This window comes from Ambystoma mexicanum, chromosome 4q (genome assembly GCF_040938575.1).
Source record: "Ambystoma mexicanum isolate Mex_15411 chromosome 4q, UKY_AmexF1_1, whole genome shotgun sequence".
NCBI lineage: Eukaryota > Metazoa > Chordata > Amphibia > Caudata > Ambystomatidae > Ambystoma > Ambystoma mexicanum.
In genome coordinates, this window is record NC_090928.1 from 874,649,350 (window position 1) to 874,793,528 (window position 144,179).

Consider the following 144,179-nt stretch of genomic DNA (forward strand, 5'->3'; position numbering starts at 1 on the left):
ATTTGAGTGGTATTAATTTATCTAATTAGTTGTTGTAGCATCTTTGGGCAGTTAGATAGCTTTTGGAATATTGTGACAGTTTATATTTTTTACTACAAGTGTACTTAAGGTTTAAGTACAGTTTAGTTATCAAATTTTGGTTTTAAGAACATTAAATAAGCGTTTGTAAGATTTGCTGGTAATCTCTGCTTTAGAGTAATGGTACTATCATTACATTCAAACCAGCCACATTTCTTTTTTATATATGCAGTGTAGTGTAGTACCCTGAATTGGTTGGGGCTCCTGTGTGGTAGATTATACCTATTGTTATGAAGGTTTTCCTACCAAGTGATATTTGACCATGTGTGAATCCAGTCAGCTTGCAGTTGTTTTTGGTACCATCTGCATTGTAACATAGATGCATTAGTATTATGTATTTACTGTCTGTTTGTATTACTAACGTGGAGCGATTATCTGAATTGCAGGTCGAACATAATCTACCATGGTTTGCATTTTGTACAAGTTGCTGAAATGGAACGGATTCACAATTAGGTATTGATATATACACAAAGCGTTCATTGGGGATTTGTTCTTGTGTCACATTGTTGCAGAGAGTGCATGTATGTTTCCACTTGTATGAAATCTGGAAGATTTCATTTATAGGTATGTGTTTGTTTTCCAGTACTAACAGTAAGTACATTAGAAATTCTTGTGGATCTTCCTGTGAGTTTATAGTGAATTTCACCATTCCAGCACAGTTGTCCAATTGTTGTCTTATTCCATAAACACTATACGTGTTGTCAGGATTGTTTGCTGCGTTTCTGTGACGTACTAACATTTGCAAACACAATGGGTCTGTACTGTGTAAGTAAATGTTCTCAACAATTGGTGGTAATTGAAATAGAATATTCATTGCTACATTTGCATAGCAACTTACACCAACTATATTTGAGAGTTTAAATGGATGAGGTAGTTCTGTATCTGACTTCTTTTTTTGGAGTTTGTCTTCCTTCTTTGAAGAAGTACCTGGTTTACTTGCCCTAATTGATTCTTTTTTGCTTGTGGCACTTGATGAAGTATTACTTTCTTTCACTCTCTTTGGAGGATTTGCAGTGACATCCTGTTGCTTTTCTGTTTGATTTATTTTTCTTTTATTATGTTTTACTTTTTGTGTAACAGAATATGTGTTTATATGGGGAGTGTATAGTGAACGAACTCTATTGTATTCTAAAATGCAAGGAATATCAGCATTTATTTTACTTGCATCAAAGTTGATTAGAAATAGACCGTCAAGTATATGTAAGCGTGATAGTGCTACGTAGCTCATGCCTTCTTTAAAGACTGTGTTACTAATGTCTATCATTGCTTTGTCTAGGGTAAGACCCTGTGATTTATGAATGGTGACTGCGTATGCAAGAGTTAGAGAAAATTGTTCTCTGCGTACACACATGTCTTTGAAGAGAAGGAATCGAGCTGTTGAGCGTCCTATTCTTTTTACTTCTGAAAGTTTGTCAAAGGGAATATTGACAAACTGAATTTTGTTGTTACGTGGGTATGTTTGAAAGCCAACAACTGTACCCAGTGCAACTAGACCTTGGTCCACGTTAAGGTTACGTTTCAGCATTACTCTGCAATTTAAGGATAATTTTAATAGCTTTTCCAAGCCTGTTGTGTTTGAGATTGATTTTTCTAAACTATTCACAGGGTAATTCATAGAATTTCGCACAAAAGTGTCGCACGCGGCTGGCGCACAGTGTGAGCGTGCAAATGTCTGCGCAAGCCACGTGCGCTAAAATCGATTTCCACGCACAGCGTATTCATGGATTTTAGCCTCCAAAACCAGCCGTGGCGCAGAGTGGCGCAGCGACCCTGCAGCAGCGCCAGTTACGCCCCCAAGAACGCCCTTGCGCAAGGAAAAGTCATCAAAATTCTCAATTCAGCGCAAAGGGCTGCGCTAACCCTGGACCAGTTTACAGGGCTGCCAAACAGCAAACGCCAAGCGGGGAACGTGTATTACTGGGGTACGCGTGAAGTTTCACACGCGAAAGGGCCTGTGCGAGTGGAGTACGTGTATTACGGGGGTGCGCAGGAAGTTTCACACGCGATTGGCCTGGGTATGTGTATTTCAGGGGTGCACGGGAAGTTTCACACGCGATTGGCCTGGGTACGTGTATTTCAGGGGTGCGTGGGAAGTTTCACACGCGATTGGCCTGGGTACGTGTATTTCAGGGGTGCGCAGGAGGTTTCACACGCGATTGGCCTGGGTACGTGTATTTCAGGGGTGCGCAGGAAGTTTCCTACGTGATTGGCCTGGGTACATGTATTTCAGGGGTGCACGGGAAGTTTCACATGCGATTGGCCTGGGTAAGTGTATTTCAGGGGTGCGCGGGAAGTTTCACACGCGATTGGCCTGGGTACGTGTATTTCGGGGGTGCGCGGGGAGTCCTACACATGAGTTGGCAGTGTGGGGCCTCCCAGGTGTCCCCTCTACCCCCTCCATGGCCCCTGCAGGCAGCCCACACCACAGGGGACTACCCTGCACCCCTGGTCATGTCCCGCAGGCAGCCCATCCACTATGGGCATGCCCCCAAGCCAAGCCACATGTCACGTTGCAATATGATCACCAACTCATGTCTCCCAGCACCCCCACCCCCCCAGCAGTCAGGGGCACCTGCCAGCCGGCCCCCACACATGTGCCCCCGCACCCTCACCCCCCAGCAGTCAGGGGCACCTGCCAGCAGGCCCCCACACATGTCCCCCAGCACCCCCACCCCCAGCAGTCAGGGGCACCTGCCAGCAGGCCCCCACTCATGTCCCACACATGTCCCTCAGCACCCCCACCCCCCAGCAGTCAGGGGCACCTGCCAGCAGGCCCCCACACATGTCCCACTCATGTTGCCCTGCACCCCCACCCCCCAGCAGTCAGGGGCACCTGTCAGCAGGCCCTGCATATGTCCCCCAGCACCCCCACCCCCCAGCAGTCAGGGGCACATGCCAGCAGGCCCCCACTCATGTCCCACTCATGTCCCCTTGCACCCCCACCCCCCAGCAGTGCACGGCACCTGCCAGCAGGCCCCCACACATGTCCCACTCATGTCCCCCTGCACCCCCACCCCACAGCAGTCAGAGGCACCTGCCAGCAGGCCCCCACATATGTCCCCCAGCACCCCCACCCCCCAGCAGTCAGGGGCACCTGCCAGCAGGCCCCCACTCATTTCCCACTCATGTCCCCTTGCACCCCCACCCCCCAGCAGTGCGGGGCACCTGCCAGCAGGCCCCCACTCATGTCCCAATCATGTCCCCTTGCACCCTCACCCCCCAGCAGTGCGGGGCACCTGCCAGCAGGCCCCCACTCATGTCCCACTCATGTCCCCTTGCACCCCCACCCCCCAGCAGTGCGGGGCACCTGCCAGCAGGCCCCCACTCATGTCCCACTCAGGTCCCCTTGCACCCCCACCCCCCAGCAGTGCGGGGCACCTGCCAGCAGGCCCCCACTCATGTCCCCTTGCACCCCCACCCCCCAGCAGTGCGGGGCACCTGCCAGCAGGACCCCAGCCATGTCCCCTTCATGTCCCCTTGCACCCCCACCCCCCAGCAGTGTGGGGCACCTCCCAGCAGGCCCCCACTCATGTCCCCTTGCACCCCCACCCCCCAGCAGTGTGGGGCACCTGCCAGCAGGCCCCCACTCATGTCCCCTTGCACCCCCACCCCCCAGCAGTGTGGGGCACCTGCCAGCAGGCCCCCACTCATGTCCCACTCATGTCCCCTTGCACCCACACCCCCCAGCAGTGCGTGGCACCTGCCAGCAGGCCCCCACTCATGTTCCACTCATGTCCCCCTGCCCCCAGGTCATGACAATCCTCAATCATGACCCTTATGGCCAGCCTCCCCAGCCCAAAGACCCAACCAAGTATTGCATCCACCCACAAAGAAAAGGCAATTACATGATACAACCCCAATGGCAAGTATGTAAATGAACACATGTCCGTCACACACACACAATGGTTGCAAGTGAATGTGAAAACCCATATCATGACATGCATGAAACCAATGAGATAATACCACACATCGAAGTATGAAGAAAAAATGTATTAAACACAACATGAATGTAATGAAAATCAAACAAACAACAATGGTACTAAAAAAAGAAAAGCTGCATGTCCCTTAAAAACTGAAAAACAAGAAATCATAATCCAAAGAAATCCAAAGGAAATGGTGTCCAAAGTCACAGTCCAACAAAGCAAATCCAAGTGAAAAAAGAAAAGTGAAACCCATTGCTCCATGGTGAAATAAAAACAAAAGAGAAGAATCCAATGGTGAGCTATATACAGATGAACATTCCAGGGTCCATGAGCCCAACTGAAGAAATGAAACCTATCAAAAATACTACCTAATAAAAACTATATACAGAAACGTGGTGCATTGTCCAAGCGCAACCAAAATAAAGAAAAAACGAAAGGAAACCTAACACTATCTAACTATATACAATGGCGGCGGACAAGTCCAGCGCCTCACTCTGTGGTGTCCCGGGCCAGGGCATCATCGAACTCCATGTCGATGTCCCGGAGGCGGGCCTCTGCCCTGGACCCGAGGTTTCACAGGGAGAAACTCATGGCCTGTTCCAACTCCCTGCGAGTTGCCTCGAGGCCCTCTGCCCGCCTCAATGCCCGACGCATGGAGTTCTCCGCCCTGACCATCGTGAGCCGCGCCTCTTCCGCCTGCCGCCAAACCGCACCTATCTGCTGGCCCAACCGCAGCCACACGGAAGACACTCCCATTCCTGGGTCCTCCTGCCCTATGGCCGATGCCTGCCCCTCCAATGTTGATGGCCCCGAGCCATCATTGCTCCCACCTACAGCCTGCTCCTGCTGCTGCTGCTGCTGTCTATGTGCCCTGTCTGATGGTGCCTGCACATCCTCCATCTGCTGGTCTCCAGTTGTGGCGTCCACCCCTGCTGGACCGCCAATTCCCGACTGTGGCAAGATTGGGATCTCCACCAAGCTGGCTGTGTCGGTCAGGCCAGGTCCACAGGGGGCCCTGGTGAAATCTGGGCCGGAAGACGATGTGGAGAACGACCGGCGCATAGCCTCCACAGAGGAGGAGTGCACGTCACATGTAGGAACCCACCGACCGGGGCCCCTCCCAGCAGTGCCACGTCACAACGCTGCTCTTCGTGATGGCATGCGTTCTCCGCCCAGGAACAACCCACGTCATCACGAATGTCATGTGTGCGCAACGCGACACCCACCAGGACGGATCCCATACGGTCGCGGGACCCCTCACCTGCAGGTAGTGGAGAGGCAGGTGACATGGCACTCTCCCCTACCTGCGGATGGGCCTGGGACAGGGCCTCCCTGCTGGTGCATGGTGGTGCAGTCACAGGGTCAAGGACAGCGACATGCACAGGCCCCTCCACGGAGACCTGTGCTGCCTCCTGATCCTGGACTGCACCACTTGCACCAGTGGTACTACCCCCACCAGGCCCCATGTGAGGCTCAGTAGCGGGCTCCTCCTCCTCTGTGGAGACCACCAACCTGGATGTCTCTGCACCGTCTTCCGCCATTGGAAGCTCTCCCGGCTCTTCCGCCGCAGCCGTTGTGGCAGACGCGGCACCAGCCCCCTCGCTCCCGGATGCTGGTAATTCCTGGGAGGGTGGCTGGGCCTTGCGTCGCCGCCCGGTGGAGGCATCCCCGCCGCTTGGCTCCACAGCGCTGTCTCCGCCCTCTTCTTCACTTGACGCTGCGTAGAGGGAGACGTAGAACACAAGCATCAGGGTACAGCACAAAATACCCTAGACAGGAAGCAATAACACATGAGTGGCACTGTCAAATGTCACTTCCATCCTGTCGTTCCACAACACATGGGTCAATGCATGCAACACACATGCAGAAACACTCCCGGCGCCTGCAATCAACATCAACACCCATGTACAAGGGCCCCTGTAAACGAAGATGTTGCCTTCAAAGTCACATGCATCCATGGCGTTTCAAAGTCAAACAAACACTTCTCTGGCGCACACACACACACACACACACACACACACACACACACACACACACACACACGTACACCATACATGTACATGACATCAGCACCCATTCCTCACCCCCCTCCATGTCCAGGAACAGAGACTGCCATGCTTTCAGGTGTGCATTCTGCATAGAGGTCCCCATGTTGCATTAAAACACATGCACCTACCATGTGGTTCACACATAACTGGTCTCACATGCATGACCATGATGTCCCTGCACACACACATCCATACATGGCTTATGTCACACATACAGGCAAGTATCAGACTACCAGCACACTGCAACATGCCCTGTCTCACACAGCAATGCTTTGCCACTTACCGCTCAACTCCAGACGGGTCTGCCTCCGAAGGATCTGGGCGTGGAGCGCTGGGCCTACGCGTTCCAGGACCCTCATCTGGATGTTGCTCAGGCTGACCCGGCCCCCATCTGCGAGGCGCCAGGCCTTTATGAGGGTCCTGGACCTGAAGTCCTTCCAGCGTTTCTTGACATGTTGGTAGTTGCGGGTTGCCACCCCCTCCGCGTTGATGGGAACCACTGCGTCATCCCAGATCCTCTCCCGTCCTTCCTTGTTGGCACGTCTTGTTCCGAAGAGGGCATCATAATGCCCAGGACATGGTCCACCAGGACACCAACTTCGGTGGCAGTGAAGCTGGTGGCCCTCTGCCTATCTGGCTGGGGGTTGCCAGTGGTGCCTGATGGAGATGTGCCCGACATTGCAACCCCAGAGGCAGGAGTGGGTGGGCAACTGGGTCCTGGGGCTGGGCTGTGGAGCGATGGAACCCCAGTCGGGAGTCTTCTGTTCCAGCAGGGGTGGACACAGCAACTGGACCCCTGCAGATGGCTGACGTGCAGGCACCAAATAGCAGGGCACGTGGGCAGCAGGCAGGCAGGCAGGCAGCAGCAGATGGCTGGTAGGAGCGTGCTTAGGGCTCTTGGGGACAGGAAAATGGCCTTCAGGGCAGGAGCGTGGTCTTCTGTGTGTGTACGAGTGGCCAGCTTGATAAGGAGTGATTTGGCACGTGAAAATCTTGCACGTCAGCGTGTAATTCGAGGAAAGGCCTTAGCGCGTAAGCACGTCAGCACACATACGCGATATCATTGGACCAAAGGCCCTTAGCACATAAGCGCGTCTGTGACGTATTGTGCACGGGCGCTGCCCTTTCGCATGTAAAACTTGACGTGCACCCCTGAAATACACGTACTCTGCTCGAACAGGGCCCTTTCGCGTGTGAAACTTCACGCGAACCCCGTAATACACGTACCCTGCTGAAATCGCGGGTGAAACTTCACACGAACCCCGTAATACACGTACCCTGCTGAAATCGCGGGTGAAACTTCACGCGAACCCCAGGAATACACGTACCCTGCTGAAATCGCGGGTGAAACTTCACGCAAACCCCAGGAATACACGTACCCTGCTGAAATCGCGGGTGAAACTTCCCGCGAACCCCAGGAATATACGTACCCTGCTGAAATCGCAGGTAAAACATCCCGCAAGCCCCTGAAATACACGTACCCCGCTCGCCCAGGCCCAATCGCGTGTGAAACTTCCCGCGCACCCCCGAAATACACGCTATTTTTGACACAGCAGGTGTCTGTGTTTGTCGCGTACCCCTTTGCACGTCATTTGTCCTAGAGGGCCACAGTATGGGACATTCATCAGAGCTGTATATACGTGCTTTTTGTTAGCGCACATTTTTTTAATGCGCAGGGATGCTACCGCCTGCCTTCGTGTGGCGGACATGTGTTGATGTACATAGTTGACTTTTGATTTGTGTCATGAGATCACCATTTCACTGCTGGGGGGTGGGGGTGCAAGGGGACATGAGTGGGACATGAGTGGTGGCCTGCTGGCAGGTGCCCTGCACTGCTGGGGTTGGGGTGCTGGGGGACATGAGTGGGGGCCTGCTGGCAGGTGCCCTGCACTGCTGGGGGGTGGAGGTGCAAGGGGACATGAGTGGGACATGAGTGGGGGCCTGCTGGCAGGTGCCCTGCATTGCTGGGGGTGGGGGTTCAAGGGGACATGAGTGGGACATGAGTGGGGGCCTGCTGGCAGGTGCCCTGCACTGCTGGGGGGTGAGGGTGCAAGGGGACATGAGTGGGACATGAGTGGGGGCCTGCTGGTAGGTGCCCCTGACTCCTGGGGGGGTAGGGGTGCTGGGGGACATGAGTGGGGGCCTGCTGGAAGGTGCCCCTGACTGCTGGGGGGTGGAGGTGCTGGGGGACATGAGTGGGGGCCTGCTGGCAGGTGCCCTGCACTTCTGGGGGGTGGGGGTGCTGGGGGACATGTGTGGGACATGAGTGGGGGCCTACTGGCAGGTGTCCTGCACTGCTGGGGGGTGGGGGCGCAAGGGGACATGAGTGGGACATGAGTGGGGGGCCTGCTGGCAGGTGCCCTGCACTGCTGGGGAGTAGGGGTGCTGGGTGATATGAGTGCGGGCCTGCTGGCAGGTGCCCCTGACTGCTGGGGGGTGGGGGTGCTGGGGGACATGGTTGGGGGCTGCTGGCAGGTGCCCCTGACTGCTGGGGGGTGGGGGTGCTGGGGGACATGAGGGGGGCCTGCTGGCAGGTGCCCCTGACTGCTGGGGCGTGGGGGTGCTGGGGGACATGAGTGGGGGCCTGCTGGCAGGTGCCCTGCACTGCTGGGGGGTGGGGGTGCTGGGGTACATGTGTGGGTGCCTGCTGGCAGGTGCCCTGCACTGTTGGGGGGTGGGGGTGCAAGGGGACATGAGTGGGACATGAGTGGGGGCCTGCTGGCAGGTGCCCTGCACTGCCGGGGAGTGGGGGTGCTGGGGGACATGAGTGGGGGCCTGCTGGCAGGTGCCCCTGACTGCTGGGGGGTGCGGGTGCTGGGGGACATGAGTGGGGGCCTGCTGGCAGGTGCCCTGCACTGCTGGGGGGTGGGGTGCTGGGGGACATGAGTGGGGGACTGCTGACAGGTGCCCCTCAGTGCGGGGGGGTGGGGGTGCTGGGGGACATGAGTCGGGGCCTGCTAGCAGGTGTCCCTCAGTGCTGGGGCGTGGGGGTGGAGGGGGGCCATGCGTTGGTGATCAGTAGTGCAACCTGACATGTGGCTTGCCTGGGGGGCATGCCCATGGTGGATGGGCTGCCTGCGGGACATGACCAGGGGTGCAGGGTAGTCCCCTGTGGTATGGGCTGCCCGCAGGGGCCATGGAGGGTGTAGAGCGAACACCTGGGAGGAGCGACACTGCCAATTGGTGCGTAGGACTCCACGGCACCCCCAAAATACACGTACCCTGCTGAAATCGCGTGTGAGACTTCCCGTGAACCCCAGATTTACACGTACCCCGCTCGCTCAAGGGCAATCGCGTGTGAAACTTCCCGCGCACCTCAGAAATACACGCACACGCTATTTTTGACACATCGGGTGTCCGTGTTTGTCGCGTACCCCTTTGCACGTCATTTGTCCAAGAGGGCCACAGTATGGGACATTCATCAGAGCTGTATATACATGCTTTTTGTTAGCGCACATTTTGGTGCACATTTTTTTCATGCACAGGGACGCTACCGCCTGCCTTCGTGTGGCAGACGTGTTTAGGCCTGTGCGCGTCTTCGCCCGTGCCCTGGTTTGCCCTATTCGATTCCATGAATGCGTGTTGTAGGCAAGCGTGTGGGCGTTCCGCGCACGTACCTCCTGTACTTCCCCCGTGATGCCCACATTTTCACGCGTTGTTCCCCATTCCACGTGTCATGCCCCGTGTTACACCTACTTTTGTTATGTGCGCCGCGCTATGTGTGCTTTCGCTGTGGCCGTAGCGCACACCGTTAGATGACCTGTGCACCGGCGTGCGCCACGCAGATTTTCAGCACACATCCCAGATTTTACTTGTGCACGGACTTCCATGAATCGATGTGCGTGGGTTTTGCTGCGATTTTCGCACTTGCACAGCAATTTTCGCACTTGTACTGCAATTTGCACGGTTACGCAGGCTTGCGCGGGAATTTTCAGCGCACATTAATTCCATGAATCGGGCTGTTAGTCTTGTTGTGGCTTGGTCACACATGGGTAGTGTCAATCGATGTACATCTAGTTTGTCTGTGGCACTAATTTCCATTATTGGTTGCATTTCTTTACTTAACATTATTTCATTGAATTTGAAACAGCTTGCAAGAGTTGGCATTAAGGCCATACAATTGACATTTTTGTGGGCCGGGTTTTCAATATTGCTTCTGCTTCTTTAGAAAGTATACCAACTCTGATACTTTTTAAGATGTTGGCATAAGTGAGATCTGCAGATTGGCGCATGTTTTCCGTTAATTCTCTGTATTGGAAATGTTGCCAAAGGTTGACATTTCCTATGCTGCCAACAGTTTTACGGCAGAGTTTGTGTCCTAATGTTTTAAAAATAGGCTCACCTTTTACTGGTGTCAATTGAAGAAGATCTCCGAAAACAATAATGTGTTTTCCTGCAAAGAGCTCTTCATAGTTTGTTTTGAGTACTTCTTGTAATCTGAGGTGATCAAATCCAACATTAGGTTGGACACCATGCACACTTCATCTATTAGTAGCATTTTCATTTGTTTCAATACTCTGCGTAGTTCCATTGCAGCTTCTACAGAAAGTTTGTAATAATCAAATTAGTTTTGGTCTTCTACTGGCAGGAGTAGTAATCGGTGTAAAGTGACACCACCTATGTTGTAGGCAGCTAAATCTGTGGGGGCAGTGACAACAGCTGACAGTTTGTTGTTTGTCAATTGTTGAAGGAACTTACTGATGATTTTGATTAGGAATGTTTTGCCAGAACCAGCTTCACCACTGACATACAATAGTATATGTTTGTAATTTTGACAGGTGAATTCTTTGTTTTCATGCTGTACACCATGTGCAATTTCTTTTGTTACTTCTCGAAAAATGCTATTGCTCATTGTTTAGCTTTGATTGTAGTATAGTTAAGTCTTCTTTATCTTCATACTGACACATGGTGTTTTCTACTTCTATCATAGCTAATTCTGCCTCATTTGTTATTAGTGGGTCTCCCAGTGGTTCTTGGCTTCCTGTGACAGAAGGTTGACTACTGTTAGGAGTGTCCTTATCTAGTTGGGCCTGGAGTTCTTCTTCGTGTTGCTGTTCATTGTGCAACATTGTTTTGTACTGTGCAAAGTTTACATCAGTTATACTGCTTTCATTTGCTTTGAATGCGTCTTCATATGAGTCATAGTTATCTAGTATTTCTTCTTCTTTTCTCCATGGTTTAAAGAGTTGTAGCAGGGACATGTAATATACTTCTTTATGTTGAGGAGTCTTTAATGACAATTTGATATGATTAATTAAATTTGGTTTGGTGAGTTTTACTAAGCTGCCTTCACAGTTTGTCACTTTGTATTTACGGTTTTGTTCATCAGGTTTTATATTATTTTTGTATGTGTAGTTTTGGGCTATGTGGTATAGACACATGGTTTACAAAGTGGTACTCCTGCTTGGGTAGTATGTGTCCAATAAATTGTTTTTTAAAATGTCTTGGCTGTTGGGATCATGTTTGGCTATTGTTTCTAGATCTTCGTATGATTTTAGAACTCTTTTTCTAGATTTAGCTGGACCAAGACTTAGCCATACTATATTTGCAGATTTACCATACAATGCAGTACCCGTTAATCGATCAGCTGCTTCATAGGATCCACATTCTCTATGGGACAGCATTTTTATGCCCAAGCTGTATAAGTTCTGAGACACTGTTTTATCTGATGACAGGTCATTCCAGAGGTCTTGGAGCTCTGTCTTTTCTGATTTGGTTAAGTATGCTGTGACATATCGTGCAACTGCAGTAGAATTGTCTGCAATGTACTGCACATCTATGTTTGCATTCCATAAGTGGGCAATGATTGCATTGTAATCATTGATATATTTTTCTTCTTCGTTTCTTTTTATGCAATATGTATTTTTAGGTGACTTACCTTTAACACTATGTTTAACTGAAGACATGAGGTTGTTCACTTGACCTGTATTTGTAACTGGTCTAGGGAAACCAAATCGGCATTTGGTGTAGTATTTCCCTTTGTTTTTGTATTTGCGACGACAATATTTGCCACATTTGTGTCTTTGGAATTGTAAACACTTTGCATAAAGATCACTATTTGTGGATTCTGATGGAATTTCACAATTGACATATTTTTCAATAAACTTTAAAACAGTGGCATCACTGTCTTGACCAAATTTAGGAGCATCTTTAATCCATAAAAGCATGTGGACATGTGGTGCTCCTCTGGCTTGGTATTCTTTTCTCCAAAAGAAGTGTTGCACTTCTCCAAAGGGAGGAACAGTTTTATTACAAATAAGATGTAGCATAGCAATGAAGCGATGGTGAACATATCTTGAAACATTATCAGGATCCTGAGAACAAAGTTCTCCAGGTGTTAATATATCTATGTTTGTTTTGTTTTTGTTTGATATGAGTAGGAAAGCATGTAAATCTTCCCATGCATATTCTGCACAACTTAATGTAACAAACCAAGTGGGTGGGCCAAGGTTTTTGATCATACAACGTACATCTCCATGACGTCGAAACCAGTACTCTTTAGTACCACGCATATTTGCTAATAGATTTGTAAGATTTGCTTGTAAAACCTCATCTTTTTGTTGAACTTTTTGTAATAATTGTGTAGCTGTCATATTTTGAAAGTGTGATCCTGATTTTAATATGTGTGGAACTCCGTAACATAAAGTTGCTAGTTCACTTTCAAAGAGTAGGTGGAATATGTATTCCACATTTTGTCGAAATCTGGGATCTTCAGAATACATTCGTAATGAGCGATATTCTGATGCTGATATTTGAATAGGTCTATCATCGTATCTTCCTCCTTTGCCAGTCGGAAAGAGTAGAGGAAAAGCATGTGCTTCTATACTTTTTTCCCATATGCTGATTGTTGATCCTTTTGTTTGACGCTTTGGTACGTTTCCGGTGCATCTTCTATGGTGTCATTAGAGTGCAATGGATGAATAGTATAATGGTCTAAAGTGTTTGATATTGTAGCAGGATTCAGGACCTCAAATTGACCAGCTTCTTTTGTCTCTTGAATTATTTCAGTTGTATCTTTCAAGTTTTCTTCAATATTAATTTCTTTGTAATATTCATTATTCTCTTCAAGATATTGCAGGGCTTTATGTAAGTCTACCAGTTGTTGCCAAATTTTTTTGTCTTTTGTAGGTACTCCATTTACCAAGATAATTAAAGATTGTTGCATTGGACGTTGCACTCCTAGAGTGTGCACATTATCTTTTAGATCTAATGGTAAATGCACTACTTTTCCTCGAATACCTTTCATTAATTCAGAGGGAGGTAATTTTGCAGTTTTTGGTTGAAGGCGTATTATTGCTTGAAATGGGTGCACTGTTTGAATTATGATGCTCTCGTATAAATTAAGTTGTTGAAGGGGTTTTGGTAGTGGATATAATTCCAAGTTATTTGTGATAGCACGTGAAGGAGTTTGGTTGTTGTCAAGTTTTGTAGTGCAGTAACTGCAAAGTATTATGGGGTCAGTTATTTCGTATTTGTTTTCTGCTATACGGTAGAGAGCTAATTCAAACCATTTAGATTCTTCTTTGTCTTCTATTTTGTATGATAGGTCTACAGTTTTTGTGTTACTTTTATAAAAAGTTCTGCGGCAACATACACACACGTGGTTTGGTACCTCAGCTGAAGTACTTTCAAATTTTAGTATTTCTTTTTTGGATGTGTGTAGTGAAAGGTTGCCATGTGCAGAATTGTTACAAAGTTGGTTTACAGCTAATTCATCTTGTAAGTGGCTTTCACTTCCAAAATATTTTGTCTCGATATAGTCGATTTCGTTTAGTAGGTCTTTTGCTGTACCATGTCGAAGAATGTTATTTAAATTGGCTAGTGCTAAAGCAGGACTTCTAGCATAGTACAGTTTATAAACTAGATTTCTTATACTTGTATGATGTGTTGATATCCTTTTGATATCATGGAAGGTTGTTTTGCATTTAGGTCCTGTAATGCAGGCCAATGAATGTCCTTGTAGTCCTGTGTACTTGCGTACTGGACAAGCATCCATATTTTGCAGTAGTTTAATTGTGATTTTGTCTTTGCTTTTCACATATTGATTGAGGAATTGGCGTAAAGACTTGAACATTTTTTTGGGAATGTTACACATTGTCGTGCATGACCATTTGTACACTAGATGTTCTGATTCAGTTGAATGGAGGGGTAAATCTACGTTTTCAGGGCATATTTTTGTAAGGAGTACTTCTTGTTCCATTATGGTATTATTAACATTTTCATAACCTCGACCACTGCTATGTATGGCAATTGTATTTGTTTGCTTTTGTTTGTACGCTTCTTCATTAAAGTATGGTTCTGTGCTTGTAGTGTGACTCCATTCACCTCCACAGATATTTACGAAGTTATTTCTGTTGACATTTCGTTTATTGAGAAGTCTTTTTTGTAATTTAGTTATTAGTTTTGTTAGTGGTTTTATTCTGTTTAACACTAAAATAAATAACTTTCTTTTGAGAAGAATTGCACTGTCTATCAATGCTTCTAAGATTACTTCTCTACGATAGGTTTGAAGTGTTGAACCTGGTTTCTCTCCTGTTTTCATAAGAGTTTGAAGGACTTTGTGACAGAACATTTTGGCTAAAATACTTTACTTGGTATTCTTACTTTGTACTGCATCAAGATTTATAGAAGAAGTTTTATTTGTTGTGATAGTTGATTTTCTGTTAATAGTTTTTTGGTTTGTTTTACTTTTTGATAGAGGAGGCAAAGTTTTTGTATTAGAAACTTCTTCTGTTTCACTACATGACTGTATTAGCTGTTGTATTTCAACTTTTATTTTACAAATTCTGCTATAGATGGATGTTTATGTTGGAGAGTTTTCTTTTCATTTGCTCTACTTCTGCGTTCCTTTCTACAGAGTTGCTTTTTGGTAGGCATTCTTTAGGGTCTGTTGAAAAAAATACAGAAGGTATGGTTGGGGTGTTCTGGAATGCATGTGTGTTGTGTGCATGAGTGTTTGAGTAAGATGATAAAGATGTATGTAATGGTGTGTGATTGTGCTTTGGGAAGTACAACTACTAGGGATGGTTATTCTTGAATTAATGTGTTACTAAACTGGGGTTCAGATGACAGAAAAAAGTAAGCCAGTTGAAGTGGGAGAATGGAAGACCAGGCTCCCGTCCTTCACCTCTCGCGCTTGGCCTAGAGGGTCACGGCCCAGACACCCGCCGCGAGAAGAGTTTGTCCATTTACCAGACGACCAGGTACCCTGGTACAGGAACATACGGATGTGTCCACCTGCCTGCCCAGCAGCCCGCACTGGCCATGCCGACACCTGCGGCTCGGATCAGCTAGACTAAAAACCACACGTCGTTAGAGATGCCATGACGACCTAGACAACGGGAAGCACATCTGTACAAGTATACACACTTAACATTTCCACACCAATCTACACGAAGAACATACTCAGTGCTCTGACGTAGGCGACAGGCATATTCACGGACGTGCATCTTTATTATTTTTACATAGGCTTTCAGAATGCAGAAACGCAAGATGCATCATGAACTCATCTATAACGCTTGCTCACGCTTCTCTTGAAACCCGTTACCACCATGAGAGGTATAATGGAAACACGATACTGGTCATAGAAATATATGCTACTATAATCTAAAGCACCTATGCACCAAACAGACTACTTAAGCACCAGGCCCGAGTAGGCCTCAAACAAGAGCTCCCGTGGACATTAACAAAGCAAGAGTCAGGTTGCTGATCCTGCAGAAAGAACCCGATGGAGCAACCAGCCAAGGTCGCAATGTTGCAAGCCCACATCCAAGAACAAATCATCAAAGGCACGATGTTGCAACCTCGCACTCCGCGTACCAACGTTAAAGTCATATCTACAAATTAAACCAGACACACAGTGGAAAAGCAATATTAATTGTGCAGAATTCTGCCTCAAACATGGTCCCGCCTCACGTGACCAAGCCGAACCTGACGAGATGCCAAAACCCAGGAGAGAAAAGGCGTCTGGGTCCCTCACTACGAGACACAGGCCGAGACACTTGAAAGGCTCAATGGACACCTGCTACAGTGGGAGCGGTCAGCCTTCCACCTATGAATAAATCCTCACATTGTCTGCACGTACCCATATTGAAACATTGTTGCAAACACAGGTACACCTAGAGCTGGGAACAACGGTGGTCCCAGGCTGGGGAGCTCACGGATGCACCAATCAGAACATGGGGCTCTTATCTCAGACGTCAGTAACATTAGCCAATCCTCAGGAGTCTTCATGTAACAATTCTTATGTATCCAATTATAGGGACAACCCAGATATACCACCTGACTACACCTTGTCCACTAATATCATTCTCTATATGTGTACTATACTAACCCTACCACTCGAGCAACCAATTAAGAGTGGCGATAGGTTTTTGTTAACTTTCTGAAGTGACGCAAGTAGCGCGTCATAATGCAGTAAAAAGGGCCTGCGAGCCCCACGATTATGTGTGTGTCAGGACGGACGCGTACGCTCCTTGACCCATCCCTGCCGTTTTGTATAAATAAACAGCAGAGTCGCCTTGCTCCTTGTGTGTGTCTCATACTCTATCTCATCTGGGATATACGGGAGGAGTTGGGGCCTCCCTGCCCGGAGGTCTGCGGACGGCCCGGCCGACCCCGGCAGAATTTCCCCCCGACAAGTTGGAGGCACTGCTGAGATCTGTTTAAGATCAACTTTTATTTTTAGTTTTTCCAGGCACTCCCGTTGCGAGGAGGCCCGGCGGCGCGGCCCCCTCTGCCGTTGCCCCCTTCTGAGGACTACAGGACCATCGCGGAGCCGCGAGAAGACCGGACAGCGCAATCCGGATATTGGCCCTCGGGAGCCGGTTGAGAAGTATCCCGCCCGCGGTCGGCGAGTGTCCAGACGTGGTCCAGACGAGGGGAGGTGGCGAGCCGCTTGGAGGGTGCACGCAGTCGAGCGGCCCTGCATCGAGAGAACTTGGTGAGCATGACACGCACAACAAGCAATGCGAAATTGTGAGGGAGGGGGAGGAAGTAAATAAGGGAGGGGGGAGGTATTGTAGAGATGTGCGGCGAAGGTTTAACTGAGTGTTGCTAATGGAATGAATGGTAGCGAAACGAGTGCGAGAACAGTCGGCTAACGTTACGCGAAAGAGGGGGGCGGGGCACGAAAACATCACGTGCAGCCGCTCGTAACAGTCAGCTAACGTTACGCGAAAGAGGGGGGCGGGGCACGAAAACATCACGTGCAGCCGCTCGTAAGACACTGATGGTCTAAATTGCGACTAAGTGTGAGGGTGGGTGTGTGTGGTTTCCTACGACTTGACATTTATTGATCAATGAGTAGATGAGGTTCCCTATTGTTCGAGCAAGAAACTCGATAGGTAGATGACGTTTCCCTGTGGGCGGTAGCTAGTTACATAGTTGCCCAAAACGGAAGATAATTGGCTGGTTAAGCCCTCCTGTTGAGGGGCGTATCACACGCGAGGCGACGCAGCGTGCGCAGTCCGGTTATATTATTGATGAGATTACCTTGTTCCAGGAGAGACAGGAAGACAGCTGTAGGGTTAGCGGGGTAGATTGCAAGTGTATTTTGAACTTAAAAAAACATAACAAGAATATACCAGTAGCTCGAAGAAATCGGTGACGTCACCAGTAGGGATTTAATAGGATATCGCGAGCACAAGGAATTTTGGGTTTGAGAGTGGTGGGGAAGAGAAGCATGATAAAGGAGCTGGTACGGAGATAAACTATAAACCAGTGGATCGAAAAAAGGGGAAAGGGGCGTGGCTGCGCACGGAGAACGCCGGCCACGGCAAGTGTAAAAGGGGGAGGAGAACGGAGAAACAGGACGACTGTATAAGATCATCGTAAGGGGTACGCAGCCGCAGGGGGCTGCGTGCGCTTCGGCCGCAGGGGGCCGTAGGGGAAGGAATATAATATAACATCATATTTATTATTATTGCATAATTTGTCAAAAGGATTGTCGAAAGTCCCCACACTTGCGGGGCGAGGTAAGCAATACAAGGTTGTATATCGTAAACTGCTAGTAAGGGGAAGGGTAACAAGGGGAGTGAATTTATGTCATACGGGGGAGGGTCGGGAGGGTGGGGGAACACCCTCACTACCCCACTACAGCACATATGCACCACACTGCCACCACATAGGGAGAAGTTAATTAAGTACAGCATAGAGTGGACCCAGGGGACAGATAACAAAATGTTAACACCATGGCCGCCTAATGGTAGTTTCGATCCATATGCCCAACATTCACTACTGAACCATCTGCACAATACATACAAGGGGAAGAAGTTGGCAAACCATGTGGAGGTGTTTAACTTATGGAGGATGTTCCAGGGGTCTCGACCAGGACCAAATGGAATGTTCACTATGGGGGAAACACCGGAAGAAAAGGAGATTAAGAAAGAAGGAACGGGTGGGGAAAAGGAGTGCGAAAGCACAAAGAATACGGGGAACGAAAGACAGGGAGGAGAAAAGATTGATAAATCAGACGACATAAAAAAGGAACCGAGCAATGGGATACCCATAATACCGGGAGTGAAAACAGAGGGAGGAGGGTTGTACCCTTTAAGAGAATTAGGAGAAATAGCAGGACAGTTAAGGGCGGCTGAAGGATACTCAAACCCGGCATACAGCCCTCCACCATATGTGGCTCATGGGAAGATACCAATGGGGGACAGGAGGATTAGAGAAGAGCAGACTGTAGAGATAGGAAACGATGAGTGGATAGCTGCACAGATATTGTTGAAATTACGAGGCTCACTAACTGGAGAAGAAAGGGAGGCGGTAAGGAGAACAAACGAGGATAGTGCCAGAGAGAGTGAAATGAGGGGAGAGGAGCTACTACGGCAGAAGGAAGAGATTTTGGAGGAAAGATTAGCAGAACTAAGGGATGAGCAGAATGAACTGATCAAACAACTTGAGCGGGAGGAAAGAGAGAGAGTGAGGAAAAGGAAAGAAGGTAAGGACGAATTGGAAAAATTAAGGGAACGAAGTGAGGAACAAAAGAGAGAAGCTGAAAGGGTAAAAGGAGCAGCAGATAGGGTATCAAGAGTAGTGCTGAGAGAGAAGAAGAAGGAAGAAGAAGAAAAGGAAAAAGAAATGGAAATATGGAGGAGGAGGATAATATCAGAGGCAACTAAGAAATATGAAGAGGGGAAGGTAATAGAGAGTATAGTAGAAAGAGAAAGGGTGAAATGGGAAAGGAAGAAAGAGGATGAAAGGATATTGGAACAGATGAGCAACGAAGTAATGGAGGAATTGAAAAGGAAAAGGGAGGAAAATAGTAGGGAAATGGAGGAGAGGAGTGAAGGAGGAAGAGAAGAGAGGGGTTGGGAGAGTGAAAGATGGGGAGATGTATATAAAAGTAGAGAGGTAGCAACAACATCAGCACTAAGGGGAACAGTTGGTAACAACGGAAAGGGAGAAAGAGACCTAATAGACTTAAAAACAGTAACAATAAAAGGAAAAAAGGCAGAGTGGGGGGTGCCATTTATGAATGACTTTTGCAGTGAGGAGGAAGGAGGAGTGGAGAAGGATGGAAGGAAGAGTGAAAGGGAAAGCTTAGATAAACTATACCTTACTAGAACAAACATAGATTCGCCCTGGATGAGTAGAAGATGGGAGGAGCTGGAGAGAAGTAAGGAGGAAGTGAAAAGAATAGGGGAAACACAAACCAATGAAACCACGCCACCCACATCACCATCGCACCCTCCCACGTCACGCCCTACATGTTCAACTACCGCGCGCTCTCTGCACAGAATAAAGCTCGCGCCCTTCATGAATGAACTTACACCTTATGCATGTCGGCTTAGGGACCTCCCTAGTCGCAGGCAAGACAGACAAATAAACATACCCATATTGAACACAGGAAATGATGAAAAAAGGGGAAAGGAAGAAGAGGGAGGTAGGAGCAGAGGTAGTAAGGAAGAATTTGAAGTAGTAAAAGAAATGGGGGAAGAGGAGGGGTGTGAAGACTCAACATTATGGAGCGTAAAGGGTGACACAAGACAGAATTTAATGCCACTGCTGGAGAGAGGAGGGGTTAGACCACAGTATGTACCTTGGAAACATACGGATAAGGAACATATAAAATGTAGGCTCCCATCACTAAGTGGAGGTGCGGGTAAGTGGATATATGAAATGGAAAAACACACCGCAGGACAGAAACTAGCAGTAGGAGATGTGAAGGGCCTGTTAATATCAATATTAGGGGATAGAGCGGATGACATTTGGAAAAGAGCGGGATTCCATGGGGTAACAATAACGAACACATCGCATGATGGGGCACCATTTGCAAACTGCAGACATGCGCTATGGCAGGCACTGAGAGTGCAGTACCCAGACACATCAGACATAGGAGCCATTACTTCCCGTAAGATGGGTGAAAATGAGGATCCTGTTGATTATATCCAGGATGTTCAAGAGAAGTGGCGCATGGAAACTAGAGAACAATGGGACAAAACACCAGCCATATTTTATCATATACTAGTACAAGGGCTCCCAGAAGGAGTTCAAAAACAACTAAAGAAAGTAGTGGGGATGGAAGCAAAACCATGGCCAGAAATACAACTGACTATAGTACATCACTGCAGAACATGGCAAGGAAAAATGAAACAAAAGGAAGAGGATAGGAAAACAGAAGAGGCCAAATTAGTACAGAAAAAACTTACTAAATACACAATGGAAGGGGCACTAATAACTGCGCCCACACCAATGGCCCAAAGCCCAACGCAAGTAGTGGCTGCACAAGATCCCGCACAAATAGCGCCTCCACAAGGTGTAATACAGCAAGTGCCGCCTCTGCAATTACACGCACCAAACATGGGAGGAGGGTACCCAATGCAAGGAACTGGGTATTATAGTTATAACAGAGGGAGAGGAGGGTTTATGAGGGGGAGAGGATATGGATATAATACCCAACAACAGGCTGGGGGACTAAGAAATAACTACCCCACAGGGCAACCCGTATACCAGGACAACACAGGGAGCTTCCCATGGCAAAACAGGGAACCACCCGTGTGTTGGAGCTGCGGACTATTAGGACACATGTCACGTACATGTAGGGTCAGGCCAGGAACACCAGCATGGAATGAACAAGCACAACCTAGGACATTACAAGAACAGCAAGGCATACAACAACAGCAGACGTCACAAAAAGGGAGTGACCCACAACAACAAACAACACAACAGCCACAAACCTATTCACTGCCACAACAACAAATAACACAGTACCTGCCACCGCCACAACAACAAGTAGCGTTAATACAACCACCACCCCAAAATGAACGAACACAATTGGGTGGGGTGACGGTGTTGGGACACAACCCTTACACAGGGAATGGCCAATCATTATACCCCCAATAGGCCAGCCCACAGACGTCCTTGGTGTGTCCCATCCTGTCAGTAACACCTAATAGTGCGGAGGAACCACGCATAGAGGTAACGATAGGTGACAAAAAATTATCATTTCTTGTTGACACCGGGGCAACCCGGTCTTGCATAAGGGAAGGTAAATTTAAGATGTCAGGCGAAGCCATGAACACCCAAGGATTTTCTGGGGCTAAAGGGTTGGTTCCATTTACTGATAATGTTCCCTTATCTATTGGAGATTATGATCTGTCAGTTCCACTCTTGTATTATAGTGCCTCACCAGTAAATATACTGGGGAGGGACATAATGAACAGGTTGAACATGACGATCTCCTTTACAGAGGATGGCATAATTTGCTCTACTCCAGGGATTAACATGCTCGCAGCACGACAGATTTTGCAAGCATACTGTGGACAGACAGCGATTAGGGCGGAGCCAGTAGATGGCGAGATATTCCAATATGGCACTGACATGGCATTTGCATGGATGCCAGGGATAGAAGGGAAAATATGGAGGAGACCAGCAGCCTATCTATTCCGACCAGAAACACCAGTTAATGAACTAGAAGGGAAGGTGTTTGTAGTGGACATTGAGAGCATTATTGCAACAGCTGATTATGTTGCTGTGCACGCCCAAGATAAAGAAGGGAGAGCATGGAGGGCGGTGATAGCACTAGCAGAAGGATGTAGGCTGACCCAGGTGTCAGATGAAGAGCTGTTCTCAGAAGAAAAGGAAGAAAATGAAATGGTGTTCATGATGAGTGTAGAAATATGGCTAAGAGTGGCTCACAAACAAGTAGCACAGAAAATTGCAATGGCACTTGAGGCACCCGCAGGCACCCCAGTCCCATTTTTTAAGGAGGATATGTCAAAGGTGCCCAAATCATTATGGACTATTAGCCCTTATGACGTGGGATGCATAAAAAGCATAGGGGGTGTAAGGATAAAATTGAAAAAAGGTGCCATACTACCAAGAGTTAAACAGTACCCATTGTCAAAAGAGGCAGATGAGGGCATATATGAAACCATAACGGCCCTTATAAACAATGGCATATTGGTCCCCTCAGAATCACCATGTAACACAGCTGTGTACCCGGTGCGCAAGGCTAAAGGGGGGTCTTGGCGCTTCATACAGGACCTCAGACCCTTGAACAACATAGTAGAAGCAGAGTATCCAGTAACAGCAAACCCGGCCACAATATTGTGTGGCATTCCAGCAGAAGCATCACGATTTACAGTGATTGACCTTAAAAATGCTTTTTTCTCAATACCATTACACCCAGACTCACAAGATTTGACAAGCTTCACTTACCGAAATACAAAGTGGAAACATACCAGATTACCACCGGGGTATTGTGAATCACCCTCAATTTTCAATAGAGTAATACAGATGGATTTGGGTAACGTTGAGGTGGAAAGCACAGTGTTACAGTATGTGGATGACATAATAATTTGCAGTACAAACGAAAGTAAATGTAGAGAGGACTCCTTAAAAATGTTGACGATACTGGCAGAAAAGGGGTACAAGGTAGACATGGAAAAGATACAATACTGTCAGGAACAGGTACTTTACATTGGCCAACTGATATCCCAACATGGAAGAAGGATTGCACCACAAAGAGCACAGGCCATCTCAAGCACTCCCGTGCCACAGACTGTGAGAGAACTGCAGCAATTTCTGGGGCTGTGCAACTACTGTAGAGCATGGGTATTTGATTACAGCTCATACATAGGACCCCTGCTTGAGGGTTTGAAGGAAGCAAATAAAGGGGAGAAAAAGTTGGGATGGACTATGGAAATGAGGGAGGCATTTGACGAATTAAAAGACGCGATATCAACTGCTCCAGTACTTGCATCTCCAGACTATGAGCGGCGCTTCTTTATATTTTCACATTGCGACTCAGCAGTGATGAAAGCAGTATTGGCCCAAAAAACTAGCATGGGCTATAAACCAGTAGCATTTTACAGCGGTCACTTAGACCCTATAATGTTAGGCCACTTCTCTTGTGAACAAGGTCTTGCTGCAGCTGCTTTTGCAGTAGAAAAAGCATCAGCAATAACTATGGGGTGTCCAACTACACTATTTGTGGAACATGCACTATTTGCGATATTGAATAAACCTAAGTCCACATTAACGACACAGAGGGCATCAGGTTATGAGATTATTTTGTCTAAAGCTGAACTGGCAATTGTTAGATGTAGCACGGTTAACCCTGCAAGGTTCCTAGCAGAAGTAATTGAAGAGGGAGATTACGCCCACGACTGCACCCAAGTAACTGAAATATACTAATGTACTAGGAAAGTTGAAGAAAACGCACTAGAGGGAGGTGAGCTTTTGTTTATTGATGGGTCATCAACTATTGATCAAGGAGATGGGATACGAAGGACTGGGGCAGCAGTAGTAAAAATGATGGAGGCGCCGGTGTGTGTGGCTATGAAGTGTGTACAATTACCACAGCATTACTCTGCTCAAGCGGCGGAACTCGTTGCACTAATATTGGCATTAAAGGAAAGTTTTAATAAAAGAGTAACTATATATTCCGACAGTGCATATGTTACATCCACTGTCCACTCAGGGCTATCAAAATGGAGAAGAAGAGGGTTTAGGAGAGCTGATGGCACTCCAGTACAACATGCCCTCTTGTTGGCTGAACTAATTGAAGTAATAAACGACCCCCAAGAACTAGCCCTAGTAAAATTCACCGCACACACCAATGGAGAAGACTACGTTTCAAAAGGAAATGCAGCAGCAGACGCACATGCGAAATATGCTGCATATTTTGGTGAGATATGGAACCCCACAGACTCACAGAGAGGGAGAGGGAGGGGAATAGCGAGGGAGATGTTAATAAGAGAAGGGTACACCCATCTCCCAGCCACACAGATTATGGAGCTACAAGCGGCTGCACCAATGGCCGAAAAAGAAGTATGGGTGAAAAGAGGATGCACAATGTCACCAACCGACGCACTATGGCGCCAGGGTGGCACTGGGAAAGTTGTAATACCGTTGGCACTGTTAAATACCGCCTTGAGCCAATTACATCACCCTGCCCATACAGGCAAGGAAATAATTGCAGCACGAATTAGAGAAGATTGGTTTTGTCCCGAGTTAACCTCCCATGTGTCAAATTTTATCAGCAATTGCCTCACATGTCAACAGTTTACGGCCGGTCATACTCTAAAAGTGATAAGAGGTACAATACCCCGGCCAGAAGGACCTTTTCGGCACCTTCACATTGACTATGTTGATATGATCAACATCTGTCAAGGCAATAGGTATATGATTGTAGTAGTATGCCCATTTTCTAGGTGGATTGAAGCAGGGCCCTGTTCACACCCTGATGCGTTTAGAGCAGCCAAATTCATAGTAAGGGAGGTCTTCCCCAGGTGGGGAGTGTGCGAGGTGTTAAGATCAGACAACGGCCCCCATTTCGCAAATGAAATGTTCCAGCATATCACATCCCTGCTGAACATTAAACACAAATTTGCATGTGCATACCACCCACAGGCTAATGGTGTATGTGAACGCCTGAATGGCCTATTGAAGGAGGCAATTGCTAAAATACAACAAACAACAAAGAAAAGTTGGTTGTATTGCCTTCCGTTAGCATTGTTTGAACTTAGAAACAGGCCAGGGTCCGACCACCACCTCACCCCTCACGAAGTGGTTACTGGACGTCAAATGCGCCTTCCCCTAACACCAACGTCAAGGGCATTCACCGACAACGAAAGTTCAGCGAATGTGTTAGGAGATGAAATGTATCAATATGTGTCTTCTTTGATTACTAGTGTCGTGTTTGTGTCTCAACAGCTCGAGCGCACACGGGGCGGGTCTACCAGCAATCAAGAAAAAGACGAAAGTACGGAATTGGGAAAGGAGAACTCGTGCAAACTTGCCAAAGGTGACCACGTACTACTTCGCAATTTCAATAGAAAGTGGAACGAGAAGAGGTTCACTGGCCCCCATCTGGTAGAGGACGTATCAACAAGAGCAGTAAAACTAAAGGATAAGCGTGCCTGGAACCACCTACATGACGTAAAGATCTACAAACTGCAGACCCGCCCCAGCGCCAACGACAGGTCCATTGGAAGAACAGCAACAACATCGCCGACAGCGGAAGAAAGTTCCACCACAGACAACGACCCAATTGTTCCCTCGGAGACAATAACTGACGAAGAAGGGGGTGACCCCCATACTGCCCACCCCATGATCACTCGCTCAAAGAGTAAAAATACTTCCGCCATCTGAGCGCAAACCCCCCCCCATTGACTGCTAAGTACAGTTGTAACTAAAATTGAAGGACATTGCTTGCACCAATACACATGTAAACACGTGAATGTTCTCTTTTTCTCTCGCACATACAGGAACTGCGTAATATTGTATTGTTAAGAAAAGCTAATTAACAAGTTCAGTGTGCAGGTGTAGATGGTGCTGCCAGACGATAACTACCCAGAAGAATTGTCACACCAATTTGTATACGAAATAAAGAGGCCAACATACTTAAAAAGGAGAAGGGTACGTGTATACTACACAGCCTTCCTCCTGGCCATAGAATATTACATGCCCCACCTCCGCCCATACTTGCCGGTCCTAAGAGACCCATCACTTAGAGTAGCGTGGGAGCAGCTCTTCGCCTGGGCACTGAATGACTACTTGATAGGGAGAGCTTAAAGGAAACAAAACTAACATTTAATAACGAGCACTTTTGAGAATTTTTAGGCGGGCAACTGTAACGTCGCAAGAATAAGCTGCCAGGACCGCAGCAAGGTAAGAGCAAAATGCCGGTGAAATTAGCATATGTAATAAAAATAATAGGGATTTTTATGATCACCGGGTTCTTGGCTGCCTCTGTCTGGCAGTACAGCTATGCTATTGATTTTATTGCTGCACCCAAACTTAATATACCCCCGTCCCCTGCTGCAACAGGTGTTACGTCAGGTGGTAATAGTAATTTTGCACCCAAGCAAAATAGAGTTAAACGCAGCACGTACTCAGACAATAAAGGTATTGATAATTATGTACAAGATTCAGCACACGTCACAAACAACATATGGTACCAGCACATGACCCGCATTGGTAAGCAGACAACTGAGGATAGCTGTTACGTTTGCTCATTAATACCATACGCCATGAGCGCTTCACGAACATTTGTTGCCACAGAAATAGATGAAAAAATAGCACAGTGCATAATATATTTGGCCCTGTTCCAAACGAAAGGAAGATTTCAAGGAACAGTAGTGCACATGACATGGAAAACACGAGACTCATACCCATATGAAAACAACTTCCTCAAGACCTATCTGAGTTATCACAAGACCAGTTTACATGCTGAAGCATTCAGGTACATAACAAGTGGCCCTGCAAAAGGAGAAACAAAGAAGGTAACACTGCAGTATCTACCATGTGATTGGTACGCCACTGAAGTTCCGGGTAAACAAGGATGCTGGGAGAGGCCGCTACTGACGATAACAGGAAAGGTGTTCCTGGGCAACAGCTGGGAGATAGGAGTGATTGGCAGCAACATGGTAACAAAAGAAACTATCTCAACTATCGAGACACACAATCATCGATGTCGGACGACGTGGATCAAGTATGTACCAATGCTCACGTGGGTAGAAGAAGATGAAGACCCGATAACTATACTACCATTGACTGCGCCTAAAGTATGCTACCAGCATAAAGGAGAGGTGGACGTAGGATATAACACCAATTGTGCAAGCGTGATGGAGTTACCTGAGGGGGGAGCGGGAACAGCAGTAATAATGGACCATTATTGGGCCTGTGGAGAAAAGGCATATCATACACTACCTCCCCTGTGGAATGGTGTGTGCACAATGGTACACGTCAATGTACCATCACTAGTGGTACCTAAGAAGCATGTCGATGTGGCGAAATTTCCTAAAATGGATGAAGGGGATAAGAGAAGAAAGAGATCTGCACCACTTCAGAAGGAGCAAGGAAACAGGACCAACAGCAATGATACTGTCCTAAATAGGAGAAAAAGACAAGGAGAGCCATTGACAGGAAATTACCTGTGGGGAAGGTCGGAAACGGAACTAACATCAATACCGCCAGAACACAGACTATTCAGCAGAGCAGCAATGTTCTTCTCCTCAATAATACATCCGGGACTGCAGGCATACGCAAACGCAAAATGGCTCCAAATAACCAGGTGGGAACTAATGATGACCATCAATTCAACAGTAAATGGGTTCAACGCAATTAAAGAGGAGCTGCGAGCTGTAAGGATGGTAGCACTCCAGAACAGATATGTATTGGACCTTCTCACAGCAATGGAAGGAGGAGTTTGTGCAAAAATAGGACAATCTTGCTGCACGTTCATACCTGCCAACGATGCTGACAATGGTACACTGACAGAAGCAGTTTCACAATTGGCCCAGATGCACTCCAAAATGATGGACGAAAGTAACGGTGTAAACAAGGATAAGAGCTGGTTTTCACTATTATGGTCATGGATGCCATCTTGGCTGTCAGATGGACTGAAAATAATAGTGGGATGTGCTATTTTGGCTGGAGCTACCCTGATCATAATTAGATTTTGGAAGGCCCGGAAGGCACGCACGACTGACGAGTTGCTGGAAATGGTGGGAATGCACCCCTTAATGCCAGCAGATGACGGCCAGCATACAGGTGTGATAATACAAGAAAGGGAGAAGTTGCGCACCCAAATCATCACCAATCATCTAGACCCACCATCAGTGAAGATTGAGAACCCAAGGAACCCCAGGAGCTACATAGGAAGATGGGTATACTGTACTCCTGGAGCAACATGTGAATACATGTATTGGTCATTTGAAGATCATGTAAACCATTATGGACATCTCGGAGGGATAACTAAGATATGGAGGGTAAGAGGAGATAACGAGAAGGATATGTTTGTGGTCGACAGGTCGACCAGAGGGGGGACTGAAGTGGGAGAATGGAAGACCAGGCTCCCGTCCTTCACCTCTCGCGCTTGGCCTAGAGGGTCACGGCCCAGACACCCGCCGCGAGAAGAGTTTGTCCATTTACCAGACGACCAGGTACCCTGGTACAGGAACATACGGATGTGTCCACCTGCCTGCCCAGCAGCCCGCACTGGCCATGCCGACACCTGCGGCTCGGATCAGCTAGACTAAAAACCACACGTCGTTAGAGATGCCATGACGACCTAGACAACGGGAAGCACATCTGTACAAGTATACACACTTAACATTTCCACACCAATCTACACGAAGAACATACTCAGTGCTCTGACGTAGGCGACAGGCATATTCACGGACGTGCATCTTTATTATTTTTACATAGGCTTTCAGAATGCAGAAACGCAAGATGCATCATGAACTCATCTATAACGCTTGCTCACGCTTCTCTTGAAACCCGTTACCACCATGAGAGGTATAATGGAAACACGATACTGGTCATAGAAATATATGCTACTATAATCTAAAGCACCTATGCACCAAACAGACTACTTAAGCACCAGGCCCGAGTAGGCCTCAAACAAGAGCTCCCGTGGACATTAACAAAGCAAGAGTCAGGTTGCTGATCCTGCAGAAAGAACCCGATGGAGCAACCAGCCAAGGTCGCAATGTTGCAAGCCCACATCCAAGAACAAATCATCAAAGGCACGATGTTGCAACCTCGCACTCCGCGTACCAACGTTAAAGTCATATCTACAAATTAAACCAGACACACAGTGGAAAAGCAATATTAATTGTGCAGAATTCTGCCTCAAACATGGTCCCGCCTCACGTGACCAAGCCGAACCTGACGAGATGCCAAAACCCAGGAGAGAAAAGGCGTCTGGGTCCCTCACTACGAGACACAGGCCGAGACACTTGAAAGGCTCAATGGACACCTGCTACAGTGGGAGCGGTCAGCCTTCCACCTATGAATAAATCCTCCCATTGTCTGCACGTACCCATATTGAAACATTGTTGCAAACACAGGTACACCGAGAGCTGGGAACAACGGTGGTCCCAGGCTGGGGAGCTCACGGATGCACCAATCAGAACATGGGGCTCTTATCTCAGACGTCAGTAACATTAGCCAATCCTCAGGAGTCTTCATGTAACAATTCTTATGTATCCAATTATAGGGACAACCCAGATATACCACCTGACTACACCTTGTCCACTAATATCATTCTCTATATGTGTACTATACTAACCCTACCACTCGAGCAACCAATTAAGAGTGGCGATAGGTTTTTGTTAACTTTCTGAAGTGACGCAAGTAGCGCGTCATAATGCAGTAAAAAGGGCCTGCGAGCCCCACGATTATGTGTGTGTCAGGACGGACGCGTACGCTCCTTGACCCATCCCTGCCGTTTTGTATAAATAAACAGCAGAGTCGCCTTGCTCCTTGTGTGTGTTTCATACTCTATCTCATCTGGGATATACGGGAGGAGTTGGGGCCTCCCTGCCCGGAGGTCTGCGGACGGCCCGGCCGACCCCGGCAGAATTTCCCCCCGACACAGTGGTTTGGAGAAGTATAAATGGTCTATCTAAAGCTATACAATTAAAACAGTTGTTTGTTCTACAACATCTAAATTCTAGCGGCTGAGTTGAGTAATTTGTGTGTCGAAAAATAGGAAGTTGTGGGCCATTCTGCCAGAAAATCACTGTTTAAGACGGGGGGATTTTTGGTCAGGATGGTGCAGAATCTCTATTTTTAGGCACAAAAATAGCATGAATTAATCTTATAGTGTTTTTGAGTAATAATTCAAATATTATGGTAACATTTTGCTTACTTTTTTTCTAAAATGAGCAGTTTACTTCTTAGTTGTTCTTTGTACTTCAAATTCGGCTGCTTCTTTTCTGGAGAATGGTCTTCACTGCAATTGTAAAAGAAAGAAATTAGTAATTTGGTTTGTATATAGCACTGTTTTTAATTTAGACATAGATATTTTAAATTGAAATGCTCAGCGCCTTCCTCAAAACCATTAAAACTATCTTATGACTGTAGGAAAGAAAATATCTTTACTATGGTTTGTGAAATTCATAATGTACCACTGTATACCACTATTCCTGTAACTAAGCTTTTCCACGTAATAGTGAGTCAATGTCATAGCCTGCTTGTCCTATATAAATGTAAGTAATTATATAAATTGAAAAAATTAAAACCAATTATGTGTTTGTACAAATATTATTGTTTGAGATTTGATCATAGAGTGTGCATGTACTTTTGTTTGATTATATGTAGTCTATATATTTTATTTAAAAAATGTTGGTTTAACATTATTTGCATGTGTGTGTGTGTATATGAAGAAAGGTATAAAGGTTTATAAGTCACGGTTAATTTTGGGACAGTGAAAAAATGATCGTAGATTCATTTTAAAGATTATACAAGGTAAAAGTCGGTTAGAAAATGTGTTCATGTACTGTATAGAAAATATGCATACTGTAGTTTGTGTTCATGCATATGGATATGGACGAAGCTGCAAGTAGAAATCTTGGAGACTTGTATAGTATTTCTCGTAGATAGTGCTTGCCAATGGTATGAGACTTGTACTCCGAGAGATTCACCGTACATTAGCAGTGCTGATCTATGATGATGCAGTTACATGTAGAGGTCTTGGATTTGATTGGTGGATGCTCATGTGATTTCCTAGCTACATCCAATGAGGGAATGGTACAGAGAGTGAAGTGGAAATGGTAGAAGGGCTGTCCATGTTACGATATGTTTGCGGACATGGCGGTAGTTCTAGGACACTGCGTATTACATCTGGGGAATTTGAGGTGGGGAGGCATGCAAATGAGATTGAATGTAGCAAGGGATTGGTCAGTAAAGTTTAGTGAGTGTGTTGTGCTAGGAGAGGTTTTCTCAGATATTCTTTTTGCTGAGAGAAGAACAGATAGCTATGGCTGAGTGTTCTAAAAAACAGATTGTGTGGATTTTGGGAGACTCGTGGATACATTGGTTGAAGGTGCATGCAGAAAGCTGTGGCGTATCTATAGATCTTGGATTCCCACATGTGGAAGTGCACTGGCATGGAGTGTGTGGAATGAAGTGGTTGGACTTGCTACCTCTCTGTGCAACTTCGAAGATAGAGGAACATCCAGACATAATTGTAATTCATTGTGGAGGGAACAGTTTAGGACATGTGTCTGGAATTTCTTTGCAATTTGCAATGAAAGAAGAACTTCAGAAGATCATGGACATGTTTCCAAACTCCAAAGTAATTTTTTCACGGATTGCGCAGAGACAAATGTGGCTTCGTTCTTTCTCATGTGTGTCCACAAATGGAGAAAGCAAGGCGTAATGTCAATAAGGCTGTTTGTGCCTTCCTAAGAGATTTTGGCATGTCCTCTTTTCACAATGAAAATATTATGTTTTGTAGTATTTACATTTTTCGCAGAGATGGAGTCCATCTTACTTATACTGGCAATCAGATTTTTCTGAGAAATGTACACAATGCATTGCAACCTTTTTTAGAAATACAGCATCCATTTTGAAGTAGGTGTTAAGTATTTATAATTTTTGACATACACACACCTCCCAAAGGCTCTTTTCAGAGCCACCACTTGCTCCCAGAGAAAAATGCAATGGTTACAATAGGGTAGCACCCCCATTTTTTTTATGTTCGCAAACTGTCCTCAGACTTTAATGATATACAAAGAGCCCTGCTTTATTTATCTTCACTTCTATTTTTTAACTGTGAAAGGCGGCTCTGAAAAGAGCCTTATTTTTTTTTTTTTTTTTTTTTTTTTTTTTTTTTATATACATGACACACTAGGAGAGGAGGGGAAAGGAGAGGAAAGCGGGGGACACCTACCACAGGAATAAGAAAGGGCAAGCTGAGAGAGGAAGATGTAGAGTGGGTTTTATTTGGGTAGTGAGCTGGTCTTCTCGTGCTCTGAGACGATAGTCTCAAAAGCACTCCGAAGTCGCTCCCCCCTGCAGAGTACTGTGTCACAGTACATACATACAACTGTGACCCTCGAAAGGTAAGGGTCATCAGAATTCTGTATGACCTGTGAGGCAGCTTGAGGAAGACGCTGTCCCACAGAGGTGTTCCTTGTGATGACAGGATCAGAAACAGAGGATGAAGTAGAGGCAATCAACCTACTACGCTCTTCGCAAGGTACAACCTGGCGAATGGCCCCAGTGTGGAATTAGTTCAGGTGTCGCTTCATGGTCGTGGTCCCAAAGCTGTACGCACCATGCCTCCCGCGACTGAGTACCATTTTGCCCTCATTGCAGGTGACACGGTTCGCACGAGCCTTAGGAACATTCCCATGAACGGTAAACAACTGCCACACCCAAGAATCACTCCGAGGGCGGCTAGTAGGGATTTCCTCTACCTCATTCTCGTCATCCTCGGCTTCCTCCTCTGTATCCTCACTCCTGTTCCCCTCTTCAGTCCCTTGGGAGATGGTGGTGGTGGAGCGGGTGAGGGTGGTGCTGAGGCAAATGTAGCACCAGGTGGCAATAGTGGAGCCATGGATGTCATCGTCTTGGAGATGGAAATCTCAAAATCTGCAAAGTATGCAGAAAAATGCAGTGTGCTCTGTGGAATAGCCAGAAACACAATGAGAATGAGCTCTAGGGCGTGGTCTTTTATAGGGGTGCTTGTGCACGGTTCGCGGACATGTGCACCGTACGCAAGACAGATCGAACACCAAAAAAGGTTCAAAAAGTCACAAAAACGATGTGGAACCTTAGGATTAGTATGTGGGATTTGTGGTATGGTGAGTTTTTAATGAGAAATATTGTGGATTACTTGGAAATGTACTTTTAAACTGTTCGGGGATACGAACAGTGTCGGCATTCAGAACACGCGATCAGTGTGGACGGGGTCACATGATTGCTTCGTGAGCATGTTCGCTAAGGAAACGGCCGTCCGCAGGACACCCAATGTACGGACATTGTTTTGCGCATGCGTGTGGATGTTCTACGGACAGTGTTCGGGTCCTGAACTAATTAAAAGTGCGTCACATGTAAAACGAACAGTTACGGACAGCCATTTGTTCTTAGCACAGTTTAACTTACTTGCGAACAATACGGACAGACATAGCATCCCCAGCACACCTCCATTTTTGTTTATTTACGAACAATACAGGACACCAGGAGTGTTCTTAGAACAGTTTCAACTTGCTAGCGAACACTACGAACAGGCATAGTGTTCTTAAGGACACCTCCATTTTCGTTTATTTACGAACATTTCAGGACAGTACGAGTGTTCTTAGAACAGTTTCAACTTGCATGAGAACATTACGGACAGATATAGTGTCCCAGGACACTTACCTTTTCGTTTATTTACGAACATTTCCGAACAACCGCGCTGTCCGTGGCACCTAACTTGGTTTTAACACAAAGAACTGAAAGTAATTACAACACAATATAAAAAAGTAACTTTATTTGACATGTATAAACAATTTATGACTGAGAAGGTGGGGCAGAAACGGAAACAAAAACAGGAGAATTAGGGATTTCAACATAATTGGGAGCAGGTGAAGAAGGGATGGAAATGTCATCAAAATGTTTTGGTCCATGGAGAGGGTTTGGGGTTAAATGAGTGGGATATGGTGAGGGGGGACAATTACAGGTGGGACAATGGTATGTTGTTGGTATTTTTAGGTGATCTTCCACAAAGTTCTTTAAATCATTAAAATTTGCCATAAGTTGGTCCATTTTTTGGTTAATGTGTTCCAGAGTGTTATCCACCGCTTCTTTTTCTTTGGTAGTGGCAATTTTTGTATGGTCTGTAAAAAAAAATGTATATGTTAAATGTATACAAAATAATATTTATTAATTGGTTTATATAGTAAAGTGTGTACCATTAGGTGCACTATCTTCTGACATTTCATCTTGTGGGAAATGCTCCTCTAGCCACTCCAGAGTAGTACACATTTCTGTGAGAAAACAAAAAAGTAATATATTTTTTTATCTAATGCAGAAAGTTTATAAATATATGAGTAAAATGAAGTGCACTTACTATTTCAGGAACGTATGTGATGAGTAGTCTGTACGTCTGGTCTTGCTCTTAGTTCTGGAGTGTCTGTGAGGTAATTATGTTGGAAGCCACTTTATCTTCTTTTGGTATATTCCATTTTAGAACATATTGTATTTAAATAAATGGTTAGTGTGTTACATATATGGGTTACATTTCTTAAGTATTACTACATATACTTTGTTTGTGTGCTGCTTTGTGAATTTGTTAAATGTTCCTATGTTATGATATGACAATTACACATACCCCCCAGATTTTTGTAGGTGGTGGTACTGTTGTTCGAACATGTCCGCGGACAGTGAAATTCAGTAGAAAGGGTTCAGTATGTTCCATATCACATGTACATAAAGTCAAAGTTATTATTGTTAAGTTGTGCTACTAAAAAAATATGAAATTCAGTAAAAAAACTTTGTTAAAGGGACGTTATGGTTCAGTTGCGCTACGAAAAACCTATGAAATTCAGTAAAAAAACTTTGTTAAAGTGACGTTATGGTTAAGTTGCGCTACTAAAAACCTATGAAATTCAGTAAAAAAACTTTGTTAAAGGGACGTTTGTTTGTATGCTGAAATGATTGAATTGCAAAAAGGCCATAATTTGCATTCTGCAGAAGCTGGTGAAATTGAATGGATTCACAATTTGGTCTGGATACATATACAGATTGCCCATTAGGGATGCACTTTTGTGAAACATGTTTGCAGAGAGTGAACGTATGTTTCCACGTGTATGAAATGTGGAAGGGGATATTTTTGGTTTCCTGTACTTTTAGTAAGCACATTAGGAATTCTTGAGGATCTTCTTTCGTGTTTATGGTACATTTTACCATTCCTGCACAGTAGTCCAATTCTTGCCTTATACCTGAGGCACTGTTAGTGCTGTCAGGATTATTTGCGGCATTTCTATGAAGGACGAGCATTTTCAAACACAACTGGTCTGAGGCGTTTAAGTAAATGTTGTGAACAATTGGTGGCAATTGGAAGAGAAGATGGATTGTTACATTTGCATAACAGTTTACTCGAGTTGTGTTGCTAAATTTAAATAGACCGGAGAGTTGTGTCTCTGCATTGTTTAATGGGCCTGCAGATTTTTTGGGAGAAGAGATATTTGTCTCTTTGTCTTCTGATGGACGTAGTTTGTAGTAGACAGATATGTGGTTGTATTATTTGACGTAGAAGCAGTTGGTCATTGTTTCTTTAGGGGTATTTTTGTGAGATCTGTTACAGGTTCTGTTTGGCTTTTTTCTTTTTAAAGGTTTTCTTTTTGAGGTACAAAGTACATATCTACATGGGGGTATAAAGAGCACATACCCTGTTGTATTCTAGGATGCAAGGGATGTCAGCGTTGATTTTCTTTGCATCAAAGTTAACTATGAATAGACTATTCAGTGAATAGTGACAGCATATTCAAGGGACACAGAGAATTGTTCTCTGCTAACATACATGTCTTTGAAATGAGTGCAGGCAATTTCTTTAACTTCTGCAAGTTTTTCAACGTGGATGTTAACAAACTGAATGTTGTCATGTGGATATTTTTGGAATCCAACAACTCTACCAATTGCTCCATTGACTAAACCTTGTATGTTTTAGAATGACTCTGATGTTTAGACACAAAGTTAACATGTTTTCCCATTCAGCTGTGTGGGAGATACATTTAACTAAGCTATATACAGGGTAATTCATAGAATTTCGCAGAAAAGTGTCGCAAGCGGCTGGCGCAGAGTGTCCGCGTGCGATTGACTGCGCCAGGCACGTGCGCTAAAACCGATTTCCGCGCACAGCGTATTCATGGATTTCAGGCTTCCAAACCAGCCGTGGCGCAGAGAATCGCAGCGACCCTGCAGCAGCGCCAGTAACGCCCCCAAGAACGCCCTCGCGCAAGGAAAAGCCATCAAAATCGCTAAATCATCGCAAAGGGCTGCGCTAACCCTGGACCTGTTCACCGGGCTGGCAAACAGCAAACGCCAAGCGGGGAACGTGTATTGCAGGGGTGCGGGGTAGTTCCACACGCGACTGGCCCCGTGCAAGCAGGGTAGGTGAATTTCAGGGGTGCGCGGGAAGTTGCACACGCGATTTCAGCAGGGTACGTGTATTTCAGGGGTGCGCGGCAAGTTCCACACGCGATTACTGCAGGGTACGTGCATTTCAGGGGTGCGCGGGAAGTTCCACACGCGAATGGGCCAGTGCGAGCAGGGTACGTGTATTACATGGGTGCGCGGGAAGTTCCACACGCGATTCCATCAGGGTACGTGTATTTCAGGGGTGCGCGGGAAGTTACACACGCGAACGGGCCAGTGCGAGCAGGGTACGTGTATTCCATGGGTGCGCGCGAAGTTCCACACGCGATTTCATCAGGGTACGTGTATATCAGGGGTGCGCGGGAAGTTCCACACGCGATTGGCCCAGTGCGAGCAGGGTACGTGTATTTCAGGGGTGCGCGGGAAGTTCCACACGCGATAGTCCCAGTGCGAGCAGGGTACGTGTATTTCAGGGGTGCGCGGGAAGTTCCACACGCGATTGTCCCAGTGCGAGCAGGGTACGTGTATTTCAGGGGTGCGTGGGAAGTTCCACACGCGATAGTCCCAGTGCGAGCAGGGTACGTGTATTTCAGGGGTGCGCGGGAAGTTCCACACGCGATTGTCCCAGTGCGAGCAGGGTACGTGTATTTCAGGGGTGCGCGGGAAGTTGCACACGCGATACCAGCAGGGAATGTGTATTTCAGGGGTTCTGGGGAGTACTACACGTGAATTGGCCATGTGGGTCCTCCCAGGTGTACGCTCCACAACCTCCACGGCCCCTGCAGGCAGCCCACACCACGGGGGACTACCCTGCACCCCTGCTCATGTCCCGCAGGCAGCCCATCCACCATGGGCATGCCCCCCAGCCAACCCACATGTCACCTTGCACTACTGATCAACAATGCATGTCTCCCACCACCCCACCCACCCCCCAGCAGTGTAGGGGCAGCCTCCACCAGGCCCCCACTCATGCCTCCCACCACCCCCACCCCCCAGCAGTGCAGGGGCAGCCTCCACCAGGCCTCCACTCATGTCTCCCACCACCCCACCCCCCTGCCACCATGGGCAGCCTCCACCAGGCCCCCACTCATGTCTCCCACCACCCCCACCCCCCTGCTACCATGGGCAGCCTCCACCAGGCCCCCACTCATGTCTCCCACCACCACCACCCCCCAGCAGTGCAGGGGCAGCCTCCACCAGGCCCCCACTCATGTCTCCCACCACCACCACCCCCCAGCAGTGCAGGGGCAGCCTCCACCAGGCCCCCACTCATGTCTCCCACCACCCCCACCCCCCTGCCACCATGGGCAGCCCCCACCAGGCCCCCACTCATGTCTCCCACCACCCCCACCCCCCAGCCACCAGGGGCAGCCCCCACCAGGCCCCCACCCATGTCTCCCACCACCCCCACCCACCTGCCACCATGGGCAGCCCCCACCAGGCCCCCACTCATGTCTCCCACCGCCCCCACCCCCCAGCCACCATGGGCAGCCCCCACCAGGCCCCCACTCAAGTCTCCCACCACCCCCACCCCCCAGCAGTGCAGGGGCAGCCTCCAACAGGCCCCCACTCATGTCTCCCACCACCCCCACCCCCCAGCCACCAGGGGCAGCCCCCACCAGGCCCCCACTCATGTCTCCCACCACCCCCACCCCCCTGCCACCATGGGCAGCCCCCACCAGGCCCCCACTCATGTCTCCCACCACCCCCACCCCCCAGGGGCAGCCCCCACCAGGCCCCCACCCATGTCTCCCACCACCCCCACCCCCCTGCCACCAGGGGCAGCCTCCATCAGGCCCCCACTCATGTCTCCCACCACCCCCACTCCCCAGCAGTGCAGGGGCAGCCCCCACCAGGCCCCCACTCATGTCTCCCACCACCCCACCCCCCAGCCACCAGGGGCAGCCTCCACCAGGCCCCCACCCATGTCTCCCACCACCCCCACCCCCCAGCCACCAGGGGCAGCCCCCACCAGGCCCCCACTCATGTCTCCCACCACCCCCACCCCCCTGCCACCATGGGCAGCCCCCACCAGGCCCCCACTCATGTCTCCCACCACCCCCACCCCCCAGGGGCAGCCCCCACCAGGCCCCCACCCATGTCTCCCACCACCCCCACCCCCCTGCCACCAGGGGCAGCCTCCATCAGGCCCCCACTCATGTCTCCCACCACCCCCACTCCCCAGCAGTGCAGGGGCAGCCCCCACCAGGCCCCCACTCATGTCTCCCACCACCCCACCCCCCAGCCACCAGGGGCAGCCTCCACCAGGCCCCCACCCATGTCTCCCACGACCCCCACCCCCCAGCAGTGAAGGGGCAGCCTCCACCAGGCCCCCACTCATGTCTCCCACCACCCCCGCCCCCTGGCATCCAGGGTCACCCTCCACCAGGCACCCACTCATGTCTCCCACCACCCCCACCCCCCAGCCAACAGCGGCAGCCTCCACCAGGCCCCCACCCATGTCTCCCACCACCCCCACCCCCCAGCCAACAGGGGCAGCCTCCACCAGGCCCCCACTCATGTCCCCCTGCACCCCCACCCCCCAGCATCCAGGGTCACCCTCCACCAGGCACCCACTCATGTCTCCCACCACCCCCACCCCCCAGCCAACAGGGGCAGCCCCCACCAGGCCCCCACCCATGTCTCCCACCACCCCCACCCCCCGGCAGTGCAGGGGCAGCCTCCACCAGGCCCCCACTCATGTCTCCCACCACCCCCACCCCCCGGCATCCAGGGCCACCCTCCACCAGGCACCCACTCATGTCTCCCACCACCCCCACCCCCCAGCATCCAGGGTCACCCTCCACCAGGCCCCCACTCATGTCTCCCACCACCCCCACCCCCCAGCCAACAGGGGCAGCCTCCACCAGGCCCCCACCCATGTCTCCCACCACCCCCACCCCCCAGCCAACAGGGGCAGCCTCCACCAGGCCCCCACTCATGTCCCCCTGCACCCCCACCCCCCAGCATCCAGGGTCACCCTCCACCAGGCACCCACTCATGTCTCCCACCACCCCACCCCCAGCCAACAGGGGCAGCCCCCACCAGGCCCCCACCCATGTCTCCCACCACCCCCACCCCCCAGCCACCAGGGGCAGCCCCCACCAGGCCCCCACTCATGTCTCCCACCACCCCCACCCCCCAGCAGTGCAGACGCAGCCCCCACCAGGCCCCCACTCATGTCTCCCACCACCCCCACCCCCCAGCCACCAGGCGCAGCCTCCACCAGGCCCCCACCCATGTCTCCCACCACCCCCACCCCCTGGCAGTGCAGGGGCAGCCTCCACCAGGTCCCCACTCATTTCTCCCACCACCCCCACCCCCCGGCAATCAGGGTCACCCTCCACCAGGCACCCACTCATGTCTCCCACCACCCCCACCCCCCAGCATCCAGGGTCACTCTCCACCAGGGCCCCACTCATGTCTCCCACCACCCCCACCCCCCAGCCAACAGGGGCAGCCTCCACCAGGCTCCCACCCATGTCTCCCACCACCCCCACCCCCCAGCCAACAGGGGCAGCCTCCACCAGGCCCCCACTCATGTCCCCCTGCACCCCCACCCCCCAGCATCCAGGGTCACCCTCCACCAGGCCCCCACTCATGTCTACCACCACCCCCACCCCCCAGCCAACAGGGGCAGCCTCCAACAGGCCCCCACTCATGTCCCCCTGCACCCCCACCCCCCAGCATCCAGGGTCACCCTCCACCAGGCCCCCACTCATGTCTACCACCACCCCCACCCCCCTGCCACCATGGGCAGCCTCCACCAGGCCCCCACTCATGTCTCCCACCACCCCCACCCCCGGCATCCAGGGTCACCCTCCACCAGGCACCCACTCATGTCTCCCACCACCCCCACCCCCCAGCCACCATGGGCAGCCCCAACCAGGCCCCCACTCATGTCTCCCACCACCCCACCCCCCAGCAGTGCAGGGGCAGCCTCCACCAGGCCCCCACTCATGTCTCCCACCACCCCCACCCCCCAGCCAACAGGGGCAGCCTCCACCAGGCCCCCACCCATGTCTCCCACCACCCCCACCCCCCAGCCAACAGGGGCAGCCTCCACCAGGCCCCCACTCATGTCCCCCTGCACCCCCACCCCCCAGCATCCAGGGTCACCCTCCACCAGGCACCCACTCATGTCTCCCACCACCCCCACCCCCCAGCCAACAATGGCAGCCCCCACCAGGCCCCCACCCATGTCTCCCACCACCCCCACCCCCCGGCAGTGCAGGGGCAGCCTCCACCAGGCCCCCACTCATGTCTCCCACCACCCCCACCCCCCGGCATCCAGGGCCACCCTCCACCAGGCACCCACTCATGTCTCCCACCACCCCCACCCCCCAGCATCCAGGGTCACCCTCCACCAGGCCCCCACTCATGTCTCCCACCACCCCCACCCCCCAGCCAACAGGGGCAGCCTCCACCAGGCCCCCACCCATGTCTCCCACCACCCCCACCCCCCAGCCAACAGGGGCAGCCTCCACCAGGCCCCCACTCATGTCCCCCTGCACCCCCACCCCCCAGCATCCAGGGTCACCCTCCACCAGGCACCCACTCATGTCTCCCACCACCCCACCCCCAGCCAACAGGGGCAGCCCCCACCAGGCCCCCACCCATGTCTCCCACCACCCCCACCCCCCAGCCACCAGGGGCAGCCCCCACCAGGCCCCCACTCATGTCTCCCACCACCCCCACCCCCCAGCAGTGCAGACGCAGCCCCCACCAGGCCCCCACTCATGTCTCCCACCACCCCCACCCCCCAGCCACCAGGCGCAGCCTCCACCAGGCCCCCACCCATGTCTCCCACCACCCCCACCCCCTGGCAGTGCAGGGGCAGCCTCCACCAGGTCCCCACTCATTTCTCCCACCACCCCCACCCCCCGGCAATCAGGGTCACCCTCCACCAGGCACCCACTCATGTCTCCCACCACCCCCACCCCCCAGCATCCAGGGTCACTCTCCACCAGGGCCCCACTCATGTCTCCCACCACCCCCACCCCCCAGCCAACAGGGGCAGCCTCCACCAGGCTCCCACCCATGTCTCCCACCACCCCCACCCCCCAGCCAACAGGGGCAGCCTCCACCAGGCCCCCACTCATGTCCCCCTGCACCCCCACCCCCCAGCATCCAGGGTCACCCTCCACCAGGCCCCCACTCATGTCTACCACCACCCCCACCCCCCAGCCAACAGGGGCAGCCTCCAACAGGCCCCCACTCATGTCCCCCTGCACCCCCACCCCCCAGCATCCAGGGTCACCCTCCACCAGGCCCCCACTCATGTCTACCACCACCCCCACCCCCCTGCCACCATGGGCAGCCTCCACCAGGCCCCCACTCATGTCTCCCACCACCCCCACCCCCGGCATCCAGGGTCACCCTCCACCAGGCACCCACTCATGTCTCCCACCACCCCCACCCCCCAGCCACCATGGGCAGCCCCCACCAGGCCCCCACTCATGTCTCCCACCACCCCACCCCCCAGCAGTGCAGGGGCAGCCTCCACCAGGCCCCCACTCATGTCTCCCACCACCCCCACCCCCCAGCCAACAGGGGCAGCCTCCACCAGGCCCCCACCCATGTCTCCCACCACCCCCACCCCCCAGCCAACAGGGGCAGCCTCCACCAGGCCCCCACTCATGTCCCCCTGCACCCCCACCCCCCAGCATCCAGGGTCACCCTCCACCAGGCACCCACTCATGTCTCCCACCACCCCACCCCCAGCCAACAGGGGCAGCCCCCACCAGGCCCCCACCCATGTCTCCCACCACCCCCACCCCCCAGCCACCAGGGGCAGCCCCCACCAGGCCCCCACTCATGTCTCCCACCACCCCCACCCCCCAGCAGTGCAGACGCAGCCCCCACCAGGCCCCCACTCATGTCTCCCACCACCCCCACCCCCCAGCCACCAGGCGCAGCCTCCACCAGGCCCCCACCCATGTCTCCCACCACCCCCACCCCCTGGCAGTGCAGGGGCAGCCTCCACCAGGTCCCCACTCATTTCTCCCACCACCCCCACCCCCCGGCAATCAGGGTCACCCTCCACCAGGCACCCACTCATGTCTCCCACCACCCCCACCCCCCAGCATCCAGGGTCACTCTCCACCAGGACCCCACTCATGTCTCCCACCACCCCCACCCCCCAGCCAACAGGGGCAGCCTCCACCAGGCTCCCACCCATGTCTCCCACCACCCCCACCCCCCAGCCAACAGGGGCAGCCTCCACCAGGCCCCCACTCATGTCCCCCTGCACCCCCACCCCCCAGCATCCAGGGTCACCCTCCACCAGGCCCCCACTCATGTCTACCACCACCCCCACCCCCCAGCCAACAGGGGCAGCCTCCAACAGGCCCCCACTCATGTCCCCCTGCACCCCCACCCCCCAGCATCCAGGGTCACCCTCCACCAGGCCCCCACTCATGTCTACCACCACCCCCACCCCCCTGCCACCATGGGCAGCCTCCACCAGGCCCCCACTCATGTCTCCCACCACCCCCACCCCCGGCATCCAGGGTCACCCTCCACCAGGCACCCACTCATGTCTCCCACCACCCCCACCCCCCAGCCACCATGGGCAGCCCCCACCAGGCCCCCACTCATGTCTCCCACCACCCCACCCCCCAGCAGTGCAGGGGCAGCCTCCACCAGGCCCCCACTCATGTCTCCCACCACCCCCACCCCCCAGCAGTGCAGGGGCAGCCCCCACCAGGTCCTCACAATCCCCAATCATGTGCGTAATGGTCAGCCTCCACAGCCAAAAAGCCCTACCAAGTAACCCATTCACCCACATGGAAATGGAAATCACATGTTACACCCCCAATGTTTATGAAGCTAATGAACCCATGTCCGTCACACACAATGGTTGCAATTGAATGGGAAAACACACAACATGACATGCATGAAACCAATGAGATGATACCACACAGTGAAGTATGGAAACAAAATTGTATTGAAAAAAATAAAGAATGCTAAAGAAAGAAAACAAACTACAATGTGAATGAGAAAAAAAAAGCTGCATGTCCGTATAAAAACACAAAACTGGAAATCAGAATCCAAAAATTTTTTGTCCAAAGTCAAATGTAAAAAAATCTCCCTGCAATAAATAACTATGTACAAAACTACCAAGGGTCTATTAGCCCAACTGAACAAAGGAAACCTACTAAAAAACCTACCTAAAAATCAACTATATACAAAAAGTGGAGCAGTGTCCGTCGACTCCAAATCATAATAAGAAAGAAAGGAAACCTAAAACTAAAGAACTATATACAAAGGCGGCGGGCAAGTCCAGCGGCTCACTCCGTGGTGTCCCGGGCCAGGGCATCATCTAACTCCTGTTCGATGTCCCGGAGGCGGTCCAGTTCCATGGCCCCGATGGTCCGCAGGGACGACGCCGTGTCCTCCTCCAACCCCCTGCGGATTGCCTTGAGGCACTCGGCCCGCCTCAGGGCCCTCCGCATGGAGTTCTCCGCCCTGACCATTGTGAGCCGCGCCTCTTCTGCCCGCCGCCTCTCCGCACCTATGGCGTGGTACAACCGCTGCCACACGGAAGACACTCTCTGTCCTGGGTCCCCCTGCCCTCCGGCCGATGCCTGCCCCTCCGATGTCGAAAGCCCCGAGCCTTCATGTCTCCCACCATGTTGCTGCTGCTGCTGCTCTGCCTCTGCCCGTGCACTGCCTCCTGCTGCCTGCACATCCTCCGCCGGCTGGGGTGCACTTGTTGATGTGGCCACCCCTGCTGGACCTCCGACTCCCGACTGTGGCAGGGATGCCTCCTCCACCAGCCTGGCCGCACCGTCAGAGGCAGCTCCACAGGGCACCCAGGTGACTGATGGGTGGGAAGATGGCACAGAGGACGACTGGCGCGTAGGGGGTCCAGTTGAGGAGGGGGCGAAGCAAGCCCCATCAGACAGCGGAATCCGGCCTGGGTGACCTGTCCCAGCAAGCTGACGTGGTCAACGAGCCATTCGAGATGACGTGCGGTCTCTCCATGAAAAGACAGCAGGTCACCTCGCATGGCCCGTTGACGCAACGCCACACCAGCCAGGACAGGCTCAACCCGGACCTGGATGGCCACGTCCGCAGGCAGAGGAAGGCCAGTTGACGTCAGCTCATCCCCTGCCTGAAAACGGGTCTGGACGTAGGCATCCCTGCTGGTGCAAGATGATGCAGGGACAGGATTGGGGACAGGATTGCACACAGGCACCTCCGCGGCCGCCTGTGCTGCCTCCTGTCCCTGGTCCTGCACTGCACCACTAGCACCAGTGGGATCCCCACCTCCAGACCCCGTCTCTGGTGCTTGCACGGCCCCCTCCTCCACCAAACCCCCCACCAACCTGGATGACTCCGTGCCATCTTCCCCTGTTGGGCCCTGTGGGGTCCCAGCTGCCCCTTCTGCTGCCGAGGAGTCCAACTGCAACCTCCGCCTCTTGGACCTCCCCCCGGCAGCTGTCGCCTGGGACGCGGCACCGGGCTCCTCACTCTCCGACGAGATGACAACACGGGAGGGGAGCCGGGCCTTGCGTCTCAGGCTGGCGGTCGGATCCCCGCCGCTGTGCTCCACAGCATCTTCTCCGCCCTCTTCATCAGTTGACGCTGCAGACAGGGAGAAACAAAACACAGGCATCAGGGCACTGTACAATGGACACATACACGCATGACAGTTGCACATGAGTGGCATTGGCAAACCTCAGACATGTCATCACAATCACCAACACACATGTCATTGCAACTCGCACACATGAGCCATACCACAGCCATATCACAACTGCCACCACCATCCATACACATACAACAGCATGAGCAGCCAAAGGGGAGCCAGACATCACATGCAACACAGGAAGTGCACCAGACATGTACACACACCACCACACTTGCATGCATGTCTACACCTCTGCCAAGTGTTGCACTGTTCAGACGGGCATCCATGTCACATCTGCCAATCAGGCTTCCACATACCGCTGTCACATGCATCCATGTTGCATCACTGTTGCACCCTTAACAAATACACACACATGCACATGTACACAGTGCTCATACATGCAGCCGAAAACAACATACATGCCTGGCATCACGGACATGTCTACTTACATACACATTCATCCAAACATGTGTGCACGCACAACTGCATTTGCCATGCAAGCCCACGCACACAAGCACCATCCATGTCTCACACATTACAGCCCTCGCATGTGTCAGCCCCACGGCCCTGTACACCCCCACCCATACTCGACCCCATACAAACAGATGTGCAACCGGCACAATGCCGAATAATCACCACACGCACTGCTCACAATCAGGATGCATGTACACTTACCGCTCGACTCCAGACGGGTCTGCTTCTCTAGGACCTGGACGTGGAGCCCTGGGGATATGCGTTCCAGGACCCCCATCTGTTCTTCCGACAAGTGGCCCCGGCGCCCCTTGGCATCCGCTGCCTTCAAGAGGCGCCGGGCCTTGTTCAGGGTCCTGGACCTGAAGTCCTCCCAGCGCTTCCTGACATGTTGTAAGTCCCAGACTGCCACCCCCTCCGCGTTGATGGCAGTCACGATGTCAGTCCAGATCCGAGTCCGTCCTTCCTTGTCGGCGCGGGAACTTCCGAAGAGGGCATCATACTGCCCCAGGACTTGCTCCACCAGGACACCAAATTCGGTGGCACTGAAGCTGGTGCCCCTCTGCCTCTCTGGCCGGGGGTTGTCAGTGGTCACAGATGGTGTTTGCCCCGACATGACAACCCCAGAGGCAGGAGTGGGTGGGCAACTGGGTCCTGGGGCTGGGCTGTGGAGCGATGGAATTCCAGTCGGGAGTCTTCGGTTCCAGCAGGGGTGGTCACAGCAACAGCACCCCTGGCTGATGTGCAGGCAGCAAATGGCAGTGCACGTGGGCAGCAGGCAGTCAGGCAGCAGCAGATGGCAGGTGGGAGTGTGCTCGGGGCTCTGGGGGGCAGTCTTTCGGCCTTCTGGGCAGGAGCGTGGTCTTCCGTGTGCTTACGCATGGCCAGCTTGGTACGGAGTGATTTGGCACGTGAAAATCCTGCACGTCAGCGTGAAAACCGAGGAAAGGCCCTTAGCGCGTAAGCGCGTCAGCACGCATACGCGATTCTATTGGACCAAAGGCCCTCAGCATGTAAGCGCGTCTGTGACGTGACCCGCACGGGTGTTTCCCACACAGCACGTGATGACAGAGCACACGTGGAAAGACTGCACGTCAGAGTGTCATCGCGTGTGATTGGTGGAAATGGCCCTACACGCAGAAGTGACAAAGCGTGTAATTGGTGGAAATGGCCCTACACGCATAAGTGACAAAGCGTGTAATTGGTGGAAATGGCCCTACACGCATAAGTGACAAAGCGTGTAATTGGTGGAAATGGCCCTAGCGCGTACACGCCGCGTAAGTGACGCTGGACGTGTGGGCCTGTATAAAAGGTACGCGTAGAACACCATTTCCTTGTACGTGCTTTTCGTGGAGAGCGAGTGGGTGAATTCTGTACTTCTTGTCGGTTCACACGCGATTTACTTCACGGCGTTTCAAGTTCGTATTCCCTGTTACCTCTGACAGCTTTTTCTCTTTTTTCTCTTTTACTGGTTTACCTGGGCCTGTTCCCTCAAACAGTGTTCCCTTCTACTGTTGTCCTGTCTCCTCAGACAGCGTACAAATCTTCTTTTGGCGGGGGTGTTGCCAACCAAATGCGCTCCTTTTTCACGCTCTTTTACCTGGCAGACGGTGAGTCACGCACGTATCTAACATCTGTGCTTGCCCCGTGTGTAGCCTACCCCTTCAGAGGTCATTCTAGGCTGCGTGTGACACGCATACGTTCATTCTTGTGTTACTGGGTGCCACAGCGTAGTGCAGGTTTTTCTTTCTGCACACGTGGTCTAGGAGGGGTTGCGTGCACATCATCTCCCTTTTTTGGGGCTCCTGTGCGTAGCGTGACCCGTCATCTTTCCCCAGGGGTTACAATCAGCCTTGCAAGAGCACTAGGGTACAATTACCATCTGGTACCCAACCCCTTTGACCCCAATTGCCCAGGACAATATTTTACCGCCACTCCCATACGCACATTAACATCAGTGCCATGGCTGGGAGGCGAGGATTCCGTAAGGGTGGCAAAGGTGGAAGAGCCACAAGTGGTGGCCGTGGTGGATCCGGTAGGGGACGTGGTCGTTACTTGCAGGGTGAGCCTGTCCCCCCATGTGTGGAGGACTAGTCAAGGGCACCCATAATCCCCCCCCTCCCGTTGAGGCTGATGTGGCTGACACCATCCATGCTCAGCCCTTGTTGGACCAGCCCATTGTGGCACCAGACCTGGCTGACTCCATGGCTGACTTCCAGGTCAGCAGGCCTATGACACGTGCGCTGGTGCACGTTGATGTCACCATGCCACGTGCATCTGGGGCAGCAAGGTCATCCGCTGCACCAAGTAGGCAGGGCAGAGAGGCTACAGGGGCAGCTGCGGCTCCATCCACCCCAGCCCTCACACACCCAGCCCGGACAGTGTCGGTCCTAGTCCATGCTGCTGACATTCCCCCTGACACCATCACACTAGAGCCAATGCCTGCACCAACTCCCATGCTGAGTGTGCAATCCCACACTCCTGATACAGAGTCCACCAGGGCTCCTGCCCCAAGTGTCCAGAGCGGCGCAGGACACTCAGGATCACCACCACCTTCCAAGCGGAAGAGGAAGAGTGCTCGTCTGGCACAGGCTGATGACCCAGACACGGCTACACAGTCCGGCCCGTCCAGGAAGCCCAGCTTCACGGATGACGAACTGAATGCACTTGTCGAGTATGTGTCCGCACATGACAACGAGATGGTCATTGTTGCAGGATCCAAGACCACACCTGCACAACGCCAGGCACACTGGCAGACCGTTGCGGACATCGTAAGTGCCCTTGGAATCGTGAGGCGCACAGCCAATGATTGCTATAAGCGCTGGAATGACCTAAAGCGCAGGGCAAAGAGTAAGCTGGCCTTAAGTCATGCCGCAACTCTAGTGACTGGAGGTGGGTCTCCAGTAGTAGACATGGAACTCACTCCACATGAGTCAGTCGCTGGGACCTACGTCACGGAGGAACAGATCCAAGGCGTGGGAGATTTGGCTAATTACGAGGCATTGTCCGGTGAGTGCACATGCATGTGTGTGTCATCCATGTGCATGGTGTGTGTGAGGGCTTCTGTTTGTGTGACAGGTGAGAGTGTGTGCGCCTGAGTCGTATCGGTCAGCCATGTGCTTCATGCAATACATCCTGCGCAGCTGCATCTGGCCATAGCAGTATCCCTTCTGCCAACAGTAGACATCTAGCCCAACTGCACGCCAGTTGCCCTTGAAGTGTCACCTTGCCATAACATTGTTGCTTAATTTTCCAGTGTTCATTTAGTCAGATTGTTTGCATTCCACCACTTTTACTAGGCATGTCGCAGTCCTCTAGTCACATGTCTGACATGGCTATGGTAAAGTGGAGTGACTTTGTTACCTGGATATCATTTGTTCAAACATGTCCCTGTGCAATTGCACCATTTCGGACTGGCAGCTCCAGGTGAGGAATCTGACCTGTTTGAATTAGAAAAGCTATTACATGCGGGAACTGTACTGAATGAATAGGTGCTGCCCTCCTCTCCATCTTCACTCAATAGCAATGGTACATGCCATCTGTGTGATGGCATGTGTGTTTCACCTGCCAATCACAGGCCAATGTGTGATGCCACTGCCAGGCAGCATGCAGAAAATGTGTTCATCTTCCATCTTGGTGTCATCAGTGTGTGCCATTTGCCTGCCCTTCATACGCAGTGAGGGTGCATGCATGGGAGGGTTTTAGTCATGTGGGACATGTGTCAAACAAGTACTGGTTCTCTTGCTTCTCAGCCCTCATTGTGTGCCATGGTGCTAATGCCTGTTTCCATTTCTTTGTTTTTATGTCTTTGCAGGGGAAGACGCACCTGATACTGCTGGGGTTGTGGAGATGGTGCAGACCCAGGAGGGGTCCGAGGGCTGACCAACCACCAGTGAGGGACGTGGTGTGGTGGTGGGTGAGAACCCACAAGTGCTGCAGGTCCTGCTCTCAAGGGGTGTCTCTGGCTGCACCTCCCCCGAGCTGTACTCAGGTGTTGATTCGGATGAGACCTACGTGCCGTCGCAGGTGAGTGTTCCAGGGAGGGATTCTGTTCTGTCTCACCCACCTGCACCAGGGTCAGAACCCTCAATGGGGATGTCAGTGTTGGCAGCTACGCCTTTGGTGGTTACGGATGCAGGGTCACACTCCGCAACATCTGATCCTGTTCCTGGGCCAGCAGATCAGAGGGGGAATGCAATCCTGCAGCCTCAGGCAGTGCCGGCACAGCAAGGTGCAGTTCGCCTTGCCCCAGACAGGTGTGGTGCCCGCCGACGTGGTGGCCGTACGCCACCTGGCAATACCGCATGGGAGCAATCCATTTACGGTATGGCAACCCAACAGGCAGCATCATCCGAGATGATGGCTCAGGCCATGGATAGGGTGGCCACTTCCATTGTCCCCCCTGAAAGGCTGATGGAGCGACTAGAGCAGGCAACCGACTCCATCTGCCAGTCACACAGGGAGGACATGTTGTGGTCCAACAGGGACAGGCGGGCGGCACTGGCGACTCTGCAGGAGGCCATCTCCATTGAGTCCCAGGGCCACAGGGAAGCCCTGAGGCAGGAGCTCCTTCACCTCAGGACGACTCTTGTTGAGCTTGAGGCTTCAACACACCAAAGGACAGAACAGCAGCTGGAGCGTCTCACCCGTACGCTCTCAGCTGAGATGCAGGCAACGAGGGCGGAGGTCCGGGCATCCCGTGAGTTGTTGCATGGGGACCTCCGCACACTCATCCTCCAGAACCAGACCTACCACACCCGCATGCTTGCAGCCATGGAGGAGCAGACTAGGGCCTTGCGTGGGCTGCCTCCCATAGTGCAACCACCTCCGGATGCAGCTGCACAGGGTGATAATAGCGACAGCAGTGATACTCCCACAATAGGGTAGCCGTGTGGGCCATGAGCCCATGGAGGTGTTTTTTTTCCCCAGGATCCACGCAGGTGGGTTCTGGTGTGCATCCTGTCCTCGGACCTCCTGGGTGGCCTCCCCAACCCCACCGGGCCCTTCAATGGCCATTTTTTATTTTTTTTTATTTTTATTTTTATTTTTATTTTTATTTCTTTTATTCCCAATTTTTTTGGGACGATTTGTTGGCTTCCGTGGTTCCTGTGGGCATACGCTGCATTGTGGCTGGGCACATGCAGGCTTGTAATGTATTTGGTTCAGATGCTTGGGTTTGAGTCACACACACCCCTCCTGCTTCCCGTTTCCATGGGCTTGCAAAGGGTGTGCCCATGTGACAGTGAATTACACAGTGACGTTGGACTCCCATGAGCTGTGTGGGCAGTCTGTAGTCAATACTGTGTATACATTCCTAGTGCATATTGCTGTTGTGTTGTACACTGCATGTTGCATTGATGTGTAACTCATCTTCTGTGTCTACCTCCCAATTTGCAGGTCCCTTCCTCATGTCTACACAAGGACCTCTAGTCTGGAGATGTGGTCCATGTTGGCAGCAGTGCACCTACAACTCTACATGGCGCCAACACTGCACAGTTGGTAGTGGTGGGAGTGCAGGCATTTCCAGGTGGTGAGACTACTAATATTAAACATTAGTGATGTCATGTTAATGGTAGTACGTGCTCAAGTTTGTAGTTGGTCCGGCATTACTGTGAGCATTTCAGGTGTTGCAAGTTTCTAATAGGGACACTGTACATTGTGACACTAGTGTCATGTTGTGGGGATTACTTTGTTTACCTGCAAATAGCATGACATGGCACGGTGTGTCGTGTGGCGGTGCTGGGGTTGGGTTGGCTGACATGGCACTGTCCTCTTGTTGCATTTTGCAAGTGGGTATTCATTTTAGCTGCTTGAATGTGTAACTTCACAAAACTGCATTGGTGGTGTCTGTGTGGGTAGGGATGCACACATTTTGACACTTCCAGGTGAACAATCTCAGGCTGATATGGTTTTCACGGTTCTTTCTCCAGACATTCAGGATCAGTGTCAGGTTGAGTCATCATTGATTGTCAGATGGAATGTGCCAGGGCAGTGTGCATTCCACAGGGGTGTAATTTCTATGTGAAGTAATTAGCCACTAGCTGTGTACGGGCTGCCTCCCCCCGTGCCCTTTCCCCTCCCATGCGCAGCGGCTGTGCATGTGGTTGGGGATGGGGGGGCACCACCATGTCCACGGCCAGGCCCCGGCGTGTTGCAACGTTGTGCAGGACACATGCTGCCACTATGATCCTGCACACTACTGGGGGAGCGTACAACAGCTGCCCGCCAGAACGTTCAAGGGAGCGAAAGCGTGACTTCAGCACTCCGAATGTGCGCTCCACTATGCCCCGGGTTGTAATGTGGGCTGCGTTATATCTTACCTGGGGTGGCGTGGTGGGGTTCCGAATTGGCGTCATCATGTGGGGGCTGAGAGGGTAGGCACTGTCCCCTGTGGAGGTGGTGATTGGTATCATTGGTGGGGTTGTGACCTTGCTCAGTATCTGACATGCATGCATGTGCAGTGGCATTGATACTCACCAAGCAGCCATGTATCGCCATGCCGCCCAGCTTCTAGGTCCCGGCTTAGGGTGGACATTCGGTAAATGAAGCTGTCGTGGGTTGACCCGGGATAGTTGGCATATACTGAGGTGATGATTCCCTTGGCATTATATACTACCTGCATGTTGATGGTATGCCAGTGCTTGCGGTTCCTATAGATGTGCTCAGATGCCCTCGGGGGACGTAGAGCCACATGGGTGCAGTCGATGGCACCTAGCACTTTGGGGAATCGTGCCACAGCGTAAAAATCCAGGGTGGCAGCATGCCTTTCTGCAGGTGTTCTGGGCAGGTATATGTGCCTGCGGACTGATGGGCGTGCAGTGATGATGTTCAAGACCTGGTGTAGGCAGCGTGACTGGGTGGCCTGTGATACACCACCCACAATGGCACTTGTCCGCTGAAATGATCCAGTGGCTAAGAAGTGCAGTACATTGAGGACCTTCTCAAGGGGGCTGAGTGCTTGGGAGCACAGGTTGGGTGATGTGAGGTCATCCTCCCACTCACTCACCAGGTCCAGTATGATGTGTGGTGGAAACCTGTACCTCCCATGCACCTGGTCATCAGGCATCCCGAAAAGGCAGGTTCTGGGTGTGAATATTCTGGCCCTGACTATCCTCCTCCTCCTCCTTTGGTAGGCCACGCCCACTGCTGCTAGGAACGGTATGTTCATCCTGGGTCTGAGCTTGTTATTTTGTTAGGGCGCAAATTAATGCGTTGCGCGTGTTGTAGGCGAGCGTGTGACCCGCGCACCCCTGAAATCCAGTACCCAGTCCAATAGCGTGTGGAAATTGCCGCGCACACCGGGATACAGGTGCGCTGACGTACTTGCGTGTGTAAGTGTCCGCGCACACCTGATATACACGTACATAGGCCAATCGCGTGTACGCGCACTTTTGTCCAATTACACGCGATGAGACTCTGACGTGCTGTCCAATTACACGCGATGACACTCTGACGTGCAGTCTTTCCACGTGTGCTCTGTCATCACGTGCTGTGTGGGAAACACCCGTGCGGGTCACGTCACAGACGCACTTACGTGCTGAGGGCCTTTGGTCCAATAGAATCGCGTATGCGTGCTGACGCGCTTACGCGCTAAGGGCCTTTCCTCGGTTTTCACGCTGACGTGCAGGATTTTCACATGCCAAATCACTCCGTACCAAGCTGGCCACGCGTAAGCACACGGAAGACCACGCTCCTGCCCAGAAGGCCGAACTACTGCCCCCCAGAGCCCCGAGCACGCTCCCACCTGCCATCTGCTGCTGCCTGACTGCCTGCTGCCCACGTGCACTGCCATTTGCTGCCTGCACATCAGCCAGGGGTGCTGTTGCTGTGACCAGCCCTGCTGGAACCGAAGACTCCCGACTGGAATTCCATCGCTCCACAGCCCAGCCCCAGGACCCAGTTGCCCACCCACTCCTGCCTCTGGGGTTGTCATGTCGGGGCAAACACCATCTGTGACCACTGACAACCCCCGGCCAGAGAGGCAGAGGGGCACCAGCTTCAGTGCCACCGAAGTTGGTGTCCTGGTGGAGCAAGTCCTGGGGCAGTATGATGCCCTCTTCGGAAGTTCCCGTGCCGACAAGGAAGGACGGACTCGGATCTGGACTGACATCGTGACTGCCATCAACGCGGAGGGGGTGGCAGTCCGGGACTTACAACATGTCAGGAAGCGCTGGGAGGACTTCAGGTCCAGGACCCTGAACAAGGCCCGGCGCCTCTTGAAGGCAGCGGATGCCAAGGGGCGCCGGGGCCACTTGTCGGAAGAACAGATGGGGGTCCTGGAACGCATATCCCCAGCGCTCCACGTCCAGGTCCTAGAGAAGCAGACCCGTCTGGAGTCGAGCGGTGAGTGTACATGCATCCTGATTGTGAGCAGTGCGTGTGGTGATTATTCGGCATTGTGCCGGTTGCACATCTGTTTGTATGGGGTCGAGTATGGGTGGGGGTGTACAGGGCCGTGGGGCTGACACATGCGAGGGCTGTAATGTGTGAGACATGGATGGTGCTTGTGTGTGTGGGCTTGCATGGCAAATGCAGTTGTGCGTGCACACATGTTTGGATGAATGTGTATGTAAGTAGACATGTCCGTGATGTCAGGCATGTATGTTGTTTTCGGCTGCATGTATGAGCACTGTGTACATGTGCATGTGTGTGTATTTGTCAAGGGTGCAACAGTGATGCAACATGGATGCATGTGACAGCGGTATGTGGAAGCCTGATTGGCAGATGTGACATGGATGCCCGTCTGAACAGTGCAACACTTGGCAGAGGTGTAGACATGCATGCAAGTGTAGTGGTGTGTGTACATGTCTGGTGCACTTCCTGTGTTGCATGTGATGTCTGGCTCCCCTTTGGCTGCTCATGCTGTTGTATGTGTAGGGATGGTGGTGGCAGTTGCGATATGGCTGTGGTATGGCTCATGTGTGCGAGTTGCAATGACATGTGTGTTGGGGATTGTGATGACATGTCTGAGGTTTGCCAATGCCACTCATGTGCAACTGTCATGCGTGTATGTGTCCATTGTACAGTGCCCTGATGCCTGTGTTTTGCCTCTCCCTGTCTGCAGCGTCAACTGATGAAGAGGGCGGAGAAGGTGCTGTGGAGCACAGCGGCGGGGATCCGACCGCCAGCCGGAGACGCAAGGCCCGGCTCCCCTCCCGTGTTGTCATCTCGTCGGGGAGTGAGGAGTCCGGTGCCGCGTCCCAGGCCGCAGCTGCCGGGAGGAGGTCCAAGAGGCGGAGGTTGCAGTTGGACTCCTCGGCAGCAGAAGGGGCAGCTGGGACCCCACAGGGCCCAACAGGGGAAGATGGCACGGAGTCATCCAGGTTGGTGGGGGGTTTGGTGGAGGAGGGGGCCGGGCAAGCACCAGAGACGGGGTCTGGAGGTGGGGATCCCACTGGTGCTAGTGGTGCAGTGCAGGACCAGGGACAGGAGGCAGCACAGGCGGCCGCGGAGGTGCCTGTGTGCAATCCTGTCCCCGATCCTGTCCCTGCATCATCTTGCACCAGCAGGGATGCCTACGTCCAGACCCGTTTTCAGGCAGGGGATGAGCTGACGTCAACTGGCCTTCCTCTGCCTGCGGACGTGGCCATCCAGGTCCGGGTTGAGCCTGTCCTGGCTGGTGTGGCGTTGCGTCAACAGGCCATGCGAGGTGACCTGCAGTCTTTTAATGGAGAGACTGCACGTCATCTCGAATGGCTCGTTGACCACGTCAGCCTGCTGGGACAGGTCACCCAGGCCGGATTCCTCCGTCTGATGGGGCTTGCTCCGACCCCCTCCTCAACTGGACCCCCTACGCGCCAGTCGTCCTCTGTGCCATCTTCCCACCCATCAGTCACCTGGGTGCCCTGTGGAGCTGCCTCTGACGGTGCGGCAAGGCTGGTGGAGGAGGCATCCCTGCCACAGTCGGGAGTCGGAGGTCCAGCAGGGGTGGCCACATCAACAAGTGCACCCCAGCCGGCGGAGGATGTGCAGGCAGCAGGAGGCAGTGCACGGGCAGAGGCAGAGCAGCAGCAGCAGCAACATGGTGGGAGACATGAAGGCTCGGGGCTTTCGACATCGGAGGGGCAGGCATCGGCCGGAGGGCAGGGGGACCCAGGACAGAGAGTGTCTTCCGTGTGGCAGCGGTTGGGCCACGCCATAGGTGCGGAGCGGCGGCGGGCGGAAGAGGCGCGGCTCACAATGGTCAGGGCGGAGAACTCCATGCGGAGGGCCCTGAGGCGGGCCGAGTGCCTCGAGGCAATCCGCAGGGGGTTAGAGGAGGACACGGCGTCGTCCCTGCGGACCCTCAGGGCCATGGAACTGGACCGCCTCCGGGACATCGAACAGGAGTTCGATGATGCCCTGGCCCGGGACACCACGGAGTGAGCCGCTGGACTTGCCCGCCGCCTTTGTATATAGTTCTTTAGTTTTAGGTTTCCTTTCTTTCTTATTATGATTTGGAGTCGACGGACACTGCTCCACTTTTTGTATATAGTTGATTTTTAGGTAGGTTTTTTAGTAGGTTTCCTTTGTTCAGTTGGGCTCATGGACCCTTGGTAGTTTTTTACATAGTTCTTTATTGCATGGAGATTTTTTTAATTTTGACTTTGGCCAAATATTTTTTGGATTCTGATTTCCAGTTTTGTGTTTTTATACAGACATGCAGCTTTTTTTTCTCATTCACATTGTAGTTTGTTTTCTTTCTTTAGCATTCTTTATTTTTTTCAATACAATTTTGTTTCCATACTTCACTGTGTGGTATCATCTCATTGGTTTCATGCATGTCATGTTGTGTGTTTTCCCATTCAATTGCAACCATTGTGTGTGACGGACATGGGTTCATTAGCTTCATGAAAATTGGGGGTGTAACATGTGATTTCCATTTCCATCTGGGTGAATGGGTTACTTGGTAGGGCTTTTTGGCTGTGGAGCCTGTCCATTACGCACATGATTGGGGATTGTGAGGACCTGGTGGGGGCTGCCCATGGTGGCAGGGGGGTGGGGGTGGTGGGAGACATGAGTGGGGGCCTGGTGGAGGCTGCCCATGCACTGCCGGGGGGTGGGGGTGGTGGGAGACATTAGTGGGGGCCTGGTGGAGGCTGCCCCTGCACTGCCAGGGGGTGGGGGTGGTGGGAGACATTAGTGGGGGCCTGGTGGAGGCTGCCCCTGCACTGCTTTGGGGTGGGGGTGGTGGGAGACATTAGTGGGGGCCTGGTGGAGGCTGTCCCTGCACTGGTGGGAGACATGAGTGGGGGCCTGGTGGGGGATGCCCATGGTGGCAGGGGGGTGGGGGTGGTGGGAGACATGAGTGGGGGCCTGGTGGAGGATGCCCATGGTGGCAGGGGGGTGGGGGTGCAGGGGGACATGAGTGGGGGCCTGCTGGAGGCTGCCCCTGGTGGCTGGGGGGTGGGGGTGCAGGGGGACATGAGTGGGGGCCTGCTGGAGGCTGCCCCTGGTGGCTGGGGGGTGGGGGTGGTGGGAGACATGAGTGGGGGCCTGGTGGAGGCTGCCCATGGTGGCAGGGTGGTGGGGGTGGTGGGGGACATGAGTGGGGGCCTGGTGGGGGCTGCCCATGGTGGCAGGGGGGTGGGGGTGGTGGGAGACATTAGTGGGGGCCTGGTGGAGGCTGCCCCTGCACTGCTGGGGGGTGGGGGTGGTGGGAGACATGAGTGGGTGCCTGGTGGAGGCTGCCCCTGCACTGCCGGGGGGTGGGGATGGTGGGAGACATGAGTGGGGGCCTGGTGGAGGATGCCCATGGTGGCAGGGGGGTGGGGGTGCAGGGGGACATGAGTGGGGGCCTGCTGGAGGCTGCCCCTGGTGGCTGGGGGGTGGGGGTGGTGGGAGACATGAGTGGGGGCCTGGTGGAGGCTGCCCATGGTGGCAGGGTGATGGGGGTGGTGGGGGACATGAGTGGGGGCCTGGTGGGGGCTGCCCATGGTGGCAGGGGGGTGGGGGTGGTGGGAGACATTAGTGGGGGCCTGGTGGAGGCTGCCCCTGCACTGCTTTGGAGTGGGGGTGGTGGGAGACATTAGTGGGGGCCTGGTGGAGGCTGCCCCTGCACTGGTGGGAGACATGAGTGGGGGCCTGGTGGAGGATGCCCATGGTGGCAGGGGGGTGGGGGTGGTGGGAGACATGAGTGGGGGCCTGGTGGAGGATGCCCATGGTGGCAGGGGGGTGTGGGTGCAGGGGGACATGAGTGGGGGCCTGCTGGAGGCTGCCCCTGGTGGGTGGGGGTGGGGGTGCAGGGGGACATGAGTGGGGGCCTGCTGGAGGCTGCCCCTGGTGGCTGGGGGGTGGGGGTGGTGGGAGACATGAGTGGGGGCCTGGTGGAGGCTGCCCATGGTGGCAGGGTGGTGGGGGTGGTGGGGGACATGAGTGGGGGCCTGGTGGGGGCTGCCCATGGTGGCAGGGGGGTGGGGGTGGTGGAAGACATTAGTGGGGGCCTGGTGGAGGCTGCCCCTGCACTGCTGGGGGGTGGGGGTGGTGGGAGACATGAGTGGGTGCCTGGTGGAGGCTGCCCCTGCACTGCCGGGGGGGTGGGGGTGGTGGGAGACATGAGTGGGGGCCTGGTGGAGGATGCCCATGGTGGCAGGGGGGTGGGGGTGCAGGGGGACATGAGTGGGGGCCTGCTGGAGGCTGCCCCTGGTGGCTGGGGGGTGGGGGTGGTGGGAGACATGAGTGGGGGCCTGGTGGAGGCTGCCCATGGTGGCAGGGTGGTGGGGGTGGTGGGGTACATGAGTGGGGGCCTGGTGGGGGCTGCCCATGGTGGCAGGGGGGTGGGGGTGGTGGGAGACATGAGTGGGGGCCTGGTGGAGGCTGCCCCTGCACTGCTGGGGGGTGGGGGTGGTGGGATACATGAGTGGGGGCCTGGTGGAGGCTGCCCCTGGTGGCAGGGGGGGTGGGGGTGGTGGGGGACATGAGTGGGGGCCTGGTCGGGGCTGCCCATGGTGGCAGGGGGGTGGGGGTGGTGGGAGACATGAGTGGGGGCCTGGTGGAGGCTGCCCCTGCACTGCTGGGGGGTGGGGGTGGTGGTAGACATGAGTGGGGGCCTGGTGGAGGCTGCCCATGGTAGCAGGGGGGTGGGGGTGGTGGAAGACATGACTGGGGGCCTGGTGGAGGCTGCCCCTGGTGGCTGGGGGTGGGGGTGGTGGGAGACATGGGTGGGGGCCTGTTGGGGGCTGCCCCTGGTGGCTGGGGGGTGGGGGTGGTGGGGGACATGAGTGGGGGCCTGGTGGAGGCTGCCCCTGCACTGCTGGGGGGTGGGGGTGGTGGGAGACATGGGTGGGGGTCTGGTGGAGGCTGCCCCTGGTGGCTGGGGGGTGGGGGTGGTGGGTGACATGAGTGGGGGCCTGGTGGGGGCTGCCCCTGCACTGCTGGGGGGTGGGGGTGGTGGTAGACATGAGTGGGGGCCTGGTGGTGGCTGCCCATGGTGGCTGGGGGGTGGGGGTGGTGGGAGACATGGGTGCGGGCCTGGTGGGGGCTGCCCCTGGTGTCTGGGGGGTGGGGTGGTGGGGGACATGAGTGGGGGCCTGGTGGAGGCTGCCCATGGTGGCAGGGGGGTGGGGGTGGTGGGAGACATGAGTGGGGGCCTGGTGGAGGATGCCCATGGTGGCAGGGGGGTGGGGGGTAGACATGCATTGTTGATCAGTAGTGCAAGGTGACATGTGGGTTGGCTGGGGGGCATGCCCATGGTGGATGGGCTGCCTGCGGGACATGAGCATGGGTGCAGGGTAGTCCCCCGTGGTGTGGGCTGCCTGCAGGGTCCGTGGAGGTTGTGGAGCGTACACCTGGGAGGGCCCACACAGCCAATTCACGTGTGGTACTCCCCCGAACCACTGAAATACACATACCCTGCTTTATTCGTGTGTGGAACCTCCCGCGCACCCCTGAAATACACATACCTTGCTGAAATCGCGTGTGGAAATTCCCGCGCACCCCTGAAATACACGTACCCTGCTGAAATCGTGTGTGGAACTTCCCGCGCACCCCTGAAATACACATACCTTGCTGAAATCGCGTGTGGAACTTCACGCGCACCCCTGAAATACACGTACCCTGCTGAAATCGCGTGTGGAACTTCCCGCGCACCCCTGAAATACACATACCTTGCTGAAATCGCGTGTGGAACTTCACGCGCACCCCTGAAATACACGTACCCTGCTCGCACTGGGCCAATCGCGTGTGGAACTTCCCGCGCACCCCTGAAATACACATACCTTGCTGAAATCGTGTGTGGAAATTTCCGCGCACCCCTGAAATACACGTACCCTGCTCGCACTGGGCCAATCGCGTGTGGAACTTCCCGCGCACCCCTGAAATACACATACCTTGCTGAAATCGCATGTGGAAATTTCCGCGCACCCCTGTAATACACGTACCCTGCTCGCACTGGGCCAATCGTGTGTGGAACTTCCCGCGCACCCCTGAAATACACATTCCCTGCTGGTATCGCTTGTGCAACTTCCCGCGCACCCCTGAAATACACGTACCCTGCTCGCACTGGGACAATCGTGTGTGGAACTTCCCGCGCACCCCTGAAATACACGTACCCTGCTCGCACTGGGACTATCGCGTGTGGAACTTCCCGTGCACCCCTGAAATACACGTACCCTGCTCGCACTGGGCCAATCGCGTGTGGAACTTCCCGTGCACCCCTGAAATACACGTACCCTGCTGAAATCACGTGTGGAACTTCCCGCGCACCCCTGACATCCACGTACCCGGCCAAATCGCGTGTGAGACTTCCTGCGCACCCCGGTATACACGCACACATATTTTTTGTCTGCGGGTGTCCGTGTTTGTGGGTACCCCTTTGCACGTCATTTGTCCTGGAGGGCCACAGTATAGGACATTCATCATGGCAGTATATAGGTGCTATTTGTTGGCGCACCTTTTGGCGCACATTTCTTACAGCCGCAGAGACGCTACCGCCTGCTTTCTTGTGGCGGTCGTGTTTGTGCCTGTGCGCTGGTTTGAGCGTGCGCTTTTTTGCCCTATTCTATTCCATGAATACGTGTTGTAGGTGAGCGTGTGGGCGTTCCGCGCACTTGTGCCCTGTACTTCCCCCGTGATGCCCACGTTTTGGCAAGTTGTTCCCCATTCCGAGTGTTACGCCCGTGTTCCGCCTACTTTCGCGCTATGTGCGAATTTCGCTGTGGCCTGTGCGATTTTCGCTGTGAAATGGCGCACGCTGTTAGATGGCCTGTGCGCCAACATGCGCCGCGCACTTTTTTTATCGCACATCCGCTGGTTTTCTCACGCACGGACTTCCATGAATCGATGTGCGCTGCTTTTCGTGCGATTTTTGCACTTGCACTCTGCGATTTTCGCTATTCCACTGCGATTCGCATGTTTTTGCCCACTTGCGCCGCGCTAATTATTCCATGAATCGGCCTCTTAGTCATGCTGTTGCTTGTTGACACATGGGGAGTGTCATGCTCTGCACGTCTAGTCTGTCTGTGGAGCTGATATGCAGTATGGGTTGCATTTCATTGTCTTGTTGAATTAAATACAGCTTGCAATGGTTGGCATTAAGGACATGCATTTTATATTTTGTTGAGTTAATTGTTCCATGACATCACAAGCAGATGCATTTTTCCCATATAGCTCATGGATTAGTGTAATATTTAAGTTGGATTTTGCATCTTTAGTAAGGAAACCAGTTCTAATGCTTTTTAAAATGTTAGCAAAGGTGAGGTCTGCAGACTGACACATGCTTTAAGTTAGTTCTCTGTAGTGAAAATGTTGCCAGAGATTTACATTTCCAATGTTGCTGAGTGTGTTGTGGCATTGTTTGTGTCCTAATGTTTTGAAAATAGGTTGTTCTATTACTGGTGTTAACTGTAAGAGGTCTCTGAACACAATAATGTGTTTTCCTCCAAACAGTTCTTCATAGTCGATTTTTAGGACATCTTGCATTCTGGGGTGAATTAAAGCCAACATGAAGATGGAAACCATGCCTACTTCATCCATTAGGAACACTTTAATTTGTTTCAGAATTCTGTGTACTTCAGCATCAGCTTCTGCTGATAATCTGTAGTATTCTAATTTGTTTTGGTGTTCTACTGGAAGGAGCAATAGTCGGTGTAAAGCTACACCTCCTATGTTGTAGGCAGCTAAACCTGTGGGGGCTGTTCCAACAGATGAAAGAATGTTTAAGTAGAAATGTGCTAATTATTTTAATTAAGAATGTTTTTGCAGAACTAACTTCACCACTTACATAGAGTAGCATGGTTTTATAATTTGTACAGCTACACGTTTTAGTTTCATGTTTAAAATCATGTTCAATTTCTTCAGTGACTTCTAGATAAATGGTGAGTTGTTCTTCATTCAGCTGTGAGTTGAGCACTGACAAGTCTTCTTTATATTGTTTATATTAATACATGGTATTTTCTACCTCAGTCATGGCTATTCCTGCTTCATTTAGAACGTGTGGCTCTCCAAGTGGTTCTTGGCATCCCATAAGAGAAGGTTGACTGCCCTCGGGAGTGTCTTTATCTAGCTGAGCTTCAATTTCTTCTTCTTGTTGGCGTTCATTGTCCAACATTTCTTTGTATTGTTTGAAATTGACATTTGTTATACTGCTTTCATTTGCTTTAAATACAGCTTCAAGCGAGTCACAGTCACCTAATAATTCTTCTTCTTTTCACCAAGGTATAAAAGGTTGCAGTATGGCCATGTAACACAGTTCTCTGTGTTAAAGAGTTTTAAATGATAACTTTACATGATTAATTATGCTGGGTTTGGTAAGTTTTACTAGGCTTCCTTCACAAGTTGAGACTGAATATTTGCCAGTTGTCTCATCTGGTGTGACATTGTTTTTGTAGGAGTAGTTTTGGGCTATGTTGTACAGGCACATGTTTTCCAAAGCAGTACTTCGGTTAGGGTAGTGTGTGACAATTAAATTGTTTTTTAAAATGTCCTGGCTGTTGGGATCATTTGTGGCTATTGTTTCGATCTCTTGGTAGGATTTTAGTACTCTTTTTTGGGATGAAACTGGACCAAGGTTTAGCCAGACAAGTGTTCAGATTTGCCATATAAGGCTGTACCTGTTAAACTGTCTGCAACTTTGTAGCACTCGAATTCTCTATGGCAGAACATTTTTATACCAAAGCTGTACAATTTTTGTGAGTGTTGACATGTCATCCCCGAGGTCTTTTTAGCTCTGTTTTCTCAGCTTTGGCGAGATAGGCCGTGACATATCTTGCAAATGCAGTGGAATTGTTTGCATGAATTATATGTCTATGTCTGCATTCCGCAAGAGGGCAATGATTGCATTGTAATCATTGATATGCTTGTATGCTTCAACCCCTTTTAATGTTGTATGTGTTTTAGGGGATTTGCCTTTTACACTGTGTCTAACAGAAGACATCAACCTATTCACTTGTCCTTTTTTGCAAACTGGTCTAGAGAAGCCAATGCGATATTTGGTATAGTATTTGCCTTTGTTTTTATATCTACATTTTTTATATCTACATTGGCAGTATTTGCCACACTTACGTTTTTGGAAGCGTAAGATTTGTGTATGTAGGTCACTATCTGTGGTTTCTGAAGGGATGTTACAGGTTAAGTATTTTTCAATAAACTGTAACACAGTGGCATCACCAAATTTGGGAGCATCTTTTATCCACAAAAGCATGTGGATGTGTGGTGCTCCTCTGTATTGATATTGTTTTCTCCAAAAGAAGTGTTGCACTTCTCCGAGCGGAGGAGTAGTTTTATTGCAGATGAAGTGCAGCATGGCAATGAAGTGATGGTGAAAGTATTTTGATACATTGACAAGGTCCAGAAAACAGTTTTCCTGGTGTTTTGTATCAATTCAATCTTTATTTTAGTTTGCAGCGTGTAAGAAGTCACACAAGTCATCCCATACGTACTCTGCATAACTTAAAGTAACAAACCAGGTGGGTGGGCCTAGGTTCCTTAGCATGCAACGTACATCAGCGTGACGTCTGAACCAGTATTCTTTTGTGCCAGGCATGTTTGCCGAGAGATATGTGATACTTGACTGCAAAACTTCATCATTGTCTTTTATTTTTTGAAGCAGTTGCGTAGCGGATATGTTTAGAAAATAAGAGCCTGTTATGTGTGCGCAACTCCACAACATAGAGTTGCTACTTCACTTTTGAACAGGAGGTGGAAAATGTATTCTACATTTTTTATGAATCTGGGGTTTTGAGAATACATTTGTAAAGAGCGATATTCTGATGCACTCATTTGAGTGAACCCTACATTAAAATGTGCCTCCTTTTCCTGTAGGAAAGTGTAGAGGATAAGAAAATGCTTCTACACATTTTTGCCATATGCTCATTGGGGATCCTTTGTCTTGATGCATTTGATATGTTTGATATATTTCTCATGTATCTTCAGTGGTGTCTTTGGAGTGTAGTGGGTGAATTGTATACTGGTCTAAAATATTTGCTGCTGTAGTAGGATCTACACATTCAAATTGGCCAGTTGCTGATGAATGTTTAATTATTTGTGTGGTTTCTCTTAGTTTTTCCTCTATGTTTATATCTTTGTAGTATTCATTGTTTTTCTTTCAGATATTGTAGGGCATGTCTAACTTTGTTTATGTCGACTAGTTGTAAAATTGTTTTATCTTTTGTTGGTACACTATTAACTACTACAATCAAAGGATGATATATTGGTTGTTGTACTCCTAGAGTTTCTACATTTTCTTTAAGATCTAATGGCAAAATACTACCTTGCCACGGATGCCATTTGTGATGTCATCTATGATGTCCTGGGTGTTAGGGTTAGCAGTGTAGGGTGGTGGAGCGAGTCATCTCTGCTTAGCTTACCGTAACTGGCAAATTTCTGGTGGTTTTCGGTTTTATTTGTAACCATAACGTCCCTTTAACAATGTTTTTCACTGAATTTCATACATTTTCATTAGTGCAAATTAACCATATTGTCCCTTTAACAAAGGGTTTTCACTGAATATATTCATATATATATATATACATATATATATATATGCATATATACATACATACAAAAAACGTTAGTTGCAGGGACGTTAATGTGAGAACTTAATGCAACAAAACCCCTGATATCCAGCTAAAGTCACCTTAACTTTGCACCTCCTGTTGGGCAGCCTATGACCACAATGGTGACATCACTGATGACATCACTAATTTCTTTACAACAGTAAGTGGCATTAAGCATGGCCTTTAGCCATGGTCAGTGTGTATGTCCAAATGTACTTTAACACATGAACGGGCACTAGTCATGGCCCCCAGTTATGGACAGTGGTCACAACATTCACCCATGTGCACTGAATATTTTAAAACACTAACAGGCTACCAACCATAGATGCTGGCCTTAACCAGTGGATACAGCTTTCAACTGTATATTATATACACTGATCAGGCACTGGCAATGGACTTTAGCACAATACTGGCCAGTGGCCGCAATCTTTGGCTGTACCCACTACATATTCTAACATATAAATGGAGCACTTGCCATGGCCTTTGACCTTGAGCAGTTTATATATCTTTTGGACATGTCCACTGTACATTTAAAAATAATAAAATCCAATAAGCGATGGCCTTTGGCCATGCCCACTGTGTATTATACAAAACTAACCAGCCACTAGTTATGGCCTTCGGCTGTGCCCACTGTATATTAAATACAATAACCAACCACTAGCCATGTTCTTCAATACAATACTAGCCAGTGGCCATTGCCTTCGGCTGTGCCAACTGTGTAATCTAACATATTCATGGGCACTAGCTGTGGCCTTTAGCTTTTAGCCACTGACTACAGCTTTCAACGTTGCCCACGGTGTATTTTAAAACAGTGATGGGCTACTAGCCATGGCTTTTAACCATGCACATTGGTATTTTATTAACACTAACCGACCACTAGCAATGGCCTTTGGTGCTGGCCAGTGACCCCGGCCTTTGTCATGGCCAAGTCCATGGCCTAAATTGTTAATAAGGTAATCACACTTTTCATGAGCTAACATATGAATGATGTTATGTCTAACTCCATTATTGATGTTATCAGTTAGGTACAATGTAATTAGTGCTGTCACTAGTGATGGCATCAGTATTGTGATTTGTAATTTCATCAGTGTTCTCATACACCATGTAATAAGTGATGACATCAGTGATGTGGTCTGTGATGTCATCATTGTGGTCATAGGCTACGCAACAGGGGGCGCTAAGTTTCAGGGATTTTGTTGCATTAAGTTCTCACCTTAACGCCCCTGCAACTAAAAGGTTTTTTCTTGAATTTCAAAGTTTTTCTTTTTACAATGTATTGCTCATCTTAATATCCCTGCACCGAACATTTTCTCCTTGAATTTCAAGGGTTTTGTTATTCCATACATAATTTACATTAATAATACAGACAATTGGGCTAATTAAAATTATGTATCATGTTTACAAAGTCAAATAAAAAGATATTGTCCAACCATATTCCCCCAATAAACCTGTTCTTAAAAACCTTTGTTTGCATATATACATAACTTTAAAAAATGTTTACATTTATATGTACTGTTGATGAATAGATAGTTATTAAAGTGTTACAGTAACTGTGTACAAACACTACACTCAATGTATCCTAAAATAAATATTTTCAGGACTACTGCCCACATACATGTGTATATATGTTTTTTAAAACAAAAAGGTTGTCCAGCTGTGGCTACCAAAGATGCATGCGTGACTAAATGCGGCAACGACTTGGGAGTTTTACCCACGGCTTCCACAGGGGATAACCGCGGCTATAATGAAATACATAGGGATATATCTTTTTTTGAACACACACTCTGCCTCATCATGAATTTGGCAGTAACCTTTAAATGCAGTGGTAATGCTATTACTGCTGCATTTAAGGGTCCATCAAATCACGGGTTTGGCTGGATTTACTCCCAGCTCTGAGCTGGGGGTAAATCTGCCGCAAATTTGCAATTTTTCGGTGCTATTACTGTGCTCTAATACCGCCAATGGTAGTAGCACTGAACATTCCCCATTGGGCCCAATGGGGAATAACCATTCCGCCAAAACAGTGATCCGGCGCTAATAACGCTGGGTTTTTGGTGATAATGCTAATAGCTCCGGCCGTATCCCGGCAGTAATACCAACCGGATGTTCGCCCAACTCATGATGAGGTCCACTGTATTGAAAGGATCAATTAAGGTTCTTTGATTCATATATACAGTATGTGTTTTTATTGTCTATTTTTATGACTGAAAAGCTCGTACCGAAAAGGACTGTTTTGGGAACTAAGAAAAAAAAAGAGGTTCGAACTGGGAAGGTAAAAACACTAGGATTCATAAGTATAACAAAAGGTTAAAAAAAGAACACTTATTTTTTCACATTTAATATTTTGTAAATTTTTTTCTTTTTTCTTCTTCTGAAGAATGGGGTAAAAAATGACACTTAATAATATACCTACTTTTGGCAAATGGCCGCATGTTCTGAAAGAGTCTTGTCCCAAGCATCTACGGTGTCACCTCCCACCTCGGTGAAGCTGTGACAGGTTTTGCATATCACAATAAAATTAGAAATATCGGGTGCAGGCAGGATGGACAGAGGTTGGGTGTTAGTTGGTGGAAAATAGCTGGTAATTGTATTGGACGTTTGAGGCACAGATGATAAATACTGCTGTGCTGGTCTTGCTAAATTTGCTTTGACTTTATGTTTCACATGAGCCTTCATATATGATTCATCCACTTGATCCCAATGAAAATAAACAACATGTTGAATTAACGTGGATATCCCCAAGCTTTGCAACAGCATGTGTGAAGGTCCCCCCTGCAAAACCTTACCACAGAAATTGCACATGACCTCCTTGATCTCCTTTTTGCTCTGTTGGTCATACATGGAAATATTGCCAATGATCAGCAATGGTTTTTTTGTGCACATTGCTTCTTCCGTGGTGGTAAAGCTGAAGCCACATACACCACCTCATCATCACTGCTGTTCGTAGTCATTTTGAAATGCAGGTCCATGAAGGAAAAATAAAAGCTTTAAAAATACAGAACTCGACAAGGATCTTTATCTTATCATGTGTTTGTGCCTAATTGATTGACCAATTGCTTAAATCAATGAGAAGACGCACTTGCACCTGGCCGTAGCCGCATTGAGAGAAGGCTCAATCACTTAGAAAGCTGTGTTCACAAGGCTAGGTAGCATCGCGCCTGTTTTCCACAGCCAATCGGATAATGGGCTGCACTCCCCCATTTAGCCGCATCAAAAAACAGCTCAATCACACACCGTGGAATATTGATGCTGCCACGCCCATGTCGCACGATGAAACACCAGCCAATCATATACCACCCTGGCAATTTACACATGATTCCTGGCTGCATCAACAAACGGACCAAACACACGTTGCAATATATTGATGCAGCTACGCCCATGCTGTGTGTCAAAATGTGCACATGAGAAATAACCCAATGGGACGTCAAGCTTTTTCGACACGGCTTCACATCTTCAAGCCTGATGCACCAGCCAAAAATAGCACATGCTGAGACTGCGCATCTATACATGATTCCTATCCACGTCAACAAAAGGTCGGATCATACCTTGCAGTGTATGAAGAAATCAGTGCGTGCAAAAGTGACCAATCAGAATGCACAGCAGTGCGTAGCCACAAATAATCACCCCACCACAAAAATGTATCATGGCTAGTAGTGCTTGTTAGAGAAAGGTATACCAAGTAACTACAAGAACTTTTGGCACTTTAACCCTTTAATTGTTCCTCCTTTTTACCCACTTTTACACTGACTATCCTTAGATTACAGAATTTTGAAAACAATTTGATCTTTCACAGGAGGTAATTGTAACAAATCTCCAAAAACAAGTACATGTTTACCTCCAAACAAAAATAAGTAGTTAGTCTTCAAAACCTCTTGCATTTGCAAGTGAATGAAAGCTAGCATCAAGTTAGACAGTGAACTGTAACTCCCAGCATTTAAGATGAGGTAGCCATACACTTGAGAAGGATGGGGATGCAGAAATTATTCAAACATCAATAATCAAAACGACTCAGGTAGTTGGCAAAAGGATAACTGTTTTAACATCAATTATCTAAAACAGGGAGTACAACAGACTTCAACGGACGTTGCAGCGTAAGAACTTTTAATGCATCTAAAAAAGCTTTCGTTTATAGCAAACAATCGTCATAGGTAACGTTAACCAACGTATTACTAATGTCATCCTACTTGGCATACTAGTGACAAGTGTGATTGGGTCTAATAAAATATCTAAGTATACAATGCATACTTGTCTAAGGCAGTGAAAGAAAGTGATTTGTTTCTTAACATCCCTCCCCATAAACAGGTCACTATGAACATCACTAAATACACAACATCCTATTGGCTATACAAACTATGGAACCCTTGATCATGCGGTCCCCTACCATTGGTTGGCACTCTAACCTCTGTCAGTGCTTTTCCTCCTACGATAGCAGCACACAGGCTGAGCTTCCAGGTGCTGGTTAGCTAGTCTTAATCATATCTTCCCACCAATTAGTATATTCATCCATCATCACTTCAGTGGTCTGCTGACAATTAGGACTTTGAACTTGTCCTTGGGAGTGTTCTTAGCTCTGGGGAATTTAGGGGGGTGAAGGCTCGCTCTGCCCTCATGCATAGGTGTGACCATTATGTTCATCTAACTTCATCTATCCATGTGACTGAAGACCACAAAATTGAGTTTCAAGTGTATTAAAATATTATTTTCTAAAACACGTTAAACGTTAGTAGTTCTTCCCACAAGTGCAGGGTAAGTGCACAATATGAACAGAAAAACTGCAAGATCGATCCTTGAAATTTTGTCATTGGGCACCACAATAAGCACTTCCGAACAGGAACTCAGTGAGAAAGGAATCAGGGAACTGCTCCCTCTTCCAGTCATCAAAAAGGAACTCCAGATCTAGCATATCTTTTTTTTTCCTCTCAAGGCTTAAGTATGCCTCAGTCCAATGTCAACAAGCTCCTGTGGCTCAAGAACAAATAACTTTCCTTGACTCCTTTTTAATGACTAAAAAGAGTGTCCCAAAATAAGCCATAGTCCAATAAACTTTTTATATTTATTCAACAGCTTCTGTGTCCTTCTTCCTCATCATAGACATAGTCTGCATTTACTGTGGTTCTTCCCCGATGCTTATTTCTGATGGGGGTGGGGGTGAATGGGTTTCTCTAGCATAGATCTTCATGTCACCAGGGAATATCCAAGCGCGTCTGCCTTGCACCTTGACTGCAGATGGTGTAATGTCCTCCACTATGAAGGGGCCATTAAAACGCAGCTCGTGCCACCTTCTAGTGAAGTTTCAGATCAGGACCGCATCTCTGTGGAACATTTTGGAAATACATATCTCTTTAACTCTGTTTGCTGCATCATCTCCTTCTGTGTTCCGAGTTGCCCCACACCCCTTCCACTTGAGCTTATCTAGAGATACTTGAAGTCATGCATGTAAGATAATCACGTAGCTCCTCTCCTAACAATTCTTCTGTTGGCTGGGCTGACCCTAGCCTCCCTGTCACTATCTCGTGGGGGGGTAAGATGGTGGCCTGAACCCAGTTGATTTCTCAACGCATGCAATGCCAGTGGTAGACAATGTAACCATCCTTCATCAGGGTACATTTTAATTTGGCTATTCTCTCTTTAAGCAAGCCGTTGAGTCTCTCACAGACATCGTTTGCTTGCTGGTGATACGCCGATGAAAACTTGTTCTTTATACTAAGCAACAAGCTTATTTGTTCAAAGACTTTGTTAACAAAATAAAGGCCATTATCTGATCTTAGTACTTTACATATTCCCCATCTAGGAAACACTTCTCGTACTAGAAATTTGGCTGCACAGGTGGTATCTGGATGTGTACATAGGTCCTGCCTCAACCCACCTTGAAAAGGGATATACCACTACAATCATGTATCTGTATCCATTACAGATTTGCAGCATGTCGACATAGTCGATATGTAAATGCTGAAAGGGACCATTCTGTCTCAGAATAAATCCTATAATTGTGCGCAATGTGTGCCCAGCAGTAAACTTTTGACATATGATACAATTTACTACATAAAATACAACGTGTTCTACTATATTTGGAACAAGCCAATCCTCTGCAATTGTTTTGGCGAGGCTCTCTCTAGTAATGTGCGCAGGATAGTGTAGCTGTTCCAATACCACCCTTAATAAAGCTACAGGCATCACGGGTTTACCAGTGCTGACTTGTTGACACAATGCTTCAGAGGGGTTTAAAGAACACCCCCTCCTTGTCCACAAGTCTTTTTCATCTTGGGGCGCTTCCCCTTGCATCTCTACCAATTGAGTACTAGACAGGTTGTTATAACACTCTGACACATTCATCATCACCACCATGCTTTCATTCACATCAGGCGTATCAAAGGACATAATTACTTCTGTATATACAATGAGTTTTGCTTCCTCATTTGGTTTTTGATTTCCACGTGAGATAAAATCTGTTCTCTTAGTATGAGCTGCGCATGTAACTACTACAATGGTGACTGGGAGTTTTATTGCCCTAATAAGCCTGTCCAATAAGACTGCATACTTAATTGGAGTGCCTTCCGCTTTGAGGTAGCCCCTCCTTTTCCAACGTGTTATCCCTGTGTGCACTGCCGACATCACATAGGCGGAGTCACTGTACACCGTTACTTCCTGGTCTGCATGATTCTTGAGCGCGATTATTAGCACCACTAATTCTGCAGCCTGTGCTGAAAAGTGATACGGTAGCCATATGCTTACCAACACTTGAAACTCCCCATTGGCCATGTGCTTTACCACAGCGGCACCTGTATATCTTTGTCCATCGTTTTGATCGATTCTTGAAGAAACGTCAATAAAGAGAATCTTCCCAGCTGCCAACGCATTTTCCTTTATCCTCGGGAGCTCATCATAGAACTAGTGAGAGTTCGAGAAATCATGTGCATGCTCACCCTCTGCCAATGGTTCTGCTACGAACATGGCAGGATTAACTATTCTGCATCTGACTATTTTGATCGCTGTATTCGATATGACTACTTCATGGGCAGAAGCCGTTTGAGAAATTAACATGCCTTTAGGTTTTTCCAAAATTGCAAATAATGCATTTTCAACAAATAGCGTCATAGAACATCCCATCACTATGCTAGCAGCATTCTCTATGGTGAACGTGGTGGCTTCCAAAGATTGTTCACACCGAAAGTGACCCCTCATTACTGGGTCCAGAATCCCACTGTAATATGCATGGGGTTTGTACCCCAATGTGGTTCTCTGTGTAAGTACAGCTGTCATAACAGTGCCATTCGTGTGCGAAATATAAAGAATTCCTCATCATCATCGAAGCTCTTGGGTTAAACGCCACAACCCCCTTTCCCTTTTTTTATAGGATAAATCGCTGCATTACACAATGGCCCTCATTACGACCCTGGCGGAAAGTGACTGACCGGACCGCCACAGCGTAAATAGCGTTTCCGCCATTGCACGAAGGAGCAAAGTGCGGCCCATTCCGACCCATCGGGCACGAGCACCACGCCATGGCGATGGCGGAAATGACCCCAAAACGGCCCACACCGCCGCCGTACGGCGCCCTAGGTGCAATACCGCCACCCCTCTTAGCGGTCACCGCAGTGTGCGCCTACCGGAAAGTACGGTGACCGGAAATATACGGAAACGGAAGTAAAAACATGGGCCCGGAACGGGAAACATCCCGCCGTACACCTATAAAACCACTAAAACCACACAACCACTAAAATCACTACCCTGAAACACACCCCAACCCGTCATCCACCCTAGCAAAACCAAGACAAATGGGAAAAGTAGCGAAGAAAGCGTGTGACCGCAAGCGGCAGGTCCACTTCTCCCGTGAGGAACTCACCGTGCTAACAGAGACCCTCCAGGAGAATGCTGCCGTCGTCTTCTCCACGCAAATGACCAGAACGGCACTTGCAAACAAGAAGGCCATATGGGCTCTGGTGGCACAGCGGGTAAGTGCGGTGGGGACCGCACCCCGCACCCCACAGCAATGCCGCAAGCGATGGGACGACCTGCGGATACGCGTCCGCAGCATACTCTCTGCCAACCGCAACATTGCCACAGCCACCGGGGGAGGTCCTGAATCACCCATCAAGTTGACGCCCTGGGAAGAAATCTGTGCCTCCACCATCGGAATGGAGAGCATAGAGGGAGTCGGAGGGATGGAGAAAGGAGTGCAGACATCCGAAGATTCAGGTAGGTGGGCCAGATAAAACAATGCCAAATCCACACAGTCCATCCATGTGAAGTACCATGCGTCCACATAGTGCAACAGAAACACATGTCCAGGAGAACGTCCACACACATCGGCCTGATAGCGCACGTTAAAACCCACAATAAATACATAAATAATTAAAAACCCCTAATACACGCACTACACGTGCAGCAGGCACACCCTAACTGCAGGCTGCCAAACAACTGCACCCTCACTCCACACACAAATGAAAGCACCTCCAAGGCCCCGACCCAAATCACCCTCAGGTACCACCCCAAAGCATGTGATACAATGCCATTCCAATTCCCACAGACCCATCAATAACCCTCGCCCTCCTTTACTCCACCACAGGGTCCGATCCAAACGACGAGCTTCAGGACACCCCTACCAGCACACCTGCAAAGAGGGCCAAGACCAACGGCCAGAGACCCTCCACCTCAGCTGCACGGATCAAGACACAGCAGCAGCACAAATCAGGTGGCAGCACAGAGGAGGGAACATCAACAGGCACCCCAGCAGCCAGCATGCCCACAACACCACCACCACAGGTCCCCCCAATGGATGCCACAGAAGGCACTGCCTCTGGTGGCAGCAGCACCATAGGTGACACCCCATTGATGGCAGCATGCTCGGACACAGAAAACGGGGATGTCGAAGTCAGATCCATCCATGACCTGTCCCAATCCCCCTGTCTGTCCCATCCCGTACAACATGAGGATACCACGCAGGGGCACCCACAAGACGACGACTGGCCATCCCCCACAAGCCCTGTGGCAAGGCAACATGAGGACAACAGCCCCTCTGTGACACCCCCGCAAATGGCCATGGCCCAGCAGAGGCAACAGTCCCTCGACCAGTTAATCGTGCAACAGCAGCAACTGGCCACACTCCTCAAGGACCATGCCGATGAATGTGGGGGCACTAAGGCAGACATAGAAACATCAACTGAGACACTTAGGGCAGAAATGGAGAGAGGTACAGAGACGCTAAGGGCACAAATGGAGAGTAGCACCGAGAGCCTGAGAGTCCAAATGGAGAGTAGCACCGAGAGCCTGAGAGTCCAAATGGAGAGTAGCACCGAGAGCCTGAGAGTCCAAATGAAGAGAAGCACCGAGAGCCTGAGGGGGGAACTGCATGCGACGTCCAAAGACGTATGTGCCGAACTTGCCGCAGTGCGCCGTGTGCTCACTGAGCTCTCGCAAACCCTTAGGGACATGCATGGACGTGAGCAGGCAGACACATCATCCGTTGCAAGTTCCGTCCAGGGCAGCCCCCAACGTAGATCTGGGAGGAACCTGCGCTCCACAGGCAGGGGTGCCCCTGATACCCGCAGAGGGGGCTTGCAATAGCGACAGCCCACTGACAATGAGCATCTTTGGACACTGGTGTTCGGGGGGGAGGTAGGAGGGTGGAGGGGGTGTGTTGGGCTCACTTGGGTGGCGGGTCGATAGGGTGTTCAACATGACATCACATATGCCATAAAAAGTGCACGATCAACCAATGAGATGTGTGGACATTGATCTTTGTGTACTAAGCCATCATAGGCGTACAGTCCATATTGTGCATGTCCCAGACACACACAGTGCCACGAGTCCCGTGTCCATGTATCAGCCACCAGGCGTGAGTGCTAGAAGCATGCATCAATGAGATGCTGACGAATGTCACGGGCCTCCGGTGCCTCGCAGACTCCATGAGGTGCTGCCACATCCCCACCCTCATCATGACCATCATCAGGTGCTTGCAGTTCTGCGTCAGGGGGCATGGGCACATTTCTACGTACGCACATGTTGTGGAGCATGACACATGCCATGACCATCTTTGCAACCTTCTCATGGCGGTACAGGAGTGCCCCGCCAGACCTGCTGAGGCAGCGGAAACGAGTCTTCAGTAGGCCGAATGCCTGTTCAATGACTACACGGGTACGTGAGTGGGCATGGTTGTAGTCCTCCTCATGCTGGTCCCGTGGGTTCCGGACTGGTGTGAGGAGCCATCTCTTCAGTGGATATCCAGCATCACCTGTATGTGGACGAGAAACGTATGATGTGGAATGCCATTGCTACGTACGCACACCCCCCCCCCTTCCTGCCAGGTCATTGCCAAATCACATACCCCACATAATCATGCATGTAATGAGACTCACCGAGTAGCCAGGATCTGTTCCCTGCGTGTCGCTCCATGTAGCGTGGTATTGTAGAGTTCCTCAAGACCATAGAATCATGGGTTGATCCAGGGAATCGGGCACAACAATGTGTAATGATCCTGTTGGAGTCACACACCATTTGTACATTCAGGGAATGAAATTGTTTTCGGTTGCGGTACTGGGCCTCCATGGCATGTGGGACGACCAATTCCACATGGGTGCAGTCGATGGCACCAATGCAACCCGGTATGCCGGCAAGTGCATGGAATCCCACTTTTGTGTTGGTAATTTCCTGCTCCGAGCGTGGTAGAGAGATGTAGTCGTCTGCGTGCTGCAGGAGGGCATCGAGCACTTGAAATAGTGTCCGTGAGAACAGTGGCTGAGAAATGCCATGCAACTGTCCGACTGTGTGCTGGTAGGTGCCTGTGGCCAGGAAGTGGAGTACAGACACCACCTTCAGTAGGGGTGGGATGGCGGTTGGGCTATCTATCATGCTGACAAGGTCAGCCTGTGTCATGTCCACAATGGCGGCTATGGTGTCCCGGTCCAGACGGTAGAGGGTGTGGATCTGCTCATCAGTGAGGTTGAACGGATGTGCTCGGAGGCGTGGGATTGCGGGCTGCCTGCGTGGTGGTAGTGGCTGTGCTGGCGGCCCTTGCTGGCCCTGCCTTGGCCTCCTCCTCCTCCTGCGTCTCCTCCGTGCGGCCGGTTGTAGTTGGTGTTCGTCTTCTTCTTGGAGTTGGAGTACTTGCAGTGCTATCAGGTCCCCCAGGGCCAACATCGCGAGTCCTGCCGGTAGCATTTCGGTGTGGTTGTGGGAGGAGACTGGCTGTGCAATTTATGTGTTTTCAGGCTGTATGGCCTCCACCTGTGGTGATTAATTCCACCTGTGCAAACTGCTCTCCCCTTTGGCCGGGCACATCCCGCGCACAACGCTGCAAATCGGGGAATGGCATCTTGCTATTGCAATCATGTATTTGTACCCGATGGCCGTGTAAGATTGGTTGATATGTTCATTCTGCTGTGGTCCCATTGTTTCCCATACAATCTGTGCAGTCGCGAACAGACTTGTGAAGGGTCAGTGGAACGTAGTACTCGAGTTACGGTGGGCCCTCATGCATCACTGTACCGAGTTGCAACGACGGGCGGGGCGTCCCATTTGTGGGTGAAGGCAGTTGCCATTTTCACACACAGCCGCACTCGATGGAATAATTAGTGATTTCAAACGGCCACAGATGCCTTTTCGACGTGATGTTGCAAATGAGGAATTCGAAGGGCGGCGCTTTCGGTTTCCAGCTAGCGGTGAGGAGATGCCCACAGGTCTGACTGCAAATATAACGTTCTATTGTTCAATGTCCTTGAGACAGGGGCCATGGCGAGGAAGCAATGATTGATATGAATAGTTTGGGATGCGCAATAGCTACGTGGGCGATGAGGCCGGCCGTTCCCAAATACATGTTACTTCACGACACTGGAATTACGGGCTGGGGCACTGTGGATTTTGCAGGCTGCATAACGCACAGACTCAATGGATGTTTCTAATGTTATGTGAGTAATTATTCAGGCGTTTTGATCCCGGGATGAGGGAATGATGAATGGATGCATGGGCAGGTGATTTGATACAGAGTTTGCCATGTACAGGGCTTCTTGGGATCTATCCGCCTCCCCTACGCTATGTGATGCAGGGCTGCCATAGTGGGACCATCGTCTATCTGGCCTTGTTGAGCCCTCCCTGTCTCGACGCGCCCTCAGACACTTGTGTCCATGCACGTTAACATTCCCATCTGATGGATTCTGTTTTGACAGACGCATGCACAGGTACACTCGTTTGTGATGGTGTTTGCACCTCGATATAGATGGTTATGAGTCGCAAGTGGTTTTGGGGTGGTGATGATCCTTTGGAGTGGGCTAGCATGCATATGGCTGTGGATTTAGTGTGATCATTGAAGTGAGTTGTTCGAATGTAGTTCTGATGGCCATTCTGTTCTTTTTCTTTTCTTTTGGTTGACAGGTATCTCCTCCCCTTTTGCCACTGCCATCTGTATGCCACTCCTGCAGATGGGTTTTACTCCCGACACCTGCTGCTTCGTGTTAATCAGTGGAGCAGCATTACGATCTTATGGGACAATCGCCAATGGCCCACATGCCCTTACGCAGTACTGGTGGCTCGGAGCAACATTTCGGCCTTTCAGCTGGACTAGTGCCTCCCCATTGGGACGGCCCTGCGGTTCTGTGCGCTTCCATGTTGCCTTTTCGTACGTGAATGTGGCTCTTTGTACCATGAGGGAACAGGGCGTCACACAAGTAGTGGCTGGTCATTTCTTGCGGATGCAGCCCACAATGGTGAAAAGTGTTTTGGAGTTCATGGCCTGATGGCTGTATGGGCTTGGTGATTTTGATGTGCATTAAATTTCTATTCTGATTTGGCCCGTGTAGCGTTTTTCTTTGCAAGTGATGTGGCATATGCCTATTTGGGGGGCGATGTATTGTGAGGAGATCTGCATTGGGTTCCAGCTTCGGAGTTTAGTTGCGTGGTACTGTACTGGGCGCGTTTGCCTACGAAGCCCGTGGGGTCAGGGATGGGGGCTGCCAATATGACAGTTTGAATGTTGTCATGCTCAGGGGCGGGGGATTGGGTTTTGTGTAACAGATGCCGGTCAGCCAGGTGGACTGGTGGAATGATGTGATTCTCGGAATATTGCTGGTCACAGGTGCCTGTGTTTGCGTGCGTTTCTTGGTGGGGGACTGTGGTCATGTCCATTGGGATGGCTTCTGTATTCGTGCCATCTGTGCCCTGCAGCTCCCATTGGCCCCTGTTGTGTTTCTTTTGTTCGTTGGCATGCATGGGTGACTTGTACATTTCAATGGTTGCATTGTGACTTCATTGCACCTACGGGGAGTTGTACTTTGTGGGCAGGGAGCGGTGTACAGGCACTCAGTGGGGCCGTTTACGGTTGATTCGCGATGCCGTACTTCTCACCATGGCGGAATGGTACATTCCGCCATGCTTGATGGCGTTAGGTACATGTCCGCTAGGGTCGGAATTGGCGTACCCTTGCGCCATGGTGGTGTTTGCGGTTTGGCATGGCGCGCGCGCGCGTGCTTGGTGCAGTTAGCGTTGGCGTTCACTACGGTGTCGCTAATGGCTTCGTACTTTGCGGTGACGGGTCATAGTCGCACCGAGCGCTATTCGATGGCGGTATTGCATTTCCGCCATCGTTTTCCGAATTCCGCAAGGGTCGTAATGAGGGCCAATGACTCTGACTTCACTAGGATGCCTTGTTCCATCATAGCAGAAATCATCTTAAAAATACCTTCATCTGCCTCTCGAGACATGGGATACTGTCGTGCTCGAGGTAAAATTGCTCCTGGCTTCAATTACATTTTTACTTCTCCAGCCCCCTTCAATAGGCCTACGTCATAGGCGCCTTTTTTCCATAATGAGTCTGGCACCTTTGCCATGTCTACATTATAATACTCGGGACGTTTCTGGGCCAACATCATTTTCTGAGGAACATCACGTTTAATTGCTATTCATCTGTGGGATGATCTCCAAACAGATCCTCATCAGTGACGTCAGTCAATCTGTCACCTTACCCAATACCAATCACTGTGCACCATCGTCTGCCATTATGGTCATTCCCATCAAGCAAATCTAATTCTCCTCGCACTATAGCTGTTCGTAACTCTAAAGGAAAGACTTCCTCTTCATCCATATATCTTTGACCTGAATAAAAATGAATCAGGTATTTTCACAGTTTTGCCCACTAAGCCTGGCAGCCATGTTAACAATATGCGTACTGCATAGTGAAAATCCTCTGGTTCTAGTGGTATTCCTCGTATGGACACCTGACCTGCAAATGCCATTATAAATTCACTCATGTTTAAATAATGCATTCCTCGTGTTGAACACACTATGCCTTCATCAGTAAATGAAATTGTCATGTCTGCCTTGAATATACAAATGGCACAGACATGGCACTTTGTTTGTGCTCTGCTGTATCTGCATGGGTGACTGCTGTGACTGACCCTGTGGTGGATTCATTGTTGCCTGCTGTGTTGAACGTCTTGCTGTACTCTCTGCGCTTGTGTCTTTTGTATTTTTGATTCTGAGAAAACCCATCTCCATTCTGCTGCGACTCCTACAACACCATGTTTGCTTCATCTACAATCAAGGTTTTTCATTTTCTAAGGCCTTTTCCTACTTCTTGTGCTGCACATGAAACATGTTTTCAATACTCTAGTTTCTTGTCGTATTCCACTGATAGCATCAACAATCAATGTAAAGTAACACCTCCTACATTGAATGCTGCTAAACCTGTTGGAGCAGTTACAATACATGACAAAGAGCAATCAGTTACATGTTCAATCATAGCTCTTATTGCATGAATTGAAAAAGGTTTACTTGTTCTTGCTTGTCCGCTAACAGACTACAATAAAGGTTTGTATTGGACACAAGACCATTCATGCTTGTCATTCTGTAAACCATGTAAGAACCTATCTTTGATTTTATAACAAACTACTTTTTGATCTACATTAAGTTTACTAACTATTTAATCAGAATTAGCATCTGCAACCTTAGTTTGTTGCACTGCACTTTCTACTTCTTCCATGGCAAGCTCAACATCAGTTTCAATAATTGGCTTATCAAGCACATTTTGACTTCTTGCTGCAGAATCTTGACTTCCCTCAGGAGTCTCTTTTGCCAATTCAGCTGCCAAAGGTTCTTCTTCATGTAGTTCTTTCTCCAGTAACTCCAAGTACTTCTCACATTTTCTATATGTAATTAAGCTTTTTTTAGCAAAAATGATTCTTCACAAGTTTCAAAACTTCCAAGCAAATCACTCTATGCACAACATGCAAAGAACAACTGCAAAAGACAAAAATGAAATCATTCCTTTTTCTCTGCAGTTCGGCAATACAGTTTCATGTGGTTGATGAGACTTGCCTTCTCATGTCTTCCTAGACAACCAGTACATCCATGTACTTTAAAATGTGCTCTGTCACTGTTTGCTTCAATATCTCGATATAAGTAACATTCTGCTACTTCATATAAAGAAAAATCCTCCAACTCTACAGATCAATTTGGATAATATGTATCAATCAAGTTGGTTTTCAGACTCTCTGTACTGTCAGGTACTGTTTCAGCTAAATGCTGAATTTCACTCAAAGGCTTCAGTACCCAATTTCCGGTACTAGCTGGGCCAAGACTTAACCAAAGTACATTAATGCTACGTCCATACAGAGGCAAACTAGTTAGCCTATCTGCAACTTCATAGATACCATACTTTCTATGTGAGAGCATCTTCAAAGCTTAGATGTTTCTGACTAAGCTTTTTATCTGCTGATAAATCTGTCCATACATCAGCTGCATTGCTATTTTCAGCTTTTCTCACATATTCTGTAACATAACAAGCAACAGCTGTGCATCATCTGCAATATCCTGTACATCAGTATTTGCATTCCAAAGATGAGCAATGACAGGATTCTAATCATTAATGAATTGGCATTCCTTATTTCTTTTTAACTAATAGGTTTTTCTTGATGACTTACAAGTAAAATGGTGTCGAACAGATGACACCAAACTATTCACTCGACTACCTGGTGTCACAGGCCTTGGAAAGCAAAATCTGCACTGAGTGCAGTACTTGTCTTTAGTTTTGTATTTTCTCTGACAGTGCTTTCCACATGAGTGCCTTTGAAATCTTTCCACCTTGTTCCGTAGATCAGCATTCACATGCTCAGCAGGAATGAAACAAATAACATATTTATCTATGAAACTGAGGAGCATTTGTAATCCACAACAGCATATGCATTTCTAGAGCCCCACATGCCCGGTACTCTTTCCTCCAAAAGAAATGTTCACAGTGCTTAGTGGATCATTTTCTTCATTACATATAAAGTGTAAAATGGCTAAGAATCTATGATGAAAGAACAGCAATACACTTACGGAGTCCATGGAACACAATTTTCCCTGGTGTCATGTGTTCTATGTCTTCTTTCTGTGGATTACTTTCACAAATCCACTCTGCAAGATCATCCCAACCATACTCAGCACAACTTAAAGTCACAAACCAAGTTGGAGAGCCCAAGTTTCTGATCATGCATCTAACTTCAGATTGTCTCCTATACCAATATTCCTTTGGTTCCTCTCATTGTAGCAAGAATATTGGTAAGTTTACCCTCTAAAACCTCATTCTTTTCTTTCACCTGTTACAACATCTGGCATGCAGAACGATTTTGAAATCTTGTTCCGGTCTGAAGTTTATGAGCAACAGCATAACATAATGTTGAAAATTCACTTTCATACAATAAGTGAAAAATATATTCAACATTGGTGCAGAATCTAGATTCTTCAGAATATATTCTTGTACAACGTTATTCTGAAGAAGAAATTGGAACCTTTCGATCATCCAATCTGCCTCCTGTAGTAGAAAAAAGCATAGGGAAAGAACAAGCTTCTGACGTCTTTTCCCAGACACTGATTGGTGCACCTTTCATTGCTTTCATTTGATACAATTCTAAACTGCCACCCATTACTTAACGTGAGTGTAGAGGATGAATAGTGTAATGTTCATACAAACTATTCTCTTCTGTAACAGATAAACTTTGGAACTGACCTTCCCTGCTTTTGTTAGTTAACTCAAACTCAAGCATGGACAGGTCTGGTACAGTCATACTGCTTTGTGTAAGTCTTTGCGCTTCAGTAGAAATGCCAATATCTATAAATGGTTGCCAAATGTTCTTATATTTTGTCATAACACCATTTACTAAAACAAACAAAGGATCTGCAATGTCACACTTCACTCCTACATTATTGACATTCTCTTCTAAATTGGGAGGTAAATTAACAACTTTGCCTCTCACACCTTACACTAATGATATTGTAGCCAGGTTTGACATCTTCGTTTGCTATCTAACAAGAACTCGAAAAGGATGAACAGTTTGCAATGCAATTGCTTTAAACATTTTCGATTTTTACCGCACAATAGGGATACTAAGCACTACCAAGTCGTTCAAGACACTTTTTGTTGGAATAATTGTGTGACGATAACACCTAACACAGTGTCTACAAACATAAAGTGCCTCACTGGTGTCAAATCGTTCTACTACACAAAAATACAGATAAAGTTCTTTCCAAACATCTTCTACACTCTATAATTTTCTCCTCAATGTACATTAACTGCACTTGAGACTTATAAAAAGTGTGTCGACAAGATACGTAAACAAAGTCAGGTCTTTCAGTAGAAGACAACTCAAACATTGCAATATTTTTATACTGTTAAAAAATCAGATCCTTTGAAAGCATAGTATCATCATTTCCACTTCCTGTAAGTGGTTCATCTACATATACATAGGCCCTCATTCCGAGTATGGAGGTAGTCATGGCACTATTTGTGCCATGACTGCCTCCCATACCGGTAGCGACTCCGGTTTGGTGAAAGGGGGACTTACCGGTCCAGTCCGACCTTGGCGGGACCGGTCAGTCCCCATTCACCAAACCATTCCCCATTCCCATTTGAGCCTGTTCCCCATTCCCATTTGAGGCCCAATGGGAATGGGGAAGTAGCTAATAACGGTACCGCAAATTGCAAATTGCGGTACCGTTATTGGCTGTGATTTCCCTTAACGGGTCCCGTCCATAACGTCTGGTCAGACCAGGCGTTAAGGAAGGGACCCGCTAAGGGAACTTGTAGCAGGGCGCAAAGGGTTTACCGGCACCGGTGTCCTTACCAGTGCCGGTAATCCCTTTAAGACTTTACAAGAAAACATACCAATATTGCACACAAAAATTGCACGTCCATCCCTCACTTTGCTTTTTAGGTTTTATTTTAGACTGACCCAAATGTTCAATTTCTGTGTCATCAGACGTTAGCATTTCTTATTTTTTTAGAAAATCACACCGTTTGGACTTCATAGCTATGCCCATTCTCACCAATAACAATAGTCACATTCTTTCCTTGAATGTAACTCTCCTCATTAAAAAACTTTCTGTATGAGAAGCGTGTTTCCATTGTCCACCAAGCACACCACAAAAGTTGTCACATGTAAGTACATGCACTGTTTCCATATTTCTATGGCATGGAGTAGTCACTTTAAGTAATTTCTTAAGTTTATTCAATACAAAAATGAAAAATGTTCTTTTCATATGAAAAGCTTTTTTGATTATTAATTCTACTTTTTTTTTGCAAAAAATGCTTGACAACATATCTAGATTTTGGATTCACACTTCTTCAAAGAGGTGTAAAAACTCAAGAGTGGTAAATTGTCCTATATATTCAGCTAAAGCCACCTTAACTTTGCATTCCCTGCTGTGCAGCCTATGATCACAATGATGACATCACAGATCACATCACTGATAAAATCACTAATTACATTACAGAAGTAACTGGCATTAAGGATGGCCTTCAGCCATGGTCAGTGTGCATGACCAAAATATATTTTAACCCATGAATGGGTACTAATCATGGGCTTCAGTCATGGGCACTGCCTCAGTCTTCACCCATGTGCACAGTATATTTTAAAACACTAACAGGCCACCAACCATAGACTCTGGCCTTCACCTGTGGCTACAGCTTTCAGCTGTGTCCACTGTATATTATATACACTAATCAGCCACTAGCCATGGGCTTTAGCACAATGCTAGCCAAGGGCCACACTCTTTGGCTGTGCCCACTATATATTCTAATATATAAATGGGCCTCACTAGCTATGGCCTTTCACCATGAACAGTGTGTACATCTTTTGGCCATGTCCACTGTACATTTTAAAATACTAACATGTCATAAGCAATGGACTTCATACATGCCCACTGTGTATTATAGAACACTAAATAGCCCCAATCAATGGCCTTCGGCCATGCCCACTGTATATTATATACACTAAACAGCCACTAACCATGGACTTCAACACAAAACTAGCTACTGGCTATAGCTTTTGGCCGTGCCGACTATGTATTCTAACATATTAATGGGCACTAGCTGTGGCCTTTAGCTATGTCCACTGACTACAGCTTTCACTGTTGCCCACTGTATATTTTAAAACAGTGTCAGGCCACTAGCCATGGCTTTCAAACATGCACATTAGTATTTTGCAACACTAACCGACCACTAGCTATTGTGTTTGGTGATGGCTAGTGACCACAGCCTTCGTCATGGCCAAGTTCATAGCCTAAATTGTTATTAGAAAAATGAAAGTTTTCATGAGCTAACTTATAAATTATGTTATGTCTAATTCCAATATTGATGTAATCAGTTATATACATTGTAATTAGTGCTGTCACCAGTGATGGCATCAGTGATGTGATTTGTAATGTCATCAGTGTTCTCATACATCATGTAATTGGTGATGGCATCAGTGATGCGATCTGTGATGTCATCATTGTGGTCATAGGCTGCGCAACAGGGGGCATGAAGTTAAGGTGACTTTAGCTGAATTTCAGGGATTTTGTTGCATTAACTTCTCACCTTAATGTCCCTGCAACTAATGTTTTTTTCCCTTGAATTTCAAGGGTTTTGTTATTACATAGATGTTTTACTGCACATGGCCAGTGGCCATTGTCTATGGCCTTGCACACTGTATTTTTAAGATCACTACCATTCCACTAACCATGGCCATCAACCATGTCTGTTGGGCATGGCCCTGTCTATTTTAGTACTCTACCAGACCATTAACCATGGCCTTCATCCATGTCAGGTGGGCATGGCCACTCAATATTTTAAAACACTTGCAACCCATCACTCAAAGATGTTCATCAATCACAAACTCATTTTGACCTGTTTTGACAGTGGTATTGTTACATATAAAATATTGCAGACTTTGAGAACTCACATTGTTTTTAGGCAATACGCAGAGAGATTAAGGGGGTAATTCATAGAATTCAGCGCACAAGTGGCGCACGCGGCTGGCGCACAGTGTGCACGTGCTAATCTCTGTGCCAGCCGCGTGCGCTAAAATCCATGTCCGCGCACAGCGTATTCATGGATTTTAGCTACCAAAACCAGCCGTGACGCACAGTGGAGCAGCGACCCTGCAGCAACGCCAGTTACGCCCTCAAGAACGCCCCTCGCACAAGGAAAAGCCATCAAAATCCCCAATCCAGCGCAAAGGGCTGCGCTAACCCTGTACCAGTATACAGGGCCCCCACACAGCACACGGCAAGCGGGGAAGGTGTATTACTGGGGTTCGCGGGAAGTCTCACACGCGCTAGGCCCTGTGCAAGTGGGGTACGTGTAGTTCTAGGGTGCGCGGGAGGTTTCACACGCTATCAGAGCGGGGTACGTGTAAATCGGGGATGCGCAGGAAGTTCCACACGCGATTGGCCCTGTGCGAGTGGGGTACGTGTATTCCTGGGGGGTGCAGGAAGTTTCACACGCAATAGGCCCTGTGCGAGTGGGGTACATGTATTCCTGGGGTGCGCAGGAAGTTTCACACGCGATAGGCCCTGTGTGAGTGGGGTACGTGTATTCCTGGGGTACGTGGGAAGTTTCACACGCGATAGGCCCTGTGCGAGTGTGGTGCGTGTATTCCTGGGGTGTGCGGGAAGTTTCACACGCGATCGGAGCGGGGTACGTGTAATTCGGGGGTGCACGGGAAGTTTCACACGCGATTGGCCCTGTGCGAGTGGGGTACGTGTATTTCTGGGGTGCGCGGGAGGTTTCACACGCGATTGGAGCGGGGTACGTGTAAATAAGGGGTGCGCGGGAAGTTCCACACGCAATTGGCCCTGTGCAGGTGGGGTACGTGTATTCCTGGGGAGCACGGGAAGTTTCACACGCGATAGGCCCTGTGCGAGTGGGGTACGTGTATTCCTGGGGTTAGCGGGAAGTTTCAACGCAATAGGCCATGTGTAAGTGGGGTACGTGTATTCCTGGGGTGCGCGGGAAGTTTCACATGCGATAGGCCCTGTGCGAGTGGGGTGCGTGTATTCCTGGGGTGTGCGGGAAGTTTCACACGCGATCGTAGCAGGGTACGTGTAATTCGGGGGTGCGCAGGAAGTTTCACACGCGATTGGCCCTGTGCAAGAGGGGTACGTGTATTCCTGGGGTGCGCGGGAGGTTTCACACGTGATCGGAGCGGGGTATGTGTAAATCGGGGGTGCACGGGAAGTTCCACACGCGATAGGCCCTGTGTGAGTGGGGTACGTGTATTCCTGGGGTGCGTGGGAAGTATCACACGTGATAGGCCCTGTGCGAGTGTGGTGCGTGTATTCCTGGGGTGTGCGGGAAGTTTCACACGCGATCGGAGCGGGGTACGTGTAATTCGGGGGTGCACGGGAAGTTTCACACGCGATTGGCCCTGTGCGAGTGGGGTACGTGTATTTCTGGGGTGCGCGGGAGGTTTCACACGCGATCGGAGCGGGGTACGTGTAAATCAGGGGTGCGCGGGAAGTTTCACACGCGATAGGCCCTGTGCAAGTGGGGTACGTGTATTCCTGGGGTTAGCGGGAAGTTTTACACGCAATAGGCCATGTGTAAGTGGGGTACGCGTATTCCTGGGGTGCGTGGGAAGTTTCACATGCGATAGGCCCGTGCGAGTGGGGTGCGTGTATTCCTGGGGTGTGCGGGAAGTTTCACACGCGATAGTAGCAGGGTACGTGTAATTCGGGGGTGCGCAGGAAGTTTCACACGCGATTGGCCCTGTGCGAGAGGGGTACGTGTATTCCTGGGGTGCACGGGAGGTTTCACACGTGATCGGAGCGGGGTATGTGTAAATCGGGGGTGCACGGGAAGTTCCACACGCGATTGGCCCTGTGCGAGTGGGATACGTGTATTCCTGGGGTGCGCGGGAAGTTTCACACACGATAAGCCCTGTGCGAGTGGGGTACATGTATTCCTGGGGTGCGCAGGAAGTTTCACACCCGATAGGCCCTGTTCGAGTGGGGTACGTGTAATTCGGGGTGCGCGGGAAGTTTCACACATGATTTTGCTGTCAGAGCGGGGTACGTGAATTTCGGGGGTGCGCGGGGAGTCCTACCCATGAATTGGCAGTGTGGGTCCTCCCAGGTGTTCCCTCTACACCCTCCATGGCCCCTGCAGGCAGCCCACACCACAGGGGACTACTCTGCACCCCTGGTCATGTGCCGCAGGCAGCCCATCCACCATGGGCATGCCCCCCAGTCAAGCCACATGTCACCTTGCACTACTGATCACCAACTCATGTTCCCCAGCACCCCCACCCCTCTCGCGCCTTGAAACACTTGTGTATAGGCGCGTTACAAATGCCATATCATATCATATCATATCAGCAGTCAGGGGCACCTGCCAGCAGGCCCCCACTCATGTCCCATACATGTCCCCCAGCACCCCACCCCCCAGCATTCAGGGTCACCTGCCAGCAGGCCCACACTCATGTCCCACACATGTCCCCCAGCACCCCTACCCCCCAGCAGTCAGAGTAAACTGCAAGCAGGCTCCCACTCATGTCCTACTCATGTCCCCCAGCACCCCCACCCCCCAGCAGTCAGGGTCACCTGCCAGCAGGCCCCCACTCATGTCCCCCAGCAACCCACCCCCCAGCAGTCAGGGTCACCTGCCAGCAGGCCCCCACTCATGTCCACCAGCACCCCCACCCCCCAGCAGTCAGGGTCACCTGCCAGCAGGCCCCCTCTCATGTCCCCCAGCACCCCCACCCCCAGCATTCAGGGCCTCCTGCCAGCAGGCCCCCACTCATGTCCCCCAGCAACCCCACCCCCCAGCAGTCAGGGTCACCTGCCAGCAGGCCCCCACTCATGTCCCCCAGCACCCCCACCCCCCAGCAGTCAGGGTCACCTGCCAGCAAGCCCCCACTCATGTCCCACTCATGTCCCCCAGCACCCCCACCCCCCAGCAGTCAGGGTCACCTGCCAGCAGGCCCCCACTCATGTCCCCCAGCGCACCCACCCCCCAGAAGTCAGGGTCACCTTCCAGCAGACCCACTCATGTCCCACTCATGTCCCCCAGCATCCCCACCCCCCAGCAGTCAGGGTCACCTGCCAGCAGGCCCCCACTCATGTCCCCCAGCACTCCCTCCCCCCAGCACTCAGGGTCACCTGCCAGCAGGCCCCCACTCATGTCTCACTCATGTCCCCCAGCACCCCCACCCCCAGCAGTCAGGGGCACCTGCCAGCAGGCCCCCACTCATGTCCCCCACCACCCCCACCCCCCACCAGTCAGGGTCACCTGCTAGCAGGCCCGACTCATGTCCCCCAGCACCCCCACTTCCAAGCAGTCAGGGTCACCTGCCAGCAGGCCCCCACTCATGTCCCCCAGCACCCCCACCCCCCACCAGTCAGGGTCACCTGCCAGGAGGCCCCCACTCATGTCCCACTCATGTCCCCCAGCACCCCCACCCCCCAGCAGTCAGGGTCACCTGCCAGCAGGCCTCCACTCATGTCCCCCAGCACCCCAACCCCCCAGCATTCAGGGGCACCTGCCAGCAGGCCCCCACTCATGTCCCCCAGCACCCCCACCCCCAGCAGTCAGGGTCACCTGCCAGCAAGCCCCCACTCATGTCCCGCTCATGTCCCCCAGCACCCCCACCCCCCAGCAGTCAGGGTCACCTGCCAGCAGGCCCCCACTCAAGTCCCCCAGCACCCCCACCCCCAGCATTCAGGGCCACCTGCCAGCAGGCCCCCACTCATGTCCCCCAGCACTCCCATGCCCCAGCAGCCCCACCCCCCAGCAGTCAGGGTCACCTGCCAGCAGGCCCCCACTCATGCCTGCCAGCACCCCCACCCCCAGCAGTCAGGGTCACCTGCCAGCAGGCCCCACTCATGTCCCACTCATGTCCCCCAGCATCCCCACCACTCAGCAGTCAGGGTCACCTGCCAGCAGGCCCCCACTCATGTCCCCCAGCACCCCCTCCCCCCAGCAGTCAGGGTCACCTGCCAGCAGGCCCCCACTCATGTCTCACTCATGTCCCCCAGCACCTCCACCCCCCAGCAGTCAGGGGCACCTGCCAGCAGGCCGCCACTCATGTCACCCACCACCCCCACCCCCCAGCAGTCAGGGTCACCTGCCAGCAGGCCCCCACTCATGTCCCACTCATGTACCCCAGCACCCCCACCCCCAGCAGTCAGGGTCACCTGCCAGCAGGCCCCCACTCATGTCCCCCAGCACCACCACACCCCAGCAGTCAGGGTCACCTTCCAGCAGGCCCCCACTCATGTCCCACTCATGTCCCCCAGCACCCCCACCCCCAGCAGTTAGGGTCACCTGCCAGCAGGTCCCCACTCATGTCCCCCAGCACCCCCACCCCCCAGCATTCAGGGGCACCTCCCAGCAGGCCCCCACTCATGTCCCCCAGCACCCCCACCCCCCAGCAGTCAGGGTCACCTGCCAGCAAGCCCCCACTCATGTCCCGCTCATGTCCCCCAGCACCCCCACCCCCCAGCAGTCAGGGTCACCTGCCAGCAGGCCCCCACTCAAGTCCCCCAGCACCCCTGCCCCCAGCATTCAGGGCCACCTGCAGCAGGCCCCCACTCATGTCCCCCAGCACCCCCATGCCCCAGCAGTCAGGGTCACCTGCCAGCAGGCCCCCACTCATGTCCGCCAGCACCCCCACCCCCAGCAGTCAGGGTCACCTGCCAGCAGGCCCCACTCATGTCCCACTCATGTCCCCCAGCATCCCCACCCCCCAGCAGTCAGGGTCACCTGTCAGCAGGCCCCCACTCATGTCCCCCAGCACCCCCTCCCCCCAGCAGTCAGGGTCACCTGCCAGCATGCCCCCACTCATGTCTCACTCATGTCCTCCAGCACCCCCACCCCCCCAGCAGTCAGGGGCACCTGCCAGCAGGCCTCCACTCATGTCACCCACCACACCCACCCCCCAGCAGTCAGGGTCACCTGCCAGCAGGCCCCCACTCATGTCCCACTCATGTACCCCAGCACCCCCACCCCCAGCAGTCAGGGTCACCTACCAGCAGGCCCCCACTCTAGTCCCCCAGCACCCCCATCCCCCAGCAGTCAGGGTCACCTTCCAGCAGGCCCCCACTCATGTCCCCCAGCACCCACACCCCCAGCAGTTAGGGTCACCTGCCAGCAGGCCCACACTCATGTCCCACACATGTCCCCCAGCACCCCTACCCCCCAGCAGTCAGAGTAAACTGCAAGCAGGCTCCCACTCATGTCCTACTCATGTCCCCCAGCACCCCCACCCCCCAGCAGTCAGGGTCACCTGCCAGCAGGCCCCCACTCATGTCCCCCAGCAACCCACCCCCCAGCAGTCAGGGTCACCTGCCAGCAAGCCCCCACTCATGTCCACCAGCACCCCCACCCCCCAGCAGTCAGGGTCACCTGCCAGCAGGCCCCCACTCAAGTCCCCCAGCACCCCCACCCCCAGCATTCAGGGCCACCTGCCAGCAGGCCCCCACTCATGTCCCCCAGCACTCCCATGCCCCAGCAGTCAGGGTCACCTGCCAGCAGGCCCCCACTCATTTCCCACTCATGTCCCCCAGCAGCCCCACCCCCCAGCAGTCAGGGTCACCTGCCAGCAGGCCCCCACTCATGCCCGCCAGCACCCCCACCCCCAGCAGTCAGGGTCACCTGCCAGCAGGCCCCACTCATGTCCCACTCATGTCCCCCAGCATCCCCACCACTCAGCAGTCAGGGTCACCTGCCAGCAGGCCCCCACTCATGTCCCCCAGCACCCCCTCCCCCCAGCAGTCAGGGTCACCTGCCAGCAGGCCCCCACTCATGTCTCACTCATGTCCCCCAGCACCTCCACCCCCCAGCAGTCAGGGGCACCTGCCAGCAGGCCGCCACTCATGTCACCCACCACCCCCACCCCCCAGCAGTCAGGGTCACCTGCCAGCAGGCCCCCACTCATGTCCCACTCATGTACCCCAGCACCCCCACCCCCAGCAGTCAGGGTCACCTGCCAGCAGGCCCCCACTCATGTCCCCCAGCACCACCACACCCCAGCAGTCAGGGTCACCTTCCAGCAGGCCCCCACTCATGTCCCACTCATGTCCCCCAGCACCCCCACCCCCAGCAGTTAGGGTCACCTGCCAGCAGGTCCCCACTCATGTCCCCCAGCACCCCCACCCCCCAGCATTCAGGGGCACCTGCCAGCAGGCCCCCACTCATGTCCCCCAGCACCCCCACCCCCCAGCAGTCAGGGTCACCTGCCAGCAAGCCCCCACTCATGTCCCGCTCATGTCCCCCAGCACCCCCACCCCCCAGCAGTCAGGGTCACCTGCCAGCAGGCCCCCACTCAAGTCCCCCAGCACCCCTGCCCCCAGCATTCAGGGCCACCTGCAGCAGGCCCCCACTCATGTCCCCCAGCACCCCCATGCCCCAGCAGTCAGGGTCACCTGCCAGCAGGCCCCCACTCATGTCCGCCAGCACCCCCACCCCCAGCAGTCAGGGTCACCTGCCAGCAGGCCCCACTCATGTCCCACTCATGTCCCCCAGCATCCCCACCCCCCAGCAGTCAGGGTCACCTGTCAGCAGGCCCCCACTCATGTCCCCCAGCACCCCCTCCCCCCAGCAGTCAGGGTCACCTGCCAGCATGCCCCCACTCATGTCTCACTCATGACCCCCAGCACCCCCACCCCCCCAGCAGTCAGGGGCACCTGCCAGCAGGCCTCCACTCATGTCACCCACCACACCCACCCCCCAGCAGTCAGGGTCACCTGCCAGCAGGCCCCCACTCATGTCCCACTCATGTACCCCAGCACCCCCACCCCCAGCAGTCAGGGTCACCTACCAGCAGGCCCCCACTCTTGTCCCCCAGCACCCCCATCCCCCAGCAGTCAGGGTCACCTTCCAGCAGGCCCCCACTCATGTCCCCCAGCACCCACACCCCCAGCAGTTAGGGTCACCTGCCAGCAGGCCCACACTCATGTCCCACACATGTCCCCCAGCACCCCTACCCCCCAGCAGTCAGAGTAAACTGCAAGCAGGCTCCCACTCATGTCCTACTCATGTCCCCCAGCACCCCCACCCCCCAGCAGTCAGGGTCACCTGCCAGCAGGCCCCCACTCATGTCCCCCAGCAACCCACCCCCCAGCAGTCAGGGTCACCTGCCAGCAAGCCCCCACTCATGTCCACCAGCACCCCCACCCCCCAGCAGTCAGGGTCACCTGCCAGCAGGCCCCCTCTCATGTCCCCCAGCACCCCCACCCCCAGCATTCAGGGCCTCCTGCCAGCAGGCCCCCACTCATGTCCCCCAGCAACCCCACCCCCCAGCAGTCAGGGTCACCTGCCAGCAGGCCCCCACTCATGTCCCACTCATGTCCCCCAGCACCCCCACCCCCCAGCAGTCAGGGTCACCTGCCAGCAGGCCCCCACTCATGTCCGCCAGCGCACCCACCCCCCAGAAGTCAGGGTCACCTTCCAGCAGACCCACTCATGTCCCACTCATGTCCCCCAGCATCCCCACCCCCCAGCAGTCAGGGTCACCTGCCAGCAGGCCCCCACTCATGTCCCCCAGCACTCCCTCCCCCCAGCACTCAGGGTCACCTGCCAGCAGGCCCCCACTCATGTCTCACTCATGTCCCCCAGCACCCCCACCCCCAGCAGTCAGGGGCACCTGCCAGCAGGCCCCCACTCATGTCCCCCACCACCCCCACCCCCCACCAGTCAGGGTCACCTGCTAGCAGGCCCAACTCATGTCCCACTCATGTCCCCCAGCACCCCGACTTCCAAGCAGTCAGGGTCACCTGCCAGCAGGCCCCCACTCATGTCCCCCAGCACCCCCACCCCCCACCAGTCAGGGTCACCTGCCAGGAGGCCCCCACTCATGTCCCACTCATGTCCCCCAGCACCCCCACCCCCCAGCAGTCAGGGTCACCTGCCAGCAGGCCTCCACTCATGTCCCCCAGCACCCCAACCCCCCAGCATTCAGGGGCACCTGCCAGCAGGCCCCCACTCATGTCCCCCAGCACCCCCACCCCCCAGCAAGCCCCCACTCATGTCCCGCTCATATCCCCCAGCACCCCCACCCCCCAGCAGTCAGGGTCACCTGCCAGCAGGCCCCCACTCGAGTCCCCCAGCACCCCCACCCCCAGCATTCAGGGCCACCTGCCAGCAGGCCCCCACTCATGTCCCCCAGCACTCCCATGCCCCAGCAGTCAGGGTCACCTGCCAGCAGGCCCCCACTCATGTCCCACTCATGTCCCCCAGCAGCCCCACCCCCCAGCAGTCAGGGTCACCTGCCAGCAGGCCCCCACTCATGCCCGCCAGCACCCCCACCCCCAGCAGTCAGGGTCACCTGCCAGCAGGCCCCACTCATGTCCCACTCATGTCCCCCAGCATCCCCACCACTCAGCAGTCAGGGTCACCTGCCAGCAGGCCCCCGCTCATGTCCCCCAGCACCCCCTCCCCCCAGCAGTCAGGGTCACCTGCCAGCAGGCCCCCACTCATGTCTCACTCATGTCCCCCAGCACCTCCACCCCCCAGCAGTCAGGGGCACCTGCCAGCAGGCCGCCACTCATGTCACCCACCACCCCCACCCCCCAGCAGTCAGGGTCACCTGCCAGCAGGCCCCCACTCATGTCCCACTCATGTACCCCAGCACCCCCCACCCCCAGCAGTCAGGGTCACCTGCCAGCAGGCCCCCACTCATGTCCCCCAGCACCACCACACCCCAGCAGTCAGGGTCACCTTCCAGCAGGCCCCCACTCATGTCCCACTCATGTCCCCCAGCACCCCCACCCCCAGCAGTTAGGGTCACCTGCCAGCAGGCCCCCACTCATGTCCCCCAGCACCCCCACCCCCCAGCATTCAGGGGCACCTGCCAGCAGGCCCCCACTCATGTCCCCCAGCACCCCCACCCCCCAGCAGTCAGGGTCACCTGCCAGCAAGCCCCCACTCATGTCCCGCTCATGTCCCCCAGCACCCCCACCCCCCAGCAGTCAGGGTCACCTGCCAGCAGGCCCCCACTCAAGTCCCCCAGCACCCCTGCCCCCAGCATTCAGGGCCACCTGCAGCAGGCCCCCACTCATGTCCCCCAGCACCCCCATGCCCCAGCAGTCAGGGTCACCTGCCAGCAGGCCCCCACTCATGTCCGCCAGCACCCCCACCCCCAGCAGTCACGGTCACCTGCCAGCAGGCCCCACTCATGTCCCACTCATGTCCCCCAGCATCCCCACCCCCCAGCAGTCAGGGTCACCTGCCAGCAGGCCCCCACTCATGTCCCCCAGCACCCCCTCCCCCCAGCAGTCAGGGTCACCTGCCAGCATGCCCCCACTCATGTCTCACTCATGTCCCCCAGCACCCCCACCCCCCCAGCAGTCAGGGGCACCTGCCAGCAGGCCTCCACTCATGTCACCCACCACACCCACCCCCCAGCAGTCAGGGTCACCTGCCAGCAGGCCCCCACTCATGTCCTACTCATGTCCCCCAGCACCCACACCCCAGCAGTTAGGGTCACCTGCCAGCAGGCCCCCACTCATGTCCCCCAGCACCCCCACCCCCCAGCATTCAGGGGCACCTGCCAGCATGCCCCCACTCATGTCTCACTCATGTCCCCATGCACCCCCACCCCCCCAGCAGTCAGGGGCACCTGCCAGCAGGCCTCCACTCATGTCACCCACCACACCCACCCCCCAGCAGTCAGGGTCACCTGCCAGCAGGCCCCTACTCATGTCTCACTCATGTCCCCCAGAACCCCAACCCCCCAGCAGTCAGGGTCACCTGCCAGCAGGCCCCCACTCATGTCCCCTAGCACCCCCACCTTCCAGCATTCAGGGTCACCTGCCAGCAGGCCCCCACTCATGTCCCACTCATGTCCCCCAGCACCCCCACCCCCCAGCAGTCAGGGTCACCTGCCAGCAGGCCCCCACTCATGTCCCCCAGCACCCCCACCCCCCAGCAGTCAGGGTCACCTGTCAGCAGGCCCCCACTCATGTCTCACTCATGTCCCCCAGCACCCACACTCCCCAGCAGTCAGGGGCACCTGCCAGCAGGCCCTCACTCATGTCCCCCACCACATCCACGCCCCAGCAGTCAGGGTCACCTTCCAGCAGGCCCCCACTCATGTCCCCCAGCACCCCCACCCCCAGCAGTTAGGGTCTTAGGGTCACCTGCCAGCAGGCACCCACTCATGTCCCCCAGCACCCCCACACCCCCAGCATTCAGGGGCACCTGCCAGCAGGCCCCCACTCATGTCCCCCAGCACCCCCACCCCCCAGCAGTCAGGGTCACCTGCCAGCAGGCCCCTACTCATGTCTCACTCATGTCCCCCAGAACCCCAACCCCCAGCAGTCAGGGTCACCTGCCAGCAGGCCACCACTCATGCCCCCTAGCACCCCCACCTCCCAGCATTCAGGGTCACCTGCCAGCAGGCCCCCACTCATGTCCCACACATGTCCCCCAGCACCCCCACCCCCCAGCAGTCAGGGTCACCTGCCAGCAGGCCCCCACTCATGTCCCCCAGCACCCCCACCCCCCAGCAGTCAGGGTCACCTGTCAGCAGGCCCCCACTCATGTCCCCCAGCACCCCCACGCCCCAGCAGTCAGGGTCACCTGCCAGCAGGCCCCCACTCATGTCCCACTCATGTCCCCCAGCACCCCCACCCCCCAGCAGTCAGGGTCACCTGCCAGCAGGCCCCAACTCATGTCCGCCAGCACCCCAACCCCCCAGCAGTCAGGGTCACCTGCCAGCAGGCCCCACTCATGTCCCACTCATGTCCCCCAGCATCCCCACCCCCCAGCAGTCAGGGTCACCTGCCAGCAGGCCCCCACTCATGTTCCACAGCACCCCCTCCCCCCAGCAGTCAGGGTCACCTGCCAGCAGGCCCCCACTCATGTCTCACTCATGTCCCCCAGCACCCACACCCCCCAGCAGTCAGGGGCACCTGCCAGCAGGCCCCCACTCATGTCCCCCACCACCCCACGCCCCAGCAGTCAGAGTGACCTGCCAGCAGGCCCCCACTCATGTCCCACTCATGCACCCCAGCACCGCCACCCCCCAGCAGTCAGGGTCACCTGCCAGCAGGCCCCCACTCATGTCCCACTCATGTCCCCCAGCAACCCCACCCCCCAGCATTCAGGGGCACCTGCCAGCAGGCCCCCACTCATGTCCCCCAGCACCCCCACCCCCCAGCAGTCAGGGTCACCTGCCAGCAGGCCCCAACTCATGTCCGCCAGCACCCCAACCCCCCAGCAGTCAGGGTCACCTGCCAGCAGGCCCCACTCATGTCCCACTCATGTCCCCCAGCATCCCCACCCCCAGCAGTCAGGGTCACCTGCCAGCAGGCCCCCACTCATGTTCCACAGCACCCCCTCCCCCCAGCAGTCAGGGTCACCTGCCAGCAGGCCCCCACTCATGTCTCACTCATGTCCCCCAGCACCCACACCCCCCAGCAGTCAGGGGCACCTGCCAGCAGGCCCCCACTCATGTCCCCCACCACCCCACGCCCCAGCAGTCAGAGTGACCTGCCAGCAGGCCCCCACTCATGTCCCACTCATGCACCCCAGCACCGCCACCCCCCAGCAGTCAGGGTCACCTGCCAGCAGGCCCCCACTCATGTCCCACTCATGTCCCCCAGCAACCCCACCCCCCAGCATTCAGGGGCACCTGCCAGCAGGCCCCCACTCATGTCCCCCAGCACCCCCACCCCCCAGCAGTCAGGGTCACCTGCCAGCAGGCCCCCACTCATGTCCCCCAGCACCCCCACCCCCAGCAGTCAGGGTCACCTGTCAGCAGGCCCCCACTCATGTCTCACTCATGTCCCCCAGCACCCACACCCCCCAGCAGTCAGGGGCACCTGCTAGCAGGCCCTCACTCATGTCCCCCACCACATCCACGCCCCAGCAGTCAGGGTCACCTTCCAGCAGGCCCCCACTCATGTCCCACTCATGTCCCCCAGCACCCCCACCCCCAGCAGTTAGGGTCACCTGCCAGCAGGCACCCACTCATGTCCCCCAGCACCCCCAGCATTCAGGGGCACCTGCCAGCAGGCCCCCACTCATGTCCCCCAGCACCCCCACCCCCGAGCAGTCAGGGTCACCTGCCAGCAGGCCCCTACTCATGTCTCACTCATGTCCCCCAGAACCCCAACCCCCAGCAGTCAGGGTCACCTGCCAGCAGGCCACCACTCATGCCCCCTAGCACCCCCACCTCCCAGCATTCAGGGTCACCTGCCAGCAGGCCCCCACTCATGTCCCACACATGTCCCCCAGCACTCCCACCCCCCAGCAGTCAGGGTCACCTGCCAGCAGGCCCCCACTCATGTCCCCCAGCACCCCCACCCCCAGCAGTCAGGGTCACCTGTCAGCAGGCCCCCACTCATGTCCCCCAGCACCCCCACGCCCCAGCAGTCAGGGTCACCTGCCAGCAGGCCCCCACTCATGTCCCACTCATGTCCCCCAGCACCCCCACCCCCCAGCAGTCAGGGTCACCTGCCAGCAGGCCCCAACTCATGTCCGCCAGCACCCCAACCCCCCAGCAGTCAGGGTCACCTGCCAGCAGGCCCCACTCATGTCCCACTCATGTCCCCCAGCATCCCCACCCCCCAGCAGTCAGGGTCACCTGCCAGCAGGCCCCCCACTCATGTTCCACAGCACCCCCTCCCCCCAGCAGTCAGGGTCACCTGCCAGCAGGCCCCCACTCATGTCTCACTCATGTCCCCCAGCACCCACACCCCCCAGCAGTCAGGGGCACCTGCCAGCAGGCCCCCACTAATGTCCCCCACCACCCCACGCCCCAGCAGTCAGAGTGACCTGCCAGCAGGCCCCCACTCATGTCCCACTCATGCACCCCAGCACCGCCACCCCCCAGCAGTCAGGGTCACCTGCAGCAGGCCCCCACTCATGTCCCACTCATGTCCCCCAGCAACCCCACCCCCCAGCATTCAGGGGCACCTGCCAGCAGGCCCCCACTCATGTCCCCCAGCACCCCCACCCCCCAGCAGTCAGGGTCACCTGCCAGCAGGCCCCCACTCATGTCCCCCAGCACCCCCACCCCCAGCAGTTAGGGTCACCTGCCAGCAGGCCCCCACTCATGTCCCCCAGCACCCCCACCCCCCAGCATTCAGGGGCACCTGCCAGCAGGCCCCCACTCATGTCCCCCAGCACCCCCACCCCCCAGCAGTCAGGGTCACCTGCCAGCAGGCCCCCACTCATGTCCCCCAGCACCCCCACCCCCAGCAGTTAGGGTCACCTGCAGCAGGCCCCCACTCATGTCCCCCAGCACCCCCACCCCCCAGCATTCAGGGGCACCTGCCAGCAGGCCCCCACTCATGTCCCCCAGCACCCCCACCCCCCAGCAGTCAGGGTCACCTGCCAGCAAGCCCCCACTCATGTCCCGCTCATGTCCCCAGCACCCCCACCCCCCAGCAGTCAGGGTCACCTGCCAGCAGGCCCCCACTCATGTCCACTCATGTCCCCCAGCACCCCCACCCCCCAGCAGTCAGGGTCACCTGCCAGCAGGCCCCAACTCATGTCCGCCAGCACCCCAACCCCCCAGCAGTCAGGGTCACCTGCCAGCAGGCCCCACTCATGTCCCACTCATGTCCCCCAGCATCCCCACCCCCCAGCAGTCAGGGTCACCTGCCAGCAGGCCCCCACTCATGTTCCACAGCACCCCCGCCCCCCAGCAGTCAGGGTCACCTGCCAGCAGGCCCCCACTCATGTCTCACTCATGTCCCCCAGCACCCACACCCCCCAGCAGTCAGGGGCACCTGCCAGCAGGCCCCCACTAATGTCCCCCACCACCCCACGCCCCAGCAGTCAGAGTGACCTGCCAGCAGGCCCCCACTCATGTCCCACTCATGTCCCCCAGCATCCCCACCCCCCAGCAGTCAGGGTCACCTGCCAGCAGGCCCCCACTCATGTTCCACAGCACCCCCTCCCCCCAGCAGTCAGGGTCACCTGCCAGCAGGCCCCCACTCATGTCTCACTCATGTCCCCCAGCACCCACACCCCCCAGCAGTCAGGGGCACCTGCCAGCAGGCCCCCACTCATGTCCCCCACCACCCCACGCCCCAGCAGTCAGAGTGACCTGCCAGCAGGCCCCCACTCATGTCCCACTCATGCACCCCAGCACCGCCACCCCCCAGCAGTCAGGGTCACCTGCCAGCAGGCCCCCACTCATGTCCCACTCATGTCCCCCAGCAACCCCACCCCCCAGCATTCAGGGGCACCTGCCAGCAGGCCCCCACTCATGTTCCCCAGCACCCCCACCCCCCAGCAGTCAGGGTCACCTGCCAGCAGGCCCCCACTCATGTCCCCCAGCACCCCCACCCCCCAGCAGTCAGGGTCACCTGTCAGCAGGCCCCCACTCATGTCTCACTCATGTCCCCCAGCACCCACACCCCACAGCAGTCAGGGGCACCTGCTAGCAGGCCCTCACTCATGTCCCCCACCACATCCACGCCCCAGCAGTCAGGGTCACCTTCCAGCAGGCCCCCACTCATGTCCCACTCATGTCCCCCAGCACCCCCACCCCCAGCAGTTAGGGTCACCTGCCAGCAGGCACCCACTCATGTCCCCCAGCACCCCCACACCCCCAGCATTCAGGGGCACCTGCCGGCAGGCCCCCACTCATGTCCCCCAGCACCCCCACCCCCGAGCAGTCAGGGTCACCTGCCAGCAGGCCCCTACTCATGTCTCACTCATGTCCCCCAGAACCCCAACCCCCAGCAGTCAGGGTCACCTGCCAGCAGGCCACCACTCATGCCCCCTAGCACCCCCACCTCCCAGCATTCAGGGTCACATGCCAGCAGGCCCCCACTCATGTCCCACACATGTCCCCCAGCACCCCCACCCCCCAGCAGTCAGGGTCACCTGCCAGCAGGCCCCCACTCATGTCCCCCAGCACCCCCACCCCCCAGCAGTCAGGGTCACCTGTCAGCAGGCCCCCACTCATGTCCCCCAGCACCCCCACGCCCCAGCAGTCAGGGTCACCTGCCAGCAGGCCCCCACTCATGTCCCACTCATGTCCCCCAGCACCCCCACCCCCCAGCAGTCAGGGTCACCTGCCAGCAGGCCCCAACTCATGTCCGCCAGCACCCCAACCCCCCAGCAGTCAGGGTCACCCTGCCAGCAGGCCCCACTCATGTCCCACTCATGTCCCCCAGCATCCCCACCCCCCAGCAGTCAGGGTCACCTGCCAGCAGGCCCCCACTCATGTTCCACAGCACCCCCTCCCCCCAGCAGTCAGGGTCACCTGCCAGCAGGCCCCCACTCATGTCTCACTCATGTCCCCCAGCACCCACACCCCCCAGCAGTCAGGGGCACCTGCCAGCAGGCCCTCACTAATGTCCCCCACCACCCCACGCCCCAGCAGTCAGAGTGACCTGCCAGCAGGCCCCCACTCATGTCCCACTCATGCACCCCAGCACCGCCACCCCCCAGCAGTCAGGGTCACCTGCCAGCAGGCCCCCACTCATGTCCCACTCATGTCCCCCAGCAACCCCACCCCCCAGCATTCAGGGGCACCTGCCAGCAGGCCCCCACTCATGTCCCCCAGCACCCCCACCCCCCAGCAGTCAGGGTCACCTGCCAGCAGGCCCCCACTCATGTCCCCCAGCACCCCCACCCCCAGCAGTTAGGGTCACCTGCCAGCAGGCCCCCACTCATGTCCCCCAGCACCCCCACCCCCCAGCATTCAGGGGCACCTGCCAGCAGGCCCCCACTCATGTCCCCCAGCACCCCCACCCCCCAGCAGTCAGGGTCACCTGCCAGCAGGCCCCCACTCATGTCCCCCAGCACCCCCACCCCCAGCAGTTAGGGTCACCTGCCAGCAGGCCCCCACTCATGTCCCCCAGCACCCCCACCCCCCAGCATTCAGGGGCACCTGCCAGCAGGCCCCCACTCATGTCCCCCAGCACCCCCACCCCCCAGCAGTCAGGGTCACCTGCCAGCAGGCCCCCACTCATGTCCCCCAGCACCCCCACCCCCAGCAGTTAGGGTCACCTGCCAGCAGGCCCCCACTCATGTCCCCCAGCACCCCCACCCCCCAGCATTCAGGGGCACCTGCCAGCAGGCCCCCACTCATGTCCCCCAGCACCCCCACCCCCCAGCAGTCAGGGTCACCTGCCAGCAAGCCCCCACTCATGTCCCGCTCATGTCCCCCAGCACCCCCACCCCCCAGCAGTCAGGGTCACCTGCCAGGAGGCCCCCACTCATGTCCCCCAGCACCCCCATGCCCCAGCAGTCAGGGTCACCAGCCAGCAGGCCCCCACTCATGTCCGCCTGCACCCCCACCCCCAGCAGTCAGGGTCACCTGCCAGCAGGCCCCACTCATGTCCCACTCATGTCCCCCAGCATCCCCACCCCCCAGCAGTCAGAGTCACCTGCCAGCAGGCCCCCACTCATGTCTCACTCATGTCCCCCAGCACCCACACCCCCCAGCAGTCAGGGGCACCTGCCAGCAGGCCCCCACTCATGTCCCCCACCACCCCACGCCCCAGCAGTCAGAGTGACCTGCCAGCAGGCCCCCACTCATGTCCCACTCATGCACCCCAGCACCGCCACCCCCCAGCAGTCAGGGTCACCTGCCAGCAGGCCCCCACTCATGTCCCACTCATGTACCCCAGCACCCCCACCCCCCAGCATTCATGGGCACCTGCCAGCAGGCCCCCACTCATGTCCCCCAGCACCCCCACCCCCCCAGCAGTCAGGGTCACCTGCCAGCAGGCCCCCACTCATGTCCCCCAGCACCCCCACCCCCAGCAGTTAGGGTCACCTGCCAGCAGGCCCCCACTCATGTCCCCCAGCACACCCACCCCCCAGCATTCAGGGGCACCTGCCAGCAGGCCCCCACTCATGTCCCCCAGCACCCCCACCCCCCAGCAGTCAGGGTCACCTGCCAGCAGGCCCCCACTCATGTCCACCAGCACCCCCACCCCCAGCAGTTAGGGTCACCTGCCAGCAGGCCCCCACTCATGTCCCCCAGCACCCCCACCCCCCAGCATTCAGGGGCACCTGCCAGCAGGCCCCCACTCATGTCCCCCAGCACCCCCACGCCCCAGCAGTTAGGGTCACCTGCCAGCAAGCCCCCACTCATGTCCCGCTCATGTCCCCCAGCACCCCCACCCCCCAGCAGTCAGGGTCACCTGCCAGCAGGCCCCCACTCATGTCCCCCAGCACCCCCATGCCCCAGCAGTCAGGGTCACCAGCCAGCAGGCCCCCACTCATGTCCGCCTGCACCCCCACCCCCAGCAGTCAGGGTCACCTGCCAGCAGGCCCCACTCATGTCCCACTCATGTCCCCCAGCATCCCCACCCCCCAGCAGTCAGGGTCACCTGCCAGCAGGCCCCCACTCATGTCCCCCAGCACCCCCTCCCCCCAGCAGTCAGGGTCACCTGCCAGCAGGCCCCCACTCATGTCTCACTCATGTCCCCCAGCACCCCCACCCCCCCAGCAGTCAGGGGCACCTGCCAGCAGGCCTCCACTCATGTCACCCTCCACACCCACCCCCCAGCAGTCAGGGTCACCTGCCAGCAGGCCCCCACTCATGTCCCACTCATGTACCCCAGCACCCCCACCCCCAGCAGTCAGGGTCACCTACCAGCAGGCCCCCACTCTTGTCCCCCAGCACCCCCATCCCCCAGAAGTCAGGGTCACCTTCCAGCAGGCCTCCACTCATGTCCCACTCATGTCCCCCAGCACCCACACCCCCAGCAGTTAGGGTCACCTGCCAGCAGGCCCCCACTCATGTCCCCCAGCACCCCCACCCCCCAGCATTCAGGGGCACCTGCCAGCAGGCCCCCTCTCATGTCCCCCAGCACCCCCCACCCCCCCAGCAGTCAGGGTCTCCTGCCAGCAGGCCCTACTCAGGCCCCCACTCATGTCCCCTAGCACCCCCACCTCCCAGCATTCAGGGGTACCTGCCAGCAGGCCCCCACTCATGTCCCCCAGCACCCCCCAGCAGTTAGGGTCACCTGTCAGCAGGCCCCCACTCATGTCCCCCAGCACCCCCACCCCCCAGCAGTCAGGGTCACCTGCCAGCAGGCCCCCAACCATGTCCCCTAGCACCCCCACCCCCCAGCAGTCAGGGTCACCTGCCAGCAGGCCCCAACCCATGTCCGCCAGCACCCCGACCCCCCAGCAGTCAGGGTCACCTGCCAGCAGGCCCCACTCATGTCCCACTCATGTCCCCCAGCATCCCCACCCCCCAGCAGTCAGGGTCACCTGCCAGCAGGCCCCCACTCATGTTTCACAGCACCCCCTCCCCCCAGCAGTCAGGGTCACCTGCCAGCAGGCCCCCACTCATGTCTCACTCATGTCCCCCAGCACCCACACCCCCCAGCAGTCAGGGGCACCTGCCAGCAGGCCCTCACTCATGTCCCCCACCACATCTACGCCCCAGCAGTCAGGGTCACCTTCCAGCAGGCCCCCACTCATGTCCCACTCATGTCCCCCAGCACCCCCACCCCCAGCAGTTAGGGTCACCTGCCAACAGGCACCCACTCATGTCCCCCAGCACCCCCACCCCCCAGCATTCAGGGGCACCTGCCAGCAGGCCCCCACTCATGTCCCCCAGCACCCCCACCCCCCAGCAGTCAGGGTCACCTGCCAGCAGGCCCCTACTCATGTCTCACTCATGTCCCCCAGAACCCCAACCCCCCAGCAGTCAGGGTCACCAGCCAGCAGGCCCCCACTCATGTCCCCTAGCACCCCCACCTCCCAGCATTCAGGGTCACCTGCCAGCAGGCCCCCACTCATGTCCCACTCATGTCCCCCAGCACCCCCACCCCCCAGCAGTCAGGGTCACCTGCCAGCAGGCCCCCACTCATGTCCCCCAGCAGCCCCACCCCCCAGCAGTCAGGGTCACCTGTCAGCAGGCCCCCACTCATGTCTCACTCATGTCCCCCAGCACCCACACCCCCCAGCAGTCAGGGGCACCTGCCAGCAGGCCCTCACTCATGTCCCCCACCACATCCACGCCCCAGCAGTCAGGGTCACCTTTCAGCAGGCCCCCACTCATGTCCCACTCATGTCCCCCAGCACCCCCACCCCCAGCAGTTAGGGTCACCTGCCAGCAGGCACCCACTCATGTCCCCCAGCACCCCCACACCCCCAGCATTCAGGGGCACCTGCCAGCAGGCCCCCACTCATGTCCCCCAGCACCCCCACCCCCCAGCAGTCAGGGTCACCTGCCAGCAGGCCCCTACTCATGTCTCACTCATGTCCCCCAGAACCCCAACCCCCCAGCAGTCAGGGTCACCTGCCAGCAGGCTCCCACTCATGTCCCCTAGCACCCCGACCTCCCAGCATTCAGGGTCACCTGCCAGCAGGCCCCCACTCATGTCCCACTCATGTCCCCCAGCACCCCCACCCCCCAGCAGTCAGGGTCACCTGCCAGCAGGCCCCCACTCATGTCCCCCAGCACCCCCACCCCCCAGCAGTCAGGGTCACCTGTCAGCAGGCCCCCACTCATGTCCCCCAGCACCCTCACGCCCCAGCAGTCAGGGTCACCTGCCAGCAGGCCCCCACTCATGTCCCACTCATGTCCCCCAGCACCCCCACCCACCAGCAGTCAGGGTCACCTGCCAGCAGGCCCCAACTCATGTCTGCCAGCACCCCAACCCCCCAGCAGTCAGGGTCACCTGCCAGCAGGCCCCACTCATGTCCCACTCATGTCCCCCAGCATCCCCACCCCCCAGCAGTCAGGGTCACCTGCCAGCAGGCCCCCACTCATGTTCCACAGCACCCCCTCCCCCCAGCAGTCAGGGTCACCTGCCAGCAGGCCCCCACTCATGTCTCACTCATGTCCCCCAGCACCCACACCCCCCAGCAGTCAGGGGCACCTGCCAGCAGGCCCCCACTCATGTCCCCCACCACCCCACGCCCCAGCAGTCAGAGTGACCTGCCAGCAGGCCCCCACTCATGTCCCACTCATGCCCCCCAGCACCGCCACCCCCCAGCAGTCAGGGTCACCTGCCAGCAGGCCCCCACTCATGTCCCACTCATGTCCCCCAGCACCCCCACCCCCCAGCATTCAGGGGCACCTGCCAGCAGGCCCCCACTCATGTCCCCCAGCACCCCCACCCCCCAGCAGTCAGGGTCACCTGCCAGTAGGCCCCCACTCATGTCCCCTGTTAGGGAGAATTCTCTGTTTAGGCTGAATTTCCTAACCTAGTGAGTCCCCCAGCAGCTTTGCTGGATTTCTAGAGTTTGTTTTTTGCATCCTGCCAAGAGTGAGACTCTTTTTCTCCCACTCTTGGACATGATTTGTGGTATTTCTTTGAATGTTAATGTGTTCTATGGGCTATGGGGTCTTTTACTCCATAGGGTCTCATGTGTTTTGCTATGTGTGTTACACTGCACCCTCCGTGCCATAACACTGGGGTGTCCTAGGTGACCCCCCACCATAGACTCCATACCCTGGGACTGACTACTGTCTCCCAGGGCATGTAAAGTCACCATTGGCTTTACTAGACCTAAATTTACTAACAGAACCACTACAAACCATCCTATTGTGGACGTACTGGTAGGGGTAATTCGATTACCCCTGGGTCTGTTGTTCGAGGGGGCACTGTCCCGTCCCTCCTCGTCGAGATTTGGCTGGTGGCAGTGGATACTACTTTTTATATTCGACCGTGAATATATTCCTATGGGATTCTTCCCATTGTTCGAGGCTAATACTTTTTCACATAAGTCTCTAACATACCGCCGGTTTATTTGTCTTAAATAAATCCACCGGTTGGTATTTTTTGCCAGAACTCGGTTTTTAAAATGGCATATGGTTCGCCTCTGTAACTCCGAACCAAAGTTTGAGCCCTTTGTTCCACTTTCGGTGGGCTTCTGCACAGAAACCCTCCAGAGTGGTGCCATTCTGTCTGGGTACCACAGGGGGTGTGGGAGGGGGTTTAGGCACCCTGGACTGAGATGCCTTGCCAACTCAAGTCGCACTCTGGTGTGATTGGCCCGAGTGGTGAGCCACCCCGCTCACCACTTAGCATGTTTGATTGACAGCTAGGCTGAATGAATGGGGGTTTTCTGCATAAAAGCAGGGCTTTTGGGACTGGAACTTCAGAAGTCACCACAGGACCTAAGAATCCAACGAGGGTAAAGCTGAGCCGACCTGCAATGACGACACCTCCGGTGGAGCCCTGCTGAACCGACTCACCACTTCCCAACGACAGAGGAGATCTCCCTGCTGGAGAGTCTCCTTCCCTTGACTGGTGGGAACAACCGGTCCCTTGCTTTTCTTCGCTTCCAGGACGTCTAGTGGTCGAATTGCCCGTGTTGAGCACCCCAGCAACCGGATAGCTACTAACCACTGTACCACGACCAAAAGGTGGTACCTTGTGACGGAGCACTCCGCGGCTGGTCTCTTCCCTGGTGGTGCAACGATCTTCAACTTTCCTCGACGACGAGATCCTCTCATCTTCTGGCAAAGCCCTGACTTGTATCCACCACCAGGAACAACTGCCCCTGCCAGAGCTGTCTCTTCACTTTCAAGGTTCTGTGTCCGCCTGGCTTCCCGTGAAACGGTTAGCGTGAGGTGTCTTAAATCCTTACCTTTCCACTAGGTCACCTCCAGACCTTCTTAACTTTTTTTCTAAAACTGGTCCAACCTTTCTTGTGACTTTTGCTACAAAGGCTTGAAGTGCATTTCCACTATGATACTTTTGGGACATATCACCTTGCCTCTCTCCGAGTGGGCCTGGTCTCTGAACTTTGTGATTTACAGTATACCCTGCCCCGCTCGCCTTGCATTTTGTTTCGTAAAAGTGTTGGTACTGAGTTGGTTTCATACCCGGCCTTTTTCTCTCCCTTTCTAACGAATACTAGAGTGCCATCTAGGTTAAAGCATTCACCTATGTCTGCAAATAAGTGGTGCCGTTGAACCTAGACTTGTCCAAATATTGTTATGGGATTGATATATACTTATAGTAACTGTGATTGAAGTTGTTTGCCATTTTAGTGCCAGTGTGTTTTCCATAGATGTGTTTTTAAATAAATAATTATATACATATTACACCCAAGCTCTGATCAGTGTCTGCTTGTTCTACTGTGTAAATTGCCCTATCCTGTATACTCCAAATACGGCCTAACTCGTCTTGAAAGAAGTCTGACTGCTCAGCCACAGCTACCAGGTAAATCTGGGTGGTGCAGACTGCTACCAATTGGGTTTACCGCTAACTCCTGCAGTCTTAAACTTTTTGCAGTGGTCCCAGAGGGAACTGCACAGGTTTCTGCCTAACACTGGTGTACAGTGGTGGGATTTGTATCGAGTATACAGTTTAGAGTGCTTTTCAACACTTTAGGATAACTAACCACAAAGCTTAGCACTAAAAAGCAACTTTCTAAAAACATGTCTACTATGGAAGTTTACAGTCAAGAGTCCTTGTCAGGTGAAAATACTGAGAGTTTGAGAGCTCTCTGTAGACAAGAGAATCTTTCTGTAAGAGGTAAGAAAATAGAACTAATAGCAAGATTGCTGGAAAACCAAAGTCTGGGTACTGGTTCAGAGGAACCAACTTCTCCAGCAAATGTAGATAACAGTAATGGTGTTGATATAAATCAAAGTTCTGATGATAGTTATGAAGAGGCTGAAGAGGAGGGAGAGGCTAATGAAACTGTTGCCCCTGCTCCTCTGTCTGCCTTATCAGCTGTACCTACTGGGCCTATAGCAGGTCCCACACTAAGTCCTCAAGTCCTTGAACTAGAAAAAATGAAAATAGACTTGGAATTCAGAAGGATTACTGTTCAAACTGAACAGAAACACCAAGAAATGCAACAAATTCTTAGGCTCAGAGAAATGGAGCTCACGCATGAGTTAGAAATGAAAACGTTGTCTGTCGAAACTGCTTCTGTCTCTGGCTCCTCTAGAAGTTCCAGTCCCAAAAGACCCCGGATGCCTAAGGAATTAATTGGTATGTATGAACCAAAGTTGGATGTGTTGGATTGGCTGAGTTTGTTTGAGTACAATCATGGGCTCCAGAACATCACAGGTAATGAGCTGCTTACCTGGTTGTTCTCTAGGCTAGCCCTTGTTGCAACTGATGTGGTAATGGAGTTGGGGGAGGAGGATAGGAAAGAGTATGAAAGTGTGAAACTAGCTTTGATAGCTAGATTTGGGAAGACCCCTTCCCAGTATCTTAAGAGGTTTAGATCCCTCAAAAAGCATGATGGTACCCCTTGGGCTACCTGGGTGAGTGAAGGGTTGAAAAACTTAGAGGGATGGAGTAAGGGTTACAAGGTGAACACTTATGAGGGTATGAAGATTCTTTTTATGTTGGAGTCTATTTATGATGCCTGTTCTCCTGAGCTCAGACAGAACTTGGCTGATTCAAAGGAATTGGATTCTAGGAAGCTAGCTAAGGCTGCTGACTTGTGGGTTGCCAACAGGGCTACTCATAATGATTTTGGGGCAACTCAGAAAAAGGATGAGGGAAAACAGCCTAAAAAAGACTCAAAAGAGAATTCTAATAACTCACGTTCCAAAGAGGGCCCCAAACAAAACCAGAAGGGTAAGTCACAAGGTAAACCACAGCAGAATAGTGTACCTTCTGGTGCCAAACCAGAGGGAGGCCAGAACAAGCCGCCATTCCAGAAAGCATTTGGTAAATGCTTTGTTTGTGGCTCTACCGACCATGTGAAAGGAGATCCCAGATGCAAGGGTAAACCTTCCGGGGTCCAGCTTGTCTCCTTAGCCTTCGCTCCAGAGGAGGAAGTCCAAATGGCAAGTGGAAACTTTCTACTGCTGGCTGATGAACCCATTGGAGTCTCAGCCAGTGTTTCTTTAGTGTCTCTGGGGTTGTGGGAACAACAGAATTTAGAAGTCTATAATTCTATCCCAGATAATACTAAAGAGTATTATAAGAACAGTGTCCAGGTGAATGGTCAGGAGACTCCTGCCATTAGGGGCACTGGGGCCAGCATAACTGTGGTGGATAAATCTTTTTTTCAGGCTGAGGATGTTGCTAAGGAACCCAAACGCCTCACCTAGTTAGCTGGAGTGCCTGTGCAGATGCTTCCCCAATTACCAGTTCTCATCCAGTGTAATGACATGACTGTGAAGATACCTGTAAGCATACAAAGTGAGGTACCAGGACGAGTTCTGTTGGGTAACGATTTAAAAACTCTCGGAGTTGTGTCTCATAGCCCCAGACCTCCTAGTAAACGGTTACAGGAGCTAACCAGACCTGCAAGGGAGAGAACCATGAGAGGTACTCCCCAGGAGATGATGAAGAAGGATATCACTCCTGCTCCACTGGAATTGTCAGCTGCTGTCTCAAAGAAATCAGAAGCGAAAGGGAAACCTAAAACCTCTATACCAAAACCAGCAGCCAGCACTTCAGTGCAGCCCAAAAGGACCTCCCCTCGGTTGTCCACAGTTACACCCGTAACTCCCCCCTCCAGCTGAGGCTGAGAGGGTGGTACAACCCTGTGTGGTAGAATTAGACTTTGAAGAAGAGCTAATGGAAGGCCAGGAACTCATTGGAGATCTGGATCCTGTTGACCATCCTGAGCTGCAGTCTTTACTGGCAGAAGGTGGACCCAACAGGGCAGACTTCAGTAAGGGACAGAGAGAATGTCCAACTCTGGAAGGTCTTTGCCACCAGGCAGAAGCTCAGGCTGAAGGGCAAGAGCCTGGGAAATACAGGTTGCACTGGGAAGATGGCCTCTTCTACAGTGAACCGACCGAGTCTGAACCTGGAGACTACAAACAACTTGTAGTACCCCAAGAGAACAGACAACAGTTCTTGCAGTTAGCCCACAAGAATCCTTTGGCTGGTCACTTGAGTTTCAAGAAGACCAAGGAAAGGCTCTCTCTCTACTTTTATTGGCCAAAAATGGGGGCTGAAGTAGAAAAACACTGCAGGAGCTGCCACACCTGCCAGACCTCTGGTAAGGTTGGCTCCAAGAATGTGGCACTTTTAGTGCCTCTCCCAGTTGTGGGAGTCCCATTTGAGGGAGTAGGGATTGACATTGTTGGCCCCTTGATCCTCCAACCTCCTCAGGCAACAGGTTTATATTTGTTGTAGTAGACCATGCTACTAGGTATCTTGAGGCAATTCCTATGAGGACTGTTACAGCTCAGGCTGTGGCTAAGGGCCTCCTTGGTATTTTTACCAGGGTCGGGTTTCCTAAGGAAGTAATCTCTGACAGTGGGTCAAACTTTATGTCCCACTCCATGAAAGCCATGTGGAAAACCTGTGGAGTTACTTACAAGTTCTCAACAGCTTACCACCCACAAACCAATGGGTTGGTAGAAAGGTTCAACCGAACCATGAAGAGCATGATAGGTGCTTTAGAGGAACCCCTTAAACGGAAGTGGGACCTTCTACTGCCATGCCTTCTCTTTGCTTATAGAGAAGTCCCTCAGGAGGGAGTAGGTTATTCTCCCTTTGAGCTCCTCTATGGTCATCTCGTCAGAGGTCCATTGGCCCTGATTAAGGAGGGGTTGGAGAGTGCTCCTTCCCCCAAGCCAATCAGAGTGACTGACTACGTGATAGGTCTCCGGAGGAGAATGTCACACATGATGGCGGAAGCAAGTGATAACTTGAAAGCTGGACAAGCATTGGTCAAGCACTGGCATGATCAAAAGGCTAACATGGTTGAGTTCACTCAAGACCAGCTAGTTCTCGTTATGATCCCAACAAGGCAGAGGGCCTTGCAGACAAATGGATGGGACCCTTCAGAGTTGTGGGTAAACTTGGAGAGGTCAACTATCTGGCGGTCTTGGGCAATCCCAAGGAGGCTCCGACAGTCTTCCACACCAACAGACTCAAAGCTTATGTCTCGAGACTTGATGTAGGAGCGTTGTTTCTAGCATCATCAGAGGAAGAAGAAGAGAGTGAATCTCTTCTTGATCTCCTCAGAGGCTTACCTTTAGACGAAAAGATTGAAGGAGTAAATCTCTCTTCAAATCTGACACCTGAGCAACAAGAAGAGTGTAAATCTATGTTGAATCAGTTTGCCTCTCTGTTCTCACTTTCACCAGGCTTGACCCTTTGGGGCCAGCATGACATACTCACTGGTGACTGTCTGCCAGTCAAAAGCAGAGGATACAGAATGTCAGAAAGTGTAAGAACCCACATCAAAGGTGAGGTCAGCAAGATGCTTGATCCCGGGGAAATAGAGCCCTCTACTAGTCCATGGTCTAGCCCAGTTGTGTTAGTACAAAAGGCAGGATCTAAAGAACTTAGATTCTGTGTGGATTATAGAGCTCTTAATGCAGTCACCAAGACTGATGCCCACCCTTTGCCAAGAACAGATGAGTTGGTGGATAGACTTGGTTCAGCCAAGTTCCTCAGCACATTTGACTTGACGTCAGGCTATTGGCAAATAGCCCTGACAGACCATACCAAGGAGAAAACTGCATTTTCTACCCACCACCAGGAACAACTACCCCCGCCGGAGCTGCCCTCCACAACAAGGTACCTTGTCCGCCTGGCTTTCCTTTCGATCGGTTCGAGTGAGGTGTCTTAATCCTCTCCTTTCCGTTGGGTCGCCTCAAAGCTTTTCTCATTTATTGTTCTGAACTGGTTCAATCTGCCGTATTGTATACTCCCCATACTGCTCAACTCTTCTTGAGGGAAGTCTGACTGCTCAGCCACAGCTACCAAGTGAATCTGTGTGGTACGGACTGCTACCAAGTGGGTTCACCGCCAACCACCTGTAGTCCTAAATCTTTTGCAGTGGTCCCAGAGGGAACTGCACAGGTTTCCGCCTAACAGCAGGCATCGGCCATAGGGCAGGAGGACCCCATATTTCAAGTGTCTTCCGTGTGGCAGCGGTTGGGCCACGCCATAGATGCGGAGCGGCAGCAGGCGGAAGAGGCACGGCTCACAATGGTCAGGGAGGAGAACTCCAAGCGGAGGGCCCTGAGGCGGGCCGAGTGCCTCGAGGCAATTCGCAGGGAGTTGGAGGTGAACATGTCATCGTCCCTGCGAACCCTCGGGGCCATGGAAGAGGACCGCCTCCAGGACATTGAGCGGGAGTTCGATGATGCCCCGGCCTGGGACATCAATAAGTGAGCCGTCGGACTAGCCCGCTGCCATTGTAAATAGTTAGATAGTGTTGGGTTTCCTTTCTGTTTTTCTTTATTTTGGGGCGATTAGACAATGCACCACGTTTTTGTATATAGTTCTTTATTAGGTAGTCTTTTTTGTAGGTATCATTTCATTTGTTGGGCTCATGGACCCTGGATTGATGATTTGTATACAGTTGAACAGTGGATTTTCTTTTTTTTCTTTTCATTTCACCATGGAGCAATGGATTTCACTTATTTTTTTCCCTTGGATTTGCTTTGTTGGACCGAGACTTTGGACACATTTTCATTTGGAATTCTTTGGATTCTGATGTCACATTTTTGATTATTTTCTGGACATGCTGCGTTTTATTTCTTCTTCACATTATTGTGTGTTTTCATTTCATTACATTCATTTTGAATTCAATACATTTTTGTTTCATACTTCGGTGTGTGGTATTCTCTCATTGAATTCATGCATGTCATGATGTGGGTTTTCACATTCACTTGCACCCATTGTTTGTGTTTGACAGACATGTGTTCATTTACATACTTGCCATTCCGGTTGTATCATGTAATGGGCATTTCTATGTGGGTGGATTCAATACTTGGTTGGGTCTTTGGGCTGGGGTGGCATGGGGTGTGATGTGGCGGGCCATTAGACCCATGAATGAGGATCGTCATGACGTGGGGGTGGGGGACATGAGTGGGACATGAGTGGGGGCCTGCTGGCAGGTGACCCTGACTGCTGGGGGGTGGGGGTGCTGGGGGACATGAATGGGGGCCTGCTGGCAGGTGACCCTGACTGCTGGGGGTTAGGGGTGATGGGGGACATGAGTGGGGGCCTGCTGGCAGGTGCCCCTGACTGCTGGGGGGTGGGGTTGCTGGGGGACATGACTGGGGGCCTGCTGGCAGGTGACCCTGACTGCTGAGGGGTAGGGATGCTGGGGGACATGAGTGGGGGCCTGCTGGCAGGTGACCCTGACTGCTGGGGGGTGGGGGTGCTGGGGGACATGAGTGGGACATGAGTGGGGGCCTGCTGGCAGATGACCCTGACTGCTGGGGGGTGGGGGTACTGGGGGACATGAGTGGGGGCCTGCTGGCAGGTGACCCTGACTGCTGGGGGGTGGGGGTGCTGGGGGACATGAGTGGGGGCCTGCTGGCAGGTACCCCTGAATGCTGGGAGGTGGGAGTGCTTGGGGACATGAGTGGGGGCCTGCTGACAGGTGACCCTGACTGCTGGGGGGTGGGGATGCTGGGGGACATGAGTGGGGGCCTGCTGGCAGGTGACCCTGACTGCCGGGGCGGTGCTGGGGGACATGAGTGGGACATGAGTAGGGGCCTGCTGGCAGGTGACCCTGACTACTGGGGGGTGGGGGTGCTGGGGGATGTTAGGCAGAAACCTGTGCAGTTCCCTCTGGGACCACTGCAAAAAGTTTAAGACTACATGAGTTAGCAGTAAACCCAATTGGTAGCAGTCTGCACCACCCAGATTTACCTGGTAGCTGTGGCTGAGCAGTCAGACTTCTCTCAAGACGAGTTAGGCTGTATTTGGAGTATACAGGATAGGGCAATTTACACAGTAGAACAAGCAGACACTGATCAGAGCTTGGGTGTAAAGATATAAAATTATTTATTTAAAAACACATCTATGGAAAACACACTGGCACTAAAATGGCAAACAACTTCAATCACAGTTACTATAAGTATATATCAATCCCATAACAATATTTCAACAAATCTAGGTCCAACGGCACCAGTTATTTGCAGACAGAGGTGAATGCTTTAACCTAGATGGCACTCTAGTATTCGTTAGAAAGGGAGAGAAAAAGGCAGGGTATGAAACCAACTCAGTACCAACACTTTTACGAAACAAAATGCAAGGCGAGCAAGGCAGGTTCTACTGTAAATCCCAAAGTTCAGAGGCCAGGCCCACTCGGAGAGAGGCAAGGCGATATGTCCCAAAAGTATCACAGTGGAAATGCACTTCAAGTCTTTGTAGCAAAATGTCACAGAAAGGTTGGACCAGTTTTAGAACAAAAGTTAAGAAGGTCTGGATGCGACCCAGTGGAAAGGTAAGGATTTAAGACACCTCACGCTAACCGTTTCACGGGAAGCCAGGCGGACACAGTACCTTGAAAGTGAAGAGACAGCTCCGGCAGGGGCAGTTGTTCCTGGTGGTGGATGCAAGTCGGGGCTTTGCCAGAAGATGAGAGGATCTCGTCGTCGAGGAAAGTTGAAGATCGTTGCACCACCAGGGAAGAGACCAGCCGTGGAGTGCTCCGTCACAAGGCACCACCTTTTGGTCACGGTACAGTGGTTAGTGGCTATCCGGTTGCCGGGGTGCCCAGCACGGGCAATTCGACCACTAGACGTCCTGGAAGTGAAGAAAAAGCAAGGGACCGGTTGTTCCCACCAGTCAAGGGAAGGAGACTCTCCAGCAGTGAGATATCCTCTGTCGTTGGGAAGTGGTGAGTCGGCTCCACCGGAGGTGCCGTCGTTGCAGGTCCGCTCAGCTTTACCCTCGTCGGATTCTTAGGTCCTGTGGCGACTTCTGAAGTTCCAGTCCCAAATGCCCTGCTTTTATGCAGAAAACCCCCATTCATTCAGCCTAGCTGTCAATCAAAACACGCTAAGTGGTGAGCCGGGTGGCTCACCACTTGGGCCAATCACACCAGAGTGCGACTTGAGTTGGCAAGGCAACTCAGTCCAGGGTGCCTAAACCCCCTCCCACACCCCCTGTGGTACCCAGACAGAATGGCACCACTCTGGAGGGCTTCTGTGCAGAAGCCCGCCACAAGTGGAACAAAGGGCTCAACATTTGGTTTGGAGTTACAGAGGCGAACACATACGCCATTTTAAAAACCGAGTTCTGGCAGAAAATACCAACCAGTGGATTTATTTAAGACAAATAAAACGATGGTATGTTAGAGACTAATGTGAAAAAATATTAGCCTCGAACAATGGGAAGAATCCCATAGGAATATATTCGCGGTCGAATATAAAAAGTAGTATCCACTGCCACCAGCCAAAACTCGACGAGGGGGGACAGGACAGTGCCCCCTCGAACAACAGACCCAGGGGTAATCAAATTACCCCTACCAGTACGTCCACAATAGGAAGGTTTGTACTGGTTCTGTTAGCAAATTTAGGTCTACTAAAGCCAATGGTGACTTTACATGCCCTGGGAGACAGTAGTCAGTCCCAGGGTATGGAGTCTATGGTGGGGGGTCACCTAGGACACCCCAATGTTACGGCACGGAGGGTGCGGTGTAACACACATAGCAAAACACATGAGACCCTATGGAGTAAAAGACCCCATAGCCCATAGAACACATTAACATTCAAAGAAATACCACAAATCATGTCCAAGAGTGGGTCGAAAAAGAGTCTCACTCTTGGCAGGATGCAAAAAACAAACTCCAGGAATCTAGCAAAGCTGCTGGGGCACTCACTAGGTTAGGAAATTCAGCCTAAACAGAGAATTCTCCCTAACACTCGCCCCCCCCAGACTAAGCGACAGGAGGATTTAATCCACTCCTGGATGAATCTCATACCTCTGGTCGATGACATACATCCTAGAGAGACCATCAGCATTTTGGTGGTGATGTCGGAATTGAAACAATATTATGCCTCCTATCGCAACAATTGTATGTGTATTGGCCTACGCCAAGTTGTCTAAACATCATATGCGAACAAACTCCACAGCAAGATCTTGACCTTAGAGAAAGTAATGTAAGTCGCCATCTTGGATTAAGCCGCAATTTTAGGTTCTCTTGTTATATGGAAGTCACCCTGAACATCAAAATGGAGGCCGAATGACATTCTGAGTAAGATTCTGGCCGTTGTGACCTCCGTACACATGAATAATTAATATGCCTGCAGGCCACTTGTCGGGGTCGCGAACTGAGACCTTGTCCTACCGTTGGCCTATATGTAAATGTACAACTATATCAGTGAAACAAATCAAAATACATATATTAAAGGATTGACCTGGCAAGGAACCCATAGGCCCAGCTCACAGAATGGTTAACCCGCGAGAGGGTTGGTCAAGGGCTGGATAAACTGTATAAAAGACCCAGGTATTCCAATGTGCTCTCTCTCTGACTAACACATCGAACCCTCGTTGAAGTTCGCTATGTTACTCTGAGAGCCGAATAGCTATCCGTTTGTCAATTGACTTTGGTAACTGTTGTAGCTTTTAAATAAAGCACTTGTATGTTCTTTGTAACCTGTGTTGGTGTGTTTCTTTTTGGGCTTCCCGGCCTCATATTATTTTTCTGTTTCCACAGTGACACCCTGACCTGTGCTCAATGGTGAAATCAAACCCTTGCAGGCAGATTGACCATCTCAGTAGTTTTGGGTTTTCCCCTTTCATTTGCATTAACCATCTCAAGGGTTGGTGGTCAGTCTGAATGACAAAAGTAGAACCATACAAGTATGGCCTAAACTTCTTCAGAGCCCACACGATAGCAAAGCATTCTCTTTCGATTGTTGCCCACCTTGTTTCAGGATCCTTCAGCTTGCGGCTGATGAAGCAAACGGGATGCTCCCTACCTTTCCCATCCAGTTGACTGAGTACTGCACCTATTCCTACATTTGAAGCATCTGTCTGCACAATGAAGTGTTGGTGGTAACCAGGAGCTCTGAGTACTGGGGCTTGGCAAAGAGCCTTTTTCAGGTTTTCAAAAACCTGATTGCACTCCAAGTTCCATTAAACCTTTTTAGGAAATTTTGGAGAGGAGATGACATTCAGAGGAGAAGCTATGGTCCCATAGTTCTCTATGAAATTCCAGTAATACCCAGTGAGGCCTAGGAAGGCTCTCACTTGGGTTTGAGTAGTCGGTGTTGTCCAATTTTGCACAGCTTCAATCTTACTGAGCAAAGGCCTTATTTCTCCACCTCCTACCTCATGTCCAAGATATACTACCTTACTCTGTCCAATTTGGCATTTACTCGCCTTTATTCAGATTGGCTCGTCCAAGAGCCTGCAAAAATCTCTTAGGTGGGTTACATGTTCTTCCCAGGAATTGCTGAACACTGCGATGTCATCCAAGTATGCCATGCAGAAGTCCTCCATCCCATTCAGAACCTGGTTTACCATCCGTTGAAACGTAGCAGGTGCATTCTTCAGTCCGAAAGGCATTACCTTAAACTGGTATAAGCCAACGGGGGTAGAAAATGCAGTTTTCTCCTTGGCATCGTCTGTCAGGGCTATTTGCCAATAGCCTGACGTCAAGTCAAATGTGCTGAGGAACTTGGCGGCGCCAAGTTTATCCACCAACTCATCTGTTCTTGGCAAAGGGTGGGCATCAGTTTTGGTGACTGCATTAAGAGCTCTATAATCCACACAGAATCTAAGCTCTTTAGATCCGGCCTTTGGTACTAACACAACTGGGCTAGACCATAGACTGGTAGAGGCCTCTTTTGCCCCGAGATCGAGCATCCTGCTGACCTAACCTTTGATGTGGGTTTGTACGTTTTCTGACATGCAGTATCCTCTGCTTTTGACTGGCAGACAGTCACCGGTGAGTATGTCGTGCTGGCCCCAAGTGGTCAAGCCTGGTGAAAGGGAGAACAGAGAGGCAAACTGATTCAACATAGATTTGCACTCTTCTTGTTGCTCAGGTGTCAGATTGGAGGAGAGATTTACTCCTTCAATTTTTTCATCTAAAGGTAAGCCTCTGAGGAGATCCGGAAGAGCTTCACTCTCTTCTTCTTCCTCGGATGATGCTAGAAGCAACGCTCCTACATCAGGTCGCGAGACATACGCTTTAAGTCGGTTGGTGTGAAAGACTGTCGGAGCTTCCTTGGGATTGCCCAAGTCCACCAGATAGTTAACCTCTCCGAGTTTACCCACTACTCGGAAGGGTCCCATCCACTTATCTTGCAAGGCCCTCTGCCTTGTTGGGATCATAACGAGAACGAGCTGGTCTTGAGCGAACTACACCATGTTAGCCTTTTGATCGCGCCAGTGCTTGACCAATGCTTGTCCAGCTTTCAAGTTATCAATTGCTTCCGTCATCATGTGTGACATTCTCCTCTGGAGACCTATCACGTAGTCAGTCACTCTGACTGGCTTGGGGGAAGGAGCACTCTCCAACCCCTCCTTAATCAGGGACAATGGACCTCTGACGGGATGACCATAGAGTAGTTTGAAGGGTGAGTAACCCACACCTTCCTGAGGGACTTCTCTATAAGCAAAGAGAAGGCATGGCAGTAGAAGGTCCCACTTACGTTTAAGGGGTTCCTCTAAAGCACCTATCATGCTCTTCATGGTTCGGTTGAACCGTTCTACCAACCCATTGGTTTGTGGGTGGTACGCCGTTGAGAACTTGTAAGTAACTCCGCAGGTTTTCCACATGGCTTTCATGTAGTTGGACATAAAGTTTGACCCCCTGTCAGAGATTACTTCCTTAGGAAACCCGACCCTAGTAAAAATACCAAGGAGGGCCTTAGCCACAGCCGGGGCTGTAACAGTCCTCATAGGAATTGCCTCAGGATACCTAGTAGCATGGTCTACTACAACAAGTATAAACCTGTTGCCTGAGGAGGTTGGAGGATCAAGGGGACCAACAATGTCAATCCCTACTCTCTCAAATGGGACTCGCACAACTGGGAGAGGCACTAAAGGTGCCACATTCTTGGAGCCAACCTTACCAGAGGTGTGGCAGGTGTGGCAGCTCCTGCAGTGTTTTTCTACTTCGCCCCCCATCTTTGGCCAATAGAAGTAGAGAGAGAGCCTTTCCTTAGTCTTCTTGAAACTCAAGTGACCAGCCAAAGGAATCTCGTGGGCTAACTGCAAGAACTGTGGTCTGTTCTCTTGGGGCACTACAAGTCGTTTGTAGTCTCCAGGTGCAGACTCGGTCGGTTCACTGTAGAAGAGGCCATCTTCCCAGTGCAACCTGTATTTCCCAGCCTCTTGCCTGTCAGCCTGTGCTTCTGCCTGGTGGCGAAGACCTTCCAGAGTTGGACATTCTCTCTGTCCCTTACTGAAGTCTGCCCTGCTGGGTCCACCTTCTGCCAGTAAAGACTGCAGCTCAGGATGGTCAACAGGATCCAGATCTCCAATGAGTTCCTGGCCTTCCATTAGCTCTTCCTCAGAGTCTAACTGTCATGATCTCTGCTTCCAAAAGATCAGGACTTGCCCGACTCCCTTGGAAGCAGACCCATAACCCCGGTACCGAGTGCCAGCCAGTCCCAATTGGGACCTTTTGGACCCTGTCCTGGCGCCAGTGGCACCAGGCTCATAAAGATGCCCAGTCCCAGCGCTGGAAGCGCCGGGCTCATAATGCTTGGGTGGACTTACCTGCAGCAGACCATGCTGCTTACTTACCTGCCAGTTGAACCCCTGATCCTCTTCTGTTTGGGACTACTTTTCCTGTTGGGTGGGGCAGGAGCCACTCCCTAGGTTCAGAACACTGGAACTCTTCTGGAAAGCAGGAACTCTTTTCTTACCTAGGCGTGGCTGTGGAAGGAGACTCCTAAGCACTACAGGAGGCTATTTAAACCACACCCGATGGATGAATCTTGCTTTGCGTTATTCTGCATTCTCTGCAGCAGAACGCTCATCGTGTCTTCTGCTTCTGATCCTGGGCCTAAGGGAACAAAGGCTTACCATCCTGGAATCCAGTCTTCAGCAGCACCTGTAAAGACAAAGAAAGAACAGGTTAGCACTACGGTCTTCAGTGGCAGCGCATCTCTTACCTGGTCCATCGGCTGTCACCAACGCCTCGCGCTGCATTCCGGCATCTGAAAGACAAAGGCTTACCTACTCTTCGCATGCTCCGGAGGTCTTCGCACTGCATTCCGGCATCTGAAAGACAAAAGCTTACCAGCTCTTCGCACGCTCCGGAGGCCTTCGGCGCTGCATCCCGCATCTGAAAGACAAAAGAAGGTGCGTTTAAAGACATTGGGCAACTTTATTACTCACGTGCCATTACTCCTTCCCACGCCGAATCCAGTGGGTATTCCAGCACCCTTCAGCTTCTCTAAAGCTCCGCACCTGTGCCTGCAAGATAAAAGGGACAGTTAGTGCGCATCGTGAAGCAGGCTACAAGCGCTTACTTACGTGCTTCCAGGCGCTGCTATTCCTCACGCGGGTTCGATCCTCAACTCTCATCAGCCCGCCATCCGCCATCGCCGGAACCCTGCAAAACAAGAGATATCATTACAAAAGACTTTTAAGACATTTGAAGTGCCCAGAACTTACCATTCGTGCAGTTAACGACGGACAGCAGTCCTCTGAGGTCAAGAGGCCTGTACCCTTATCCAGTGAAGAAACTGGTTACGACACCCTGCCCTGAGGCAGATGGAGAGCTCGGCGTTCACTTACCTAAGGTGAGGGTGTTAACCTTTGGGGTTCTACAGGAGAAGAGAAAGGGAAGAGGAGAGAGGCACCCAATAACCCCAGTTCATTAATCCCATATTTTCTATCTGCAGACATCTTACTCTTCGAGTCAGACATACAGTGCACAGAGGTCCAGCCCAAAGAGCCAACCGTGTGTTACACATCACCTTTGAAGATACGGCATTCACCCAGTCAAGACCGGCGCCTCTGCGGGAATCAGGTGAGCGTTACAGAATGCAAAGCCTATCGCAAAACTCCTACCCAGGCGCTATGGAAACCTCGGATACCGACCAGCTAGCCCAGTTACTTGGGGAACTAAGAGCAGAAGTGCATGCAGCCCGTCAGGAAACGAATGCTCTAAGAAGGGAACTGATTATTTCCAAGGAGCGAACAGACGATCTCGCTAGACAATTGCTACAGTCACAAGCCGGACAAACTCTGTTACCCGCATCAGGGGCAAATCTTCCTTCAACATCCTCTACGAACCCAGTGCAGATCAACCTACCTGGGAATGTACCTCTGGCTCCGCCCGAACGATTTTCTGGTGACCCAAAGAGGTTTGCAGTATTTATTAATCAGTGCCGGTTGCACTTCTTATGCCGGCCAGCAGCCTTTCCAACTGATCAAGCTAAGGTAGCTTTCGTGCTTTCGTACCTTAGTGGCAATGCGGCAGACTGGTCGATCCCTCTAGTTAATCAAGATGATCCGGTTCTCCATGATTTTCAAGCTTTTCAGCTCAGTATGGAAAATCTGTTTGCAAGACATTCACAGGGGCAGGCCTTGGACAATGAGCTCCTTTCATTGCGACAGGGTAATCAAGACCTTTTGGCTTATATTGCGTCTTTCAACAGACTGATAGTGGAAACTCGATGGTCTGAGGACAAAAGGATTACGCTGTTTTATAGAGGTCTACGTGGAGAGCTCAAAGATGTGTTAGCCCAAGTAGTGAATCCCCCGCAAGACTGTTCGGACTATATTGACTTAGTCGTTCAAATTGACCACAGACTGCAGAACAGGAAGGCCGATCGTTCCAAGTTTGATGCTCGAGTATTTTCCAAACCACCAACTCCTACCAAAGGAGTAGACTCCGGGGAACCCATGCAAATAGGGGGCCTGAAAGGACCACTAACACAAAAGGAGCGGGAAAGGAGAAAACAGCTGCAATTATGCCTCTATTGCGGAAACTCAGGGCACTTTCTTCGAGACTGTCCGGTGAAACCAGCCAAGAAGGCAGTAGGAGCTGCAGTTACCAGGGTCACAAACTCTGAGCAGGGAAATTACCTCGCCCGACAAGAATAGAGGTCCTCTTGCCGAGCGTTAAAACCAGTTCCGTGACCTCGCATTTCGTGATACCTATGGTCATCATTAGCCCTGAACATCCGGATCGATTACATGCGATTGAAGCTTGCGTCGACAGCGGTGCCATCGGCAATTATGTGGATCATGAAATGGTTTTGAGGATGAATCTGACTCTTTGTCCAAAGGCTGTAAAGGACGTCATTACTACGGTGGATGGTACGGAGATAGCCTCCGGACCAGTAACGCATACCACCCAAGAAGTGACGCTAGTAAGTCAAGATGGACACCATGAGAAGATCGTGTTCGATGTGATCAAGGCCCCTCAGTTCCAGATTATTCTAGGAATTCCTTGGTTAGAGAAGCACAATCCTCAGATCGATTGGCGAGCAAGAACGGTTCAGTTTCCAGAATGTGTCTCTACTTGTCACCCTCGACCTGGTGTTGCACTGGCAGCAATTTCCTCGGAGGCTCCCCAGTTACCTCCTGAATACCTAGAATTCCAAGATGTTTTCCGGAAGGATCAGGCTAACTCTCTACCTCCTCATAGGTCTTATGACTGCCAGATAGACCTGATACCTGGATCTACTCCTCCTTGTAGTAGAATTTATGCCCTCACCGAGCCTGAGAATCTTCACCTCCGACAATACCTGGATCAATACCTAGCGAATGGGTTTATTCGTCCTTCCAAATCCCCTGCTTCCTCAGCTTTGTTCTTCGTTCCAAAAAAAGAAGGGGACCTTAGAACTTGTATAGATTATCGCGCCCTGAACCAGATCACCGTTAAGAATAGATATCCGTTACCTTTGATCCCTGAACTCCTGGACCAAGTCAGAAAAGCATGCATATATACAAAGCTGGATCTTAGAGGAGCCTACCACTTGGTACGAGTAAAAGAGGGCGATGAATGGAAGACGGCCTTCCGCACCAAGTATGGGCTATTTGAATATCAGGTCATGCCCTTCGGACTTTGCAATGCCCTGGCCGCCTTTCAATAATTTATGAACGATGTCCTCAGAGAGCTCATAGATGTGTGTGTTGTTGTTTACATTGACGACATCCTCGTTTATTCTTCATCGGAAACTGAACATCGGAAACACGTGAAAATGGTCCTCGAGAGATTGCGTCAACACAAACTTTTCGCTAAGTTGGAAAAATGTGTTTCCAACGTGACTGAAGTTGAATTCTTGGGATTCATATTATCACCTAGCGGAGTGCGTATGGATTCAAAGAAGGTCGATGCAATTCTCAAATGGCCATCGCCATCCTCCGTAAAAGGTGTTCAAGCATGTTAGGCTTCGCTAACTTTTACTGCAGGTTTATCCCCGAATTCTCTCGAATAGTCCAGCCCATCACCGCCTTGTTAAAGAAAAACAAATGTTTTGAATGGTCTACCGAGGCGGAACAAGCTTTCCAGAATTTGAAGACTAGATTTATCTCTGCACCGATCTTAAAACATCCTCGCCCAGAACTCCCCTACATCGTTGAAACTGATGCTTCGAGCCTTGCCATGGGGGCATTTCTATCACAAAAGGACCCAGTAACCAATCAGTTGCATCCCGTGGCATTTTGGTCCCGCAAATTCTCACCTCCTGAAATCAATTACACTATTACTGATAAGGAACTTTTAGCTATCAAGTCCGCCTTTAAGGCTTGGCGGCATTATCTTCTGGGGGCCCGACACACCGTTACTGTGATTACAGATCACCGAAACCTGCAATATTTGAAAACCGCAAAAGCTCAATCCTCTAGGCAACTTCGTTGGGCACTATTCTTTGCCGAGTTTGACTTCATAATTACCTATCGACCTGGTACAAAAAACGGTAAAGCTGATGCCCTTTCTCGGATGGGAGTGGAAGAACATTTGATCAATCCTAAACCTGTACCTATCATTCCCGAACAAAGAATTCTAGGTGTAATCGCCACACAATCCATAGAGGAAGTTAAGGATAAAGCCAGGCTACTGGTAACTCCAGCAGACATACAGAATTGGCATCTGCAGGGAAAGGACTTTACGGTGAAGGACAACCTATTATATTTCCAAGAACGGTTATACCTGCCCAGCACAGATTTACAGAAAAAGGTAATCTCTTGTTATCACGATTCTTTAATGGAAGGACATCCCGGTATGACCAAGACCTCGGAAAAGATCAAGCGCTACTTCTGGTGGCCGTCTTGGAAAAAAGATATCAGAGACTTTATAATGTCCTGTGGAGTATGTGCCCAAAACAAGAGTCAAAAGGAAAAACCAGCCGGCCTCTTACGCCCTATTGACATCCCGCCTCGCCCTTGGCATACGCTTTCTATGGACTTCATCACCGATCTACCTCCATGCTCCGGATACAATACGATCCTAGTAATCGTGGACCTATTCTCCAAGATGGCGCATTTAATTCCACTCAAAGGCTTACCAACAGCAGCAACTCTGGCCCGAGAATTTCTCGAAAACATCGTCCGACTACACGGTTTTCCTTCAGTTCTAATTTCGGATCGAGGTAGTCAATTTATTTCTCATTTTTGGCGAAGTTGCTGTCGGTCGGCTCAAATTGATGTGAGACTTTCGACCAGCCACCACCCTCAAACCGACGGACAAACCGAGAGGACCAATCAAACTCTGGAACAGTATTTGCGCTGCATGCTACAACAAACTGAAAAAACTTGGAAAGATATCCTTTGGATAGCCGAATATGCCTACAATAACTCTGTCCACTCGGGAACTGGGAAGACCCCGTTTTTTCTTTTATACGGTAGTCACCCTCGAACCTCGGAGTTGGATCCACTCCAAGATCTTGGAACACCAGCAGTAGACCACCTGCATTCTACAACGACCCAAGCCTTTAAGGAAGCAGTTTCTCACCTTCAAAGGGCTAAAGAACAATACAAGAAAGGAGCAGACCAACATCGGAAGGAAGCCCCCCAATATCAAGTAGGAGATCAAGTCTGGTTATCCACCAAATATCTACCTCTAAAAGGACCACGCGCATTCAACCCAAGATACCTTGGTCCCTATTCCATCACTACCATAGTAAATCTAGTAGCGGTCAAGTTGGACTTGCCCCCTCACATGAAGATACATCCGGTCTTCCACGTCTCTCTATTAAAACCCGTGCAACCTCAAACCCGACTAACTACATCTCCAAAACCTATTCTAGTTGATGGAGAACTCGAGTTTGAAGTCAAAAGCATCCTGGATTCCAAGATCTCCAAATCTAAACTATTTTACCTGATTGACTGGAAAGGCTACGGTCCCCAAGAAAGATCCTGGGAACCTGCAGAATATGTCCACGCGCCTCGTCTAATCAAAAGATTTCATCGAACATTTCCTAACAAGCCCAAACCCCCGGAGAAGCCCGGTTTGGGAGGGGCCTTGAGGGGGGGTGCTGTCATGATCTATGCTTCCAAAAGATCAGGACTTGCCCGACTCCCTTGGAAGCAGACCCATAACCCCGGTTCCGAGTGCCAGCCAGTCCCAATTGGGACCTTTTGGACCCTGTCCTGGCGCCAGTGGCACCAGGCTCATAAAGATGCCCAGTCCCAGCGCTGGAAGCGCCGGGCTCATAATGCTTGGGTGGACTTACCTGCAGCAGACCATGCTGCTTACTTACCTGCCAGTTGAACCCCTGATCCTCTTCTGTTTGGGACTACTTTTCCTGTTGGGTGGGGCAGGAGCCACTCCCTAGGTTCAGAACACTGGAACTCTTCTGGAAAGCAGGAACACTTTTCTTACCTAGGCGTGGCTGTGGAAGGAGAAACCTAAGCACTACAGGAGGCTATTTAAACCACACCCGATGGATGAATCTTGCTTTGCGTTATTCTGCATTCTCTGCAGCAGAGCGCTCATCGTGTCTTCTGCTTCTGATCCTGGGCCTAAGGGAACAAAGGCTTACCATCCTGGAATCCAGTCTTCAGCAGCAACTGTAAAGACAAAGAAAGAACAGGTTAGCACTACGGTCTTCAGTGGCAGCGCATCTCTTACCTGGTCCATCGGCTGTCACCAACGCCTCGCGCTGCATTCCGGCATCTGAAAGACAAAGGCTTACCTACTCTTCGCATGCTCCGGAGGTCTTCGCACTGCATTCCGGCATCTGAAAGACAAAAGCTTACCAGCTCTTCGCACGCTCCGGAGGCCTTCGGCGCTGCATCCCGCATCTGAAAGACAAAAGAAGGTGCGTTTAAAGACATTGGGCAACTTTATTACTCACGTGCCATTACTCCTTCCCACGCCGAATCCAGTGGGTATTCCAGCACCCTTCAGCTTCTCTAAAGCTCCGAACTTGTACCTGCAAGATAAAAGGGACAGTTAGTGCGCATTGTGAAGCAGGCTACAAGCGCTTACTCACGTGCTTCCAGGCGCTGCTATTCCTCACGCGGGTTCGATCCTCAACTCTCATCAGCCCGCCATCAGCCATCGCCGGAACCCTGCAAAACAAGAGATATCATTACAAAAGACTTTTAAGACATTTGAAGTGCCCAGAACTTACCGTTCGTGCAGTTAACGACGGACAGCAGTCCTCTGAGGTCAAGAGGCCTGCACCCTTATCCAGTGAAGAAACTGGTTACGGCACCCTGCCCCGAGGCAGATGGAGAGCTCGGCGTTCACTTACCTAAGGTGAGGGTGTTAACCTTTGGGGTTCTACAGGAGAAGAGAAAGGGAAGAGGAGAGAGGCACCCAATAACCCCAGTTCATTAATCCCATATTTTCTATCTGCAGACATCTTACTCTTCGAGTCAGACATACAGTGCACAGAGGTCCAGCCCAAAGAGCCAACCGTGTGTTACACATCACCTTTGAAGATACAGCATTCACCCAGTCAAGACCGGCGCCTCTGCGGGAATCAGGTGAGCGTTACACTAACTCTACCACACAGGGTTGTACCTCCCTCTCAGCCTCGGCTGGAGGTGGAGTTACGTGCGTAACTTTGGACAACCGCGGGGAAGTCTGTGTTGGCTGCACTGGAATGCTGGCTGCTGGTTTTGGGGTAGAAGTCTTAGGTTTCCCTTTCGCTTCTGATTTCTTGGAGACAGCGGCCGACAATTCCAGTCGAGCAGGAGTGATTTCTTTCTTCATCATCTCCTGGAGAGTACCTCACATGGTCCTCTCTCTTGCAGGTCTGGTTAGCTCCTGTAACCGTTTACTAGGAGGTCTGGGAGTATGCAATACAACTCGAGAGTTTTCAAATCGTTACCCAACAGTACGCGTCCTGGTACCTCACTCTGTATGCTGACAGGTATCTTCACAGTCATGTCGTTACACTGGATGAGAACTCGTAATTGGGGAAGCATCTGCACAGGCCCTCCAGCTAACTTGGTGAGGCGTTTGGGTGCCTTAGCAACATCCTCAGCCTGAAAAAACGATTTATCCACCACAGTTATGCTGGCCCCAGTGTCCCTAATGGCAGGAGTCTCCTGACCATTCACCTGGACACTGTCCTTATAATACTCTTTAGTATTATCGGGGTTAGAATTATAGACATCTAAATTCTGTTGTTCCCACAACCCCAGAGATACTAAAGAAACGCTGGCTGAGACTCCAATGGGTTCGTCAGCTAGCAGTAGAAAGTTTCCACTTGCCATTTGGACTTCCTCCTCTGGCTGGAGCGAAGGCTAAGGATACAAGCTGGACCCCTGAAGGTTTACCCTTACATCTGGGATTACATCTGGGATCTCCTTTCACGTGGTCAGTCGAGCCACAAACAAAGCATTTCCCGAATGCTTTCTGGAATGGTGGCTTGTTATGACCTCCTTCCGGTTTGGCACCAGAAGACACAATATTCTGCTGTGGTTTTCCTTGTGGCTTACCCTTCTGGTTTTGTTTGGGGCCCTCTTTGGAATGTTAGTTATTAGAATTCTCTTTTGAGTCTTTTTTAGGCTGTTTTTCCTCATCCTTTTTCTGAGTTGCCCCAGAATCCTTATGAGTAGCCCTGTTGGCAATCCACAAGTCAGCAGCCTTAGCTAGCTTCCTGGAATCCAATTCCTTCGAATCAGCCAAGTGCTGTCTGAGCTCAGGAGAACAGGCATCATAAATAGACTCCAACATAAAAAGATTCCTCATACCCTCATAAGTGTTCACTTTGTAACCCTTAATCCATCCCTCTAAGTTTTTCAACCCTTCAATCACCCAGGTAGCCCAAGGGGTACCATCATGCTTTTTGAGGGTTCTAAACCTCTTAAGATACTGGGAAGGGGTCTTACCGAATCTAGCTATTAAAGCTGGTTTCACACTTTCGTAGTCCGTCTTATCCGCCTCCCCCAACTCCATTACCACATCAGTCGCAACAGGAGGGAGCCTAGAGAACAACCAGGGAAGCAACGCATTCCTGGTGATGTCCTGGAGCCCATGATTGTATTCAAACAGTTTCAACCAATCCAACACATCCAATCTCGGTTCATACATACTCACTAATTCCTTCGGCATCAGGGGTCTTTTGGGACTGGAGCTCCTAGAGGAACCAGAGGAGAGAGAAGCATTTTCCATAGACAACTTTTTCATCTCTAACTCGTGATTAAGTTCTATTTCCCTGAGTCTTAACTCAGCTTGCTTCTGCTCAGCCTGGGCATTCATCCGTCTGAACTCGAGCTCTTGGTTTCGTTCAGATTGAGCCAAGAACCGCTTGTATTCTAGTTCGAGCTTCATTTTTTCAAGTTCAAAATAAGCAGGGTTACTTGTGGGACCTGGTATGGGCGTAGGCACAGCTGGTAAGGCAGGTAGAGGAGCAAGGGAGACAGTTTCATTAGCCTCTCCGTCCTCGTCAGCCTCCTCATCGCTATCATCAGAATCACGATTCAGATCAACACCATTACTGTTCTCTACATTTGCTGGAGCGATTGGTTCCTCTGAACCAGTACCCAGAGTTTGGTTCGCCAGCAATCTCTCGATTAGTTCTAACTTCTTGCCTCTTACAGAAAGATTCTCTTGCCTACAGAGAGCTCACAAACTCTCAGTATTTTCACCTGACAAAGACTCTTGACTGTAAGTTTCCATCATAGATATGTTTTTTGAAAGTTGGTTTTTGTGCAAAGTTTTGTGGTTAGTTATCCTACAGTGTCGAAAAGCACTCTAAACTGTATACTCGATACAAACCCCACCGCTGCCACCAGTGTTAGGCAGAAACCTGTGCAGTTCCCTCTGGGACCACTGCAAAAGATTTAGGACTACAGGTGGTTGGCGGTGAACCCACTTGGTAGCAGTCTGTACCACACAGATTCACTTGGTAGCTGTGGCTGAGCAGTCAGACTTCCCTCAAGAAGAGTTGAGCAGTATGGGGAGTATACAATTCTTCACAGCAAGACAAGCAAACACGCAACAAAGCTTAGTGTAAAGATATTAAGGTATTTATTTATAACGAAACATCTATCAAAAACACTATGGCAAATTCACGGCAAACAAATCAAACACAATTACTCTACGAAGAAGAAACACGATCAATCCCCCTAGCAATATTTCGACAAGTCTAGGTTCTACCGGTATCACTTATTTTCAGGCAGAGGTGTATACCTCAACCTAGATGGCACTCTAATATTAGTTAGGATGGGAGAGAAAAAGATAGGCAGGTTATGAAATCAACACAGTTCAATCCTTTGCGGATAAAATGCACGGCAGGAAGACAAGAATCACAATAGATCGTAAAGTTCAGAGGCCAGGCCCACTCGGAGAGAGGCAAGGCGCGATGTCCCAAAAAGTCTCTAGTGGCGATGCATTCAAGTCTTTGTAGCAAATAGTTATCGGCAGATTGAACCAGTTCAGAACAATACATGAGAAAAGCTTGGAAGCGATCCAACGGAAAGGAGAGGATTAAGACACCTCACTCAAACCGATCGAAAAGGGAAGCCAGGCGGACACGGTACCTTGTTGTGGAGGGCAGCTCCGGCAGGGGCAGTTGTTCCTGGTGGTGGATGCACGTCAGGTCTTTGCCAAGAGTAGAGATGATCTCGTCGTCGAAGAAAAGTGAAGTCCGGTGCACCACCAGGGAAGAGACCAGCCGCGGAGTGCTCCGTCACAAGGCACTACCTTTTGGTCGCGGTCCAGGGGTAGTGGTTATCCGGTTGCAAGGTGCTCTACACGGGCAATTCGACCACTGCGTCCTGAGGCGAATAAAAAGCAAAGGGGACTGGTTGTTCCCACCAGTCAGGGGAAGAGACTCTCCGGCAGGGAGATCTCCTCTGTCGTCGGGAAGTGGTGAGTCGGTTCTGCAGGGCTCCACCGGAGGTGTCGTCGTGCAGGTCGGCTCAGCGTTACCCTCGTCGGATGTTTAGGTCCTGTGGCGACTTCTGAAGATCCAGTCCCAAAAGCCCTGCTTTTATGCAGAAAACCCCCATTCATTCAGCCTAGCTGTCAATCAACACATGCTAAGTGGTGAGCGGGAAGGCTCACCACCTGGGCCAATCACTCCAGAGTGCGACCGGAGTTGGCAAGGCAACTCGGTCCAGGGTGCCTAATCCCCCTCCTACACCTCTGTGGTAACCCACAGAGAATGGCACCACTTTGGAGGGTCTCTGTACAGAGGCCCGCCAAAAGTGGAACAAAAGGGCTCAACCTTTGATTTAGGAGTCACAGAGACAAACACAGACGCCATTTTAAAAACCGAGTTCTGGCAGAAAATACCATCCGATAAACTTATTTAAGATAAGTAGACCGGTGGTACGTTAGAGATTAACGAGAAAAGTATCAATCTCCAACAATGGGACGAATCCCATAGGGTTATGTTCGGGATCAGACATAACAAGTAGTTTCCACTGCCACCAGCCAAAGCTCGACGAGGGGGGACGGGACAGTGCCCCCTCGAATAACAGATCCAGAAGTAATCGAATTACCCCCACTAGTACGTCCACAATAAGATGGTTTGTACTTGTTCTGTTAGTAAATTTAGGTCTAGTAAAAACAATGGTGACTTTACATGCCCAGGGAGACAGTAGTCAGTCCCCGGGTATGGAGTCTATGGTGGAGGTCCGCTAGGACGCCCCAGTGTTACGGCACGTAGGGTGCGGTGTAACACACATAGAAAAACATATGAGACCCTATGGAGTAAAAGACCGCATAGCCCATAGAACACATTGGCATTCAAAGGAATTACACACACATACATGTCCAAGAGTGGGAGAAAAAGAGTCTCACTCTTGGCAGGATGGAAAAACAAACTCCAGAAATCCAGCGAAGCTGCTGGGGGACTCACTAGGTTAGGAAATTCAGCCTAAACAGAGAATTCTCCCTAACACCTGCCCCTCCGATGTTGAAGGCCCCGAGCCATCATTGCTCCCTCCAAGTTGCTGCTGCTGTGCCTGTGCCTGCTCCCTGGCTCTTGCTGCCTGCACGTCCTCCTCCGGCTGGGGTGCAGTTGTCGTGGTGGCCACCCCTGCTGGACGTCCGACTCCCGACTGTGGCAGGGATGTGTCCTCCACCAGCCTGGCCGCTGGGTCAAGGGCAGCTCCACAGGGTACCCAGGTGACACATGGGTGGGAAAATAGCATGGAGGATGACTGGCGTGTAGGGGGTTCAGGTGAGGAGGGGGTCACAAGAAGGTCTAGCACACAGAGGAATCCAGCACCGGTGACCCATCCCAGTAGGTCAACTTGGTCAAAGAGGCATGAGAGACGATGTGCAGTCTCTCCACGAAAAGACTGCAGGTCACCTCGCATGCCCCATTGACGCAACGCTATCCCACTCAGGATAGGCTCAACACGGTCCCAGATAGCCACGTCTGCAGGGAGGGAAGGCCAGTTGTTGTGCGCTCATCCCCTCCCTGAAAACGGGTCTGGGCGTAGGCATCCCTGCTGGTGCCAGATGATGCAGTGACAGGATCAGGGACTGGATTACACACAGGCACCTCCGTGGCAGCCTGTGCTGCCTCCTGTCCCTGCCCCTGCACTGCACCACTAGCACCAGTGGAATCCCCACCTCCAGACCCCGTGTGCGTCCCTTCCGTGGCCTCCTCCTCCACCAAACCCCCCACCAACCTGGATGACTCCGTACCATCTTCCTCCGTTGGACCCTGTGGGGTCTCAGCTGCCCCTTCTGCTGCCGAGGAGTCCACCTCCAACCTCTGCCTCTTGGACCTACCCTCGGCAGCTGCAGCCTGGGATGCGGCACCAGACTCCTCACTCCCCGACGATATGACAATCTGAGAGGGGAGTCGGGCCTTGCATCTCAGGCTGGTGGTGTGATCCCTGCCGCTGTGCTCCACAGCAACCCCTCTGCCCTCTTCATCAGTTGACGCTGCAGACAGGGAGAGATAAAACACAGACATCAGGGCACTGTACAATGGACTGATACACACATGACAGTTGCACATGAGTGGCAGTGTCAAACTTCAGACATGGCATCACACTCCACAACACACATGTCATTTCAACACACACACATGAGCATTTCCACAGCAATATTGCACCAGGCAGCAACATCCATACACATACAACAGCATGAACAGCCGAAGGTGAGCCTGACATCACATGAAACACAGGGAGTGCACTAGACAAGCACACACGCCACCACACTCACATGCATGTCTACATCTCCTCCAAATGTCGTAGTGATGCAATCGCCATACATGTCACATCTGGCATTCAGCCTTCTACATATCAGTGTCACGTGCATCCATGTTGCATCACAATTGCACACTTGCCAAATACACACACATGCACATGTACACAGTGCTGATACATGCATCAGGAACCACCGTCCATGTGTGACACCACAACCATGCCAACGTACATACACAGAAATTCAAACATGTGTGCTACCACACCTGCATTTGCACAGCATGCTTACCAACACATACACCATTGATGTGTCTCACACCTAAGAGGACTCACATGTGGCAGCCTCATGCCCCTGTTCATACACATCCCTACATGGCCCTACGAAAACACATGTGCAACCTGCACACTACTGGCACACCACCACACACACAGCGTCCAATCAGTATGCATGTACACTTACCGCTCGACTCCAGACAGGTCTGCCTCTCAAGGACCTGGACGTGGAGCGCAGGGCATATGTGTCCCAGGACCCTCATCTGGTGGTCGGACAACTGGCCCCGGCGCCCTTTGGCATCCGCTGCCTTCAAGAGGCGTCGGGCCTTGTTGAGGGTCCTGGACCAGAAGTCCTCCCAGTACTTCTTGACATGGTGTAAGTCGCAGACTGCCACCCCCTCCGCGTTGATGGCAGTCACGATGTCCATCCAGATCCTGGTCCGTCCTTCATTGTCGGTGCATGAACTTCCAAAGAGGGCATCATACTACCCCAGGACTTGCTCCACCAGGACACCAACTTCCATGGCACTGAAGCTGGTGGCCCTCTGCCTCTCTGGCTGGGGGTTGCCAGAGGTGCCAGATGGTGTTGTGCCCGACATGGCAACCCCAGAGGCAGGAGTGGGTGGGCAACTGGGTCCTGGGGTGGGCTGTAGAGCGATGGTATCCCAGTCGGGAGTCTTCAGTTCCAGCAGGGGTGGTCACAGCAACTGCGCCCCTGGCTGATGCGCAGGCAGCAAATAGCAGGGCACGTGGGCAGTAGGCAGTCAGGCAGCAGCAGATTGCAGGTGGGAGCGTGCTCAGGGCTCTGGGGGGCAGTAATTCGGCCTTCTGGGCAGGAGCGTGGTCTTCTGTGTGTTGTTGCGTGGCCAGCTTGATACGGAGTGATTTGGCACGTGAAAATCTTGCACGTCAGCGTGTAATTCGAGGAAAGGCCCTCCGCGCGTAAGCATGTCAGCACACGTACACGGTTTCATTGGACCAAATGCCCTTAGCACGTAAGCGCTTCTGTGACGTGACTCGCGCGGGTATTTCCCTCGTGACGTGGCAGCGCACATGGAAAAACTGCACGTCCACGTGTGGATGCATGTAATCCGAGGAAAGGGCCTACGCGCATAAGTGACGTGACGCACGCGGGCATTTCCATCAACACAGGTGCATGTTCATCGTACACGTCCAAAAACTGCACGTCCGAGTGTCTGCTTGTGTAATTGGAGGAAAGGGCCTTAGCACGTACATGCGTAAGTGACGGTGTACGTGTGGGCCGCTTTAAAAGGTACGTTTAGGACCCCATTCCCTTGTACGTGCTTTTCATGGAGAGCGAGTGGGTGAATTCTGTACTTCTTGTCGGTTCACACGCGATTACTTCACAGCGTTTCAAGTTCGTACTCCCTGTTACCTCTGACAGCGTTCTTTATTCTTTTTGGGCCTGTTCCCTCAAACAGCGTTCACTTCTTCTTTTGTTCTGTCTCCTCAGACAGCGTACAATTCTTCTTTTGGCGGGGGTGTTGCCAACGTGCACACGCACGTCTTTTTCACGTTCTTTTTCCAGGCAGACGGTGAGTCGCGCACGTATTTACCAACTGAACTTGCCCCGTGTGTCGCGCACCCCTTCAGAGGTCATTGTAGGCTGCGTGTATTACGCGTACGCTTATTTTTGTGTTTCTGTGTGCCACAGCATAGTGCAGGTTAATTTTTTCATGCACGTGGTCTAAGAGGGGTTGCGTGCACGTTATTTTTTGATTTTGGGCTGCCTGTGCGTTGCGTGACCCGTCATCTTCCCCCAGGGGTCACAGACAGCCTCGTTAGAGCACTAGGGTACGAATTCCATCTAGTACCCTACCCCTTTCACCCCCAATTGCCCAGGACAATAGTTTACTGCTACTCCCATAGGCACAACAACATCAGTGCCATGGTTGGGAGGCGACCAAGCGGTAAGGGAGGCAAAGGTGGCCGACCTTCAAAAGGTGGGCGTGGTGGGCGCAGTAGGGGATGTGGCCGGGATTTGCAGGGTGCCCCTAGACCCCCATGTGTGGAGGACCAATCAGGGACACCCATGCCCCCCCATGGTTGAGGGAAACGTGGCTGACACCATCCCAGCTCAGCCCTTGCTGGACCAGCCCATTGTGGCACCTGACCTGGCACAGGATGACTCCCAGGCTGACTTCCAGGTCAGCAGGTCTAGGCCATGTGTTTGGCGGTGCAAGTTGGTGTCACACGGCCACGTGGATCTGGGGCAGCTATGTCATCTGCTGCCCCAAGTAGGCAGGGTGTGGAGGCTGCAGGGGCAGCTGCAGCTCCATCCACCACAGCTCTGAGTCTCCCAGCCAGGACAGTGTCGGTCCAGGTCCATCAAACTGACGTTCCCCCTGCCAACATCACACTTCTGCCAATGCCTCTACCAAGGCCTATGGTTATTGTGCATTCGCACACTCCTACTACCCAGTCCACCGGTGCTTCTGCCCCTACTGACCAGAGCGGTGTAAGCCATTCAGGCTCCGCTCCACCTTTGAAAAAGAGGAAGAAGGGTGCTCTGGCACAACAGGCTGAGACCCAAGACACGGCTACACACTCCGGCACGTCAAGGAAGCCTAGCTTTAATGACCGGGAACTTGATGCACTTGTGACCTATGTGTCGGCACATCGCCACAAAATGTTGGTGACTGCAGGGTGCAAGACCACACCTGGTCAACGTAGGGCACACTGGCAGACCATCGCGGACCGCATAAGTGCCCTTGTATTTGTGAGGCGCACAGCTGATGATTGCTACAAGCGGTGGAATGACCTGAAACGCAGAGCAACGAACAAGCTGGCCTCAAATCATGCTGCTACTCTGGTGACTGGTGGTGGGTCTCCACAAGAGGACAACAAACTCACTGAACATGAGTCTGTTGCTGGGACCTTCGTCACAGAGGAACAGATCCAAGGTGTGAGAGAACTACCTGATTACGAGGCACTGTCCGGTGAGCGTCCATGCGTGTGTGTGTAATCCATGTGTATGTTGTTTGGGTGACGGGTTCTGATTGAGTGCGAGGTGAGGGTGTTTACTCCTGAGTGTTATGGGTCACCCATTTGCTTTCTCCCATACATTCACCTGCCTTGGATTTGGGTATGACTGTATCCCTTCTGCCGACAGTTGCCAACTATGCCCTGATTAGTGCACTTTACCTTGAACTGTCATCTTGCAACTACATTGGTCAGATTTTGTAAGTGTTTATTCAGGCTGATTGTTTCCACTCTCCCATTTTTAGTACACATTATTCTGCTCTATTGCAATATATGTGATATGCTTCGGTCATCGTTTACAGCCCACACTGGGCCACTACTTTTACCTGGTTATGTTAATGATTACACCATTCAGGCCGATGGAGTATTGGGCTGCAGACATTTTTATTACGGCCTGTTTGCATGTGGAAGATGACAGCTGTTTCCTGTAATGTTAAAGTGACCAACCATTGATCAGCCCACAATGACTGTGTTATTGGACACTGGATGTTTCAATGTGTGGCACATGCATATTTTGCAACACTATTCAGCATAACTCTTCGCATCATGTCGATGTGACATGGATGTGTGACAGTACTCATTCACTGACATATTGCTGTAGTTTTGTAATTTACCGTGGCTATGCTACATGACATCTGTGTGGTGGCATGTGTCATGTATGTGTAATGGACATGCCACTCACAGCCTGATGTGTGATGCCAGTGCTAGCCAACATGCTGCAAATGTGTTGCATATCCATCTTGCTCTCCTCAGTGTCTGCCTTTTTGACTCCACTTCCAACTCTTTGACAGTGCATGCATGGCAGGGTTATAGTAATGTGGGACATGTGTAATTCATGTACTGGATCTCTGGCTTGTCATTGCCTATGTGTATGCTATGGTGCTCATGCCTGTTTCCATTTGTTGTCTTTCATGTTTTTGCAGGTGATGATGCACTTGGTGCTGTTGAGGTTGAGGAGATGGTGCAGATGCAGGAGGAATCTCAGCCACGACCGGGCACCAGTGGGGGACGTGGTGTGGTGGTGGGTGAAAACCCAATGTTACTGCAGACCATACTGTCCAGGTGTGCCTCTGGGTGCACCTCCCCAGACCTCTATTCAGGTGCTGAGTCGGATGATGAGACTTATGTGCAGTTGAAGGTAAGTGTTTCTGGCAGGGATTCTGTTCTGTCCAACCCACCTGCACCAGGGGGTAGAACCCTCTATGGGGATGTCAGTGTTGGTAGGTCCACCTTTGGCGGTTACGGATGCAGGGTCACACTCCACAGCATCTGATCCTGTTCCTGGGCCAGCAGATCAGAGGGGGAATGCAGTCCTGCAGCCTCAGGCAGTGCCAGCACAGCAAGGTGCAGATCGCCTTGCCCCAAACAGGTGTGGTGCCCGTCGACGCGGTGGCCGTGCGCCACCAGGCAATAATGGGAAAACTCCATGTACAGTAGGGCAACCCAACAGGCAGCATCAGTAGAAATGATGGCTCAGCAATGGAGAGGGTGACCACTTCCATTATCCCCCCTGAAAGGCAGATGGAGCAAGAACAGCAGGCAACAGACTCCATTTGCCAATCACACAGGGAAGACATGTTGGCGTCCAACAGGGACCGACGGGCGGCACTGGAGACTCTGAGCGAATCCATTTCAATAGATTCCCAGGGCCACAGGGAAGCCCTGAGGGTAGAACTCCATAACATCAGGGAGACTCTGCTTGAACTTGAGGCTTCCCGAAATGTTAGGGCAGAACAGCAGCTGGAGCAGCTCACACGTTCGTTCTCAGCTGAGCTGCATACAACATGTGAGGAGATCCGGGCATCACGCGAGGCCATGCGTGCAGAAATGCAGGCAACCAGTGATGTGCTGCATGGGGATCTCCACACTTTAATCCTCCAGAATCAGACCTTCCAGACCCGCATGCTTGCTGCCATTGAGGACCATACCAGGGCTTTGCGTGGGCTGCCTCCCATAGTGCCACCGCCTCCTGATGCATCAGCAGAGGATGAGCAGAGCGACAGCAGTTCTCCCACAATGGCATAGCCGTGCAGGCCATGAGCCCAAGGAGGTATTTTTTTTTCCGCAACATCCACGCAGGTGGGTGTTGGTGTGCACCCTGTCCTCGAACCTCCTGGGTGGCCTCCCCCACCCTCCTTCACCCCCACATGGCCATTTTGGATTTTTGATTTTTTTTTTACAGTATGTTGCCTTGTGTGGCTCCCGTGGGCATCCACTGTATTCCAGCTGGGCACATACAGGCTTGTCCTGAGTTTGGGTTAGATGCTTGGGTTCGTGAGACACACACCCCTCCTGCTTCCCGTTTCCATGGGCTTGCAAAGGGTGTGACCAAGTGACAGTGAATTACACAGTGACGTTGGGCTCCCATGAGCTGTGTGGGCAGTCTGTAGTCAATACTGTGTAGACATTCCTAGTGGATATTGTTGTTGTATTGCACACTGCATGGTGTATTGATATGTGCTTGTGCATCCATGTCTTCCTCCTAATCTGTAGGTTCCTTCCTCATGTCTTCACAAGGACGTCTACTTTGCAGATGCAGTTCATGTTGTATGCAGTACACTGAGACATTTGCGTGGCAGCCACACTCTATAGTTGTAAGGGGTTGATGTGCTGGCGTATTCAGGTTGTAAGACTACCACTACTTGAACTTAGTACTGTCATGTTTTTGCATTTGTCCATGGTGTGTTGCAGCATTGTGTTGGTGGTAAGTATTTGGTAATATGTGCTGTTAGTTATACATTACTGGCAGCATATTGTGTGTGGGCAGTTTCCATTAGGGACAGTGCACTTTGTGACACTTGTGTCAGGTCTTGTGCACTACTTTGTTTGCTTTCACATTGCATAACATGCCATGGTGTGTTTGGTGGTGGAGCTGGGGAGGGGTTGGGTGACATGGCGCTGTTCTCATGTTGTATTTAGCAAGCGGGTAATGAATTTCGCAGCATAGATGTATGCCTTTTGATGACACAGCATTAGTGGTGTTTGGGTAGGTAGGGATGCACACAATGTAACACTTCCAGGTGACCAATCTCAGGATGGTATGGTTGTGACAGTTGAGTGTCCCTTATGTCATCATCATTGATTGTCTACTGGTATGTGCCAGGGCTGTGTGCACTCCACAGGGGTGTGATTTTAGGTGAAGTAATTAGCCACCAGCTGCGTACGGCCTGCCTCACCACGTGCCCTTTCCTCTCCCATGCGCAGCGGGCGTGCATGTGGTTGGGGATGTGGGGGCACCACCATGTCCACCGGCAGGCCCCGGCATGTTGCAACATTGTGCAGGACACATGCTGCCACTATGATCCTGCAAACTACTGGGGGAGCGTATAACAGCTGCTCACCAGAGCGGTCAAGGGAGCGAAAGCATGACTTGAGCACTCCGAATGTGCGCTCCACTATGCCCCGGGTTGAAATATGGGCTGTGTTGTATCTTACCTCAGGTGGCGTGGAGGGGTTCCGAATTGGCGTCATCATGTGGGTGCTCAGAGGGTAGGCACTGTCCCCTGGGGAGGTGGTGATGGGTATCATTAGTGGGGTTGTGACATTACTCAGTATCTGACATGCATGCATGTGCAGTGGCATTTATACTCACCAAGCAGCCCTGTATCGCCATGCCGCCAAGCTTCTAGGTCCCGGTTTAGGGTTGACATTCTGTAAATGAAACTGTCGTGGGTGGACCTTGGATAGTTGGCATATGCTGAGGTGATGATTCCCTTGGCATCACATACTACCTGCACGTTGATGGAATGCCACTGCTTGCGGTTTCTATATATGTGCTCAGATGCCCTGGGGGGATGTAGAGCCACATGGGTGCAGTCAATGGCACCTCGCACTTTGGGGAATTGTGCCACCCCATAGAAATCCTGGATGGCAGCCTGCCTTTCTGCAGGTGTTCTGGGCAGGTATATGTGCCTGCGGACTGATGGGTGTGCAGTCATGATGGCCAACTCCTGGTGTAGGCAGCGTGACTGTGTGGCCTGTGACACCCCCCCCCACTATAGCACTTGTCCTCTAAAATGATCCAGTGGCCAAGAAGTGCCGTACATTGAGGACCTTCTCCAGGGGGCTGAGTGCTTGGGAGCACAGGGTGGGGTCATCCTCCCACTCACTCACCAGGTCGAGTATTATGTGAGGTGGAAACCTGTACCTCCCATACACCTGGTCATGAGGCATCCCAAAAAGGCTGGTTCTGGGTGTAAAAATTCTGCGGTATCCCATGACCACTGCTGCTAGGAATGGTATATTCATCTTGGCGTCTGAGCTTGTTTTTTGTTTGCGCGCACTTTTATGCTACACGGGTCCACATACGCCTGCTTCCTGCTGGCGTACGTGATTCCGGATTAGCGCGTCTTTTTTGGCGCACGCATTAGCCCTGTTCGATTCCATGAATACGTGTTGTAGACCCCGATGTGGGCGTTCTGCGCATTTGCCTCCTGTACTTCCCCCGTGACGCCCACATTTTCACGCGTTGTTCCCCATTCTGCCTGTTACGCCCCCTGTTCCGCCTACTTTTGTTGTGTGCGCTGCACTATGTGCGCTTAGCGCACGCTGTTTGGACACGTGTGCGCCAGCGTGCGCCACGCAGAATTTTAGCACACATCCAGGGATGTACATGCACACGGACTTCCATGAATCGTTGTGCATGGGTTTCGCTGCGATTTTCGCACTTGCACTGCAATTCGCACGCTTTTGCACGCTTGCACCAAAAATTTCTGCGCAAATTAATTCCATAAATCGGCCTCTAAATTATTTCCTGAGGATCTCTCACTTTGGTTAAACATCGTGCTATAAGACCCTTGTTTTATGCCTGTCTCTTGGTGACTGTTATGCTACACTGTACAACCCCAACTAATCACATTTAAGCAGCACTGAAAAAGTAAAAAAATGACCAACTGCAAGATTGACATATGCCCACTAGAATTCATACGCATAACAAAGGGTAAAAAAAGAACATTTATTTGTTTTCGCATTTATATTTTGGACATTTTTTTGTATTTTTTTTCTAAGGAATAGCGCAAAAGAATTGACACTTAAAAATATCCTTGGTGTTCGCAATTAACCATATGTCCTGAAAGATCCTTGCCCAAAGAGTCTAGGATGCCACCTCCCGCCTCGATCAAGCTGTGACAGGTTTTGCAAATCACCACAAAGTTTGAAAGATTGCTTGCAGGCAGGATGGACAGAGGTTGGGTGTTAGTTGGTGGAACATAACTGGTAATCGTATTGGAACACTATGGAACAGCTGATAAATACTGCTGTACTGATTTTGCTCCATGTGCTTTCATCTTCTGTTTCATAGGAGCCTTCCTACACGATTTATCCACTTCATTCCAATGTAGCTGGACAAGATGTTGAATTAACATTGAGGTTCCCAAACTTTGTGACAGCTTGTTTGAAGGTCCACTCCCCAAAACCTTACAATAGAAATTACTCATAACCTCCTCCTGTTTTAAATGGCAGCCATTGAAAGTGTGAAAGGTCTTCATATCCCATTCCATGATGGACACCGTTTTTAGTTTTGAAATGCTGGTGTGTGTTGCAAGTGAATTAAGGCACAATTAGTATCCCATCTACTGGGCTAGAGTCCTAATAGCAATAAGCCCAGATCCAAGGGGCATTACCACGCCAGGTAAAACCCCATGGTCTTTGTTAAGGCCCTCACTTCGGTCGGGCCTGTAACTATGGGCATTACCTGAAACAGTAATGCCGCCCTGGCTCAGGGATTATCGCTAAAAATGTATTTTCTGCAACACAGATGTGCAATATATTATGCACTTAGACTGAGAAAACACGAATTCCCCAATCCTATGTGTTAACAGTAGTTTATCATGGAGCAAGCTCTAAATAACACGAAAAATGCACTCTCAGAGTTTTCACTGCAAATAAAGCTGTAAATATTTATTGACACTTACTATCTGCTTATTTAAAAGATCCACTGATGTTTACATCAGCAACAGAGACAGCATGTTCACAGTGTGACTTATGCAATCATAGCCTACATTGTTATTAAGAAATCCAAAGTTTTTATAAGGGAACTTATAAATAATATTATCTCTAATGCCATAAGTGTTTCATCTACGTACACTAAATCTTTTTGTTTTTCTAAAGAAGACGGGAACAAATTGCCACTTAAAAAAACAACTAAGGATGACAATTAATCTGGTATTCAGCTATTAACTTGCCCCAATCCTTAGTTGCGACACCTTCCACAGCTACCCATTGGTGGCATAGATCACACATGCCTCTAATAACTTAGACCAGGTAAAATTGGAACATGTAAAGTTGACACTGCTGCCGAAGTCATTCAGTGTTGGCGGCGTTGGACTGGTGGAATTAGGTGCGGGACCATGCTGATAATATCCATGCACGTAATGCATAACCCCATGCATTTTAGTTTTGTGCTGTTTGTGGGATTCACAATATGTATCATCCACATCATCCCAATGAACTCTCAACAGCAAATTGATCATCACAGATATTCCAAGGCTTTGCAATGGCAGATTTGATGGTCCATGTCTTAGGGGCCGATTCATGGAACAAACGTGCGCCGAAAATCTACGCGCAAGCAGGCGCAAGCAGGCGCAAGCGGGAAAAAATAGGCGCACGCGTGCGATTCATGGAAGTCCCTGCGCGTGTCTTCCTCGGGATGTGCGGCAAACCCGTGCATGGCGCACACGTCACTGCAACATCCCGAAAGACGTGCGCGACGCGCACCGTGAAAGCGCACAACCTCTGCGCATACACTAGAAAGTGGGCGGAACACGGGGCGTAACGCGTGGAATGGGGAACAACTCGCGAAAACAAGGGCGTAACTGGGGATGTACTGCAGGGAAGCAGACGGAACACCCACACGCACCCGAACCACACGTATTCATGGAATCGAATAGGGCAAAGCCACGCACAGCGAAAGACACGCACAAGCCCAAACACGTCCGCCACACGAAGGCAGGCGGTAGCGTCCCTGCGCATTACAAAAGTGGCAACATACAGCAATAGTGCCTGTGCGAGCGGGGCACATGTATTTCGGGGTTGTGCGGGAAGTTACACACGCGATCGGACCTGGGGGAGCGGGCTACGTGTATTTCAGGGGTTCGCGTGAAGTTTCTCACGCGATCGGGCCTGGGGGAGCGTGCTACATGTATTTCAGGGGTTCGCGTGAAGTTTCTCACGCGATCGGGCCTGGGGGAGCGTGCTACATGTATTTCAGGGGTTCGCGTGAAGTTTCTCACGCGATCGGGCCTGGGGGAGCGTGCTACGTGTATTTCAGGGGTTCGCGTGAACTTTTTCACGCGATCAGGCCTGGGGGAGCGTGCTACGTGTATTTCAGGGGTTCGCGTGAACTTTTTCACACGATCGGGCCTGGGGGGGCGTGCTACGTGTATTTCAGGGGTTCGCGTGAACTTTTTCACGCGATCGGGCCTGGGGGAGCGTGCTACGTGTATTTCAGGGGTTCGCGTGAAGTTTCTCACGCGATCGGGCCTGGGGGAGCGGGGTACCACTCACCGTCTGCCTTGCGTGTAGAAGAACGCGTAGCCAACACCCGCTGTGAAGTAATAGCGTGTGAACCCCAACGGATGGAAAACACACGCACCGCACGAAAAGCACGTACAGAACATAAAGGCACGCGGGATCTCCAAGCCCTGCCAGGGCAACGCCCGTGTGCAAAACGTCACAGACGCGCTTACGCTGTAAGGGCCTTTGGTCCAATGAAATCGCGTACGCGTGCTGACGCGCTTACGCACTAAGGGCCTTTCCTCGATTTTCACGCTGACGTGCAGGATTTTCACGTGCCAAATCACTCCGTATCAAGCTGGCCACGCGAAAACACACGGAAGACCACGCTCCTGCCCAGAAGGCCGAATTACTGCCCCCCAGTGCCCCGAGCAGCCTCCCACGTTCCATCTGCTGCTGCCTGCCTGTCTGCCTGCCTGCTGCCACCGTGCCCTGCCATTTGGTGCCTGCACATCAGCCATCTGCAGGTGTCCAGTTGCTGTGTCCACCCCTGCTGGAACAGAAGACTCCCGACTCGGATAACATCGCTCCACAGCCCAGCCCCAGGACCCAGTTGCCCACCCACTCCTGCCCCTGGGGTTGCCATGTCGGGCACATCAACATCTGGCACCAGTGGCAACCCCCGGCCAGAGGGGCAGAGGGGCACCAGCTTCACTGCCACCGAAGTTGGTGTCCTGGTGGAGCAAGTCCTGGGGCAGTATGATGCCCTCTTCGGATCGTCCCGCGCCAACAGGGAAGGACGGGAGAGGATCTGGGTCGACTTTGTGGTTGCCATCAACGCGGAGAGGGTGGCAACCTGCACCATCCAGAAGGTCAAGAAGCGCTGGGGGGACTTGAGGTCCAGGACCCTCATGAAGGCCCGGCGCCTCGTGGAGGGGGGCCGGGGCCGCATGAGTTCCATCCAGTTGAGGGTCCTGGAACGCGCACACCCAGCGCTCCACGCCCAGGTCCTTGAGAGGGAGACCCGTCTGGAGTTGAGCGGTAAGTGGCCAAGCATTGCTGTGTGAGACAGGGCATGTTGCAGTGTGCTGGTTGTCTGATACTTGCCTGCATGTGTGACATAGGCCATGTACGCATGTATGTGTGCAGGGACATCATGGGAATGCATGTGCGACCTGTAATGTGTGAACCGCACGGTTGTTGCATGTGTTTGAATGCGACATGGGGAGCCCTGTGCAGATTGCACACATGAGAGCATGGCAGTCTCTGTTCCTGGACATGGGTGGGGGCGAGGGATGGGTGCTGATGCCAGATACATCTGTGGTATCCATGTCTGTGTGCCTGACCTGCGTGTCTGTGACTTGTGAGTGCCATGGATGCATGACACATGTCTGTGACAATGTACAGATTCACTGATGCAGCCTAGTCATCCTTGTATGCACTGTGATTGGGGTGTACGGGGCCAGATGGATGTGACTGAGGTGAAGTGTGTGCATGTGATAGGCATGACCCATGATGCATGTGAGTCCCATTACATTGTATGATTCGAGAGTCCATTGGACATGCATTGAAATGTCCATGGCACGCACCAGGACTGTCACTGTGTGTGTTTTGCCTGGACTGACACATGTGTTGTGGTGTGACATGATGGAAGTGTACTTTG